Genomic DNA, 141,643 nt, shown 5'->3' with positions numbered 1-141,643 from the left:
AAGTATGGGCTGGATGAATGCACTATAAGGTGGGTAGAAAGTTGGCTAGATTGTCGGGCTCAACGGGTAGTGATCAATGGCTCCATGTCTAGTTGGCAGCCGGTATCAAGTGGAGTGCCCCAAGGGTCGGTCCTTGGGCCAGTTTTGTTCAATATCTTCATAAATGATCTGGAGGATGGTGTGGATTGCACCCTCAGCAAGTTTGCAGCTGACACTAAACTGGGAGGAGAGATAGATACACTGGAGGGTAGGGATAGGATACAGAGTGACCTAGACAAATTGGAGGATTGGGCCAAAAGAAATCTGATGAGGTTCAACAAGGACAAGTGCAGAGTCCTGCACTTAGGACGGAAGAATCCAATGTACCGCTACAGACTAGGGACCGAATGGCTAGGCAGCAGTTCTGCAGAAAAGGACGTAGGGGTTACAGTGGACGAGAAGCTGGATATGAGTCAGCAGTGTGCCCTTGTTGCCAAGAAGGCCAATGGCATTTTGGGCTGTATAAGTGGGGGCATTGCCAGCAGATCGAGGGACGTGATCGTTCCCCTCTATTCGACACTGGTGAGGCCTCATCTGGAGTACTGTGTCCAGTTTTGGGCCCCACACTACAAGAAGGATGTGGAAATATTGGAAAGAGTCCAGCGGAGGGCAACAAAAATGTTTATGGGACTAGAACACATGACTTATGAGGAGAGGCTGAGGGAACTGGGGATGTTTAGTCTACAGAAGAGAAGAATGAGGGGGGATTTGATAGCTGCTTTCAACTACCTGAAAGGGGGTTCCAAAGAGGATGGATCTAAACTGTTCTCAGTGGTAGCAGATGACAGAACGAGGAGTAATGGTCTCAAGTTGCAGTGGGGGAGATTTAGGTTGGATATTAGGAAAAACTTTTTCACTAAGAGGGTGGTGAAACACTGGAATGCGTTACTTAGGGAGGTGGTGGAATCTCCTTCCTTAGAAGTTTTTAAGGTCAGGCTTGACAAAGCCCTGGCTGGGATGATTTAATTGGGGATTGGTCCTGCTTTGAGCAGGGGGTTGGACTAGATTAACTCCTGAGGTCCCTTCCAACTCTATGATTCTAATATTCATTAAAACACTACATAGAACCAGTAACATAATCATCTCTAACTTTAACAGGCTGTGCACCCATAGTGGCCCTCTGGGATCTTCTTAAGACTGGTGGTTCGTTACCCATATTTTCTATTTTCCTGTCCCCAGGTAACACCAGGTCAGTTTGAGGGATCTGGCCATTCTCGTTGGCGTTTGGGTTTGCCCCATTCTGTTCCCCGCGGTATTTGGGACTAGAACCATCCCCCAGTTGGTTTCAGTCTCCTCAGAGCATGCTGATGGTCCCTATGGTCCCTGACTGGACTAAGAGTGTGATGTTGTTTCAGCTGGTTTCTATGCACTGCTCTTTCAGGACCTCCTCGTTCCAGGCTGGATGGTGTAAACTGACAGCTTGGGACTGTTATGAGTGACTACAGTGTGGGGATTCAACTCCCACTTGTTCTGTATTTTATTACGTCCCTGGCGTCTATGGCTATGAACTGGTACACAGTCACCAGGTCTGATGAGAGCCCCACTGGACTTGCGATCATAAGTCCTTTTCCTACTTTGGGCAGTGTCTTTAGTTGTACTGAGAGCACCTTTGCTGGCTGTCTTTGGCCTGTCGTGGACACCTGTGACCGAGTCATCGAAATTGGTCACCTCATCCTTAGAAAATATTTCTTGATGCTTCTCTGGCAGCACCCTTAAGTTAGCCACCTGCGCAGGAATCAGCCCTTTGAGAGCTGCTTGAACTGGAACTGGCAGTCTCCCATCACATCTTTCTCGAGGAAAGGTAACTCGTCCTCCCTTCTCCCTCCTTGTCACCCGCAGCTCATTTCCATTCTCTGCAAATGTTACCTTCATCTGAGGAACCACCTCCTCAGGCCAGTGTACCTCTTCAGTTCTGTTTCGAGGATGCAACTCCGCAGCCTTTGCACTTGAGTTTAGAAGACTCACCGGCACTCTTCCTTTGATGGCATTAGTCAGTACATTGGCTGGCTGGAGCCCATTAGGTAGGCTTACTTCAGATGTAGGCTCTACAAGCACTTGATATTCATTGGTACTTCCTGGTACCCAGCAGCGTTCATCGAGGATCTTTCCTCTCCAAGGAGGAATAACAGTCTTCTGTTTTCTGCCCACTTTAACATTTCCAATCTGCTCTGTGGGGCCCAGGGAACGACTCTGCCTCTCCGCTCGAGCCCGTGCTCCACTCAGCACAGCATTCTTCGTAGAGTGCTCGTGACGGTTCATCCTCCTGGTTCCTTCTCCTGGAAACAGTAGCTCCTTCAGCTCACTAATGATTCATTCCTAGAATCCCTGGGACTCCTTCTCCCATATGGCTCTCTTCAGAGGCTTCGTCTTTCAGGATGAAGATGCATTTCCCCGGCAGTGTCTGGCCCAGGTAGTCTATGTCTGCTTTGAGGCATCTCACCACTGGGATTGCCAGTCCACTAACTGCTGTTAGATGTACAAACCGTGTGCTGTGCATGGTCAGCTACTTGTCCTTCAAATAGTTTTGAAGATACAACTCAGTAATGGTGGTGACTTCTGAACCAGTATCTAACAAACATCTGGTCTTCACTCCTGCTATACATACTTCAGCAGTTAGACAATCTCCAAATGCTCGCTTACAGAAGTCGCTAAATGTGCTGACGCTGCCCGCGTTCCTTTCAACACTCTATGCAGAGTGATTTTCCACCAAGAACATGCCTAGGAATCCTTCTGCCACTGCTTTGCCTTCTACTGTGGATGGACCACTCGCTCCTGGTGCCCCACTGGTTTCCAGTGCCTAGAACTGCTCTCTTTCTCGGTGGACATTCTCGGCTAGTATGCCCTGGCCTTTCACAAGTGTAACAAATGCATCTTCCCAGCTCGTCCTTCAGTGGGGATCTTTGGGATTCCAGTGTGTCACGGAGTGTGGGGGAGTCCAGGCCCTGCACACCTCTTCCTGGGATTCTCAGCCAGCCAGTAAAACAGAAGGTTTATTGGACAACAGGAACACAGTCCAAAACAGAGGTTGTGGGTACAACCAGGACCCCTCAGTCAAGTCCTTCTGGGGGAGCAGGGAACTTAGACCCCAGCCCTGGGGTTCCCTGCGTTCCTCCACCCAGCACCAAACTGAAACTAACCCCTCTCCTGCAGCCTCTGTTCACATTCCTGGGCAGAGGTGTCACCTCCCCCTCCTGGCTCAGGTGACAGGCTCTCAGGTCTCCCACCCCCAGGGCACATTCCCAGGTCAACACTCCCCCCTCCCTGCTGCGTCACATCCTCACACAGTGCCCTTGGATATTTTGGCATGCTAATGGGATTTTTTTCTCTTATCAATTCAGTCATCACTTTCAGCATCTCTTCCTGTTGGACCGACAGTTTTTGGACAGCCTCACTTAAACTTCCCATTTTTAACTGTATTTGGGGCAGGGTCTTTTCCACAGCAGTTGCATTCACTAGGCCCCCACTTGGTGTACGGGGGTTAGGTTTGGCCATCTCCTCCACAGGAACTTCCTCGTCTTCTGACCACATAATGGCAGCCTGCATGAGTTCATGGAACTTCTTACCAGGCTCTTCCTTAAACCTCCTTTTCATTTCGCGGTGGAGGGAATCATCCTGGAGCCCCAGCACCAATTGCTCTTTCAGAACCGTATCTGGGTCTGGAACTCATCAAGGGCCTCGCCGCTCCACTTTGCTCATTCTCTCCTGGAGATCATACGAGTATGCCCGGACAGTTTCACCAGGCTCTTGCTTTCTATCAAAGAACTCCTTTAGTTGGGTTCCAACTGGTACCTTGTCTCCATATACTTCTAGGTGGAGTTCAAATACCTTTTCCACTTCTTTCTTGTCTGCCACTGCCATGAACTTTACTGTGGCCTTGGCTTGGCTCTTGAGATGCTCCTCTATGAAGTCTACATGATCTTCTTCAGGTACTCTTAGCACACGCAGAGCTGCCTTCACAGACTTGACCACTACTCTACCGTAATGTCTCCTAGTCTTGTCGGGAAGCCACCAAACTCCGTGACCTTCTGATCCCATGGGATATAAATAGTAGGGGGTTTCTTAGCTTTTGCTGCCTGTTGGTCTATTACTGCCTTAGCCAGTGATAAGGCTTCTCTCTGTTCTGTTCTAGCTTGTTGTAATGCCTCAGCTTGGTCTGATAAGTTGCGCTGAAATTCAGCAAATTGGGCCCCTAGTTCTTCAATTCCAGCCATGGTAGGGTTCTTGACCAGGACTGGACAGTGCTACCAGAACGCCACCAGTAAACCAGTGGGGTGGATCCTGTGGCTAGGATCCTGTTCATGATGCCAATTATGTAAGCGGGGGAATGGTCCCACTATTGTGGGGAGCTTTCCAGGCTTATACACTACCCCGGTGAAATGGGTTAGTGAAAGGATCTGAGTCCTCTCTCCCACTTCCTTTACCCAGAGGCCTGCCTGACCTCAAGGGCTCCCCTTCCACTTTCCTGTGTGGCAGAGTCCTCGTAACCCAAACAAGGCTGGGCCCAGGATTCTTGGGGGGCTTGACCCCCAACCTTGCTGTGGTCACTCAGGGCAGGGGCTCGGGTGTCCCCACTCTGGGTTGCTCTCTCTGCACTGGATGCTTCTATGACCTACTGATCATTGCATACAGCTCAAAGCAAATACAATTTATTAAACAGCAACCAATTTAAAAAATAAGGAAAAACTGGGAAAGGTGAAAGGAAAACCCGTCACCCCGCTCTGTGGCCCGGGGCCGCCACAACCAGCGTCTCTGGCACGTCAGGGCAGTTCAGTCTGTTCCTCACACGTCCCAGGCCCCTGCCCAGGCCCTGGCTGTGCTGCAGGGATGCTGCGGGTCGGACACTCGCTCTGGTGGTGGCCACACGCCCTCAGGCTCTGGGTGGCAGGACCCTTCTTCCCAGCGTTGTCCCCGTCAGGGTTATGATCCCTGCCCCCCCACCCCCACCCCAAGCCTGGCCTGCAGGGCCTCTTGGCTGAGGCGTCTCCCTGTGCTGGGCCCCCTTGCTCTCCCCGGCAGCTCCCCACACCCAGCTCCGGACGGCTCAAGCCCCAGCCCCAGCCCCACGACTCTGCCCCAGCCCTGCTGCTGCTGCTCTGCCTCCAGCCCCCTGGGCTGCTTCTCTGGCCCCGCTGGATCTGGCCCGGCTCTGCTCCCCCGCTCAGCTTGGGCCCCTGCTCTCCCCTTAGCTCGGCCCCACTCGGTCTGACCCAGGCCATTCCAGCTCCCATGGAGGCCGGGACCGCCCTGGCCTCCTGACTCCCTCAGTGGCCTGCCCGCCCTGTCAATCAGGCTGACCTGGAGCGTTGGCCTCTCCCCATTATTCCTGTGGGCTGTCAGTCCTGTTTTCCCATCCACCCTTCCCCTTCCATTTGGTTCTGGGAGCTTGCAACCAACCCCCTGCCCCCACTGAGTTTTAGTGAGGGGCCAACAGCCCCCATACAAGAGCTCAGGCCGCATGGCTGCCTAGTCCCAGCCCCAGAACCCTGCTCTGCTGCCGCATGGTGTACGCTGACTCGTGCAGCTGAGGCCTGCACTGGCCCGAGCCAAGCGAGACTGTAGGGCCAGGGCTGCCTGTGGGTGAAAGGCAGTGAGTGACCTATTTGGTGAATTCCCATCCTCACAGGCTTCCACCAGGCTACTCGCCCCAGCAAATAACCTTGTTGTGTGGGACCTCTCAGGAGGGGGAGAGATCCAAGGGGCCAGCCCTGAGGCCAACATAGCCCCTAGCACAAGGAAGAGCCCCAAGGTCTGTGCTGACTTTGGCTGCCTCCCATAGAATCACAGAGTATCAGGGTTGGAAGGGACCTCAGGAGGTATCTAGTCCAACCCCCTGCTCAAAGCAGGGCCAACACCAACTAAATCATCCCAGCCAGGGCTCTGTGAAGCCTGACCTTAAAAACCTCAAAGGAAGAAGATTCCACCACCTCCCTAGGTAACCCATTCCAGTGCTTCACCACCCTCCTAGTGAAAAAGTTTTTCCTAATATCCAACCTAAACCTCCCCCACTGCAACTTGAGACCATTACTCCTTGTTCTGTCATCTGCCACCACTGAGAACAGTCTAGATCCATCCTCTTTGGAACCCCCCTTCAGGTAGTTGAAAGCAGCTATCAAATCCCATCTCATTCTTCTCTTCTGCAGACTAAACAAGCCCAATTCCCTCAGCCTCTCCTCGTAAGTCATGTGCTCCAGCCCCTAATCATTTTTGTTGCCCTCCGAGAATCACTCCAGCCACGCCCCTCCTGCCCCAGCCACACCACTGCCATGCTGGTGTGCTAGGGGCTGCCTGCAGGATGGCATGGGGCTCGTGCTACCAGCCCTACACTACCCAGGCCTGGGGTCCCTGCAGGTTAGCTGAGCTGGCTTTGCCACCCCTTTGCAGCAGCTCCTTCCCTATCAGGGGGCTAAACTGCAGCCCAGAACTGAAACCTCTCTGCACCAGCTAGGAGTCGGATAGCAAACAGCTGCCCAACAGCTGACTGCACAGACAGCTTCTGGACACGCTGAACATGGTGCCCCTAGAGCTTGCATTGCGGGCCAAGGTGCTGTGCCCCTGCACTGCTGAATCCAGTTCCATGCCCAGCCTGGGGTCCCCGGCAGGGGGCTGAGTCCCAAATGCTGCAGTTCCCTGTATTCAGTATGGGCCTGATCCTTCCTGGTATAAATGCGCTGAAGTCAGTGGCACTGCTTGCGCCTCCGACTGGACTTTTAACAGTGCTGACCGGAGCCGCCAGGGTCCCTTTTCGACCGGGCGTTCTGGCCAAAAACCGGACACCTGGCAACCCTACTGTGAAGGAAGGTGGGTCATTCCAGGGCCGGGGGGCTGTGGGTGTGATGCGCAGGAGGCAGGCAGGGAATGGAGATGAAGGGAGGGAGGAGCAGGGTCTTGCTGGGCAGAAGGGTACTCGAAGGAAAGGATCAGATCCTGGGCTGGGAGCAGGGGAAGGGCCAGGAGCCAGACTCTGATGCTGAAGGCATGGGGCAATCAGTGCAGGGATTGTAGCAGGGGAGGGCCCTGGGGCAGTGTGTTGGGAGCAAGGAGAGAGGCCGCTGGGAGACTGCAGGTGCACCAGGCCTTGCTCCTCTTCCCTCTGGAGCCCTTTTGGACTCTGTAGCTAAGCAGAGCACCCTCTCTGCAAGGCGCCAGGCAGAAACAGCTGTTGGGCTCCCCTCAGCAGGCACCGTCCTTCCAGCAGCTCCATGCACTCGTGGAGATGCCCTTTCCAGCTGGCCGTGCAGCCGCCATGAGGGTTTATCCCCATGCGCTGGGAGCTGCATTTGCCGCCTGCAGCTTCAAAATCTAGGCGATCGCCACGATGGGGCTACAGCAGCGTGCCCCAGAAGCACCCATTCCCCTAACGTGTGAGAGCCCCAGCCGGGTGCAGGAAGTCTCCCCGGCACGGCTAGCCCTAGGCTGAGTCCTGGCTAACTGCCTCCTCTCCCTGGTGCCACCTTCTGCCTTCCTGCTAGCTCCACCCGGGCTGTGTCCCACCCAGCTCTCCCTCCTTGATGGGGCTCTGGTGACCTGCTCACAGGGCTTTCCCAGGGCAGGTGGGGAATCTCTGCCTCGGCCCCTCGGCACCAGTCAGTCGGGTGCTTGGTGGGGGGCGGCGGCTATGCTGGCGCCTGTCCGTAATGGTCCTGCGCGCCTCTGTTCAGCACTCAGAGCCAGGAGGGAAACGCTGAGCCCTGATGCCCGCACTGCACAGGGAAGCAGGCTGGATTTGTGCTCCGAGGTGACATCACTGCTGGGGCTGTGGGAGCCGGGAGGCTGCAGAGAGGGATCCCCATTTCCCAAGGGGTGTGTGTGTCCCCTGGAGGGGATGGCCCTTCCCTGGAGCAGAGTCCCCGCTGCACTGGCCAGCGCAGTGTCAGCTGACAGAGCGTTAACCTGCTCTGGTCCCTCAGCCATCACCCCCGCGCCTCCCCGCAGCCCTGCACGGCACGCCCACCCGGCACTGCTAGAAACGTTCCCTGCCCCTCGGTGTCCTGCAGCATGGCCTCCGAACACTCTTCCATCCCCACCACCTCCTGGCTTGGCTTCTTCGGACGCAAAGGCAGCCGGATTGCGACGGAGCTGCCGGCTGTGCATGGCTGGAGCCTGGACGAGTCGCCAGTCTGGCTCCGTGTGGGCAGCGTTTCACCTTCCTGCCTGGCATGTCCCATGGAAGCCGGTCCAGGTTCCGGGTGCATGGAGCCCAGGGCGCAGGTGTCTGCATGCAAATAGCACAGGGTGAACCTACCAGAGCGATCTGGGAAGTGACGGAGAGGACAGGAGTCGTGCCCCAGCCCCTGGCGGGACCACAGGAAAAGCCACAAAAAAGGAGTCTTGCTCCAACTCAGTTGCACCGAGCTGGCTGGGCCTCCTGCAGCAGCAGGGCCGAACTGTGATATGGAGCCCTCCCCAGCTTCATCAGATCTAAGCCTGGCGTGCAGAGCCACGTGTGCATGGGTGTGCATTGGGCCTGGGCTGCATACGGGGCACCATGCTAGACCCGTGGCTGTGGTGAGCAGCACTGCTTAGCTGAGGAAGGGCTGTGAAGCCTGCACCATGCAGAGGCTGGAAAGGGAGGGGTGTTTTCCACAGGGCTGGGAGGACCCAGCAGAGTTCTGCATTCCCCAAACCTTTCGGAGTCCCTCAAATCCCTTTTCTCCTCCCTTCAGGCCGGCGCGATGCATGCGATCCAGTTCTGTCTCACCAGGCACTCCAAACAAGCCGGGCTCTGCTTTCAGTTGGATGCTGCCCAGCTCCTAGGACGAACTGGGAATCAAACCAAAGCACATGGCAGCCCAGAGCTCACCTTGTGCCAGAGGCAAGTGGATCTAGAGCCTCCACAGCTTGGAGTTCGTGCCATTCTGGCTCTAGACCCCAGGATTTCTGGCCAGAGGAGTTTCTGCCAACAGAGCCTTTCCAGCATGGGGAGTTGTGCTGTGCATGTGTGTGCATGTTCCTACTCACACAGCTCAGATTGTGAGTGTGTGTGTGTGTGTGTGTGTGTGTGCTGCATATGCCTGTAAGGGGGGGGTGTGTGTGTGTGTGTGTGTGTGAAGCCACGGGTGCCGCATGCACACATACGCCTGCTAACTCCTCCCTGTAGGTGTGGGGTTTTTACGTGTGAAAATATGGGAATGTGTTGACTCCCTGTTCAATGACCTTCAGAAATGTCCAGCAAATTCGGCTTGGACAGTGAGCCCGACCAGATGGCCCTTCTCGAGCATGTTGGCCATGCAAACTGGGGTTTTGCTCTTGATTCCTGATCCTGATCCAAGACAGGCTCATGAAACAACGTATTCAGTATGTGCTACTGGGAAGGCAGCCATGCACCCCAGCTTGCAGAAAGATGCTGGGAAGAGGCCAAGTCTGGGTGTGGAGCGGAGGGGGAGGAGGATGTCACAGAACATTCCAGCCAAGATTTTTTCCCCCGCATTGAAATGTGAAGCATGGAGCTAAGTCTGGAGAATGGAAATCGCAAGCCCTGGGGAGGAGGGGCAGGCGGGAATCCAGGGGCAAGTTGGGAGGTGAACGTGGAGCCGGCTCAGACTGTCACCGCGGTGCGCTGTCTCCGAAGGTCTCCAGAAGCTGCTGCTGGAATGTGGGTGTCAGGAGACCCCTGCGACGCCCATGGGAGCCTGGTGCACAGGAACATGGGGGTGGCCTAACTGCTCCCAGAGACCCAGTGAGAGTTTTACCAGTGGCAACAGCGTGGGGCTAGCACCGAACTGTGGAACTTTGGCCCACAGCCCTGTGTTGTAGGAGCAGCCTCTCAACAGGACAGAGCCACCACCCCACTGCCACCAGTGGGCTCTACACAGTGACTGTGGGCCGGGTCCGCTGTCACTGGCATGGCGGTAAATCAGCAGTAACTCCACCGAAGCCAATGGAGTCAGAGCTGTGCAAAGGAGAGGAGAATCAGGCCTTGCATTTTAAGAGTTAATCTCTCTTTCCCCCTCTCCCCATCTGATTTCTGTCCCCAAACGAAAATCTCAGAAACTGGGCTAACCCCTTCATCACCCCCCAAACTGCCCTCGGCTCTTCAATGGCAACGTTTCATCCCGGTCACTCTCTGTAAGCCATGTGGGACTGCATGCTGTGCTGTGTTTGTACAGCTCCTAGCACCCTGGGGTCCTGGTCTGTCCCTGGGGCAATGAATCATGACAAGCACTGGATTTTTCAGCTGGTAAGGAAACGCCTGCCCTGGGTATTTACCCTTCCCTGCCCCGGGGAGGCCTGCTGCGTAGCCCCGCACTCCCCGCCCCCCAGGGTAAGCAGCCCCACTGAAATACTGAGCAGGCCCAGGCGGAAGGGGGATGACAATGCAGCAGCTAGAGTCCATCGGAGGCATGTCCATGGCTGGCACCTTGGAGAAATTCACAGCTCGAAGAGCCCTGAGCAACTCCTGCAATCCAACAGCAGCGTCATATGTATTAACTAGGAGTATCCCAGTAGACCTAGAGCCCCCCGCTGAGAGCAGGGCCCCTTGTGCTAGGTGCCGTTCAGCCATGCAGCCCTGAGGGGCCTGTAGCGTTAATAGAGGAGGAGGAGAAGGGACTTGCCAAGGTCACTGCCAGAGCTGGGACTGGAACCCAGCCCTGCCAGGCCCCTGCCCTGCCTACTAGCCCACAGCTCTGCTCCGTGACTGGGCTGCTGGCCCCACCGCTGCCGTGGTATCATTTCACCTGCTTTTTTCTTTTCCCCTTTTAACTCAAGTTCTAACTTTCAACCCCAAAAGTGCTGGATCAAATCATTTGCTGAGACCCATCCCGTGCAGCCCCCTGACGTCAGGGGGAAAGGAGCTCACCTCAGGATCATAGAATCATAGAATATCAGGGTTGGAAGGGACCCCAGAAGGTCATCTAGTCCAACCCCCTGCTTGAAGCAGGACCAATTCCCAGTTAAATCATCCCAGCCAGGGCTTTGTCAAGCCTGACCTTAAAAACCTCTAAGGAAGGAGATTCTACCACCTCCCTAGGTAACGCATTCCAGTGTTTCACCACCCTCTTAGTGAAAAAGTTTTTCCTAATATCCAATCTAAACCTGCCCCACTGCAACTTGAGACCATTACTCCTCGTTCTGTCATCTGCTACCATTGAGAACAGTCTAGAGCCATCCTCTTTGGAACCCCCTTTCAGGTAGTTGAAAGCAGCTATCAAATCCCCCCTCATTCTTCTCTTCTGCAGACTAAACAATCCCAGCTCCCTCAGCCTCTCCTCATAAGTCATGTGTTCTAGACCCCTAATCATTTTTGTTGCCCTTCGCTGGACTCTCTCCAATTTATCCACATCCTTCTTGTAGTGTGGGGCCCAAAACTGGACACAGTACTCCAGATGAGGCCTCACCAATGTCGAATAGAGGGGAACGATCACGTCCCTCGATCTGCTCGCTATGCCCCTACTTATACATCCCAAAATGCCATTGGCCTTCTTGGCAACAAGGGCACACTGCTGACTCATATCCAGCTTCTCGTCCACTGTCACCCCTAGGTCCTTTTCCGCAGAACTGCTGCCTAGCCATTCGGTCCCTAGTCTGTAGCGGTGCATTGGGTTCTTCCGTCCTAAGTGCAGGACCCTGCACTTATCCTTATTGAACCTCATCAGATTTCTTTTGGCCCAATCCTCCAATTTGTCTAGGTCCCTCTGTATCCTATCCCTACCCTCCAGCGTATCTACCACTCCTCCCATTTTAGTATCATCCGCAAATTTGCTGAGAGTGCAATCTACACCATCCTCCAGATCATTGATGAAGATATTGAACAAAACCGGCCCCAGGACCGACCCTTGGGGCACTCCACTTGATACCGGCTGCCAACTAGACATGGAGCCATTGATCACTACCCGTTGAGCCCGACAATCTAGCCAGCTTTCGACCCACCTTATAGTGCATTCATCCAGCCCATACTTCCTTAACTTGCTGACAAGAATACTGTGGGAGACCGTGTCAAAAGCTTTGCTAAAGTCAAGAAACAATACATCCACTGCATTCCCTTCATCCACAGAACCAGTAATCTCATCATAAAAGGCGATTAGATTAGTCAGGCATGACCTTCCCTTGGTGAATCCATGCTGGCTGTTCCTGATCACTTTCCTCTCATGCAAGTGCTTCAGGATTGATTCTTTGAGGACCTGCTCCATGATTTTTCCAGGGACTGAGGTGAGGCTGACTTGGCCTGTAGTTCCCAGGATCCTCCTTCTTCCCTTTTTTAAAGATTGGCACTACATTAGCCTTTTTCCAGTCATCCGGGACTTCCCCCGTTCGCCACGAGTTTTCAAAGATAATGGCCAATGGCTCTGCAATCACAGCCGCCAATTCCTTCAGCACTCTCGGATGCAACTCGTCCGGCCCCATGGACTTGTGCATGTCCAGCTTTTCTAAATAGTCCCTAACCACCTCTATCTCCACAGAGGGCTGGCCATCCCTTCCCCATTTTGTGATGCCCAGCGCAGCAGTCTGGGAGCTGATCTTGTTAGTGAAAACAGAGGCAAAAAAAGCATTGAGTACATTAGTTTTTTCCACATCCTCTGTCACTAGTTTGCCTCCCTCATTCAGTAAGGGGCCCACACTTTCCTTGGCTTTCTTCTTGTTGCCAACATACCTGAAGAAGGATGTTTCTCGCTGTCCTGCCCCAAGCTAGGGGTGTAGGAGACTCATCCTGGAATCACTGCCCTGGAGCAGGGACTTGAATTCAGCTCTCCCTGCCCCCCCACCAGCAGTCCAGCCCCCCTGCTATAGGCTAGTCTGCAGTGGGCTGCTCTCAGTCTCTCCTCTTGGAGCTGCTCCCCTCCGTATAGATACATCCATGTCCGTCGGGCCCAAGAGAGGGAATGACTCTGCCGCCTGGTCTTGAGAACCCTCCTCTGACTCCGGCCCAGGGAAGACTTGCAGCTGGCGAGTGCCCTGCTCACCAGGTGACAGTCATTCTCTCGCTCTGCCTCAACGAGCATTGAAGTCTTTATACAAAGCAGAGCAGCTTCAAGAGGCGCTGAAGAGAGCAGCCCACCGCAGCATAGCCTGTGGGTTAGGCCGCTCTCCTGGGGAGTTTAAGTCCCTGCTCCGGAGTAAGCTTCAAAGGTGCAGATCCCAGGTAAGCACACTAAACACTGGGCTAAAGGACACCCTAGCCCTTGTGACCACAGCTTCCCATTCAGCTGATTAGCCCCTATAGCCCCCGAGTCCTTTTCAGAGTCCCTGCTTCCTGGGCTTCAGTCCCTCATCCTGTGAGCATGGCTGAGGTACCTTTGTTCCCAGATGTAGACATTGACATTTGGCTACATTAAAACACATATTGTTAGTTTGTGCCCTGGGAAGCAGTGACTCTGAAACCCTTTGGGGTGGGGGTGGAGAATCAGCTGAACAGGAGCTCCCAGGGTGACGCTGTGGCCAAAAGGGCAAATGTGATCCTGGGAGGCACAAACGAGGGAATCTCAAATAGGAGCAGAGATGTTACTTTTCCTCTGTATTTGGCCCTGGTGCGACTGTTGTGGGAATATTGTGTCTAGTTCTGGTGTCCACAATGCAAGAAGGAGGCTGAGAAATTGGAGTGGGTTCAGAGAAGGGCCACTGGAATGATTAGAGGATTAGAAAGGATGCCATATTGTGAAAGACTCGGGGAGCTCAACCCAATTAGATTAACAAAGAGAAGGCTAACGGGTGACTTGATCACAGTCGATAGGTACCTACATGGGTGTCACGGAGTCCCTGGGTGATGCTCTGGACCTGCTCCCCATGAAGCCAGTCAGGACTCTGGGGCAGTCGCCTTTCTGCGAGCAGCCTGTCTTCAGGACACACAGCTCACACAGCTTCCACCTTCCTGGGTCTGACCTCGGAGCATGCAGCATCCTCTGCCCCTCCGTGCGCTTCCCACAGCGAGTCCGCTCAGGCGGGGCTCCTGGGGAAGCCAGGGGGTCCTGCCCCCCAACTCCGCAGTCAGACGTGACTCTCAGCCAGCCAGTAAAACAGAAGGTTTATTAGACGACAGAAACATGGTCTAACACAGAGCTTGTAGGTGCAGAGAACAGGATCCCTCAGCTGGGTCCATTTTGGGGGGCAGTGAGCCAGACAATCACGTCTGCACTTCACTCCATGTCCCAGCCAGCCCCAAACTGAAACTCTCTCCAGCCCTTCCTCCTCTGGGCTTTGTCCCTTTCCCGGGCCAGGAGGTCACCTGATTCCTTTGTTCTCCAACCCTTTAGCTCTCACCTTGCAGGGGGGAAGGGCCCAGGCCATCAGTTGTTAGGAAACAGGGTGTTGGCCATTGTCTGTGTCCAGACCCCTGTACCCACCTGCCCTCTAGGGCTCTGCAATGATCATACACCCTTACGCCACCACCTAGATACTTAAGAACTGCATAGGGGAAACTGAGGCACTCCCAAACTATTCAGAGGAAACATTAAGAACAGTCCCACTTTGTCACATCGCCGCTAGGCTCAGGCTACCTGCCTGCCTGTAACCAGACCCCTGGGGCTCCCCGCCCCCCTTGCACACCGGAGAGCCTCAGGCTGGCTCTGATGCAGTGAGGAAAGCAGCGAGCTCGCTGCCTACCCCCACTGCGACAGCAAGGGCAGCGCTGAGCACAGTGGGAGCTGAGACCCCAGCTGAGTGGGGGGAGACACAGGCAGGGCAGGGTATCTGTTGGGAGTGGCAAGGTGCTTGGTAAAGAAAGTCTGGATGAGCCTAGGCAGCCTTGTGAGCTGATGGCTTTGTCTAGTCAGCAGAGTGGGAAGGCGAGGAGAGTGGAAGATGAGTGTCCCTGGACCTTATCTGTTAGCTGGGTGGAGAATTGTGACAGTGAAGGAAACGTGCCGGTGTCTGTCAGGGGTATTGACTTGCCTGTGGAGGGAGCTACCCTGGTCTCCAAGCAGTTGTCTGTGACCAGCCTTGTGTGCTGGGACAAGGGGAAGGAGATCCCAAGCTGTGTGTCTGGGAAAGGAGAAAGTGTGTCCGGCTCTTCTTTGTCTGTGGAGCAGACAGAAGGGGCCTTTCAGCCTGTGACGGTTGAGGGTCGTGCAGTTGTCTCAGAGTTTGTTCTGGATTCAGCTAAAGCCCAGGAAGGGAAGGGTCCTAAGTTTGTGTCTGCTCGGGAGAATGGCCCTGTAACTAGGTCGCATCCAGTTAGTGTCTATGTAAAATCCCAGAGACCAGACAGTTCTGGTGCTTGTATTTTGTCTGTTGCTAGTGTGTTGTTGGGAAAGGCTGTAGCAATTCTGTCTAATCAGGGTGAGATCCTAGCCAGGGCACAAGGAGAGCATGAAGATGATGTGATTGTGTTACCTACAGAGGGTGTGGAAACCTGTAGCAAGAAGGAAAAGATTCCTGAACCTGTGTGTGGCAAAGGGAAGGAGAATGCTTCTGACCTTTTATCTAAGAAGTCTGTAAGTTTGCCTGAAAGGGGATTGTGTAGGAATCCGCCGGATGCGCCAGAGGTAATTCTGGATGTAAGGGAGACCCAGAAAGAGTCTGTTGTTGCTCAGGAAAGTGTTCCTCTAGAGCAAGCCCTAGGTAAAGAGGGTAAGGGCAGAATTTCTGTGAGGGGTGAATTGTTGCATAGAAAAGCCCTAGGGAAAGGAATCCTCATGGAGCCTTTGCAAGCAGTTTACTGCAACTGAAGGGTGTGAAAGTGATTTAATCAAGAAAGTTTCAGTTGCTAAGGGGTGACTTGATCACGATAGGTACCTACTTGGGGAACAAATATTTGATAGTGAGTTCTTCAGTCTAGCAGAGAAAGGTGTAACATGATCCCATGGCTAAAAGTTGAAACTAGACAAATTCAGACTGGGAATAAGATGTAATTTTATAGCAGTGAGGGTAGTTAGTCGTGCAAACAATTTACCAAGAGTTGTGGTAAATTCTCCATCCCTGACAATTTTTAAATGAAGATGGGATGTTTGACTAAAAGCTCAGCTCTAGGAGTGACTGTGGGGTGGGTCTCAGCCTGTGCTATGCAGGGGGTCAGACTAGATGATCACGGTGGTTCCTTCTGGCCTTGCATTCTCTGAACAGGGGCAAGGCAGAAGTAGCACCAGAATGTGCTGGGGCAGGAAAGGGAGCAGCCGGAAGGCTCTGGTCACTGGCAATCAATTCCGGGCTGCCAAGAAGCCCATACACTGCCTTGGTAAGGCTGCCATGGGTCACAGCAGCCTCCAGGGCTGACTGAGTTGTTGGAGGCACTGTATTGGACCCCCTGATTCTGGGCGGCTGAAAGGGATGTAAAAGTACCTCCCCACCCCACAGGCTGTGCCCTCTGAACAGCAGAATCACACCCCTTGTCTTTCAGTGGACAAGTTGCTAAGTGAACAAATGTGGCTTTGGAGCTATTCTCCTTCAAGCCCCCTAAGGGGTTCCTAGCCTTCCCCGCCAGACACTCAGCCCTTCTAGGACACAGAGCAGGCATTTTCCAGCCTGTACTGGTGCAGGGAGGCTATCCTGCTGCAGCCTTCCATGGCTTTCAAAAGACACCTGGAAGAAGGTGGCCATGGAGATGAGACACTTCCCCACTGGGCTGCCCAGCTCCTTAGACAACAATCCTGAGAATGCATATAGCTCCATTGATTGGTGGATCTCAAAGCTCCTTACTAAAGGGGATGAGGAACATCATCCTCATTTTACAGATGTGGAAACTGAGGCACAAAGAGGGCAAGTGCTTCGATGGGTCTCAGGTGTTAGATCCTATTAAAATTACTCTCTAGCGTTACCAACGTAATATCATCTGGTCTCTCCATAGAGTTTATTACTCAAAATAATAAGCTGCCAAAACTCCAGCAAACGCAATACAAAGGTATTAATGTTCCCAACTGCACAAAGTCTAGTGCAGCCTTAAAATGTGCATAGCATGGGGAAATGAAATCTAGCTCCCATGCTGGTCTAGCCAATCATCAATGCTCATAACTTTAGAGGTACTAAACTAATTTTCCTCAAGCTGGGGGTTATTGTCAAGCTCTTGAAAATCAAGGCAAATTTGGTGACTGTATTGTATTGTGTTTGATGACTGTATTATTAACTCCTGGCAGTCTGGAACTTGCTGAGTGTGTGGTGGTTTTATAAGAAATTCTAAACATACGTTATTATTTATTAATTATATTATATATTATATCTTCTGAGCACATTATTTAGGTCAATAATCCAAGCATTCAGAAGTTAGGAGATTCCAGCTTCCCTGTTGCCTGTGCAACCTTAATTCTTCCCCCTGTGCACTGAGTGTGTGTGGGGGGGTTCCAGTGGAAGAACTGGTGTGCAGTTAACGACTAGCATAATGTATACATACAAGGGGGCTGAATTCAGGTTACACGGACAAATGTAAATCTGATATATAACTTTCAAATGCTTGACTTGTCAACCTAAATAGAATCATAGCAATGTAGGATTGGAAGGGATCTCGATAGGTTATCTAATCCAGTGGTTTTCAAACTGCGGGTTGCGACCCAGTACTGGGTCGCAGAATGGAAGGCCCTGGGTCGCAGTGGCTCCTGTCAGCCCTTCCGACTGGGCCATAAAAGTCCCATCGGCCATGCTGCCCAGCTAAGGCAGGTAGTTCCTACCTGTTCTGATACCGCGCTGTGCCCCGAAAGCGGCCAGCAGCAGGTCCAGCTCCTAGGTCGGAGGCCACTGGGCTCCGCGCACTGCCCCTGCCCCAAGCACCGGCTCCGCACTCCCATTGGCTGGAAACCGGCCAATGGGAGCTAGCGTGTGGGGGGGTGCCTGTGGGCAAGAGCCGCACCTCCGCCTAGGAACCAAACCTGTTGCTGGCCACTTCCGGGATGCAGCGCGGTCCGCGGTGCCAGGACAGGCAGGAAGCCTGCCTTAGCACCCCGCTGCGCTGCTGACCGGGAGCCGCCCGAGGTAAGCCCGCACCCCAATCCCCTCCTAAACCTGGATCCCCTTCCTGCAGCCCAAACCCCTCATCCCCGGCCCCATCCCAGAGCCTGCACCCCCAGCCCAGAGCCCTGACCCCCTCCAGTACCCTAATCCCCTGCCCCAGCCCAGAGCCCCCTCCCACACCCTGAACCACTCATTCTCAGCCCCACCTCCCAGCTTTCAGCCCCACACCTCAACGCTCTGCCCCAGCCCTGAGCCCCTCCCACACCCCAAACCCCTCATCCCCAGCTCCGTTGGGTCGTGGGCATCAACAATTTTCTTCAACTGGGTCACCAGAAAAAAGTTTGAAAACCACTGATAGTCCACTCTCCTGCACTGAGGCAGAACTAAGTATTATGTAGACTAGAAGTTCTCAGACTGTGGTCCGTGGATGAGCCCCATTCAGGTGGTCCACAGACAGTTCCCTCGCAGGTGTGGGCCTGGGCAGCCACACATGACAGAACGAAGGGCCACCCGCCTAATTAGTGGAACCGTGCAGGTATGGCTCCACTAATTAGGTGCCTGGACCCTGGAGAAGATGCACATGTAAGGTGAAGTGGTGACCTTGGGGGGAATATTGGGTAGGTGGAAGGGGGCAGTAGGGTGAGAAGAGGGGCTGGGGGAATTTGGGATGTGCAGGGCTACAGTGGCCAGAGAAAGAGGCGACTTTCCCCAGCTCCAGGGCTGTGGATGCTGGGGAGAAACAGCCCTCCTTCCCAACCCCAGCTTGGGGGCTGCCATGGCGGGAGAGACCCCCCCCTCCTTCCAAGCCCCAGCTCGGGGGCTGCTGCGGTGTGAGAGAGAGGGCACATCCATCGCATTAGAAAGGTAAGACTACTGATATTAAAATATGAGTTGTGTGTTTTTATTTGTAGAACAAAAAAAAATTATTATTTTTTTTATAATGCGCTTTTATCCAAAGTGCTTTACAATAGTTAGCGAATGGTACAAACGACATTTGGAGAGATCATTACATGATCCACCAAGACCCTCAGCAATTTTCAATTGGTCCATGAAAAAAAAAGTTTGAGAACCACTGATCTAGACCATCCCTGTTTGTCTAATCTATTCTTAAAAACCTCCAGTGATGGAAATTCCAGAACCTCCCTAGGTAATTTGCTTAACTATCCTTACAATTTACAATTTAACCCTCTGACATCTTGTCCTGTGCTCAGTGGTTAAGGAGAACAATTTATCACCTTCCTCTTATAACAACCTTTTCCATACTTGAAGATTGTTCAGTCTTCTCTTCTCCAAACTAAAGAAGCCCAGTTTTTTCAAACTTTCCCTGTAGGTCATGTTTTCTGGACCTTTAATATTTTGTTGAGGACAGAAAACGAAAATGACTAAAGGTAGAAAATGACCTTGCATGGGTTTTCCTCAACAGGCTCATCTCTCATCTAGTGGATTTGGTGCGTCCAGCGTCACAGTTGGGCTTTCATGCTGGCTGTGGCACCAAGGACATGATTTTTGCAGGCCAACAAACACAAGAGAAGGCTCATGAACACAACAGAGTACATGGTGTTTGCTGACCTGCCCACGGCCTTTGATATGGTGAATCGTGAGAGCCTATGGAAACGTCTTCATAAATCTGGCTACCCAGAGAAGATGATTCCTGTCATCTGCTCATTTCACGATAGCATGATGGCCAGGGTGATGGAGTGTGGTGACTCATCAGAAGCCTTCCCCTTCACCAAGGGCACCAAACAAGGATGCGTAATGGCTCCAGTTCTCTTTGCCATTGTCTTTCCAGCCATGCTCATTTGCATCCCAGGACTTTGACAGAGGCGCACACATCGGTTCAGATTGGATGGGGCTCTAGTCAGTCTACAGCGACTCAGGGCCTGTGCCAGGGAAATCAAACAGCTATTAAAAGAACTCCTGTGTGCTGTTGATTATGCCCTCATTGCACACACACACAAGGATATTCAGCTTATCATGGGGCACTTTGCCTAGGCCTCAAAATGCTTCAGTTCCACACTCAGCCTGACAGAGACGCAGGGCACGTCCCAGCCAGCCCCAGACCACCGGCTCACAAGCACCTGAACCCATCATCACAGCTGACAACACATCCCTCAACTTGGGTGGGAAATCCTGCTGCCTGCCTAGCACATTCCCAGCAATGCCGCACTGGATGGTGAGATCACTCAGTGCCTGGCACAGGACAGCTTGGCACTTGACAGGCTCACCCACGGGTTCTGAAGGGAGCGTGGAGTCTGCCTCAGAACCAAGATAAACAATCTGCCATGCTATTGTACTCACCTCACCCTATGGCTGTGAGACACAGACGCTTTTCCAGCACCACATCAAACAGCAGGAGAGCTCCCACGCTCACTGCCCAAGATCTATCTGCAGAATCAAGTGGCAGGACAGGATCCCCAACACTGAAATCCTTGACAGGTGCCAAATCCCTGGCATCGACAGCATGCTCATCAGGGCTCAACTTCGCTGGGTCGGACACATGGTCCGCACGGAGGTTTCCTGTATGCTGAAAGCAGTGCTCTCCAGCCAGCTGAGCACAGGAACCCGCTCTGAGGGTTGACCCATTCTCAGATATAAAGAAACCTTGAAATCCAACTCAAAGCATGCACGATAGACATTAAAACCTGGGAATTTGTTGCACTGGACAGACTCAGATGGAGAGGTCAGTGCCGTGAGGCCATGTCCACTTTTAAGGAATGGCATGTGAACTTTCTTGCAGGAAAAGAGAGCATGTCATAAGGTCAATGCCTCAAACCTACCCACCAACAATGACTACATTTGCAAGACAGACAGACACATTTGCAAATCCAGGATCAGATTCGCTTTCCATAAAAACAAATAAACGCAGAACTTGAGTCAACACAAGCGGAATATTCATCCAATGAAGTGATGGGAGACTCCAGCAATCATTTTTGTTGCTCTCCTCTGGACTTTCTCCAATTTATCCACATCTTTCCTGAAATGTGGTGCCCAGAACTGGACACAGCGCTCCAGTTGAGGCTTTATCAGTGCTGAGGAGAATGGAAGAATTACTTCTCGTGTCTTGCTTATGATACTCTTGCTAATACAGCCCAGAATGATGTTCACTTTTTTTGCAACAGAATTATATTGTTGACTCATATTTAACTTGTGATCCACTACGACCCCAGATCTCTTTCTGCAATACTCCTTCCTAGGTAGTCATTTCCCATTTTGTATGTGTGCAACTGATTGTTCCATCCTAAGTGGAGTATTTTGCATTTGTCTGTATTGAATTTCACCCCATTTATTTTAGATCATTTCCCCAGTTTGCCCAAGATCATTTTGAATTTTAATCCTATCCCGCAAAGCACTTGTAACGCCTCCCAGCGTGGTGTATTAAAATAATGGGCTTTTAGAGATTTTGGCATGTAATCTCCTAGGATTTATTTTTTTAAGAAACACATTTTCTATTATGTACAACTGTACCAGCACCCTTTGGCAGGATTTGACTCCTGAGTTTTCAGCATGTCAGCACACATTGCTACCACACAAGCCACAAGACTAACTATAGCAGCTACTAGCAGGAGAAGGCTATTATCCCAGAAGGGGAGGGACTGCTACCAGATGCTGTCTCCAGTGGGAAGCCCTGCTGTCTCTCACTCCCACAGTGCAAGCTGTGTGTGGGGGTGGGTGGAGAGGTTCCTCCTCTGTGTGGTGGCTCCAGAGAAGGCCAGGTGTTGAGTCTGATGGGTGGAAGCCTAGCTGGGATCTTTTCCCCTCCCTCTGGCATCTCCCAGGTGTGTTTCCCATACAGTGTCTTCAGCTGCTTTGGCATCAGAATGTTCCTGTTCAGTTATTACTTTAGCAGGATAACAAAATGCCCCCGAGGAATACAAGGAAGGGAAGGGAAATGATGTTTAGTACTTTATAGCTCAGCAAAAGCCAAAGGGAATATTAGGGGATAAAGAAAAGGCATTTGCTTTGCCCCTGACAAAGGCCTGCTGTAAACAATGGAAGTGGGAAAGTTTTGCAAAAGAAAGATTTCAAGAATCCTGTATAACGGCAAGTGTTAAGCAACCTAAATGTAGGGGGTCTCTCAGCTCCTCCAATGATATCATAGAATCATAGAAGATTAGGGTTGGCCGAGAACCTCAGGAGGTCAACTAGTCCAATCCCCTGCTCAAAGCAGGACCAACACCAACTAAATCATCCCAGCCAGGGCTTTGTCAAACCGGGCCTTAAAAACCTCTAAGGATCGAGATTCCACCACTTCCCTAGGGAACCCATTCCAGTGCTTCACCACCTCCTAGTGAAAAAGATTTTCCTAATATCCAACCTAAACCTCCCCCACTACAACTTGAGACCATTACTCCTTGTTCTGTCATCTGCCACCACTGAGAACAGCCGAGCTCCATCCTCTTTGGAACCCCGCTTCAAGTAGTTGAAGGCTGCTATCAAATCCCCCCTCACACATCTCTTCTGCAGACTAAACAAGTCCAGTTCCCTCAGCCTCTCCTCATAAGTCACATGCCCCAGCTGCCTGATCACTTTCATTGCCCTCCGCTGGAGTCTCTCCAAGCTTCCACATCCTTTCTGTAGTTGGGGGACCTAAACTGGACGCAATACTCCAGATGTGGCCTCACCAGTGCCGAATACAGGGGAATAATCACTTCCCACAATCTGCTGGCAATGCTCCTACTAATGCAGCCCAATATGCCATTGGCCTTCTTGGCAACAAGGGCACACTGCTGACTCGTATCCAACTTTTCGTATATTGGTCCACTGATATTACTCATGCAAGCACAGGAAGGGTCTGCAAGTGGGTCAAGTGGACCACAGTGTGCAGTGTGTGCATGGGTAACCGTACAAAGCGAGCCAAGCCCTTAGCTCAAGGTGCCTATGTTCAGAGATCTCAGGTTCAATCCCAGCAGCAATCTGGGGTATCATTTTAATGCAGATTATTATTTGTTCTTTGTGGTACTGTAACGCCTAATAGTTCATGATTAATGATATAAAGAGAGAGGCATAAACAAAAGGGGCAGTGTTAAGGTTAAGCTTTTGGCATTTCCTGACTACACCACATTTGATTTCCTCACCTCAATGCTGCTTTCCCACAGAATCTGTTTGGGTTTGTATTTAGTACAGTGAACGTTCATTACGTGCACAAACGCACCAGATTATTCACTGCCATTGTTCTTTAGCTCTCACCCACATAACCAGGCTGTGTGCTCCTCCCAGCACCAACTCCAGTCCACTGGCTGGGAAGGAAGGAAGAAAGGCCAGGGCCTTGCGGGTACAGGGCTGGAGAGAGGAGCATGTGGCTGCAAAGGGGAGCACGGTGCAGGGTTGGGGCGGGGGCACATGGCTGCAGATGAACATGGTGTGCTGGGCTGGAGTCGTTTCTCTGACTCCCCTGGCCCACCTCAACCCCGGAAGGGAGCCCTGGCAGGGCATTTGAGGGCCTACCATGCTCTTTGCGGATCAGATGTTGATCTAGTACAGGAACAAGTACACGGAACACCTTGAGTACATGCTCCAGCCTTTCCCGGTATTCTGTGGCATCTCTACTCTCCTTAAGCAGGGCTACTAACTGCACCTTGGCCTGGATTGCAGGTGTCTTAGTGAATTCCAGCAGCATATCATTCCAGTGAGCTCACCAGCGAGTTGCCAGCCCAGTTACACTGGGGAGCAGCCATGCCACCCCGGGAGCCCAGACAGACCTGTGTGCGCTGGTGCCAGGAGGGAAGTGGATAAGGAGGAATCTTTCAAAGATTCAACCTTTGGAATCTGCTTCCCTGGAGAAGGGAGAGCGAGTAAATCAGGAAATCATCATCACCCAATGCCTACACGCTGATCCTGAGTGGGGCAGGTGCTGAAAGCTGAAGCTGGCTCAGCTGGCTAGAATCCTCTGCAGCATGCAGCTCTCCTGCCCCGTCCACATATGTGGGAAGCTTAGTGCTCACAACTCAAAGAAAGAGCTGTTGAGACCCATCTCAGAAGCTAATCACACATAGGCTTCGTGAGCACAGCTGGGCCCTGAGCAGCAGATTCTGATCCTCGTTTTCCCCTTGTCTGGGGGGGGTTTGGAGATTTGGCCCATCCTCCCGAACAGGCACCAGTGCCATGGCAGCTCCTGTGAGCATGGAGTGTGGGTTCACAGACACACAAACTTTAAGGTCAGAAGGGACTATCATGGTCATCTAGTCTGACCTCCTGCACGTTACAGGAGCCAGAACCTCACTCACCCACAGCTGCAATAGGCCCAGAACCGCTGTCTGAGTTACTGAAGTCCTAAAATCATGATTTAAAGATATCAAGTTACAGAGAATCCACCATTAACTCTAGTTCAAACTAGCAAATGACCCATGCCCCACGCTGTAGAGGAAGGCAGAAACATCCCAGGGTCTCAGTCAATCTGATCTGGGGCAAAATTCCTTCCCGTCCCCAAATATGGTGATCAGTTAGATGCTGAACATGGGGACAAGACTCACCAGCCAGACACCTGGGGAAGAATTCTCTGTAGTAACTCAGAGCCCTCCCCATGTAGTGTCTCATCACTAGCCATTCAAAATATTTGCTAATAGCAGTCATGGATGGGCCATATGCCATTGTCAGCAATCTCATCATACCATCCCGTCCATAAATTTATCAAGCTCAGTCTTAAACAAATTAGATTTTTTGCTATTCCCACTATTCCCCCTTAGAAAGCTGTTCCAGAACTTCACTCTTTGAGGTATCTACCTTCATCTAATTTCAAGCCTACGCTTGTTGATAGTCAGTTTATGTGCATTTGTTCTCATGCCAACATTTGCCCTGAACTTAAATAACTCCCCCACCCACCCCCAGTGTTTATCCCTCTGATATATTTATTGAGAGCAGTAGTATCTCCCCTCAGCCTTCATTCTGTTACACTAAACAAGCCAAACTCCCTAAGTCTCCTCTCGTAAGGTAAGTTTTCCGTTCCTCTCATCAGTCTAGTAGCCCTTCTCTGCATGTGTTCCAGTTTGAATTCATCCTTCTTAAACAGAGGAGACCAGAATCACACACACTATTCCAGATGAGGTCTCACCAGTGCCTTGTATAATGGCAGGAACATTTCCCTGTCTCTACTGGATATGCCTCATCTGGTGTATCCTAGAATTGTATCAGCCTTTTGCATCATACTGGCGGCTCGTAGTCATCCTGTGATCAACCAAAACACTGAGATCTTTCTCCTCCTCTGTCACTCCCAACTGATACATCCCAAGATTATAGCAAAAATTCTTATGGTTTAGTCCCTAAGTGCATGACTTTGCACTATTACATTTTATCCAATTTCTATTACTCCAGTTTTCAAGGTAAATCAAATCTTCTTGTATGATATTCCGGTCCTCCTCTGTATTGGCAATACCTCCCAACTTTGTGTCGTGCAAATTTTATTAGCTCACACCCAATTTTTGAGTCAAGGTCATTAATGAAAATGTTAATAATTTTAGTCCCAAGACTGATGCCTGAGGAATACCACTAGTAACCTCCCTCCAGTCTGGCCTTTCACCATGACCTGTTGTAATCTCTCCTTTAACCAGTTCTTTCCCCAACTTTCAATTCTCATATTAATCCTCATCTTCTCCAATTTAAGTAATACTTGTCCATGTGGAACTGTATCAAATGCTTTACTGAAATCCAGGTATATTAGATCTACCTAATTTCCTTTGTCTTGAAAATTAGTTATCTTCTCAAAGAGATCAGGTTGTTCTGGCACCTTTTGTAAAATCATATTGTTTTACCCCAATTACCATTTACCTCTATGTCCTTATCTTCTTCTTCTCAAATTTATTCTAAGATCTTGCATACAACTGAGGTCAAACGAACAGGCCTGTAGTTTCCTGGATCACTTTCCCCCTTTTCTTAGATACAGTTACATTATTTGCAATTCTCCAATCATACGGCATGACCCCCGAGTTTACGGATTCATTAAAAATCCTTGCTATTGGACTTGCAATTTCTTGAGCCAGTTCCCTTAATATTCTTGGATGGAGATTATCTGTGTCCCTCAATTTGGTCTCATTAAACTGCTAGAGTTTGGCTTCTACCTCTGATGTGGTAATTTCTACTTCCATATCCTAGTTCCCATTAACCACCCTGCCACTATTCCTATGCTCTTCATTACCCTTATTAAAAACTGAGGCAAAGTATTTGTTTAGGTGTTGGGCCATGCCTAGATTTTCTTTAATCTCCACTCCATCCTCAGTGCTGAGCCGTCCCACTTTGTCTTTCCTTGTTTTCGTTTTATTTATATGGCTAAAGAGCCTTTTACTATTGGTTTTAATTTCTTTTGCAAGGTCCAACTCAGTTTGGCTTTTGGCAGTTCCATGTGTCTCCGTTTGTGCTTGCTTGGCTTCTTAGAGGCCCTGGCTCTGCTGGGAGTTTGGCCTTTCTCCAGTGCAGGTGCTTGGCATTCAAAAGGGCTGCCACTCCCTCTGTGTCCTCAACCCACCCCTGCTTGGCAGCACAAAGGATCTGGAGCTGGATGGCTGTGAACAGGCAAGATTGCATGTGCAAAGTGCACACCGTTCGCACCTGGCTGGGGCCAGCCCTCCAGCTGTGCTGGCAAAAGGCCAGCCTGCAGCAATGAGCGGCTGAGCAGAGCGTCCCAGCAGCTCAAACACCTGGGTGCCCAGCTTGGATCTGGGCCCTGGGCGCACACGCTTAACTGATAATATAAGAAAGGGCTCTGGAAGGAGCTGCATCCAGCTTCTTCTTGGGCTGGGGGAGGAAGCAATGAGGAAATAATGTACCTCCCCTACATTCCCCCAAATAAACCATGCACACTGTCATGCACTCATGTGTAAATGAGCAGAAACCCCACTGAAGCCAATGGAGTTGTGTGAGACTAAAATCAGGCCTCCCCAGCATTGCAGCTCTAGCGATGTTTGTCTTAAAGTTTGAGCTCCATGACTACAGGAGACTTTCAGCTTCCATCTAAAAGATACGTAAGTTTCCAGCTCTCCTGGTTACAGAGAAAAACCTGGATTTGTGCTGGAAATGGCCCACCTTGATTATCATCCCCATTGTAAGGAGAGTGATCACTTTAGATAAGCCATTACCAGCAGGAGAGTGGGATGGGGGGAGAGAAAACCTTTTGTAGTGATAAACACCCATTTTTTCATGGTCTGTGTGTATACATCTTCTGTATTTTCCACGGTATGCATCCGATGAAGTGAGCTGTAGCTCACGAAAGCTTATGCTCAAATAAATTGGTTAGTCTCTAAGGTGCCACAAGTCCTCCTTTTCTTTTTTAGAGAAAAGCTTGAAAACTTGACCCAATGTGACCTAGTGGCTCCAGAACCAGAAAGCAAATAGACCCCAAATGTATTCATTTTTAAGTCAATCTCCTCATTTTGGGAGCCTGATTTTTGAATGGCTGCATTTGGATGCCACAGGAAGCCAGACTGTTATTTGGGGTTACATGCAGCGTTGCTGTAGTCATGTTGTTTCCTGCATATTAAAGGGATAAGGCAGGTGAGGTAGTTTATTTTATTTGGGGTTATGTTACTCAGGGCTTATCTACACTTGAAATGCTACAGAGAAACAGCTGCACTGGTGTAGCACTTCAGTATAGACACTACCTATCCTATCTCCCATCAGCGTAGGTAATCCACATCCCAGGAAGGTAGTAGTTAGGTTGACGGAAGAATTCTTCCATCGACCTAGTGCTGCCTATGCTGGGGTCAGGTCTGCTCAACTATGCCGCTCAGTGTAGACCAGGCCTCACAGACACTTCTCATTTGTGCAGCCAAAATAATGAGATCAAAACTTCCCAAGAGCTCCCTCAAAACTGAAATATGCATTTAGCCACATTAATGTGTTCCGGCCCTAGAAAGCATTACGTAATCAGTCATGTGACCTTATAAAAATACAATCCCAGATGAGAGAGGCATCGAAGCTGAACAATTTGAATCCAGATCTGGGTTCCACCACCCGCAAAGGCTTGGGGGCATTCAGGTCTGGGGGTTAGTTTACCCCATGTTAAAAATATGGGCTTGTTTACACGATATGGCTCTGGGGCCAGGTTTCAAACATGCCCAAAGCTCAGGGGTGTTTCCTTTGGGCTGATCTGGAATACAGACACAAATGCCTGGCAGCATCACCACTGGACCTGGGCAGTGCTCTGATCTGAGGTATAAACAGACAGCTTACAAATTCCACATGCTGTTAAACAAATGTAGGATCGTTCCATCAGCAATTCAAAGTGGAGGGAGCAGATATTGTGTAGGGGGCTCTGATGGGCAGAACCAGTAACAGAGACAAAGGGAAAAATTATGCTGAATATCAAGAAAACTTCCTAACACTGCAGTGCACTAGGTGGAACAGTCTGCCTGACGGAAGTCATGGAAACTCCATTGTTTGGGCTATTTAAAACTAGGTTGGACAGTGTCATGAGGAATATGCTCCAGAAATCAATCCTGCCCTGGTCTCTGGAGGCATGGATCTCTGCCTAAAGGACTTTTCAGTCTCTAGTTCTAAGATTCTGAGAAAATGCTGAGAGAGAAAACAATTAATTTTAGATTTCAGACAACAAAAAATATCACAAGGGATTATTCTTATAATAATAATTTATAATGAGCATCTATATAATAAGAATATTGAGCTCTTACAGAGCACTTTCATTGGCAGGTCCCAGTATAAAGAGTCTTTCATCTCAAAAGATGCTACGGCACATTACAAACTACGCTCGTCCAGCTGCAGTGAAATGCAGCCACCTGCAGCATGGCCAGGCCTTTCGGCTAAGGGTGCTGAGCCAGCCTCATGGGTACAGGGAAAAGGCAAACAATGGATTTAATGGTTACAACGCAGTGGACGGAGTCCCCCTTGGTGTGCCAGAGGTTGGTCCTGGCAGGTACCACCAGGATTGGAGATCTCCTGGACTACAACTGGGGGTACTGCATGGATCCTGGGGTGGGGGATTGGCCAGCACATGGGGCTATCCACCCCTCGTACCCCACAGCACATACTCCAGGAGGTGAGGGCAGCTTTATCATCTGCCTCTCGGGCCTTCCTTGAGCGGGTCCTGCAGGAGGGTGCTCCCTGCCCACCCCTCAGCCCTGATCCTCCTGATCTCGTCATTGGGCCCCCACCCCACAAGCCCCAGCTGCTCCTTCTACATAACCCGATCTGGCTGCGTGACTTGCAGCTGGTCCATTTCCAAACTGTGCCAAGGGAACAGCTGTGTGCACTCATGCTCCACGCCTTTCATTTCCTCACCCTCATGTCCCGCCCCGACACCACGTGGTGGGACATGCTACCGTCTGTGGAGGTGAGGAACCCTGGTGGGCCAGCCTGTACTCCACCTTGATCCCATGGCCCTCTGGGGATATTAGTTGGCCGCTCCTTCACGGAGCCATGAGCATGGGAGTGTACTTGGCGCAGTTCACCCCATTCCCTGACACCTGCTCCTTCTGTGGCATGAGGAGACCATGGCACACATCTATCTTGAGTGTGCCAGGCTACAGCCCCTTTTCTGACTCCTTCAGAACCTTCGCCTTAGATTCTGGCTGCACTTTTCCACACACTTCCTGATTTATACCCACTCCCCCATCCACGGCCCCATGAAGTCGTGAGACCTCCTCCTGGCACTGGCCAAGGTGGCCATCCACCATACCAGCAGGAAGTTGTTGGATGGGGAGGTGCTCTGCGACTGTGGGGCCTATTTCTGCTCCTCCCTTAGATCCCGTATCCTGGCAGAGTTCCTCCATTGGGTCCTTGGGCGCTTTCGAGGAGCAGTGGGCACTGTCTGGGGTTTGCTGCTCGGTGACCCCCTCTGGCTCCCTGCGTTTGACCCTATAACCCTCACTCCTGTTCCTGCTTTGTCATTTGCTGTCCCCCGACTTTATTTGAACCTTGGGTCTAGTGACTCCTCCCCTTAGGCTGGGGGAGGGGCCTCCTGATGTGGGCGGGCACTCCCGGGAATTCCCAGCGGATCCTTCGTGTCTCATGGGCCAAGCCCCGTGGCCAGCCTGCCCTGCCTGGGGATTGCCACTGCACCTGTCACGTGCCCCGCTCCTAAACATGGACTCATTATTACTGCCCCCAGATACCCGCCACCTGACCCCTCCCCCCCATTGGACAGGCCCCCAGGTACCCACCACCTGACCCCTCCCCCCAGTGGGTTGGGAGGGGCTTGGTGGGGGAAGGGCGGGGGCTCTCGGGTGTGGGCGGGGCTTGGTGGGGGAGGGCGGGGCTCTGTGGGCAATCGCGGGGCGCTCGGTGCAGGGAAGGCGGGGCTTGTGGGGGCGGGGCTATGTGTTCGGCGGGAAACATGGCTTTTCAGTGAGTGGGCGGAGCTTTGAGGCTATGGGCGGAGCTTTAAGGCAGCGGGCAGGGTTGGTGTGTGGGCGGGGTCTGTGCGGCTCGGGGGTCCTGTGAGGGGCGTGACTCTGTAGGACGTGGGCGGGAGACTATGGGGCGGGGCACGGGGCGGGGCCGTAGCGCAAGGGCGTGGCGGTGGCTGTGGCCTCGCGCTGACTGGCTCTGAAACTCTGTTGCCCTGGGTTACTCACAGATGCAGCCGCTGGCCTGACGTTATTGGTGGGCGGAAACCCTTTGCGCGCGAGGCTTGTCTGCCCCGCCTCGTTAGCAGGCTTCCGATCGGGCCAATGGGAAGGCGCGATGGGCGGGGCCTGTGCCGCGTCCTTCCAATGAGAAGGGGGCGGTCGGTTCGGCCACGGTACAATGGGCGGGAATAGCTCGCACCTTCTTGTCCCGTGAGCCCGCCCGGGGGCGGGGCAGTTCTGGGTGGGGGCAGGAGGTTGGCGCGAAGGAAGGGGGATGGGGCAGGTTGGGGCAGTTCTGTGAGGGGAGGGGACGGGACGGGACGGGACGGGCCAGGAGGTTGGCGTGGGGCGGTTGTGGGGGGAGGGACAGGAGGTTGGCATGGGGGGATGGGGCGGTTGTGTGGGGGAGCAGGAGGTTGGCGTGGGGCGGTTGTGTGGGGGGAGAGACAGGAGGTTGGCGTGGGGGGTGGGGTGGCTGTGTTGGGGGAGGGGCAGGAGGTTGGTGTGGGGGGTGGGGCAGTTGTGTGGGGGGGGAAGGAGCAAGAGGTTGGCTTGGGGGGTGGGGCGGTTGTAGGGGGGAAGGGGCAGGAGGTTGGCGTCGGGGATGGGGCGGTTGTGTGGGGGCGATGAAGGGGCAGGAGGTTGGCGTGGGGTGGTTGTGGGGGGGGAGGGGCAGGAGGTTGGCATGGGGGGATGGGGCGGTTGTTTGGGGGAGGGGCAGGAGGTTGGAGCGGGGGGGTGGGGCGGTTGTGCGGGGGGGGAGGGGCAGGAGGTTGGAGCGGGGGTGGGGCGGGTCGCTGGTGGAGGCGGGAGTCCCCCGCAGGGCGCCCCGCCCCGGCGCTGGCCCAGGGGAGGGGCCGAGGGGCGGGGCCAGGCCCGCCGCTGGCCCCGCCCCCCGGAGGTGCGGCGGCTGCGGTGGCGGGCGCTGCGGTGCGGTGGCGGCGCGGGGCAGGGCGCAGAGGACAGGGGCAGCCGCCGGCTCAGCATGGGTCCGTCCGGCCCCGTCCCGGGAGAGAGGCGGCGCCAGCCCAGGGCGGCGGCCGCGGGGGAGGCGCAGCGCGGAGCGGGGGCCCGCGGCGCCGGCAGGTGCTAGGTGCGGGGCGTGTGCCGCCGAGCCGCGCTGCCTGGCCGCTCTCGGCTCGCCTGCGCTGGCCGCCACTTCTGCCCAGTCGGCGAAGCAGGCGGCGGGATCCGCCAGTTCCGGGCCGGGAGCCGGCCGCTGCCAGGTGCGTGCGGCCGGAGCATGCCCGCCTGGGCTCCGCCGCCCTGCCGCCCACCTGCCGGGGAGCGGGCCGCCCAGCCGTGAGGAGCCGGCCGCCGCGCCCTGCCCTCGCCGCCTCTCTGTGCCCAGGGCAGGCGGGCGCCGGGCTCAGCGCGCAGGCTGCCCTGTTACTTGCCCCGCTGGCCGCTGGGATCCCCGGACTTGCCCGCAGCCTTCCCGTTGCCCGTCCGGCAGGGCTCCGCTGCCGCTCGCCGCCCGGGCTCCGGAGCATCTGTTGCTGACTGAACAGCCTCCCTCGCTCCCCAGCCTGGCCCCGATGGATGCAGCCGCCCTCGCCAGCCCCCGCCCGCCATGCGCCTCTGGCTGAGCCCCCCGGCACTGGGGCCGTTCCGTGCGGGGGAGCTCCGCGCCCCTCCCTGCCTCGGGAGCCCCCATCGTGCAGCCCCCCATCTGAGCTCTCGCGTTACACTGCTGCGGGCTGCCATGGGGCTGGGACCAGCTGCCTCCTAGGTGCCGGCGCTTGGCTTCGGACTGCTGTGCGTCCTCTCCCCGCTGCCGGGGCCTCTTCTCCCCGCCCCGCTGCACTCCAGGGTCGGCCCGGGGGCTGGCGTCCTCCCCCGCCCCTGCCTCTCCCGTGAGCGCTCGCCCCGGTCGGCTCCCCGCCGTCTCTCCCTCTCCCCGGCCGTGCGGAACCCTGCCGTGACTCCGCGGGGGAGGCGGAGCGGGGGGAACATGGAAGAGAAGCGGCAGGCGCATCAGGTTGAAATCGACCCGGATTTTGAACCCCAGAGCCGGCCCCGTTCCTGCACCTGGCCGCTGCCTCACCCCGACTTCCCCGGGGAGGAGGAGGACGGAGGCGCGGCGGCAGCCGGTGGCTCCCGAGCTCCCGCGGCCGGCGCAGCGGCAGAGGGCTCGGAGAACACGGGAGCCGTGGCGGATCGCAAAGCCGCTTCGGCGCTGCCTTCGCTGGGGGCGGATGTTGGACAGCTCCGCAAGGCGAAGAACTCGCGGCGCAATGCCTGGGGCAACCTGTCCTACGCGGACCTCATCACCAAGGCCATCGAGAGCTCCCCGGAGAAGCGGCTCACCTTGTCCCAGATCTACGACTGGATGGTCAGATACGTCCCCTACTTTAAGGATAAAGGAGACAGCAACAGCTCTGCCGGCTGGAAGGTACGTACAGCCCCCGCCTGGGGCCAGAGCGGTGCCCGCGCCTCCTTGCCCGCAGGCGCCAGCCAAGTTTAATTTAAATCCCTGTGTGCTACCAGAGAGGCTGCGTTGAATTAATCTGTGTGGTCAGGGGCTGCGCTTGCAGCTGCCCGTTTCCAAGCGGGGAGCGGACAAGTTTCTCTCTCTGTACCATCAGAAATACCTGCTAGGTCCCTGCTTGTGAGCGGAGTTTCATTAAGGCGATGCATGTGGTCAGAGGCTGGGGCCATATCAGTGCATGTGTGGTTAGGGGACGGGCAGCTTGATCTATTTGATCAGAGCTCTGGTTTTACCTAGAGCTGGGCTGGGAGAGATTTCCCATCCACATTTGTGCATCTGCATACAGGGGAGCAGCAAGTTTTCCCAGCTTCTCTAGGGTGGGGAGAGAGAAGAGGTTCCTGTTGCCTTGTGTGTGTTAGCAGGGAGATCCCTACCGGGCTAACTTGTCTACAGCAGCTCCCGTTCACCTGTTCACCCATTTTGAATGGCCCTCCCCCTTCCTGAAAGCTGGCCGAGGGATCATTCTCGCATTGAGTTCTTGCTGCCGCTGTGTTATAACTGCCCATGCACCTGCCCACCTGGAAAGGACCCTGGGCAGCAGAAGCAGGGAGGTGCTTGTGTGTTCATGACTCTGTCTCCTGTTGGTGTTAATTGAAACCTGATTCAGATGAATGACACCAGAGACTTGCCCCTTCCCTCCCTTTTTTCCATGTGGTTATGTTATACATCTTTGTTCTTGGGTTGCATTTTAGAGGAAGGAGTCTGAGAACAAGAGGTCTGGGGGAGAGGGGAGAAATCCATATCTACTTTATCGCATGAGAAGTGACTGGCTCACCTCTTTCAGATGCTGGCCGGGCTAGTGGCCAGCAGAGCTGGAGTCAGACATGTGACAGCGGTCTTGGCTCCCGGTCTGTCAGGATAAAAATTGGTGCTGTGCTATAAGCCGTCTTTGCCTGCCACACGTGAGCATTGGAGCATTATTAATTACAGTGCTGCCAATCCCCAGCACTATGGTGCGAGTGAGTATGGGGAGGTTACATGGACGATTGGGATTTGCCCAGCAGCATAATGTGCTTCTGTTGTGTGGTCAGTAAAGTGAGATTAGGGGAGTCCCGTCCTACAGTTGGAGAGCTAAATTTGCCTGGTTTGCCCAGAGAGATGTCGCCTTGCTAATTGTCTGATGGCAGTGAGGCAGACGGCTCTCCACAGACAGGTGAGCTCCAGAGAAATGGCTTTGTGAGGCTCCTTTCGCTGTACATGTGTGAGTCTTGGGCAGATCAGGATTTAACTCTTGCAGCGCGGTGAGGGGAAAGTAGGCACAGAGGTCTTTCCCCTCGGAAGGTGTTGTGCTTCCCTCCCCTCATGTGCGCGCACACAGCCCTCTGCTCTCTGGATTTGGTTTCACTGGCAGGCTGTTGCCTTTGGTTTGTTAAATATTTCTGTCAGCAACCATCGATTCCCCTCTTACTGTGTTTTCCCGTGGAGCTGTTACACGGGCACTCCTGGAGCCAAGTGGTGGGGGAGAGGCTGTGCTGAGCTCAGTCGCACCTGCCAGCGGAGGCGTTGTCTCTGTCACAGCACCCTGCCCAGTCGGAAAGGGCACTTTTACAAAATGACTGCCACTTGGAGACGCACCTCATGTTAGCAACACTTGGCAGAGCGGAGCGATTGCCTTGTGTCTAGATGGTGTCCGTAAACTAGGAGGTGGTTTCCCTTAACCCCTCCCCTAAACCCTGTCGCCTCCAGTGTGATTAGTGGGTAACAAGCAGTGTGTTCATTAATACGAGGGCTGCTGTGGGATATGAGCCAAACTCTGTCCTGGCATTAGCGAACCCAGCTCCCATTGGGGTCAGGAGGAGCTGTGCCCATTTCTGTCCGTGCTGAGCCTACCCCCGCTTCTCTCTAATGACTTGGAGGCTGGGCTGCTCCATCCCCAGGGGATGTCCCTGGCTGCTATGAGACCTTTGTGAAGAACTAACTCCAGCAGCACAGGTGTGCAGATAGTATGGTGGTCACTTGTATTAGCAAAGTCCCTGAGGTCCCCACCGAGAACATGCCCCATTGTGCTAAGGGTTGTGTAGATGGGCTCTGCCCCAGAGAGCTTATGCTTTACGTAGCCATGACAGACAAAAGGAGAATTGTTATCCCCACTCTCCAGAGAGAGGCAGTGACTTGCTCACGCTGACGCACGGAGTGTTTAGCAGAGCCCGGAATCAAACTTAGATCTCCTGAGTCCCAGTCCAGTGCTTTAACCTCAGGGCCATCCTCATGGAGAAGGAGCCTAAATAGAACAGAGGAGAATGAGACCATTTTACAGACACGTGCCCAGTAGAAGCTTCCACTGTAAAGAAGAAAATTGTAGCTGAATTAGTATGTGGGGCACTCTGACCAAAGAACACATGAAATCAGCGCTTAGGGACTGGTGGCAGACACACCCACTGAAGTATCAAGGGACTGGGAAGGGCCAGAGACAGCACAAGGTGGCTGGGAAAATGTGTCCCACACTAGAAAGGTGTCTGAGTGGTAGTCATTTAGAGAACCACAAAATTCCATCACTGGAGGTTGTGAGTGCTGGGCTTCCTTGGGGAACTGAAATGTTATTGGGTGCTCTTAGGCAGCTGACACGTTCCACCCCAGAGGTGGTTGCATTTCAGTAGTGGGTAAAGAGATTCCCTTCCTATCCCTTGTCAGCTCTCTGGGATGTTGTGTTATTTAATGAGTGTAAAAAATGCTGTATGATCTCCAGATATACAGGCTCCTGGAAGGATAAAGGATTCTTGTTATTGCTGTGGTGGGAGGGGAGAAGGGGGCTTGGGGAGGGTGGGATCAGTGGTGAGGGGTGGGCAAGTTTGCAAACTATGACCTCACTAGAAGGAGACTGAGAGGGTTGAGGATTCAGATGAGCACAGTGGAAGAGCCTTGGCAAGGGCACTCACAAACCACCAGGGTGGAGCCGGTACTAGGGCTGGGCTTGCAATCGTGCAGTCGGGATGAGCAACAGCTTTGGCCTTGCAGCAGTAAGGGCTTGAATGTGGCTGTTGCTTTTGCAGCCCAGCCTTGGACAGGGTGAGTGCTAAGGGGTTTCCTGTCTGGACAGCAGGTGTGTCAGAATTGGGACAATCCTCAGCATTCCCTCCAGTGCACCTTGTTGTCTATATGTCACGGCCTCGCTGCAGCCCACGGCTAAGAGACCAGACAACTTCATAGCATGATGGGCTGGTGCTGCTCGGAAGCATCCACTAGGGAGCACTTGTGCATGATGCAGCTTGCGCTGCTGCTTCTGTTCCCCACCCAGAGACTGGAGAGCATCTCCTTATCTGCCCTTTGGGGCAGGGAGGGTCTCTCACCTACCTTCTGGAAAGGGCCACGTACCCTCACAGCACCGTGTGCACCTTAGTAGCAGCATGTGGAGCCCGGGAGCAAAGATTGTGTTGGGTAGCTGCCAGCCCTGAGGGGGATTGCTGATTTCATCAAGTGTTTTGCATGAAAGGGGCTTCATCTGGAGCACCGCCTCCTTGTGGGACCATGTTCTCCCTGGGGAATGACACCCTGAGACAGGCATGCAAGCTGGGAAAGAGTGACTCACCTGGCCAGATGTGGCTGCTGGCCCTCCCCCCACACTGCTCCCCGTTTGAGGTGGATGCTATGGCCACAGAGATGATTGGAGGGGGGGATAACCCAGGCAAGGAGCCAGTGGAACCCAGAATGCTGCAGCGAAGCTGGGAGCATGGTTGGAGCCAGGATGGGGTCTAGAGCCCCAGCACCTGCCTTGAGGGAGAAGAGAGGATCGTGCACTTGGAAAGGAGAAGTTCTGCTGGGGCCTCTCCCAGCTCTGCTCCGAGGAGCATAGGGCATGCCTGCAGGAGTGTGGACTCCTGCTCGGGACACTGCTGCTGCAGCTGGGGAAGGAGGCAGGAACAAAGGATCTGTCAGGTGCTCAGCCATTATTGGACATTAGTAGGCATTTTGTCTGGGCAAACCTATCCGCCCTGCTTGGCCAAGGAATCCCAGGCAGCCGGGTGCCTTCCATGACCCAGAGGATTTGGTAAAGAGATTGGGGGGTGAGTGCAATTTGCTTCCGGGGCCTTGGCCAGAGGGGACCTGTCCCCGTGGATGGCAGGTGGTTCCCGCACTCGCTGATGGCGAGCGGCGATTCTGTGCCTCTTGCCTGGGCTGAGAGCAGAAGGGTTTGTCTGCAGTGTGGCACAGCTGCAGTTAGTAACGACTCATCTCCTGCAGCCTCCCGATGACATTCAGACCGTGTCTGACACCTCCCACACAAGAACAGCTGTCGGCAAGCTGCCTGCCCAGTTCCCAGTGTTGCACACTTAGCGGGAAGGCCCCATAGTGAGCGTGAATGCAGCAGAGCACCTCTGTGCGGGTCCTGACAGCAGCATTCCCTGGGGCAGATGGCCCTTGTGAATTCGGGAAGAGAAGGGTTTCCAATACCCCCGAGCCAGGAGCCCTGTGTGGGTACATGGCTCTCTCCCTGTCTGTATCGGGGCACTCTGGACCCACATTCCCTGCCTGTGTTTGCTGTTGGGGGGGCCTGTAGCAGCCCCTGCGGGCTTTGGATTGATGTGCTAAGTACCCCTTTGGTCTCCCTGTCCTTCGCGTGGTGTTTTCTGAACCTCTGTCCTGTGCTCCCCCGCTGATCCCTGTGTGCATCAGAGGGGACCGCTTTCTCCTTTTCTCCAGCAGCCAAAGAAGCAAGGCTGCCATGGAGCTAAGCCAGGCCGTTGGGCTTTCTTGGCTGGGATCAACGAGTCCTGCGTGTTCAGCAGCAGCCACAACTGAACTGGGGGTAGGGGGTGTGTTGGTGTGCCATCCCTATGAAGTGCTAGTGTGCCAAGGCTTTAATGCCAGACCTGCTGTCTCACTTGCAGCACCCCACGTAGCGCAGCAGGGAGCCTGGCCTGGCCCCGTGCTCTGAGCTGGCACGGCGTTTCTCTCCTCAGCCTTCTCCCTGAAATAAAGACAGGTTCTGCCCTTTTAATCTGTGGATGTGAGCGGGGGCTGGGAGGGAGCTGCTGAAAGGCCGAAGTACACACCACGCAGTGACAGCCTCTGTCTGCGCCCTGCTTTCTAAGCCTTGCCCCGCACACTGTCCTGTCTGTTCCCTATCCCCGGCCTGCAGTACAGCTGCCTTCCTCCCCAACCTGCCCCAGCAGAACCAAGCCTGGCTCCCTGGGAATGCCCTCCCCTCGATGCACAGCCCCCTCACCTGGCACCAGTGCTGGCAGCGGGTGTAACTGGAGTAGGGGGCAGACAAGCTTGTAGTAATGAGCTGCTCATTGCAGAGCCTGCGGAGGCTGCTCTTCTCCTCCTGCCCCAAGCCTGGGAGAGGCATCCTGGCTTTAAAGCGTTTCATTACTGATAGGAGTGTTGGACGGGGGTCTTGGATAACAGGGCTTTGCCTTTAATTAGCTCCCTGTGCAAGTGTCATGCTCCCAGTGCATTGCCCTGTGCGAGGGTGAGGCTGATGTGCAAAGGGGTAGCTCTAGCCTCATTTCCTGGGTGACTTGCCCCAGGCTACGCAGTGCTAGAACTGGGAGCCAAATCCTGACTCCTGACCACCTCTGCCCACTGGACACCGCCCCCCCCATCCAGAGCCAGGAATAGAAGTGCATGGCTTCTGCTCTAACCGCTAGATCGGGCTTCCTCTCAGAGCCAAAAACCGAACCAGGAGCTCCTACTTTAACCCCTTTTGGAGCTAGCAACAGAGCACAGCAGACCTGATTCCTACTCTGCTCTCATCACTAGACATGCAGCATTTCTCCTCCCCACAACCACACACAGCCATGCCTGGTGCTCAGCAGAGCTATTGTTCGGAAGGGGGCTCTCCAGGATTTGAATACGTCTTTCAGGGCCAACCTACTGCGTATGGCGACTAAAGGGAAGGTGGGTATCTTTGGGAATCTCTCCTGCACACACACTGCTCCTTGGTTGGCCCTGGGCATTCTTTGGCTAGGGTGACCAGATGTCCTGATTTTATAGGGACAGTCCTGATTTTGGGGTCTCTTTCTTATATAGGCTCCTATTAACGCCCCCCCCCCATCCCATGTCCTGATTTTTCACGCTTGCTGTCTGGTCACCCTATCTTTAGCATTCACAGCCGTTTCCTCCTGCCCCATACCTGGACCTGACACATGGCTGTGCACAGCCTTCCCCAGCGCAGGGTGATCGTTTCCGTGTCCTTGGGGGAAGGCTGAGTGGGCTTTGCCCCTGCAGTGAGAGAATGCAAGCACAGTGCACGGGGATCTGAGTTTGGCTGGTCTATCTGGGAGCCTGCAGGGGAGATGACAGGCTGCTCAGGAGCAGTGTTCTGCCCCTACCCGAGCCTCAGGGTGGGAACAGCTGCTGGAGCAGCCGAATAATGAGAGCACATTTCCCCTCCCCTCCTGGAGCCCCTTTCATCCAGTGAAAAGAAAAGGAGGACTTGTGGCACTTTAGAGACGAACCAATTTATTTTTGTGAATCTTTTTGTGAATACAGACTAACACGGCTGCTACTCTGAAACCTTCATTCAGTGGGCTCACATCATTTTGCAATCATTAACATCCCCTCCAATGGAGTGGGTGGCAGTAGCCCTGCCTTACACTTGGGGAAACCGAGGCACGGTGTTTAAATGACATGCCCACAGTCAAAGTTTGGAATGGGACAGAGGAGTCTTGGCTCCTGGTCTCCATTGTATTCAGACCTTTAGGCTGTGCTGCTTCCAGTGGCTAAAGGGGAGCTCTGCTCTGGGGCACGTCCTGGGGACCCCCAGCGTGCAGTGTGAGTGGCAGCACACCCTCTGTTCTGTTATGCCAGGCACGTGTGCTGGAAACCGCTGCTTTTTCCCGGGGCCGGGCAGCCAGTGCCTGTGACTGACAGTTCTGCTTAATTAGGGAGTTGTTATTTTATCAATTCCAAAGCGCTTGAAGTTTTCTGCTCCAGCTCACGCTTTCCACTTGTTAATGGGAAACCAACACCCTCCGTCAAAAGGCAGCAGGTCTGATGCATTCTAAGGCTCTGCCTGCTCCGGTTTGACGTCCAAAATAGAACACTCAAGCAATCAGCTGGTGGATGGCTGCTTGATGTAGCTCTGACAGTGCCGAAAGCCTTAATTTCTGTGCCCTCCCTGTCCCATGGTGCACTTTGCACACCGCCTCAGCAGGACAGTACTGCGGCCATAGGCAAGTGGGTGGCTCAGGCCAGGGAAGGCTCAGGATAGGGGCAGGGTGGAAACCCCATTGCTTGGGACATTTCCAATTTGGGCTGAGTAGTGTGGCCCCTCCTACCCTGCTCCAGGGCGAGAGCAAGGTGAGAAATGCAGGGGGCATTATAAAGTGATGGATTCATTTCTGGAGCGCAGTGCCCCCTCCCAGGAGGAGGGTGGAGGAATGACAGGTAACAGCCAGCTGCAGCCCATTGCCTGCTCCTCCCAGCACAAAGCACCAAGAGCTGATGCTGCGTGGAGAGAAGGAGCCCTTCGCTTCTCTGCTTGCTTTGAGGGTGATTTTGGGGCCTGGGGCTTGGTCCACATGCCATTATCCTGGGTTAAGGAGAGGTGTGATTTTAAACCTGTTCGGTTAAATTGCTGTAACCTCCTGGCAGCTGCTTTCAGGAACTGGTTAAGCCCTTGGAGGTCTGCATGGGGGTTAGCAAAATGGGCTGAAAAGTGCAGCGTGGGAGCAGCTGTCTCCTGCAGGCTCTGCACTGCCAAGAAGTGGGAATGAGGGGCGGACTGGCTGTAGTGAGAGGTGGGGCAGGGAGTGAGGGGGAGCTGGAGAGCTGCAGTGCCCGGGCTGCCTGTCTCTTGTTGTACCTGTCGCTGAGCAGCCCTCGTGAGCCCAGATACGCTGTCCCTCTGGCCCCTCCTGGGGGAAACGCCCTCGCCTCTCAGGGGCTGCCAACTTGAACCCATGCTGCACCACCTGAGCCACTCACCAGGCTCCAGTGTTGTTTCAACTTCCCATTAGCACCCGTGCAGCGGAGAGCAAAGTTACTTTTGCTCCTGGGCAGCCGGTACAGCAGCAGCTGCCCGGAGGCTGGCCACTGTGGAGTCCCCATGCCTCCCGTACTCCACTCCCCTTCCTCTCCATACGTGGAGATCGTTCCCCAGTGATGCAGGATGTTAGTTGGAGTCCACGGAGAAGAGGGACTTGCAGGGAGCTCCTGGCCATGACTGCTCCAGGCTGTGATTTGGAGGGGAATGAATGACTCTCACACCCAAAGGGACGGGGTGACCAGAGCTCCTGGCCCCTGCCTAATGGAGGTTCTTCAGGAGCAGGTTTACACAATGCCCCCAGGCATGATTAGCAGGATGTTCCCTGCTCCTAGGACAAGGTTCAGTGGAGGCAGCAACTTCTCTGTTTATGGGTCCTAGGCAAAGTGGGGCCATGAGCCACCACCCCTTTTGCTCCTGCTGGAGCAGGGACTGGGAAGGGACTGACCGGACCTAAGCAGTTCCCCTGAGCTCCCGGCGTGCAGTGGAGGCTGGAAGGGACCCAAGAAAACCCTCAATTTTTACTCCTCAAACACGAACCATAATTTGGCAAACAATGAACTCCCCAAATGACCTTCCCCAGATCCAGGGTCTCCCAGTGACTGTGATCCTGGGGGACCAGCAGTGAGCACGAGACCCTCTGGGCTCTGAATCCCTGCTCTGGGCTTTCCCCTCTCTTGCCATCTCCACTGAGGGTGGGAATGCTGGGTTGAACCCTCCAGCCAGTCACCCCAATTCCCTGGGGCTACTAAGCATAGCAGGTGGCTCTGATTGTTGTGGTGATGGGTCTGTGTCCCTCCCTGCAAGCTAGAACCAAGTTGGGGTGATTTGTTCCCATGCCCCACTGCTGATGTCAGGAGAAATGATCCCTTCTGCAGCCCAGGAGGATCCAGGCTGGGTAGTTGCTGCTGCAGAGGGGAAACCCTCTGCAGATCAGCCTTTGTCCTGTCTCCCTGGGGCAGTCGCATCCCTTGGCCATCCCTCGGAGCTATGTGTTGGTGACAATGCCTCTTGAAGTGTGGGGAGGGATGGCGCCAGCTCTTCCTAGACCCTGGGGGTTTAGCTGTGTGTGTGTGGGAGGCCCTTAGCGGTGGCAGGGGGAGGGCAGCTGGGGTATGAACGCAAGGAATCCTTGCTGGTGGGGCTCCCTTCCTCCCCACAGCATTTCTCTGGGCTCTCGGGGAGGTTTTCATCCTCTCTTCCCCTCTGAGCTCCTTCTCACGCAGCGCTAACTGCTGAAGTAACACAAACCTGCTAAATGGTCCAGCTTTATGATAACATAAAAATGATACTACAGCAGTGAGTGGGGCTTTATTAACCCCCAGGGAGAGGCTCCAAATGAACAGCTTGCTCTGCTCTGAGCTCTCTTTTCCCTTTATTTTTAATAACCACTGGAATATAAACTACACGTCAGCTGCTGGGGACTAGAAGGGGCACTTCCAGGAGGTCGCTCTCCAGTCTGCTACTGCCTCTCCCCGGCTCTGCCTCTCTCCCTTGCTCGCTGCAGCCTGACACTGGGAGATGAGTGCCAGATTCCTGGGCTGGGAAATGGATTTCCTGGCATTTGGAATTCTACTTACAAGGCCTTGTAAATATTTTGGGTGGACTCTGATCAGTTCAGTCTCAGCACAGTGGCTGCTCTGAGCTCCTGCACGCAGAAGGGCCCAGGTCATTAAAGGTGCTGAGGTACCAGGAATGGGCCCCAGGATCTGCTCCATGCTGCTGCCCTTTGGATTGTGATTTCCTAGTGATACTTCCTGCTGGGAATGGTGTCTGTGCACCCTGCCTACTGCTCTAGGGCCATATTCTCGGCTGGTGTAAATCACCATCGGTCCATTGAAGCTCATGGGGTTACATCATTTTACTCCAGCCAAGGATCGGGCCTCTAATTTTAGATATCCTCAGTGTGGGCAGGGAGGGGAGCAAGAGGGAAATCAGGAAATAGCAGGGTCCCCCGTCCTCCCTCCATACATGATGAGGCTGGTGTGCTTCGACCACTGGACTGCATTATGTCCCAGCGCTGGCCTTGCGCTACCTGGGGTACTGCAAAGAGCCTGGAGAGAAGGCTCACAGGCATGGTGTCCCATCCCCCAAGTGCTTCACAGCACGTTCCCACCGGGCAACATGGTCCATCTCCTGGCAGGCCAGCGGTGATGGCAGAAAGGCAAGGAGCGTGGATTCCTTCGGAATATGTGGGGCACATACCTTAGGAGCCAACAGATCCTCCCCGACTGCCTATGGAAGGGTGGGCTGCTCCTGTTCTCCGAGTGCCCATCAAAGGTCACATTTTAGGAGCCACCCCCGTTTACCTCTTACATCGCTCCCACCCCCACCCCCCAGGGCTGGTATTCTGGTAGTGCCATATATAATTGTTTGCCCTTTCCATTAGAAGGCCCTGTTTTCAGTTGCTTATAACTTTGCCAAGCATGAGCCGTTTGGGCTGAAACTTTCCACTCTGGGTGTCCACCTCAGGCAGAATGTTTTGGAAAGTTTCAGTGAAAACGGTTCAGCTGTTTTCAAGAATGAAATGAGGGAAAATATGTTGCTTTGCTGATGTTAAAAGAACCCTTCTGTTTCTATAGAAGGGCTAGCACCTCATCGTTTGTAGCCGGGACTTGAAGTTTGTCAGGGGTTAGCCTAGTGGCAGGGATGTGTCTTCTACTGTTCTCAGGAAGAAAAAAGAAAACCCACGTTTGGCTCAGTTATAAACTGCTGAGCAATCACAGTTTGCACATACTCAGTAGAGACTTGTTAGAACTTGCAGCTAAATTCCCTGTAGATTCCAGCTGCACTCGGCATGCTGCAGTGGCTGGACAGGACTCCCCTGCAATTGCGTCTCCCAGCTGTTTGGGACCGATGCAACTCTGGGCACCAGAAATGAGGGTAGGGAGAGGTGTCCTCTGTGCTCTTACTGCTGTCCTGGGGCAAGATGCGGGAGACGGCTCGGCTGTGTGATGGCTGCAGAGGGAGGGAATACGAGCTGGGAGCCGTGGAGGGAGTCAGTTGGGAGAAGCAGCTTGGGCAGAAGCTGGGACTGGGAGCCAATGGGGGAAGACTGAGATCAGACAAGGACCTGGGTTGGAGGGAGACTAGGCCTGGGTAGGGGATGAGGAGACAGGACATTGGCCAGGGTGGAAGGGGTCAGACGTGGAGACACCAGCAGCAGAAGAGTCTGTGGCCAGTACTGCAGAGGCCTGCACGGTGGATTCCCTGCTGATGACCCATGATGTCAGTATGATGCCATGTGATGGTTTTGGGGGGGGGGTGGGGGGGAATGTCAGTTTGCTTTTTTAAGAACCTAGGAAATGACGCACAATAAATGACATTCAAAGAACATTAAGGGGGCAAGTCAAGGCCTCCGAAGGTAGGGAATGGCCGAGTAGGGCCGCTCATACCACCTTTTTGCCGTTAACACAGAGTGCAGCAGGTGGATTTCTTCCTTACAAAGAGCTCCCAGAATACCTTGCAGCTGCCCTTCTTGCTTGTGGAGGCTGCCCTGGGGCCATTTGTGCAAGTGAGCCGGGCTCCTTGTGGACCCAGCTCATTGCCCAGACCCCTCTCAGACAGTTACAACTTTTGCTCACAAGGGTGGTAAGGACTGGAACCTCTGAGCTAAGGCTAATGCATGGGGTCCCACAAGCAGTCCCGCTGCCTGGCCCTCACTGCCAGGGATAGGCCCTGTGCCCCTTTGCTGCTGGTGCTTCAGTTGCCCGGGAACACTTGAGTATCCACTTAGTGCCAAGCCACAGACTCAGCCTGGGTGTATTGCTGCCTTTCCAACCCTGCCGCTGTGCCCCCCACGGCAGCACCCTGTCAGCTGCTTATTTCCCCCTGGCTGTCCTGTCCTTGCTCCCATTGCGTTTAATTAGCTAGATGCTTCCTGTCCGCTCCTCTCGCCTGCTGAAGGTGCCTGGCTATTGTGAGGTGAAAGACACTTTGGGTTACAGGAGGACACTTGGAACAGGTCACCCGCTTGCTGCTGAAGCTCATTTTGGACGGCATCTGTTCATTATTATGTGTTGGCTTGGCTGCTTGCCAGCAAGGCGAACCCAAAGCCCAACACGGACATTGCTTTCACCCGGCAGAGGAGAGGGGCTGCTTTCCTGTCTGTGCCTCACCCCAGGAAGGGGAAACACAGGCGCTCACAGTAGAACCTGTTGGGATCGGGGCTCCATGGTGCTGGGTGCTGTGCAGTCAGAGGAAGGCATGGCCCCCCTCCCCTTGCAAAGAGGGAAAGCTCAGCTTCCCAGAGTAGGGGACAGCAGCAGCTAACGCCTCCCCACAAGCCCCTCATGGAGGTAGGGGAAACTGAGGCACAGAGCAGCAAAGCCCACATGTAGCTGAGGAGGGTATAGACCCCAGGAGTGTTGGCTCCTTGCTCTAACTCCCCACGTGGGTTCATGTCTGGCAGGGAGAGCTGAGCTCTTGCAGCCCTCTGTCTCTCACACTCTCCATTGCCTGAGCACCCGCCACGCCAGCCTGTCTTCCCGTTCTCTTCCCAGCGTCCGCATCGGCCTCTCTCTGGTTTGGGAGAGCTGCATCCTGCGCCATTGTCTGAGAGAAAAGGGAGAGAGGCCTGTGCAGGGCCAAACCCAGGTCTGGCCTCAGCAGCCCCAGCCCCTGGGAAAGTGAACGAGAGCACTCCCCCCTCCCCAGTGATGCACACACACACACAGAGCAGAGGGGCACCCTCAATGTGGCAGAGAGCCTCCGTTTGCAATGTCACTTCTGCTATCACAACTAGCTGCCTTTTCCAGGGCCCATCACCACAGTCTCTGGGCGTTCAGCACAGAACTGGTTACAACACGTCACTCGGACACACATTCAGTGCAAAGTAAATACACCCCACGTGGTCATGCCTCCCTCATGCTCACTAGTGCAGCCTCCTGTGCGCACACATTGTCATACTGCGCACACAAATGCGTGCCCTTTGCTCACACACACTTGGACATACACTCTAGCACTCCTGTGTTGTGCACACACAACACTAATACCCTCATTAGGGCACACAAGTACACTTATACACACTTTACACACTGAAATGCCCATGCGTAAACAAGCCCATATTACACATTCCCCACATGTTCACATGCCCACATGAGCACACACAACATACGCACCACCATCTCTGTGCGCACACAGACACCCAGCATATTCACCCCACGTGCTCACGACTGCCATATATACACGTTCACCCCTGCCCCCTTGTGCATTTACACACCCACCCCCTGTCTATCTGTATAATTGCTTAGTGGGTGTGCACAGAAGATACGGGTAAATATTGTGACAATCAAACTGGGGGAATAACGCAGCAGGCTGGCCCTTAACCACACCTCCGGCTGGGCTGACCCCACCCTCCTCTGCTCCTCACCCTTTCTTTGGGGGGCTGGGGAGGAGAGTTCCCCATCTCTTCAGGGGGCTGAGAAAGGAAGAAGGAGCCTTTTTGTAGAGCTGTGGGTATCAAAGGGGCTGGAGCTCAGGGGTGCTTTTGAAGAACATGCAGTGTCTCGGGGAGCTCGGGGGAGGCCGAGACAGAGAAGCCGAGCAGACACCTTTGATTTGCTCAGAAAAAAAGGGTTCTTAGAAGCCACCTGGCACGATGCCAGCGATTGAGACGCGCTGAAGCAGACATGCCAAGCAGTAATTGCAGACAGACTTGTTCAAAGAGACGAGACGTTTATTTTTAACTTGTGTTAAGGTAATGCATGGATCTGCAGACTGCAGGTTCAAAAGTTCACTGCCCCCAGCCCCCCACGCACCCCCAGCGTTCCCTGGATTTGGTCTTGCAGTGAACGCGCAGTGTTCCTCTGCCCCAACGCCCTCGCGTGCAGGGCGGCTCGTCTGGCATTTCTCTAGACACCCCGTTCCTCTTCTGAGCAGCCTTTGTTGTCTCCCAGGGAGTCTGGCTCCTTTCATGTGGGGTGGGAGGAGCAGGCCCTCCGGGAACTGAACTCCAGGGAGGAGCCTCGGACCCCGGGTCTGGAGGAGATGGGAGCATGTGGGGCTTTGCCAGCTCGGATTCCTGCCCTGCAGAGTGGGGCCTGCAGGCTCTGGTCAGCGCTGCTCCCAGCTGGCCAGTCCTGGCATGGAAGGTGCTAAGGAACCATTAGAGCCCGGAGAGGTCTCATGGTTTATCAGCAGAGGGAAGGGGTGGGGGTCGTTGGGAGCTGGGTTTGAGCAGGTCGTAGGGATGTGGGCCGGTGTGCAGGGAGTATGACCGGGAGCCAGGAACTTGACATTGACTCCAGGGTGACCTTATGCAGTTCCCTTGCCCTCTCTCTGCCCTGGCTCTGCCCCCTGTAAAAGGGGGACAATGCTCGTTACCCACCCCAGGCACAGGCCCCATTCGTTAGTATGTGTCAAATGCTGGGGACAGACCCGCACCTCTGGGCGGATTGTCTCTCGCAGGGGAGGCAGGTAGCGAGGGCCCCTTGCTCAACAGCCCCCCCGCCAACTGGGCTCATTCACTCATGTCTGATGCTGGCTTTTATCCAAGGGCAACTGGCCGTTCAGCCTCCTGCTCTCACCTGACTTCAGGGGCCCAACTCGAGTTGCCTTCAGTGTGGCCCACAGCTTTCCCCACCTAGGCCTGCCCGCTAAGCTCATCCCCGGGAAAGCATCTTGTCTTTCACACTGACAGTCCTGGGCTGCCGGCCACTCCCCCACCCCCCGATTAGACAGTAACCTGGCTGGGCGGCTGAGAACGAGGACTAGCTTTCACCTCCGCCCGCCGGCAGGACTGTACGGCCGAAGGCACAGAGCCCAGTAACGTGTCTGTCTTAGAACGGCTGCAGACCAGACAGCAGACCAGAGAACCAGACCCTCAGCCTCCAGGAGATTCCCACTGTTCAGGGTGCTCTCCCCACCTGTTTGTCCTCTGTCTGGTGGGGAGAAAGAACCTTGATCCCAGAAAATCTCAGCTTCTTAGTGCAGAGAGTGATGCCAGTTCATCATCATCATGTCAGTCTGACTAGCCTTTGTCACCCTGAGAGATCCCGGTGCACTTCCTGGCTGTGCCCTCCTCAGCGTGCTGCGGCAGGGGCCTGCAGTCTCCCTGACCACGTCTGGGCTTGAGTGCCGACTCAGGCAGCACTTGTGCAATATGGAAATGCAGCCACCTCTGGGGGGCTGGGCAGCAGACAGCAGGTTTCACAATAGTGGGAGGACGAGGGGGAGTTTGGGGAACCCAGCTTCGATAAAAAGTGCTCTCGTACCTTAAAGGGCACAAAGGCTCACCCCCAAAGACCCCACATGGCCAAGTGCACGGAGCTCGGTTTATCAATATCGAAGTGGTGAGGGCTGAGCTAGCCTTGCTAGGAGCTGAACCAGTGGCTCTAGGCATCACAAGCCTGACGCTTATTGAGACCCTGCTACACGTGGGTTGTTCGGCCAGTTTGATGACTTGATGTGCTGAGCACTCAGGCGCCTCATGGGATACTATGGAGCTGTTGGCTCATGCAGTGGATCAATGACCATATTGTCCCATTACAAAGATTTAGGCACAGTACGAATTGTGTGCACAGCGTACGCAAATGCAGTGCGGTTTCAGAACCTGCATGTGAGGAGATGTCCAGGTAGACATCAGCTGCATGCAACCGGACTAGCGGCTTGCACGCATTCTGTGCGTGCCGAGGCAATTCTGAAAACCTGGCTCTGAATATTTTCACTTTTTATTTTAAGTTAAAATACATAAAGCTCATCACTGGACATGATTGCGTCTCATTTCTAGGCCAATTCCTTTGGTCTCCCTCAGAGTAATTACCTCTATGGAGACAGAGATGTAATCAAAGGCATTATTAAGTGGCTAAATAGTTGACCAATCAGTGCCAAGAACAGGAATGTGATAATGAGGCTCTGTCAGGTTTGTCTCCTGCCCCAAGAACATCTGATCAAATATTCTAAAAGAAAGCTGGAGCAGAAATGCTTTATGATGCACCGGCTTTAAACGTGCAATAATAATAATGAATAATCACTTTAGATAAGCTATTACCAGCAGGACAGTGGGGTGGGAGGAGGTATTGTTTCATGGTCTCTGTGTGTGTATAATGTCTTCTGCAGTTTCCACGGTATGCATCCGATGAAGTGAGCTGTAGCTCACGAAAGCTCATGCTCAAATAAATTGGTTAGTCTCTAAGGTGCCACAAGTACTCCTTTTCTTTTTGCGAATACAGACTAACACGGCTGTTACTCTGAAACCTGTCAATGAATAAACTACAATCCATTCCTCTTTGTTAGCCTCCTATCCAAGCATCTCAAAACATTTGACAAACATGAGTTAATTGCACCTCACAACAATCCTGAGATGTAGGGGGAGTGTCTGTCTGTCCATCTATCCTCTGTTCCTTGGTTGGTCATTGTCAGCAGTATCAGTCACTTCCTGTTTGGATTCTACTTCTCTCCTCCTTGAGGGGGAGGGAGCCATTTGGCACTCCTGCCTGGGCATTCCTTCTGTTGCCATTTCCTGGTGCCTCACACTCGTGTAACTACTTTGGGGTTAACTTGCCTTCAACTCAAGAAGCTTCTTAGATGTTAGCGCTAAGGGCTGTGATCCTCTGCTTCCAACTCGCCGCATCTGTTGACCCGAATGGAGCCTGAGGGGGTGCTGCCATGTTCTCATCCTGCTGAACAGGGAGCCCTGGGATCTGCCCAATTTCTTTTATCAAGGTCTTTGCTGTTTGCTTCAACTTTTCTGCTGACCCACTTGGGTGTGTGCAGTAGTGCTTGAGCTGATAAAGCAAAGAGAAGTGCCAGGATGAGTCACGGGTGAGTTGCTGACCATTATCTGTTATTAGCTCACCTAGGATCCCATGGTGAGTAAACCATGATTTACAATAGGGTGTTATTGTGATTAGGGTGATGATTAGTTTATGGTAGCGCCCACAATGTGCTAGATTCTTCCACACTGGTAAGAATGCCTGGCCCCTGCCTTGGGGAGCTCACAACCTGCGATTACAACCGTGGAAGTGTTAGTATATTGTTACTCGATGTGTTGTGCAACAGTGCAATGTAAATTGAGAAAATGTCATAGGAGTCCACTAATAAGAAGTCACATTCCCCATTTAATTCAAAGAGACCTGCACCAGCCTGGGGTCAAGAACCAGCAGGAAACATGGCTCTACAATGAACCACATAGTGATGTGTAAAAGTGGTCATGTGGACCCTTCTTTTCAAAAGTGCTAAGCACCCATAACGCTAGAAGTCAGTGGGAGCTGGTGCTGATCAACTGATTAGGCCTTTTAAGCTGGGGCTCTTTGTCATCCCTTGAGTGATACGCGTACAGAATAGCTGCTCATTGAGTGGCTTCTGTCCTGTGCCGTAAAACCACACTGCATGAAGTCTGAAATGCTGAGCATGATCCAGGTGCTTACCTGTGTACTGAGAACAGAGCCCCAGAGATGCGATTCTAGCCGGTACCAGTGCTGCCATCCAAGATAAGGCAGCCAAAGAAATCAACAATTGATACAGGAAGGAGAAAGCAAAAGAACCACTGAAACCACATGAAACTGACTTTGTATTTAAGACCCACCTGTACTAAGCATCCAGTTTTTGCTGGGCCCTTGGATGGCTGCCTAATGCAGGCTCCTTTAGCGTGTGTGCGCGCACGTGTGTATTTTAACAGGAATCCCTGCAGTTCTGTATTTAGATAAGGAGAATCAACCTGCATGCTTCAGTGCATAAACTAAATGCCAAAGGGGAGAGGAACCCCCCCATACCCAGGCAGTGCTGCTCAACACTAGGTGGCTTATAATAGGGGAGTTTTGCCCTCCCGTACCATTGGACACCATCAGCTGTTGGAAGCAGGTTGGTTGCATGGTCTGATGTTGTACAGCACGTCCTGTGTTCCTAAACGCTGAGCAAATACAGTTGCATGTGGCAGCTTAACAAATAGGACTTGTGCCATCAACCCCTTGGTTGGGTTGGGGTCTCCAGGTGAGAGGAGCATCTGAGTTGCCCTGCCTTTTTAGCCCCTCCATACCCTGTACCTGGGATGCGGGGTACATGGAGAGCTGCAGAGAGGCAATGAACAAGCTTGTTCTGGAGTGACAGGCTGATAAGCCCCCTGATCCCTCCCCTTTTTTTAGACTGTCAAATCTACTTCTGTCCCAGGGCTGTGAGACAGCGTTTTGTTGCTGCGTGCTTGATGGCTGCTCCTGGTTCCTCTGCTCCTGTGATTTATCTCTGCACTTTGCACTGATTGGATTAGAAGTTTAAATGCTAAGAGTGCATAACAATATATTTTTCTTATTAATATTAAAAATCATTATTGGATTTTTTATAGTTCTGTTTTGAATTGAATCCCCATGTTTGATTTATTCTCTCTCCTAGAGTAGAATTTAATGCTAATAGGAACAATCATTGCTTTGTTTTGAGGCTTTGACTGTTTGGAAAACTTTCACTGCAAAGGGAAATTACAGCATTATTAAGAGTCCATTAAAATGGGGTTTGTCCATTGCCGGCTGATACCTGCAAGCTGGGGAGAAAGCAAAAAGGTAAAGACAAAGAGCCTGTTTTGCAAGGCTTTCTCCCCCCGCCCTTCCCAGGGTGTCACGTAATTATCATGGCAATTATTATAATCAACTCTATTATGTTACAGGTATTAATTGCAGGTCCCACTGGTGAAATTTCCTATGGGACGCCAGGCTAATAATGTGTGTAAATCATGGTGGAGCATGATTTTATGTTAATCAGTAAAAGGAGAGATTGTGTGTCTTTGTGGTTTGTTTTTATTAAGTGAAGCCTTGTCCTCACTGATAAAAAAGGCAGTTTCTTGCCTCGGGTGAACTAGTGCTCATGAGCTATCCCGAGGGAAAAGCCCAGCGAAAGCCAGGTGCTCTGGTTTTACCAGGAGGTAAACAAGGTGAACTCAGCCCTGGTGCTAACCTAGCCTGGCCTAGCTACTGTGCACTAAAACGGATGTGTCTGGTCTGCGCTGTGCTTTTACCTCAGGACAGCTCATGTGCATTACAGTGAGGTGAAAACTGCACCTTTTCAGTGATGTAGGGAAAACTGAGACCCACTGAAAGGGGCCTCAGGTGCAAATCACATGTGTGCTGTTAAAATGCTGTTCCCCATGCAGCCAATGCGGGCACCGATTCTGCAGCTGGATCTACTCTGGCAGACCCTTGTGTCTGCACATGACCCCATTGGGGCTGCCCACATCGATTCAATTGCAGGATTGAGACCAGCCCTGAGGAGTATTCCAGAGGGAGATGTTTATTTCCTTGCTTTCCTTCGCATCGGCTCTTGGGCTCCTTCCTGCATCGTACTGCATTTGGACAACGTGAGCAGGCTGGCTGGGTCTGTAGACTGCCTGGCTGTGCGACTGCGGAGGCTGAATTCACAGCACAGCGGAGGGGAAGGCTCAGCCAAGCAGAACTCTGCTGTCAGGGATTTTGTTAAAGCCGTTTCTCTTTAAATTGCAGTTGATGTGAACTTTTTAAAAACAAATTCTAAAATTGAAGTCTAGACCCCTTGCTCTGCGTGTGCCTGTGTAAATGTATTATCTGTGTTACAGCAGCCCCTGTCGGCTCCTCTTTGTGGTCTGTGTTTGTACAGTGCCTAGCACAGTGGGTCCTTGTCTATGAGTGGGGCTTCCAGGCAATAAATAATAACAGGCTGTGACAAAGCGGGACTGTTCTTAATGTTTCCTCTGAATATTGTGGGGGTGCCTCAGTTTCCCCTAGGCATTTCTTAAGTCTCTAGGTGGTGGGATAAGGGTGTATGATCGTTGCAGAGCCCTAGAGGGCAGGTGTGTGCAGGGGTCTGGACTCAGAGAATGGCCGACACCCTGTTTCCTGGCAACTGATGGCCTGGGCCCTTCCCCCCTGCAAGGTGAGAGCTAAAGGGTTGGAGAACAAAGGAATCAGGTGACCTCCTGGCCCGGGAAAGGGACAAAGCCCAGAGGAGGAGGGGCTGGAGGGAGTTTCAGTTGGGGCTGGCTGGGGACATGGAGTGAAGGGCAGACGTGGTTGTCTGGCTCACTGCCCCCCAAAATGGACCCAGCTGAGGGGTCCTGTTCTCTGCACCTACAAGCTCTGTGTTAGACCATGTTCCTGTTGTCTAATAAACCTCTGTTTTACTGGCTGGCTGAGAGTCACGTCTGACTGTGAAGTTGGGGGGCAGGACCCTCTGGCTTCCCCAGGAGCCCCGCCTGAGCGGACTCGCTGTGGGAAGCGCACGGAGGGGCAGAGGATGCTGAATGCTCCGAGGTCAGACCCAGGAAGGGGGAAGCTGTGTGAGCTGTGTGTCCTGCAGACAGGTTGCTCACAGAAAGGCGACTGCCCCAGAGTCCTGCCTGGCTTCATGGGGAGCAGTTCCAGAGCATCGCCCAGGGACTCCGTGACACAGGCCCCAGCTGAGATCAGAGCTCCATTTCACTGGACACTGCACAGCTCCATGGGAACAGACACTCCCTGCTCTGAGGAGCTTAGAGGCAAAATAGACCAGAATGTGGTTGGAGATGAACCCGGAGTCATAGAATATCAGGGTTCGAAGGGACCTCAGGAGGTCATCTAGTCCAATCCCCTGCTCAAATCCCCAATTTTTGGCCCAGATCCCTAATGGCCCCCTTAAGGATTGAACTCACAACCCTGGGTTTAGCAGCCTAATGCTCAAACCACTGAGCTCTCCCTCCCCCCTCCCACAGCAAATTGGTGGCAGAGCCAGGAACAGATCCAAGGTCTCTGAAGTCCCAGGCCAGTTCCTGGGACCACGGTGCCTCTCCAGTGAAGCCAGCTTTGGTGGACCATATGGAGATGTGCAGAGCTGGTGTGGCCCTTTCGGATAAGAAGCCAGGCTGTCTGCAACTGGTGAAAGGGATAGGGTTGCCAAGTTTCTGGTTGCAGAAAACTAAACACCCTTGCCCTTCCCCCTCCCTCCTCTGAGGCCCCACCTATGGCTCATGCCATCCTCCCTCCCTTCGTCACTCAATTTCCCCCACTCTTGCTCACTTGCTCATTTTCACTGGGCTGTGGGGGGGGGGTGTGTGTGCAGGCACAGGCTCCGGCTAGGGCTGTGGGCTCTGGAGTGGGACTGGGGATGAGGGTTTGGGGTGCAGGAGGGGGCTCCAGGGTGTTGGGGTGTGGGAGGGGGTATGGGCTCTGGCCTGGGGATGTGGGCTCCGGAGTGGGGCCATAAGTTAGGGATTCAGGGTGTTGGAGGGGTGTGACGAAGTGGGACTGTTCTTAATGTTTCCTCTGAATAGTGTGGGGGTGCCTCAGTTTCCCCTATGCAGTTCTTAAGTATCTAGGGGGTGGGATAAGGATGTATGATCGTTGCAGAGCCCTAGAGGGCAGGTGTGTGCAGGAGTCTGGACTCAGAGAATGGCCAACACCCTGTTTCCTGGCAACTGATGGCCTGGGCCCTTCCCCCCTGCAAGGTGAGAGCTAAAGGGTTGGAGAACAAAGGGATCAGGTGACCTCCTGGCCGGGGAAAGGGACAAAGCCCAGGAGAGGAGGGGCTGGAGGGAGGTTCAGTTTGAGGCTGGCTGGAGACACGGAGTGAAGTGCAGACGTGGTTGTCTGGCTCACTGGCCCCCAAAATGGACCCGGCTGAGGGGTCCTGTTCTCTGCACCTACAAGCTCTGTGTTAGACCATGTTCCTGTCATCTAATAAACCTGTGTTTTACTGGCTGGCTGAGAGTCACGTCTGACTGCGGAGTTGGGGGGCAGGACCCTCTGGCTTCCCCAGGACCCCGCCTGGGCAGACTGGCTGTGGGAAGCGCACGGAGGGGCAGAGGATGCTGCATGCTCCGAGGTCAGACCCAGGAAGGTGGAAGCTGTGTGAGCTGTGTGTCCTGCAGACAGGCTGCGCAAAGAAAGGCGACTGCCCCATAGTCCTACCTGGCTTCATGGGGAGCAGTTCCAGAGCATCGCCCAGGGACTCCGTGACAAGGGGGCTCTGGGCTGAGGCAGGGGGTTGGGGTGTGGAAGAGGGTGTGGGCTCCAGCTGGGGGTGTGGACTTTGGGATGGGGCCAGGGATGAGGAGTTTGGGGTGTAGGAGGGGGCTCCAGGCTGGGGGATGGGGCTGAGGGTTTGGAGTGTGGGAGGGCAGGGGGCTGGGATGCGGGAGGGGGTGAGGGGTGTGGGGTCCTGGCGGCACTTACCTCAGGCGTCTCCTGGAAGTGGCTGGCATGTCCCTCCGGCTCCTAGGTGGAGGGGTGGTCAGGGAGGTCTGCACACTGCCAATGCCCGCAGGCGCCGCCCCCACAGCTCCCATTGACCATGGTTCCTGGCCAATGGGAACTGCGGAGCTGGTGCTTGGGGCAGAGGCAGTGCGCAATGCCTCCCTGACCGGCCCTGCACCTAGGAGCTGGAGGGACATGCCAGCCACTTCCGGAAGCTGCGCGGAGCTGGGTAGCACGCTTGCCTTAGCCCTGCTGCACCACCAACCGGACTTTTTACAGTCTGGTCAGCGGCGCTGACCGGAGCTGCCAGGGTCCCTTTTTGAGCAGGCGCCTGGCAACCCTAGAAAGGGAGCTGTGTTCTCTGTGCAGCCTGCCCCGCCCAGACGTGCTTCCAAGCCAGCTGATGCATGTCACCGTTCAGGGAGTGAAGGGCAGGCCTCAGGAAGGTCAGAGGTGACGTTTGGTTTGGAGAAGCATCCAAAAGTTTGGTCTGCGTAGGGGCAGCTTTATTTGAATGATCCCTCCTGGCTGTGCCAAGGGCTGGAGACAAGCGGCGGTAGATTACTCCCACGGCTTCTCCTGCCATTTCAGGGCCTGTCAGCCGGCTCCAGCCCGCCCAGTGGAACATGCTGGTTTGGGACCGTGCAGTTCAGCTCGCAGTGTGGGTGTGAGTGAGCCCAGGCTGAGTCTGGGTCTTTCCAAACCGGCGCCTGCCGCCTCGACCCACGAACTCTTGTATCACAATGCTATTCCTTTGCCGTTCGGGTGGCCAGATCTGTCCCTGCTAACCCCAGCGGGCAGGGGCCTGCATCTCCTCTGAGGGCTGAGTGGGGTGGCTCCTGCGTGGCTGCATGCCCCGCTGCCACGGCAGTAAGGGGGGGCCTGGGGCCCTGCACACCGGTGCAGGGAGCTGTGCCGGTCTCCAAGGCGTAGGTCTGGCACAGGCTGTGCTGAGATTGAGTGGGTGGCCTTTGGGGAGCTAGGACCCTTCCGGGGCAAGTGGAATGAGCCTGTGTCTCTTGCCTTCCAGCTCCCCAAGGCCCTCTCTGATTGTTTCCTCGCTCTGCTTCCAAAGGACATGGGGCAAGAAGATTCCCTCTAGCTCTCCTGGGGCTCCAGGGGCCCCTGACAAGCTGTAGCAATCATCTGACTGAAATGTGGCTGCGGTCTCTTTTGAACCCAGCTAATTCACTCTCTTACTCCTCGGTCTGGGAGACCTAACAGGAGCTGGGCTCTCCACAAAATAAGAACCCTAGGGTGCTCAACGGGGGGGAGAGGGACGCTGCCCTTTTTCCAGTGCAGCTGGGCAAGTTACTTTGTGGTCCTTTTTCTCTCCCTTGAGCTCTGAGTCCTCTGATCCCCGGCCGTGCCCACGACCTCATTCCTTTGCCGCCAGCAGCCAGCTCCTTCGCACGCGAGGCTGCCCCCGATAGCTGGCTGGCGCTGGGCCGCCTGCTCTCGACTGCAGCCAGGCTGCCTGGTCTGCTCCTTGGCAGCCTCCTGCCTGGCTTGAGGCAGTGCTGAGTAGCTGCCAGTAGGCTGCCGGGGCAAGAGGTAAAGTGGGTTAGGTCCCCTGTCCCAGGGCGAGCAGCAGACGGAGTGTACAGCAGGGAACTGGGCCACGTCTGGGGTGGGCACGGCCCGAGACGCCCGTGGAGGTGGGAACGGACCCGGGATGCGGGCAGGGCAAGCCCAGGCAGCCGGCCTGTGCATCGAGCAGCCCGCGGCAGCGGTTTGCCTGGAGCTGCGGCTCATGCAGGGTCAGGGCGCGGTGGGGCCTGCCCGCGCACACGGGACAGTCGCGAGTGTGGCCTGCAGAGACCCAGCCAGCCCCGCCTCCGGGAAACGGAGACGCAGCAGGGGCAGCGCCGAGCTGCTGCGGGGAATCACAAGCGAGGGTCAGAAATCTCAGTGGCAGTAGCCAACCACAGCTCCCAGCCCCCTCCCCCAGCCCCCCTTCCTGGAACCTGCTCCCCCAGCCCCCCTCCTGGAGCCTGCTCACCCCTCCCCCGGAGCCTGCTCACACAATGCTCCTCCCCCAGCCCCCCTCCTGGAGCCTGCTCCCCCAGGCCCCCTCCCCTAGCCCCCCTCCTGGAGCCTGCTCCCCCAGGCCCCCTCCCCCAGCCCCCTCCCGGAACCTACTCACCCAGCCCCCCTCCCTCCTGAACCTGCTCACCCAATTCTCCTGCCCCAGCCCCCCCACCTGGAGCCTGCTCCCCCAGCCCCCCTCCCCCAGCCCCCCTCCTGGAACCTCCTCCCCCGGCCCCCCTCCCCCAGCCCCCCTCCTGGAGCCTGCTCACCCCTCCCCCGGAGCCTGCTCACACAATGCCCCTCCCCCAGCCCCCCTCCTGGAGCCTGCTCCCCCAGGCCCCCTCCCCCAGCCCCCCTCCTGGAACCTACTCCCCCAGCCCCCGTCCTGAAGCCTGCTCCCCCAGGCCCCCTCCTCCAGCCCCCACTCCTGGAACCTACTCACCCAGCCCCCCCTCCTGGAGCCTGCTCCCCCAGCCCCCCTCCTGGAACCTGCTCCCCCAGGCCCCCTCCCCCAGCCCCCCTCCCGGAACCTACTCACCCAGCCCCCCTCCCTCCTGAACCTGCTCACCCAATTCTCCTGCCCCAGCCCCCCCACCTGCAGCCTGCTCCCCCAGCCCCCCTCCTCCAGCCCCCCTCCTGGAACCTCCTCCCCTGGCCCCCCTCCCCCAGCCCCCCTCCTGGAACCTGCTCCCCCAGCCCCCCTCCTGGAGCCTGCTCACCCCTCCCCCGGAGCCTGCTCACACAATGCCCCTCCCCCAGCCCCCCTCCTGGAGCCTGCTCCCCCAGGCCCCCTTCCCCAGCCCCCCTCCTGGAACCTACTCACCCAGCCCCCCTCCTGGAGCCTGCTCCCCCAGGCCCCCTCCCCCAGCCCCCCTCCTGGAGCCTGCTCCCCCAGGCCCCCTCCCCCAGCCCCCCTCCCGGAACCTACTCACCCAGCCCCCCTCCCTCCTGAACCTGCTCACCCAATTCTCCTGCCCCAGCCCCCCCACCTGGAGCCTGCTCTCCCAGCCCCCCTCCTCCAGCCCCCCTCCTGGAACCTCCTCCCCCGGCCCCCCTCCCCCAGCCCCCCTCCTGGAACCTGCTCACCCCTCCCCCGGAGCCTGCTCACACAATGCCCCTCCCCCAGCCCCCCCTCCTGGAACCTGCTCCCCCAGCCCCCCTCCTGGAGCCTTCTCCCCCAGGCCCCCTCCCCCAGCCCCCCTCCCAGAACCTACTCACCCAGCCCCCCTCCCCCCTGAACTTGCTCACCCAATTCTCCTGCCCCAGCCCCCCCACCTGGTGCCTGCTCCCCCAGCCCCCCTCCTCCAGCCCCCCTCCTGGAACCTGCTCCCCCGGCCCCCCTCCCCCAGCCCCCCTCCTGGAACGTACTCACCCCAGCACCCCTCACCAGAGACCTGCTCACCCGGAACCTGCTTACCCCGCCCCCCTCACCCGGAACCTAGGGTGCTAGGGGACAGGCTGCTGGTGTCGAGGGAACCCTAAATGGCCTGCTCTTTGGTGCTACCTGGAAGGAAAGCAAGCAGCTAGGGCCTCAGGGACTGATGGTGGCTTTGGGTTGTCTCCGCCGTCTCTCTCCATTGTCGTGGTCTCTGCCAAGATGCTGCCTTCCCTGTTAATCCGACTCAGCTACTCAGCCCCAGCTCTGCTCCAGCTGCTCCATTCCAGCTGTCCCCGAGGCACAGGCAGAGAGGGGAATGGGGCAAACAGTGCCCCTCAGAGAGCTAAGCCTGTGGGAGGTGGGGGGGGGTGCAGGCACAAGGGACTGCTTGGCAGTAACCCGAAGGGGAGGGTGCGTTTCCCACACTTTGCACAGTGGTCCAGCTGCAGCATTGCCCTTGACCTTCAGGGCCCAGGTCTCCATTGGGCTGCCCCCCTGCCAGGTGCGGGAGTGGGGGAGGGACAAAGGTGGCTTTAAGCCCCTCTTCTGCTCACCATATTCTTGGGTTTCCTGGGCTTGCTCTAACTTAGCTCTAGCAGTCCCCCTAGGGGCCATCCGCCAGCTCCCCCATGTGCCCGGGCTGTACCGCCTCCCTGCTCTGCCTCCCCACCCCCCCACTACAGCGCAGGGATTCCCCGGCAGTGGTTTCCAATCCTTGCTGCCTATGGAGCAGTGTAAAGGGGCCAGGTGCAGCAGAAAATCAGACCCCTGTTAATGTGCTGCATGAACTAAGGGAAGCACCAGCCTCCCTTTCTCCCCCAGCCCGGTGCAATCAGGCCCTGGGGCAGGCATAGGGTTGCCAACTCTCCAGGATTGGCCTGGAGTCTCCTGGAATCGGCATCAATCTCCTGGTGACTATTGAAAGCAATCTGGAAGATGTTAAGAGGATATTTTAAGAAAATAACATTACGTCATATTGGGGGGGAAAATCGCTTCTGTCAGAGTTGGCAACCCTAGGCAGGCATCATCTTAGCCAGCCTGAGAGCAGGCTGTGAGTCGCGCTTTAGGGCTACAGTAATTCATTATGGGATTGTCAAAATCATGCAGCATTTGGAGAGAGAAGCTCGTTCTTCCCTGTGTGCTGTGCAAGGAGAAAGCCGTTCCAGCAGGCGCTAATTGCTCTGCCCTGGCTCCCGCCTCCCTTGCCTGCTGCCCTGGGCTGGGTATGTGGGTAAATGCACCTGACAGCCCAGGGCTGGCCGGGTTACACGCCTTCAGGGTAATACAGCATTACGAGTTGATTAGCCTAGGGAAATTGGCTGTCCTTTCTGCCTCCACCCTATGCCCCTCTAGCTAGTGGGAGTGGGCAACTGGGGATATGCCAACTGTGAAATCTCCCAGCCTCCCCTGGGCTCCCTGGCAGAAACAAAGTGAGGATCGTTCTCCCCAGCAGAGGATTTGCAGCCGTTGTCATTGCGTGGGGGATTGTGATCTCTGGGTATGGGGACGGGAGTCTGGAACCTACTCACCACCCACCCTGTTATTCGCACCACAGCCCAGAAGGGTCCAGGAAAACAGAGGCAAACCAGCTTGGGCTGACACACGGCCATCAGTGCCTGTGCTGTTGTGTGTGCGTCCCCTGGGTGTCGGGTGCTGCGGGTGGCTGGGTCTCTTTGCATGGTGCAGAGGATGAGGGTGGTTTTCAGTTCGGAGCAATGTGAGGTTTTTTAGATCCTTGTGGCAGGGATCTTGTCTTTATTTGTGGCTTGTACCACTGTGAGCACCTGTCTGCATAGGGCACATAAATCACCGTGATGAATTATGGCTCAAGGCTGGCCCTCACTCAGCTGCTGGACAGAGTTCCTGTCCCCCTCTCTCGCCTGCCATTCATTCCAGGGCTGAGGGGTCTTCAAGCCCATTTCAGCCCTTGCAGGGTGGACAATGCCACTGCACGCGTGTGCCAGCGCCCCCGAGTGGTGAAGCTGGGGAAGGCTGCCTCACAGCAACGCCCCGGTTTTGTTGCTAAAGTTTGCGGGTTCCGTTCCCTGACACTGTACAGATGCGCTTGGGTGAGCCCCGCAGTGTCGGCGTGTGGCTGTAGGTTGCTGAATGCCGGAGTCCCTCCTCATGCTGCTTTCCCACACTGTGCTGCCATTTCTGCAAATAGTTTTTCCACCACGGAAAGCGTTGTGGCAAATGCACACAGCAAAACAGAAGCCCTCAGTATAATGAGAAAATGCCAGATGGATGCATCACTGCCTGGGCTGGGATACACTGACGCATGGCGGTCTCTTTATCCCATGGAAGGAACTGATGGGTGTGGTCTCCGTGCTCACCCAGGATTTATGGTATCAGCCCCTCCCTCCCTGGGTCAGGAGAGTGACACTCCAGATTTGAAGCTCAGAAGTGGTCTCTGGACTCCCAGCCCTGCCAGCTAACTTCTGCTGAGCTTGCCATAATGGGCACCTTTTCAGCAAGCCTGCTGAATCACGGACCTGTGTGCGTGCCCAGGACCCTATATGTTGCACACTCACAAAACCTCCGTGCCAATATTGGTGAATGGGCAGCACACGAGCCTTGCACGTGCAGAGGAGCAGGGCCACTGAAAAGCTGCCCTCAAGGCTTCTGCTGAGAGCTGGATAAAGGCTTGAAGAAACCTGTGCTGGCCGGCAGTGTGTCCTCAGGAGCCCGCCCATCCGCAGTGACCCTATGGCAGAGGTTTCCCAGCACCCAGTTCACAGCCAGCTAGGCAGCTCTGGAATCCCAGCAATAGGATCCACTCAGACTTCCCTGTGTATTTCTTGGCTGACCTGCTCTCTTTTTTGCTGCATCCTGTCGTCTGAGCGTGCGAGCCAAGGAGTGGCTATATGGGGAGGCTGCATGCCAAGCTCTTAGGCAGCTGTTAGACCGGAGGATTTATTGCAGGATGAGGCTGCACTTGGTTAATGATGGTGGCTTCAGGTTAATTTTTGAACACCAGCCCCTTGTTTGGACTAAATGAGCAGAGAGAATTCCCAACAGGATCCAGACATTCCACTCCCAGTTCTTCCCTAGCACCAGCCATCCTTGTAGCCCAAAGCACATCACAAGTGTTCATGGATTCAGCCTTGCAACCCCCATCTCCTAGCTGGGGAAATGGAGGCACAGAAAGTGTAAGGATCCGGGTTTTAAACTAGTTAGCTCTGCAATTGCATGTGCTCCATGTGTGCACAGCTGCCCCCGTGATTTGTGCATACACCTAACATGACAATGTGTGTCGACCAGGTACAGTAACATTATTGTGATCACTTGCACACGCAGATATCCAGTGAACATGCCACGCACAGTGGTCTCACACAAGGGGGTCCCACTTTCCCATGCAGAATTGGGCATCCAGCTTGTTATAAAACTGAGGCGCTTGTTTGACATCACACCGGAAATGTCAGCAGGACCTGGGATCCGACCACCAGCCCGTAGATTCATAGATTCAGATTCCAAGGCCAGAAGGGACCATTGTGATCGTCTCTGCACAGCACAGGCCAGAGACCTGCCCCACAATAATTCTTAGAGCAGAGCATTTAGAAAACACCAATCTCGATTAAAAAATTGTCGGTGATGGAGAATCCACCACATCCCTTGATAAGGTGCTCCAACGATTAATTACCCTCACTGTCAAAAATCGACCCCTTATTTCCATTCCACATTTGTTTCGTTTCAATTTCCAGGCATTGGATCATGTTAACCTTTCTCTGGTAGATTGAAGAGCCTGTTATTAAATATTTGCTCCCCACGTAGATACTTAGAGACTGTGATCAAGTCACCCCTTAACTTTCTTCTTTGTTAAGCTAAATAGATTGAACTCTTGGAGCCTATCACTATAAGTCAGGTTTTCTAGTCCTTTAATAATTCTTGTGGCTCTCTGCTGAACTCTCTCCAATTTATCAACATCCTTCTTGAACTGTGGCCATGGGAGCTGGATACAATATGCCAGCGGTGGTCACACCAGTGCCAAATATAGACGTAAAATAAGCTCCCTCCTCCTACTCGATATTCCCATTTATGCATCCCAGGATCCCCTTACCGCTTTTGGTCACAGCATTGCACTGGGAGGTCCAAATCCTTTTCAGAGTCCCTGCTTCCCAGGATCGAGTCCCCCAGCCTATAAGTAGTCTTTGTTCCCAGATGTTACATTTACATTTAGCCATATTAAAGCACATACTGTTTGCTTGCACGCAGTTCACCAAGCGATGCGGATCACTTCGTATCAGGGACCTGTCCTCTTCATCGTTTACCACTCCCACAATTTCTGTGTCATTTGCACACTTTGTCAGTGATGGAGCCAGTGGTGACCAGCCATCATTCCTGTGAGATCCTCAGTGCCGTCTCTCTCCAGTTACCTCAGCCTAGTGTCTTTCATAGGTTGGAAGCTCGCTGAAGGGACCTTGGCTGAGATTTTTTCATGCAGTCTAGAGGGTTTAGGCACATACCTGCATTCACTTTAATGGAAGACGTGTCTGAATCTCCTAGACAGCCTCGAAAATCTCACTCCTTGTCTTTGATCTGCCTCAAGTGCCCTGCGTAGCATAAACCATGATCATTGATGGTCCCTAAGGCAACAGCATAGCCTAGTAGACTGAGCAAGGACTAGGAAGCAGGACTCCTGAGTTCTCCCTCTAGCTTTGTTGCTGCCTCAGTGTGTCCCCCTCCCACTGCTCTTGCTGCACCCACACTCCTACAGCGGTCCCAGCACCACAGGAGGCCAACGGGAGCCTGCTGTTTTGATGGATTTACCCAACTGAGATGGGAGTGTTAGGCGACAGCTCCCAGTCCGTGTGCACCCCTCTTACTACTTGCCATCCAAGCAGCTCGTGGGCCCCCATCCAAGCCCGGTTCAAGGAGCAGAACCGATTCAGATCCTGCCTGCAGAGGGAGGGCAGTCAGTAGTGGCTTCTATAATTACTGTTATGCCCTGAATAATTCATAGCACCATGACTCCAGTGAAGTTGCCCTCCCCTCCTGAGCTCATGGGGGCCTCTGCCTGGGAAGCAGTGGCTGAGGCTCGGGGCTGCATCAAGCACAGACCAGAGGGCCGAAGGACCTGATGCAAGCTGGGCTGCACCTAGTGGCTGGGGCAGAAGGGGTGAGATGGGAGGCCTTAGGGCAAAATGTGATCCACCTAAAGCAGCTTTCCTTCCATCCAGCAGGGACTGGTGCCCTCTGCCGCTGGGGGGCGGGGGCGCAGAGCGCGAGTGACTGGGGTGGGGCGGGCAGTGTCCACCCTGGACAGCACCTGCTGCTTCCCTCACCGGCCACCTAAGGCAGTGGAGTAGGTGCTGCAAGGCGCTGGGAAGAGGGACTGTTCCTCACGCTGCGACTGACTCAGTGTGGCTTTGGACAAGTCGCATCCCTGTTCTGTGCTTCCATTCCCACGGTGCAGGGGGAATAATGCTACTGGCCGGGGGGCTGCATTTGTTACTGTGGCCAAATAATTCAAGTCTGCGGGACTTCAATAGGAGCTGCAGCTGCTCAGCCCCTCTGAAAACAAGGCCAGTTATTTAGGCACCGAAATGTGCAACAAGGGGCCTGGGTTTTGGCCCCCAGGTTTGGCTTTGGAATTTCCACCAAAACCCTCCAAGCTGTGGGGCTGGGTTCCCTAGGCAGGGGGTGGAATCTCCATCCTTAGAGGTTTTTAAGGCCCGAATTGACAAAGCCCTGGCTGGGATGATGTAGTTGGGGTTGGTCCTGCTTTGAGCAGGGGGTTGGACTAGATGACCTCCTGAGGTCTCTTCCAACCCTAATCTTCTATGATTCTATGGAACGACCCCAGGACTGAACTTGCCCCATGATGCTCTCTGAGGGGTTTATCCTATGACAGGGAGAAGTGGGTGGGGTTTTGGGAGGGGGTAGCAGGAGCACATGCTGGAAGGAGGGCTCCTGGTGCAAAGCGTCTGCACACTGCTCCTTGCCCAGTGTCCCGGCAGCTGTGAGCTGTGAGGGGTTAACAGGAATAAAGCCCGTGTGAAACTTTCAGTTTTGGAGCTGCAGTCAGAAACTGCATTTGTAGCCTCAAGTGGCCGCCTTGAAGACAATCCAGACCTGTCTGGGAGCCGTCTGCTGCTAAAACCCTTTGATCCACTTACTGTCCTCTGGGGAGCTCCCTGCAGTAATCGTGCTAATGCCCCCATGGCGACAGGGGCTTAGCTGCCAGACAGATGCAGGCGTGGCCCCTTCCCTCTGCCAAGCCATAAAGCAGCAGCAGAAGCAGCAGAGAGAGAGAGAGATGGGGTCTTCTTTTGTAATAGACTGAGGACGCCACATGGGCTTAACCCCAGCGGTGCTGGAAGCCTGGATAAATGTGTCTGGAGCTGGAGACACCTGGCAGTTTCATCTAGGAAGGGTAGTTTGGAGAGGGGTATTCATCATCATTCATCAGAAATGAATTATCTCCAGACGCTATTTTCAGGTAGTTTTAGATATGAAAGAACAGTAATTAGAGGAGTTTTACGGCTGGAAGAACCTCTGCTGGGCGGTCCTGGCAGGGGGCTCCATTGGGCAGTCATGGCAGAGAGCTCGTTGGCAGCTGGTGGAGCTCCACTGGGTGGTCACAATGCGAGCTTCCTTGGGCAGGCATGGTGGGGAGCACTGTTGGGTGGTATTGGGGGGAGCACCATTGGGTCGTCATGGCAGAGAAATCCATAGGCAGTCATGATGGGCAGTTCTGTTGGGTGGTCGCAGTGGGGAGCTCTTTGGGGCGGGTTGTAGTTGGCAGCTACATTAGGTGGTCGTAGCTGAGCGGTCAGTGGGAACCTCCACTGAGTGGTCATGGTGGTGAGCTTAGCCATGATGAGGAGCTCCATTGCGCAGTCCCAGATGGACCTTCATTGCATGGTTGCACTGGGGAGCTCCATTGGTTGGTCACAGTGGGGAATCCCATTTGGCGATCATAGCAGGTTGAGGGGTTCTTTTGGGGACTCATGGTAAGACGCTTCATTGGGTATTCACAATGGGTAGCTCTGGTGGACAGCCATGGCAGGATGCAGGGCTCCGTTGGGTGGTCGTTGCACCGTAACGTAGATGGTCATGATGGAACATCTCTTGGGGTCTAGTTTATACATTGGCATTGTGGTGGGATCTCTTATTGCTCATCTGGTCCCTTCCCCTGCCTCAGGGGTTAGATAGTTTTGTACAGGAGGTGGGGTGAGTAGAGCTGGATGGAGTAGGATGACATAAGAACTACGCCCCATTGGGGAGGCCTTGAAAGGACCCTATGGGTTGTTGTCTAGGCTTCATTTCTGAGCTCCCCTTGATTGCATCTTGCTGCAGGATGTGGAGGGGAGGAATTAGGATACGTATGATCTCCCTGAGACCAAGGACATAGATTGCTTGTGGGATGGGATCAGGGAAGATGGAAAAGCCCATTTGTTGTAGGGAGTAGGGATCTTTGTCCAGGAGGGAAGCACGAGGTCAGAAGGAGAGCTGTCTCCATTTCCAGGAGGTGTAAAATATTTCCACAGAGAAGGGTTTATTGAAGCTGGAGGGAAGACATTGATCCCAAGCCATGGCAGACTGAAGTCTCCAGGAATGCAGACTTGGGGCTCTCTTTGGGAACGTTCCTGAGACAGCAGGATCTCTGCATCTGTATGGTGATGAAATGCTCAGTTGAGCCCATCGGTAGATGAGACTACTGCATCCCTCCTACCTCCCAAATCCCCTTCTCCTACCCCTCCTCTGCCTGACCCCTCAGAGCGTGTGTGGAAGGGCTGGCATGGCCTGCATTAACACAGGGGACTTCATGCTGGGGAAGAACGAACCTGAACTGGGCTGTGGGCGTGTTTCTATGTGAAATGCGCCCAGAATGGCCGTACTCTGATGAACCTATATTTCTGCTTCCTTTTGGTGCCCAGAGCCTTGGGAGAGGCAGGCCGTCCCGGCGTCGCCGGCCATGCTCTGGAGCGGCTTCCTGCGAAGCCAGGCAGGACTCTGGGGGAGCCTCCTCTCTGGGAGCAGCCTGTCTGCAGGGCAAGCAGCTCACACAGCTTCCACTTTCCTGGGGCTGACCTCCAAGGATTCAGCATCCCCGTCCACACCGTGCGCTTCCCCCAACGAGTCCGCCCAGGCGGGGTCCGGGGGGGGGGGGGCAGAGGGTCCTGCCCCCCAGCTCCGCCGTCAGATGGGACTCTCAGCCAGCCGGGGAAACAGAAGGCTTATTAGACGACGGGAACATGGTCTAACACAGAGCTTGTAGGTGCAGAGAACAGGACCCCTCAGCCGGGTCGATTTTGGGGGGCAGTGAGCCAGATAACCCTGTCTGCACTTCACTCCATGTCTCCAGCCAGCCCCCAACTGACTCACTCTCCACCCCCTCCTCCTCTGGGCTTTGTCCCTTTCCCCAGCCAGGAGGTCACCTGATTCCTTTGTTCTCCAACCCTTTAGCTCTCACCTTGCAAGGGGGAAGGGCCCAGGCCATGAGTTGCCAGGAAACAGGGTGTCGGCCATTTACGTATACTAGCCCTTTACTCTGTAACAGTTATCCTCCTTATCCCACCACCTAGAGACTTAAGAAATGCATGGGGGAAACTGAGGCATCCCTACAGTATTCAGAGGAAACATTAAGAACAGTCCCACTTCGTCACACAGCCTCTCAGAGGTACATGAGCATTGCAATAGCAGAGTGGGCTTGCAGTAATTCCTATGGTTACGGAGGAAGGTGAATGTGCTTGGCTTGGGTGTAAAGAGTGATGCTGCCCTTTGATGAACCCTACAGAGAGGAGAAGGCACCTGCTAATGCTGTTGCTTCTGGGAGTTCTGCCTTAGCTCAAGTGTCAGAGGCCTGTGTTTTCTGAGCTGAAGACCCAGCATTTGAGGCCTGGCTCCCTGTGGAGTGTGTTGTGATTTTCCTAGTTGCTGTCTGTGGTCGAGGGCCCTGTCTGTCTGTGTTAGGTGCCTGCGATTCTGGCCCAGGCTAGAAGAGCTGGGGTGGTAGTTATTTATTTATTGACTCCTGTGTATTCAAAGCTAAAAAGATTTTAAAAGTGTGGAACAGTGTGAAGTGGGCTCCAGGATTAAAGGTCCCAGATTCTATACACCTGGACAGGGGTTCCATTATCTGCTCTTCCTCCTTGTGGTTCCCAGGGTGGCCTGTCCCTTCCTTTCCCCTACACAGGCCCTGTGGCCTGCCTCTCCCCCTGTGCCTGGTTTTGTGGCTGTCCCTCCTCTCCCCAGGCACAGCACACCCCTCCCCTTCTCCAGTGCAAGCTTGGTGGCTTAACCTTTCCCCTATGATTCCTGTGGCCTGGCCTGCCCCTCCCCTGGCACAGGCTCCGTGGCTTACCTCTCCCCTTGTGTGGGCCCTGTGGCCGGTCCCACCCTCTGTATGGGTCCTGTGAGCTGTCCTCCCCAACTTGTGCAGGCTCTGTGGCCTGTCCCCACCTTTCCCCGGCATGGCCTGGCTGTCCCCCTTTTGTATGAATGCTGGCAGAGGATGCTGAGGTTAGAGGTTGGGGGCTGCGATTCAGGATCTCTCTTCAATGGCCGTATTTTGCTTTTGGGGGCATACAGCTGGTGTCCACGTGGTGCCCAGGAGGGGGGGTAAAGGAAGTCCCCATGTGGAGTGGGGCATTGCTGGGGGCATTGCCTGCCTGCTCTGATGGAGCCGAGGTGCCAGCCCTGGGAACAGATCTCTGACACGACAGCTGTGGGCTGGGGCTGCTTCCAGCGCCGTACAGTGAATGGCCAGGCTCCTGTGGGGATCGTGTCACTGCCTGTTACCCCATCACCCGTCCTTGCTACGGCTGCGCCCTGCATCCTTGTGCACGAGTCTGGGCCGGACAGGTTGGGAGATGGCTTCCTAGAAGGTAACAGGTGTTTCCTGTGGCACCGGGCCCTTGCCTCCGAGAGGCTGGGCACCGCACCAGCTCATTATGCCAGGCACTACGGCTGCCATCACAGCTGGTGGGGACAGGCTCAGGCATGGGACGAGGGGCCGGAGGGGGCACCGAGAGGGGGTGATGAGACACAAAGGAGAAGGGCCTGGCAGGTAAGAAAGGAGAGGCCAGGGGAGGGGAAATGGGACTGCTAGGCGATGTGGCCCCCAGCAGAGAGCATGATGGGAGTGTGGGAAGGGGAGAGGGGGCTGATGGGGCAGAGGTGTGAAGGGAGGTGACTCGGTGAAGCTAACAAAGGCGCTATTGAGTGACCGGGCTTGGCCGCCCTGCTTTGTGCGGAGCCGGAGGCTGGCCAGGAAAAACAGGCCTGGAGCAGGGAGCACACTGTGTCCCTGGCTGGAGCTGCGTAGCTCTCGGTACATTCTGTTGTGCAGGAAGTTGGCAGGAGAAGGAGGCTCTGCACATCTGACCCTGGCTGGGAGAGACTCCCGGCCCCCGGGCGGTGCTCCCTCCGACTGCTCAGCTTGCCATGCCTAATCGGCTGCATAATGAGCTCCATTCAGGGCAGCAGGACCCCCTGCAGCTGGGGGGGAGCGGAGGGGAGGCTAAAGCTTGTCAGTTCTAGGTCAGCGCTGAGGAGGAGGAGGCTGGGGAGTCAGGCTGCAGACAGATCGGGTGCCTTTCCCAGGAATTTGAGGGTGGTTTGCAGGCTGGTCTGCACAGGGAGCAGCATCTAATTCAATTAAAACTCAGTGTCCCAAAGCTGGAGAGCCCAAAAGGAGCGCAGCACGGGGGAGCCGATGGGACCCTCCTGGGAAGGAGGCACCTGCAGGGGACTGCCAGCTCAGGGGGGGGAAGCCATAAGTTACTGTCCTGGTGCTGGTCCCAACACCCCAGACCTGCAGTCAGCTGGACGGAGATAGCCTGTCTTCTGGCATCTCTGCATGGCAGCTTCATGACTGAAAGCTGCAGAACCGCCTGGTTGGACTCGCTGTTCCTGGAGGACACCGAAGGGGCTGGCACCAGGGCCAGTGGTTTTGAAATTGCCCTTTGGAGGATCCCTTGTGTCAAGCTGCAGTGGGAGAAGGGCACGCAGTGGGGTAAGGTGGGGATAGGCTAGGGACTGTGTGAGCCCTGCAGAGTGACGGGTTCGCTGCAGGCAGGTCAGCAAAGCTGGTCCATGCTAAAGCCGCCCATTGTTCTATCCACCTGAGCCAGCTTCAATCCTTGTTACACAGAGCCCGCTTCCCCCGGCTTCAATCCTTGTTACACAGAGCCCGCGTCCCCCAGGTAGGCAGAGCCTCGGGGGACCCAGCCAGCCAGGGCACCATGGGGAACAGCTCAGTCCTCTGCCACAGGGGCCAGCAGTGTCCCAACTACACAGCTGAGACAATGCCCAGTGAGGCACTAAGCGATCCCCCCGACTTCCACCTCGGGCTGGGCCTGGCCATGGGGGGTGGGGGGAGCAGGTCTCAGGCAGATAATGGCACTGAGCAGAGACCCAGAATCACTCCACACACATGCCCTTTCCCCACACATCCCGACCTGCCTCTCTGCTTCCCCTGCCCCTAAACCCTGACACACTCACCCCAGCCCCCCACACAGTCACCCCGTCCCTCCCCCATCCCCAAACCCTGACATACTCACCCCAGCCCCCCACACAGTCAGCCCTGTTCCTCCCCCATCCCCAAACGCTGACACACTCACCCCAGCTGCTCACACATTCAGCCCCACCTCTCCACCTGCCCCCAAACCCTGACATACTCACCCCAGCCCTTCACACAGTCAGCCCCACCCCTCTCCCTGCCCCCAAACCCTGACACACTCACCCCAGCCCCTCACACAGTCAGGCCTGTCTCTCCATTTGCCCCCAAACCCTGACACACTCACCCCAGCCACTCACAGAGTCAGCCCCATCTCTCCCCTGCCCCCAAAGCCTGACACACTCCTCCCAGCTCCCCCCAGTCAGTCTCACCTTCCCCCCGCTCCAAGCCCTGACACACTCACCCCAGGCCCCCCCCACAGTCAGCCCCATCTCTCCCCTGCTCCCAAACCCTGACACACTCACCCCAGCCCCTGACACACCCATCCCTGGTACTCCTCCTGCCCCTGCCCCCCACAACTGTCCTATTGTTTATATACATGCCTTCATCCTTCCTATCACTACCCCCCTCACCCATCTCTACACCCCCACCCTTCAACCCACCCCCACCCCTGCAGCCTCTCCAGCATTGCCCCTCCCACACCCTGCCCATGGCCAGGCGCCTGCTTCCGGCCCCTGCTGTTCCAGGGAAGGCTGCTTGTCCCTCGCACACTGTTCCAGGCCCTGCAGCTGGGCCAGGATTCAGCTGCTGGCCCTTGTGTTGCTCCCCAGCCCCCAGCGAGCAGCTCCCAGGCCTCTGGGTATGCCAGGCCCACTGGTGCCAACAGCATATTGTCTTCCCGTCTCCCATTGTCCCACATCTGGCTCTGGCCATGGGGCTCAGGCCACACACCCTGGCTAAGCACCAGGCCATGACAATGCCCTTTGTGTGGGGTCTGAACTCCTCTGATGCGAAGAGGCAGAGTTCCCCTGATGTGCCAATGGAAAAGCCCCTGGCACAAGAGGGGCTTGGAAATTTGTGGGTCCCATGCAGGCAGGCCAGGATGACGGCCCTGGAGCTCTTGCTGCAGGCTCAGGTGTGGGGCACCTCCTGCCAGCCATAGTGCTCTTGACATTGACTCTGAAGGAAGCAAAATACCTCAGCCTCCTAGCTGGGGCTGGGGGAGGCAGCCGTGACGGTGACGCCACAGAGGGCGAGAGGAGTCACTTGTGGGAAGTGGGCAACGGCAGAGGGAAGGATCTCTGCACCAGCCTGTGCTGCGCAGTCACGCTCCGGGCACTGAGGTGTCCCGTGTGAAATCGCTCAGCGACCCGGCGTGGGACGGACCCCGCTGTCTCTGGCTCACTGGTGCACATGCCGGTCAGGAGAGATTGAAGGCTTTTCCCCTCCAGTGGCTTACGGGAAATGTGTGTGCTCTCCAGAGTGCCCAGGTCACAGGTCCCCCAGCACCAGGGATTGGCCCCTGGCTGTTCGGTCTCAGCAGAAGGGCCAGGGACTGAACCGGTCTCAGACAGCACTCTCACCTCTGAAGAGGTCCTGCCAGGTCAGAGGTGTCTCAGTGGGGGCAATTTGAGTGGGAAGCTAGCACCTGCACCATTGAGGGAGGCCTCCGTCAACCAGCCACGCCTGGCTGCTTTGCTGGGGTAGAAGCTAGCAGCTGGGACATGAGTGTGGAGGCTCTGAGAGGTGTCTGTGGAGCTCTACAGCAGGTGTGGCTCTGCAGAGTGGTGCTAGATAATCAGGGTTTCAGGTCTCGCTCACACTCTCCTTCCCAGGATGTCGCTGCCAAATGCAAACTGTCTCCCAGTGCAGGCTTAGCATGAGGTGTAAAAACACCCTCTAACAGAAGCACTAGAGATGCCAGAGAGGAGAGTACATTGTGTGGATGTTTAGGACAGTACTTTACAGTTGACACAGGCCTGAACCAAATCCCATTTCTACGCAACTAAAACCAAAAGGAATAAACACCCTGCCCCCCAACAACAGCAAAACGTGGAACTAGCAGAACTTTATCCATCGTCTGTGTGCTTGTGTGTTATTCCCGGTCCCCAACCCTTTGTCTGTTCATGTGTCTTTTATACTGTGAGCTGTATTTGTGTATTGCCTAGCATGGTCTCTGTCTCAGAGTATAATGCTGTTTCTCATCACTGTGGCCACCGTCTGCGTGAAATCAATAGCATGAGCGCCATCTCTGGATCGTCTCCTTTCCTGGGGTAAAAACTTTTCCTGGGGTATGATCGATCCCAGGGGAGGCCTTTGGATGCTACTGAATGCAGTGCGAACAGTAGTAAGAGCAGCAGGCCTGGACCCAAACCCCAGAGCTGGGACAGTGTGCGTTTGGAGCCACACTCTGTGCCCGACCCCTAACTTTGCAATGGGTCAAGCCAGATCTCTGGATCCAAACACTCCTGTACTGGGGTAAGTCTGAATCCAGACCTTGCGACACAGACTCATCCCTGATCTCACACGTTCCACCCAGGGAGCACAAAGCCCCTTACAAACGTTTGTTCCTTAAGCCTCACTTTGAGGTTGGACTTGGTATCATCCCCTCTTACAGGCAGGAGAGGAGGCACAGAGAAGCTAAGTTCAAAATTAATTATAACAACAATTCTGGCAGGGATATTAAACCCAATCTCTGACTGTGAGAGACCAGGGGGAGGACTGCTACACCTGTATCTGAAGCATCAGTGTTAGATGGACCTCAGGGCTGATCCACTCTGGCAATTCCTGTGTTCCTAAAATCCTCAAAAGTGTCCATTAATCCTGAGACAGCTTCAGCCTTTGAATTTGGTGCCTCAGTTCTGGGGGCCCCTCTTAGGACACCTTCAGATTTCTCTACCCAAACTAGTCACTTTTGATAATTCATGCCACGGTGATGTGTCTGATGCCATACAGTGAGGTATGACTAGAACTACAGGCAGAAGTAGGACTAGAATGCTGACAGCCTGATGCTTAGCTGCCTGCTCTTAGAATATGGTGTGTATAATACAGGGGGGAAAAGGGGGTGGGATTTCAGTGTGTTTTCCTTCCTATAGCTCCTAAATAACCCGATTCATGCTGGCTAACTGGTCCTAGCAATCCTGTTTCTACACCCACACCGGGGCATTTCCAGTCATATCTTGGTTCACTTTGGAAGAAGTGAAATGATTTTCGTATTGGGACTGGATTTATCATTTGGAGGCTGACATCTGGATCTCCAGGGCTCCTAGAACTGAAGGGACATCATTATGTCTGCCTAGCCCCTGCAGGGCGTCTGTGCAGCTGTACACAGAGAGAATGACTGCTTCTCTTTAGAACAGCCTCTCCGTGCCACTGGGCTGCACAAGGAACCAGCTGCTAGAGAAGTTCAAGATGATGTCATTTTTGCCATTACAGGTAAAGCTTCAGGTCCCCTATGTGGCCAACTGTTGAGATCCTCTGAGACGCTGACAGATGTGTAGGTTGTTGTGTTCCTGTTTCTCTGCTACACCCTAACTGGAATAGCTGCTGCACCCCCAGGTGTGCCTGTTGTCCCTTGTAGGATCTTTTCGGGCTGTATCAAGGCTCTGCTGCTAATCCATCCCCTCTAGGCAGTTGAGCAGCTGCTATGGGAAGCCAGAGGCTGCTCCACTGCCACGTGTTTGAAACTGAGCTACTTTTACCCCAGGATTCATTTGTCTAATGGGAACTGCCCACCTCATTTTGCTTCCAAGCCTGGCTCCATTCGTAGCCAACTTGCTGGCCCCAGACAGAGAATTAGTCGTCCGTGTCTTTGTACCTCTTTTGGCAATATCCCTCGCACTGACCCCTATATGTGGCTGCAGGCGGGACATCCCGCATCTCCCTGCACAAAGGCAGCCTGCTGGACTCACCTGCTACTGCGGCTTGTGGGTGGGGTTGGGTAAGCAGTGGGCTAAGGCTGGCCAGGGGAAAGACATTTCTGTACAGTGGTGACACCCTGCCAGAGTGAATGGCCACAAGTCCCACATGCCCTCCCCTCTGGAGACGGCATGCTGGGATGCCTGCAGCCCCCTGAGTTTGGGATGTCTGTGGCAATGAATGAGTCCGTTTTCCTGATCTGAGGAGTGGAGCTAATCATCCCCTGGCACCTCCGCAGTGTGCGTGCTCGTTGGTAATGCACTCTGAGCCCCTGTCGTTAATATGATGATCACTCCAGGGCACTTCTTGCTTGTGGGGTAGTAGCCCAACACGTAGGGTGACCAGACAGCAAGTGTGAAAAATTGGGATGGGGGTGAGGGGTAATAGGAGCCTATATAAGAAAACGACCCAAAAATCGGGACCGTCCCTATAAAATCAGGACATCCGGTCATCCTACCAGCACGAGGCCTGAGGCTGGGGGGATTAGAGCCAAGAGGTGCTGAGGCTGCAGGGTAAGGAGCTGTATCGAGTATCGTGGTAGCGACCTGCGCAGTAGCTGAGTGAAAAGGCAGGGAAAGTGGAGAAGACACCACATGAGTGGAGAGCTATTTGGAGAGGGAACCTCCTGGCCCTAAGTCTCCCCTCCCGCCCTGCAGGTCAGCCCAGGAGAGCAACCCCAGTGTCCCCTCATGTGTGGGGTGATGCCCAGCAGGTCACAGCTCCACACTTCCCACCCACTGCACTGCCCTGAGCAGCGGGGAGCATGCCCGAGGGGTGGGACAATGACTTGAATCCCTTCCTTCCCCCCGCACAGCACCCCCCAGTGGTGCTGTGAAACCCCATGAACAGCCAGTTCCTTTAGGATTGACTGACATAAAAATAATAAATAAAATAACATTGAAAATCAGCTCCGCCTTCACTTACCTGCCGGGATCTTAACTCAGAGCTCTGTGTTTCCTGGCAACAGTGGATGGCATCCCTAACACCTAAAGCAGAGAATTTCTTTGCTTGGCTTTAAGGTGCTTGGGATGTCATCAGCCGTTTCCCGGGTAACAGAGAATCCAGACGCCAAGTCCTGGCAGGCAGGTAGAGGAGGAGCTGAGTTTCACATCCCTTTCTTTGCAGCTGTATTTGCTTCTCTAAAGTCGACGCATAAGTTCTGTGACCTGTTCACTGATGAATGGGGAGTGCTTGTGCAGTTGCCCCTCTCTGCTCCACCACCCTGCCTTCACGCAGGGTCTGGTCAGGGCTGCAGCGGGGGGCATGTCTGAGTGTCCAGAGGAGGAGAAGTTGCTATTTCTACACTCAGTGGGAGGATGTAAAGCTGGATAAGGAAAATAAGAATTGGGCTTGTGCCCTTTCTTGCATCTTTCTGATGGATAAAGGAAGTCTGAAAGTTCAAGAAAACAAAGTGTGTGTGTGCAGGGGTGGGGTGGTTTTGTTTGTTAGAAAGCCAGGCCTGCTCTATCCGGCTTTCCCTGGAAGACTCGAGAGATGACCGGAGAACTGGTAGATCTGAGGCCTGGTCTATGCTTAAACCTTTTGCCAGCATAGCTATGTTGGTTGGAAGTATAAAAATAACTCCCCACTAACCCACAGAGCTATGCTAGCAAAAGTCGTAGTGCTAACCACCATACTGGCAAAAATGTCCTTTTGCTGGCATATTCAGGCAGGGAATTGGTGTAAGCTCTACCAGCAAAAGAACTCTTTTGCCAGGATAAGCTGCATCTCCACTAGGCAGGTTTGCCAGTGTAGCTATAGCTGCATTCCTGTACCAGCAAACTGCTTTGATTGTCGCAATGAAAACTGATGAATGGTCTAGGAAAGTGATTTTCATCCCACTGTTCGGAGTTGTCTTTGACAGCACCTCTAACCTCCAGTAACAGCAGGAGAAGAATTTCCTTTGGTTCCAGATTCAGTGACCCCATCCTTTCAGGTGAGGGAATCCAGAGCTCTGGGTTCTCCAGCAAGGCCCAGCCTTGATGATCCCAATGTTTCGAAGTTAAGAACAAGCAGAAATTAAATGAGACTTTTGTCCGGGAGAAGTGAAATAGGGCACCAGCCTGATTTGTAGTGTCCTTTTGCGGTGGCCTTTAAGGCAAAGTGTCAGTCTTGCCACGGAATCCCTGGGCTCTGGAGGTTTTAACGGTGACCCATCGAGGTGGGATGGGGGTATATCCCCATGCCGGTGTCTTGCTCTGTTGTTCACACCTGGGTACATATCTCCAATTGAGGACCTGGCCCCTGAGCGATGGCCTTTCCCCGGCTGACTCCCCTTTCCTGGTCCCTCTCAGCTCCCCAAGGAAATGCCGGTAACAGAAAGTGGCCTGCAGGTAGCAGCCATTTTGTGCCTGTTGTTATGTAAGTGGATTTCTTGGTCATTTCAAAGGGCTTAGCTGTGTTCTGGGTCTGAGTCGCAAATCCCACCTCTCCTAATCCAGGTAGATCTGTCTCTGAGAAGCTAGGAAAAGTCCTGCTTAGCCAGGGCACTCTAGGGTTAAACGCTCCTGTCCCTGGGCTCCAGGGGTGTGAGTCAGAGGCAAGCCCCAGGCGCACATTCACACAGACCCACCCAGACATCAGGGCGCCTGGGGATGCTGCCAGCTCATCAGGGCTCTCGGAAAATCCCTTACTTGGGCAGCATTTGACAGCCCTGCCTTGCTCCCTGGCCCCCACCAGTGATGGTGGGGCTGGGTGGGGGGGTTATATTGGGATCAAACCAGAGCAGCATGCTGCAGCCACTGGGAATTCCCCGATGGATCCTGCGCTCCCTGCACTGTACTGTGCTCCAGGGGATTTCCCAAGCCTGGGAGACAAGACCAGCCGGTGACGTCCCTCTTTTCCCTAGGCAATCCCTCACCTTTCACTGAGTCCAAGCCTGCCACGGGGCGCTTCCCAGGAGGAATGGTCCTAGGGCACAGGAAGCTGAGGTCACACTGTAGCAGGACTCCTTGGTCAGAGACTGGCTGTGTCATATGTTCAGATCCACGTGTGTGGGGGGCCAGTGTGCATGGGAAGAGCTGGGCGTCCACAGGGTGTATATACAGTGCACACACAACACAGAGAGTCAGCAACCCGCTCAATGTTCCCTTTTTTAAGTGCACCTCTGTGTGTTTGCACACACGTAAGAGTGTGACCTTAGAGACTAACAGATTTATTTGAGCATAAGCGTTTGTGAGCTACAGCTGTATGCTCAAATACATTGGTTAGTCTCTGAGGTGCCGCGAGTCCTCCTTTTCTTTTTGCAGACACAGACTAACACGGCTGCTACTCTGAAATGTAAGAGTGTGTAAGCCTCATGAGGGTGTGCGTTTGCGTGTGCAGGCATATGGACATAGCTGTGTGTGCAGCAGATCTGCAGGTGTCGCAGGTGGAGTGTGTTGGGGACGTACGGTGCTGGGCTGCCCTGCCTGGTGCCCCGCCTTGTTGGGCGAGGTCTCAGGCGTGGGAACTAAGGGGGCTCCCCACTTGCTTCCTGCACTGCGTGAGGGGAGAGGGCAGGCTCCCTGTGTGCACTCCATGGTGTGCTCCTTGTCCCTGGGGGCCAGTGGAAGGCCAACTGGCCCCCTCTCTGAGCACAGAAATATGTGGCGGGGAGGGCAAGATGGAGGTTGGGCTCTGGGGAAGATCACCCAGCTCTAATGCTGAGCCTGGCTCTTCCTCTGCATGTACCTCGTGGCCCCCTTTGATTAGCCTTAGCCCCTCGCGGACAGCTCAGGGGGTCAGTGATAACGCGCAGCTCAGCACAGTGCCTGACCTGGGAAGCCAGTGAAAGGGGTGAATGGGACACTAGGGAGGAGGAATAGGGGCCTTCCCAGTGGCGTGGTGGGGCTGAGTGACAGGACCACCACTGCCTGAAACCTTCCAGCACCCGGCCTGGTGGGCACGTGTGAGGATCTCTCAGAGCTGGGGAGCAGTCATGGTCCTTGGGGTTGGTCTCATTCCCTCCCGGTGCTGCCGGGGCGGGGGCAGGGCTGGGGCTAGGTCTACAGAGCAGCCGTGCTGAAGCTGCTGTACCGTCTGGTGTTTCCTTGCTGGAGCCTGGAGGGTTAATCTTCTGCAGCTATAAATGGCACAAGCCCCCGGCCCCGCGCTCAGGGCACCTGGGCCTGGCTGCGCAGCAGCTGATGTGCATGTGGGAGGATCCCCCTTCCCCGCTCTATGAATTATGAGTAAGCCCTGGCTGGCGAGACCCTGGTGAGAGAGGCTGAGGGGGTGGAAGGGGAGGTAATTAACAGGTGCAAAGCAAGCTGCTGCCCGTCAGGTCAGCTGAGTCACTGCAGGGATGTGTGTGCGTGTGCACATGTGGCCAGGGTACGTGGGCTCTGGGTGTCTGTTCATGTGTTTGTGTGTGGCCGTGTGTGGGTGTGAGAACGTGTGTATGTGAGGGGAGTGTGTGTGCAGGGAGGGTCATCCACTGTGTCAATGCATGGGCGTGTGGGGGGGTCATGGGCGTGTGGGGGGGGTCGTGCACTGTGTCAATGCATGGGCTGTGCGGGAGGGTCATGGGCGTGTGGGGGGGTCGTGCAATGTGTCAATGCATGGGCTATGCGGGAGGGTCATGGGCGTGTGGGGGGGTCGTGCAATGTGTCAATGCATGGGCTGTGCGGGAGGGTCATGGCCTTGTGGGGGGGGTCGTGCACTGTGTCAATGCATGGGCTGTGCGGGAGGGTCATGGCCTTGTGGGGGGGGTCGTGCACTGTGTCAATGCATGGGCTATGCGGGAGGGTCATGGGCGTGTGGGGGGGGTCGTGCACTGTGTCAATGCATGGGCTGTGCGGGAGGGTCATGGGCGTGTGGGGGGGTCGTGCAATGTGTCAATGCATGGGCTATGCGGGAGGGTCATGGGCGTGTGGGGGGGTCGTGCAATGTGTCAATGCATGGGCTGTGCGGGAGGGTCATGGGTGTGTGTGGGGGGGTCGTGCACTGTGTCAATGCATGGGCTATGCGGGAGGGTCATGGGCGTGTGGGGGGGTCGTGCAATGTGTCAATGCATGGGCTATGCGGGAGGGTCATGGGCGTGTGGGGGGGGTCGTGCACTGTGTCAATGCATGGGCTGTGCGGGAGGGTCATGGGCGTGTGGGGGGGGGTCGTGCACTGTATAAATGCATGGGCTATACGGGAGGGTCATGGGCGTGTGTGTGGGGGGGGTCGTGCACTGTGTCAATGCATGGGCTGTGTGGGAGGGCCATGGGCGTGCGTGTGGGGGGGGTCGTGCACTGTGTCAATGCACGGGCTGTGCGGGAGGGTCATGGGTGTGTGGGGGGGGGTCGTGCACTGTGTCAATGCATGGGCTATGCGGGAGGGCCGTGGGCATGGGGGGGTGTCGTGCACTGTGTCAAAGCATGGGCTGTGCGGGAGGGTCATGGGCGTGTGGGGGGGTCACCACTGTGTCAATGCATGGGCTATGCGGGAGGTTCATGGGCGTGTGTGGGGGGGTCGTGCAATGTGTCAATGCGTGGGCTATGTGGGAGGGTCATGGGCGTGTGTGGGGGGGGTCGTGCAATGTGTCAATGCACGAGCTGTGCGGGAGGGTCATGGGCGTGTGGGGGGGTCATGGGCGTGGGGGGGGGGTCGTGCACTGTGTCATGCACGGGCTATGCGGGAGGGTCACGGGTGTGTGTGTGGGGGGGGTCGTGCACTGTGTCATGCACGGGCCATGCGGGAGGGTCACGGGTGTGTGTGTGGGGGGGGGTCGTGCACTGTGTCATGCACGGGCTGTGCGGGAGGGTCACGGGTGTGTGTGTGGTGGGGGGTCGTGCACTGTGTCATGCACGGGCTGTGCGGGAGGGTCACGGGTGTGTGTGTGTGGGGGGGTCGTGCACTGTGTCGTGCACGGGCTGTGCGGGAGGGTCACGGGTGTGTGTGGGGGGGGGGGTCGTGCACTGTGTCGTGCACGGGCTGTGCGGGAGGGTCACGGGTGTGTGTGGGGGGGTCGTGCACTGTGTCATGCACGGGCTGTGCGGGAGGGTCACGGGTGTGTGTGGGGGGGTCGTGCACTGTGTCATGCACGGGCTGTGCGGGAGGGTCACGGGTGTGTGTGTGGGGGGGGTCGTGCACTGTGTCATGCACGGGCTGTGCGGGAGGGTCACGGGTGTGTGTGTGTGGGGGGTCGTGCACTGTGTCATGCACGGGCCGTGCGGGAGGGTCACGGGTGTGTGTGGGGGGGGGTCGTGCACTGTGTCATGCACGGGCCGTGCGGGAGGGTCACAGGTGTGTGTGTGGGGGGGGTCGTGCACTGTGTCATGCACGGGCCGTGCGGGAGGGTAACGGGTGTGTGTGTGGGGGGGGTCGTGCACTGTGTCATGCACGGGCTGTGCGGGAGGGTCACGGGTGTGTGTGTGGTGGGGGGTCGTGCACTGTGTCATGCACGGGCTGTGCGGGAGGGTCACGGGTGTGTGTGGGGGGGTCGTGCACTGTGTCGTGCACGGGCTGTGCGGGAGGGTCACGGGTGTGTGTGTGGGGGGGTCGTGCACTGTGTCGTGCACGGGCTGTGCGGGAGGGTCACGGGTGTGTGTGTGTGGGGGGTCGTGCACTGTGTCATGCACGGGCTGTGCGGGAGGGTCACGGGTGTGTGTGTGGGGGGGTCGTGCACTGTGTCATGCACGGGCTGTGCGGGAGGGTCACGGGTGTGTGTGTGGGGGGGGTCGTGCACTGTGTCATGCACGGGCTGTGCGGGAGGGTCACGGGTGTGTGTGGGGGGGGGTCGTGCACTGTGTCATGCACGGGCTGTGCGGGAGGGTCACGGGTGTGTGTGTGGGGGGGGTCGTGCACTGTGTCGTGCACGGGCTGTGCGGGAGGGTCACGGGTGTGTGTGTGGGGGGGGTCGTGCACTGTGTCGTGCACGGGCTGTGCGGGAGGGTCACGGGTGTGTGTGGGGGGGGGTCGTGCACTGTGTCGTGCACGGGCTGTGCGGGAGGGTCACGGGTGTGTGTGTGGTGGGGGGGTCGTGCACTGTGTCGTGCATGGGCTATGTGGGAGGGTCACGGGTGTGTGTGTGGGGGGGGTCGTGCACTGTGTCGTGCACGGGCTGTGCGGGAGGGTCACGGGTGTGTGTGTGGGGGGGTCGTGCACTGTGTCGTGCACGGGCTGTGCGGGAGGGTCACGGGTGTGTGTGTGGGGGGTCGTGCACTGTGTCATGCACGGGCTATGCGGGAGGGTCACGGGTGTGTGTGTGGGGGGGTCGTGCACTGTGTCGTGCACGGGCTGTGCGGGAGGGTCACGGGTGTGTGTGTGGGGGGGTCGTGCACTGTGTCATGCACGGGCTGTGCGGGAGGGTCACGGGTGTGTGTGTGGGGGGGGGTCGTGCACTGTGTCATGCACGGGCTGTGCGGGAGGGTCACGGGTGTGTGTGTGGGGGGGGTCGTGCACTGTGTCGTGCACGGGCTGTGCGGGAGGGTCACGGGTGTGTGTGGGGGGGTCGTGCACTGTGTCGTGCACGGGCTGTGCGGGAGGGTCACGGGTTTGTGTGGGGGGGGGTCGTGCACTGTGTCGTGCACGGGCTATGCGGGAGGGTCACGGGTGTGTGTGGGGGGGGGTCGTGCACTGTGTCGTGCACGGGCTGTGCGGGAGGGTCACGGGTGTGTGTGTGGGGGGGTCGTGCACTGTGTCGTGCACGGGCTATGCGGGAGGGTCACGGGTGTGTGTGTGGGGGGGGTCGTGCACTGTGTCGTGCACGGGCTGTGCGGGAGGGTCACGGGTGTGTGTGTGGTGGGGGGGTCGTGCACTGTGTCGTGCACGGGCTATGCGGGAGGGTCACGGGTGTGTGTGTGGGGGGGGTCGTGCACTGTGTCGTGCACGGGCTGTGCGGGAGGGTCACGGGTGTGTGTGTGGGGGGGGTCGTGCACTGTGTCATGCACGGGCTGTGCGGGAGGGTCACGGGTGTGTGTGGGGGGGGTCGTGCACTGTGTCGTGCACGGGCTGTGCGGGAGGGTCACGGGTGTGTGTGTGGTGGGGGGGTCGTGCACTGTGTCGTGCACGGGCTATGCGGGAGGGTCACGGGTGTGTGTGGGGGGGGGGTCGTGCACTGTGTCGTGCACGGGCTGTGCGGGAGGGTCACGGGTGTGTGTGTGGGGGGGGTCGTGCACTGTGTCATGCACGGGCTGTGCGGGAGGGTCACGGGTGTGTGTGGGGGGGGTCGTGCACTGTGTCGTGCACGGGCTGTGCGGGAGGGTCACGGGTGTGTGTGGGGGGGGGGGTCGTGCACTGTGTCATGCACGGGCTGTGCGGGAGGGTCACGGGTGTGTGTGGGGGGGGGTCGTGCACTGTGTCGTGCACGGGCTGTGCGGGAGGGTCACGGGTGTGTGTGGGGGGGGTCGTGCACTGTGTCGTGCACGGGCTGTGCGGGAGGGTCACGGGTGTGTGTGTGGGGGGGGGTCGTGCACTGTGTCATGCACGGGCTGTGCGGGAGGGTCACGGGTGTGTGTGTGGGGGGGGTCGTGCACTGTGTCGTGCACGGGCTGTGCGGGAGGGTCACGGGTGTGTGTGTGGGGGGGGTCGTGCACTGTGTCGTGCACGGGCTGTGCGGGAGGGTCACGGGTGTGTGTGTGTGGGGGGTCGTGCACTGTGTCAATGCACGGGCTGTGCGGGAGGGTCACGGGTGTGTGTGTGTGGGGGGTCGTGCACTGTGTCAATGCACGGGCTGTGCGGGAGGGTCACGGGTGTGTGTGTGGGGGGGGTCGTGCACTGTGTCGTGCACGGGCTGTGCGGGAGGGCCGTGGGAGCGTATGAGTGCATAGACGCACAATCTGCTGGATGCCAGAGGTCTGACAGAAGGGGATAAAAGATTGCCTGCTGGCGTGGGCCCCAGGAGAGGCCATGGGCCCTGCAGAGTTGGCTCTGGCTTCTCAGGGTGAGGTGGCCATTGCAGGTCCGTGCTCTTGATCCTTGGAAGATGGGAGCTTCAACCTCCTCCCCTCAGAGAGTGCAGTTGCTTTTTGGCTTGTCTTCAGCACCAAATGGAAAATCCTCCCCACCCGCAGGGCTCTCCTGGGCTTGACTCGGAGCCTGCCAGGAGCATGCTGGCACCCAGAGCAGCGCGGCTGCTGAGCAGGGAAGCCTGACTGCTGCTGGCTTTACCGGCTAGAGGAGCGAAAGCCTCCCAGCATACCAGGGACCTCTCCAAGTTCCCCTCCCTGCCAGCACGCGGGGGAGGGGGGGAAGCTCACATGCACAAGCATGCTAACACCGTGAAACTCGTTACACTCCCAGTTTGCTGCTTGTGGAGGGGCAGAGCTGTTTCCATGGTGTAGTGTGCCGACCGGGCTGCTGGGGAAAAGGCCTGACATCTCACTCAGGGAGGCTCTTGCACGCGGGAGAAGGAGATGTATGTGTGGGGGTGCACACGCACACGCACACGCACACTGGTGCAGGCAGAGCTCGAGGATTTAACGGAATAGCAGTGTAGCAAACCTCGCTGCCTAAGCGGTGACTCCCTGGGCCAACCAGCCAGGCTGGGGCAGCAGGAGAGTGGGGTTCTATTCCCAGCCTCCCACTGCCTCACCCTGAGATCTGGTCGTGGCCCCACTGTGCCTCAGTTTCCCCATGACCCTGACCCTCCTCCCTAGTTATTCCATTAGTGTGTGCGGTGCTTGAACACGAGTGCTGGCCATCCCTCCCCATTACATGCCCAGGACGCAATTGCCTGCTCTGGGCTCTGCAGCAGCCTCCTGCACCAGGGCTTTGGGATCCTGCAGTCCAGCAATGAGCTTGTTTTGCTTGTGTGACTTTGCTCTGTAGCGCGTGTGCTCGGGGTGTCATGGTCTCAAGATGGAATAATCCTGTCACGCGCAGTTCATCACTGCTGGATGTCTGGGGGGACGGGGACTTCTCTCCCACCCTCCCCCCTCTCTGAGGAGGGCCACGTTGTGGCTGGGCAGAGACTAGGACCTGTCGGCTGAGGAGCTGCTAACTGGGCTCCCTCAGTGCGAGCCGCTGGGATTTGCTCCCCCTGCTGTGTGCGCAGGTGCGTGCCTGGGGGTGATGTACGTAACATGTGCGTGCACGTTTGGATGTGTGTGTAAATGTGCGTGCACGCACCGAGGAGGCAGCTGAGCTCTCTCTCCCTGTGTGGGACGAACAGTTGTGCTTTGCCGGGTGTTACCACTGGCACTAAGCCGGGTCGCCCTGTCAGTGGGGACAGGGCTGGTGCCCAGGTGCTGCCCCAATACCCTCCCACTGCCAGAGAGATCCTGGCCTTACCCCCCACTCCCGAATGGTGCTCGCTGCCAGGAGAGGCTATTAGCCCTCTGCGGTGGGGCGGGGGGCTGTTCCCATTCCCCTCCCTCCCCTATGCAGTGCCGAGAGATTGCATGGCCTCTTCCCCAGGTAGGGGTCAGGCCCAGCTGGCACCCACAGGTATTGTCAGGGTGTGGGGAATTGACAGCCACTTCCTAGCTCTTGGGCAGTTTTGGGAGGAGCCGTTTTCTGCCACTGAAATATAACTAGCCATCTCGGCCCACCTTGGCCCCAGCGGGATTGTCTGGCCCTGGCATGTGACAACACAACAACTGTTTGCCCCAAGTCCATGGTTGGGGTCTCAGAAGTGCAGTAGCCCCCCCATGTCCAATCCCCAGCACTATCCACTCTCTGGCTGACCCACCTCTGCCCCACTGTCTCCGTGGTGCCTTGGCCATGGGGCTTGTTGACAGGCAGCGTGTCTGGCGTCCCTGGGGAGCCAGCACTGGGGACCAGCCCTTTGGCCTGCGCTCTGGGCAGCAGGGCGCTGGGTAGCAGTGCTGCGTGCTCCGGGTGCATGCGACGGTCAGGAAGGGGCCGGAGCTGGCTGGGTGAGCCCGAGCTGGCGAGGCTGAGTGGAGCTGGCAGGCGGCTCGCACAAGCAGCTCCCAGTTCCCATCCAGGCAGGACACCGGCTCAGGGCTCGGCTCACTAATGGCTTTACCTTCTGCCAGCCGGGGTGAGGCCTGTGACTGGGGGTGCAGACTTCAGGTTGCCAGGGGCGGGGGAGCAGAGTCACAGGTGTAGGGCTCCCCTCTCCCCAACTGGCCCCTGCTGCCCCTCCTACACCCCAGCTGGGGTCCCCATGGTTGCAGGGTGACCTGCTCGAGTGTGGCAATGAGCAGCCTTTCCCCTGCCTCCGCTGAGGTCCTGCAAGGATCCTGCTGGCTCTGGAGAATGGCCCCAGGGAGGCAGTCCCCTACCAGCGCCCCAGCAGCCTGTGCCGTGGCTGGAGCCGTGCCCTGGGTTGTGGGGCGGCCTGCGGCTCTGCAGGGATCAGGCAGCTGGCTTGGCCCCTGCCAGGCTAGTCCCTTTCCCACTTTAATGGGAATTTCCTGCTTAGCAGCGTCTGATCCCAGTGTGAGCGACGCTTGGGCCAAGGCTGCTCTAAGGAACCTGCCAGGGCAGGGCTGCTTGTCTCCCCAGGGCACATGCCGTGGGGGCAGAGGGTAAAACCCGACACTTCTAGATGGGGGGGTCACCCTCAGGCCTCACTTGAGCAACACAGGGCCCCATTTCCAGCAGAGAGAGGAGTGCTGGGAGTGTTAGGGCTGTCGGGCCATGGGCAGAGAGGGCATGCATGCATGGGAGGTGGAGTGGGGGCTGGGGCTGGCTGGGGGCATGTCGGAGGGTGTACATGGGGCTGTCAGGGTCTGGGAAGGGTCCATCTGGTAGTGATGGGGAGGGGAGTCTGTGAGGAGGTGATGTAGGAGGGGTGGATGTGGGGCATGAGTCTGTATGGGGGGTGGAGTCTGCACATCCGGGAATATTGCTGACCCATGAGTGGGGCTGGCTCCTATGCCCAAGGCTCACAGGCATAGTAGGGCTGTGGGGTGTGATGGGTACGTGCCAGGCCATTCAGCCCCAGAGGCCTGGGTTCTATTCGTACCTCAGAGTGCAGGCAAAGTGTAATTCTGAGTCTTGCCCTCAGCTTTGTCTGTGCCCCTCTGAAAGCCCTACGGCTTGCTGTGTGGGCTGCCTGCTGGTCTCTGCTTGAGAGAGCACAGCCAGGTGCCTTGGGTTGTGATCCATACAGGCTGGGGGCTGCTGGCTAGGAATGAGGTATGCTGGCTGGGAGCCTAGCATGGGAATAGAAAGGATGTGGCTATATTTTTAATTCCGGATTGAGGGGCTTTGGCAGAGCTGTAATAAATCATACTCATCATAACTAATCTGACATGGAGAGAGCATCTTTCATCCAAAGAAATGTAAAGCATACCAGACTGAAAGAAACTCACCAGGCGTGACTTTATCCAGCATGGAGCGCCGGTGCTCCTCTGGGGTGGAGCACGGCTGCTGCTTACCAGTGCACAGCGATGTTGCGGAGAAGTTTAGGTCAGGCCGTGAAGAACAGCAGCAGATCCAAATGAAACTGCAGGTGTGATTTAGACTGAAAGGGTGCAACTGAAACTGAAATGTACCCAGGAATTGGGGCTTAGGGACAGGCCCCAGTGGGGTTTGAGAAACCTCTAGCCCTTAATTTCAGTAGACTATTCAGATTCACGAAACGTGCTTTGGTTCAACATGCAATTTTCCCCCTAAATTGAAACCATGGCTTTGAAAGGGAGAGTTAGTTCACATCAGGTATTTCTATCTAACCAGAAGCCTATGCTGGTCTGGCATATATTGATTGGAGGTGATTCTTGCCCTGCTTCTGTGGCAAGCGAGGGAGTAGAGTAGCGGAGGAGGCAGGGCTGAGTCTGGGCGGTTTGCTGAGCCAAGCGGAGCGGGGAGCCCAGCTGGGGGACGAGATCAGTTCGTTCCCCAGGCAATTTTTTAAAAATTATTTTTTAGCAAAATGTCCCGTGACAAGCTTTTGCTTTCTTAGAGTCCAAACAGCGACACGTCATTCTTCCCAAAAATGGGGAAACAGGTTTTTTGAAAACCCCGTTTTTTCTGAAAGCTGAAAATTGTTACCAAAAGAAAAAATCTGTTTCCCTTTTTTGGTGAAAAACTGGAAAATTTTGACCAAAATGAAAATTTTCTGCAACATTTTTTTTCCATTTTGGGGAAAAAAACAACAACATTTTGCCAGAAATTGTGCTGGAAACTCCTTCAACTGCAACTCATCTCCCCAGCTAGGGTCCCTGTTTCTGAGTACGCTCCCCATAAGGCAGGCAGAATCCCGCACCCTTGGGTGCTCTTGGGAGGCGCTTGCCCGGCTGACGCCCGTGCTGTGCTGAGCTGTAGCTGGGATTACTCGCTTCTTGAGGCACCAGTCCACTCTCGCGGGAGGGAAGTTGCACCAGCCAGCAGGAGGTAACAAGGCCCCTACCCTTCTGTGGGGGCAGAGGCATCCTGATTCCAGAGGGGCTGAGTGCCCGCAGCGGCCATTGGGCTGCATTTGTAACTACAGGTGGGAGACATTGCTCTGCGGGAAAGCCTAAATCAGTGATGTTGTCCCATTGCCAAGTGGGGGAAGGCTCTCCTCCCCGGTCACGCTGAGCCAGCTTTCCGTGTGGAGGCGTCTTGCTCTACAGCAGCCAAACCAGCCAGTTCACTGACTGGGGACTGTCACTGCCAAAAACAGCACTGGTGGTTTTCAAGGCAGCTCCATGGCTGCCATCAGCCTGCAGCTGTGTGTTCCAGGCAGCCGGTGGCACTGGCTGAAGCCTGCCTGGCTGGGGAGAGGAAGAGCGAAGAAGAGACCAACCCTGGCTTTGGAAACCATCTGTGCACCTTGTAGTGTGGAGCAGAGTGGGGTGATGCGGGGCGCGGAGGTGGAGAAGGGAACGGGGTCTCTCTGCTTGCCGCCCCTTAGACATGCTGTCAAGGGCCAGGTGGCACTAGGTAGGCATATAGGGCACCGAGCAGCTGGCCACACTCCTAGCTGTCACAAACCTCTATCACCTTGGGATTGGACAGCCTGGCTGCATTGGTGCTGCCAACCTGCCCAGGGAGAGCTGGGCGTGGGGCTGTGCAGGGCGCCGTGGAGGTTAATAAGGAGGGGAGAGAGAGGGACTGGCCATCTGCCTGTGTGTTTATGCTGTACTCCTCTCCATGGTATCCATGCGCCCTGCAATGTAAGGAAGAAAAGGGCACTAGCCGAGCAGCGCATGCTCCAGGGGTTTTGTGACCTTCTGCATGGCCCAGTGCCCAGCGTACTGTGGATTCTTGGAAACTGTCCAGTTCAAATGTAGATCACAGCCTGGAAACTAGCACTGGGCCAGCCTACAAAGAACTGGTTCAGATCAGCATCCAAAAGACAGGATGCGTTTCCAAGCCACTCCAGGCTGGAAATTCCACAAGAGCCGGCTTCCTTGGGAGGCGTCTTCTCCCTCCTCCCCATGGGGCTGGGGAGAGACCAGGGAAAGACCTCTGTTCCCTGTGGTGCTATTTCTGCTCCTGCTCTGGCCAGTTCAGAGCAGCAGGTACATCAACTGTAAGCTCAGTCGTTTTCAGACTCGGGGCTGGTCTCAGGTCAGTGTGAGGGTGCAGGCTGGCTCTGACCCAATTCAAGGGAAACCCAGGCTAAGGGAACTTCGCGGGGCCCCCCCAACCAGGGGAATGTGCCTCACTATTTACTCTCTAAGTGTTGTATATCCGCCAAGGGCAAATCATCTGATCAACCTTTTGGTGCCGCCGTCCAATCAGAACTGATGTTACCACATTTCTGAGCCCTGCCATTGGCTGAGGTGGAGGCTCATTATGGAGTCGTAGAAATGAGGGCTAGAAAAGCCCTCTCACTTCAGATGTAGTCCTACGGTCCATGGTCCAGGGCTTTGTCCAGCCTTGCTGGAAACATCCCGAGCAATGGGGCTTCCATCCTTTCCCTGGAGAGATGGAAAAGCCCGGCAGCTCTCACTCTCACGTGGCCAGACTGCATTACATTTCAACACCAGGGAATCCAACTTGCCCCAGGGAAGTCCCAAGAATCTGACTCGTGGCTCAGTTGCTTCTCATTTTCGTGATCTAATCCTCTCCTGGCTGAAAAGAGGCTGTATCAGTGTGAGACCCTATGAATAGCAGTAGCTAACGGGGATTCTCCTTTAGCTCAAGGAGGAAGAGGTCTGGGTGCTTCGTACCCAGGATTAGGGGTTCTGCTCCCCATACTGAACAAGTGAGATGCTCTCGAGGAGCCAGTGCAGGGTGTGCATATTCAACACACTTCGCTTGTGCACAGTGACTTTCTAAGGTGCCACCCTGGTGACCGCTGTGCTGGGAGCCCTTCAATTCCTTGGGTTTGTCTCTCCCACTCTGGAGCCCTCAGCCTTGGGGCTACACAAATTTGACATGGGGGGCAGGTGCGTTTCTGCAGCCTGGGCAGCAGGGAGCGTGTTCTCAGAGGGTGCGGCTGGCCCCCAGGTGTCCAAGTGCTTTGCTCTGCCCCGAAGCTGGCACAGCTGTTTGCCATCCGGCAGCTGCTCTTGCCAGCTCAGGTCAAACAACAAAGAAGCAGCTGAAGCTCCAGGGGTTTTTCAAGTCGGCCAAGGCTCTGGGACAAGCCATGGGAGCTCAGATCCGGGTGACCAAGCCCTCTGCAGACAGCTCCTGCAGGCTGCAGCCTGGGAACAGTGCTGAGAAGGTGAGGAGCGGGGTCTGGCGGCCAGAGACGAGAGCACCTGCAGCAGCCGTTGGCTTTTCTTGGGGCTGTGGGCGCCAGCACCTCTGGAGATCAGCTTCTAAGACGAGCTGGTTGCAGGCTTCCCTCCCGCACTGGCCTATGAAGCCCTTCAACCCCCTCCCCGCACCTTGAAGCTTCCCTGCTGCATCTTTTCAAACCCGCCCCGCCCTGTAACAGCAAACAAACCAGCTGCAAGCTCCAGTTTTGGGGTGGGGGTTCCACATCCCCACTCCCGCATCTCTTTCTGTGCTGGGGTTCCGGACCCCACCCCGTGTACTCTTCCCCGGCTCGTTGGCCTGGGAGCCGCTGAGCCGAGGCACCGGGGGGGGTGCCAGTGGGGCATTAGACAAGTACCTGAGGAAAAGGGAGCACTGCTGCTTTAATTATTTGGCTGCAGTAAGAACTTGGTGTGGAGGAAATTGAACCCAGGGGAAAAAATACTGTAATTTCATGCAAAAATTACATGGCAGCTGTATGTAATTTACTGCAGCTATTTTGGTGGCCAGCTCTGGGGTGTAATTAGAGTATTCCTGGGGCAGTAGCGAGTGGAGAGGGGTCTTTCCGTACTGGGGGAGGGGCCAGGCTGGCCTCTGCCTTGGTCATTTGGGGGCAGTGTGTCATCCCCTGGGGTTCCCTGGGGTTCATACGCCTCGCACAGGGCTCTGGCTGTGCAGCGGCCACGGTGACACAGCGCTCCTGGCCCCAGGTGCATTTACAAGCAGAGCCGTGTGGCTACCAACAGCACGGGATTGATGCAATACGCCTGGGTGGGCCGTTGTGGGGTTCTGCGCCCCTCCTAGCACACCTCGGGTACTGGGGGGCTAGCTGGCAGCAGGAGGGTCTGGAGGAGGGAGCACAGAGCTTGGGGTCAGGATGCCTGGGTTCTCTGCCAGACTCTGGGTATGTCTACGCTGCCAAAAAAAGACCCCACGGCAGCCAGTCTCACTGAGCCCAGGTCAGCTGACTCAGGCTCACAGGGCTTGCGCTCCGGGGCTAAAACCAGCAGTGTAGCTGTTCCCACTCAGGCTGGAGCATGGCTCGGAGACCCTCCCACCTACCGGGTTTCAGAGCCCAGGCTCCACCCCGAGCTGGAACGGCTACGCTGCTCTTTGGAAGCCCAGACGTGAGCCCCGTAAGCCTGAGGCAGTTGGTGCAGGCTCCGAGACTCACTGCAGGTGTCCCTAAGTCACTGTATAACTGGGGCAGATCCCTGCTGCTCTCTGAGCCTCGCTTTCCCCATCTGTAACATGGCGGGGGGACCTGCCACTGCCCCAGCCTGGGGTAGGGCTGGTGATCTCTGGATGGGAGTTTCAGAGTAGCAGCCGTGTTAGTCTCTATCCGCAAAAAGAAGAGGGGTACTTGTGGCCCCTTAGAGACTTTACTGACTATGGCCGTGTCCTGGGGCGCACACTCTGCTGTTAACCCCCTCCGCGCCGAGCTCTGGCAATTTGAGCTTTGTCGTGGTGCGTGCACGGCCGGGATTTCCAAGAATGCCCAGGAGCTGGCTGCTCAGGGACCTGGGGGGAGCAGGTAGAGAACATGTTTTCCAATTAAAAATGCAAAGGCTTTGTGATGTGCCTGCTGACCCGCTGTGCGCCTCCCAGCTGCTGCGGGAGCAGAGAGGGCAGCGGATGGGTGCCGGCACACGGGTGCTCCTGCCCCAGGCAGCCCTCTGGCAGCTAGAGCAAAAGGCTCCTGTTCCTGTGCTTGAGGAAGGAAAATACTCCCCGGGCGGCCCAGCAGCACACCAGGGTGGGGCCCTGGGGCTGGGGAGCGGCACTAGGCTGGGTGAATGTCTGCCATCACCTTGGGCCGCTTTGCTTTTAATCCTGGGATTTCCCCCCTTGCCAGAGCCCCACAGAGCCCGCCCGTGGCAGGCCGGCCCTGGTACTGAGGAGGAGCATGAGGCGGCACCATGCCCACGGAGCCCAGGACCTTCCAGGGGATGGCTCTGGGCCCAGCCTGTTCCCTACAGCCCGGCTGTCACTGGAGTCTCTGCCCGGATCCCAGAAATGCTGCCAGGCAGAGTCCTCGGCGCACAGATGGGCTGTCGGGTGGCGAGCCATGTGTGGTGCTCGCAGCCTGACCATGGCCCCTTCCCAATGGCCCTGGCTCGGTGGGTCTGGACGGACCAGTCCAGCGGGAGCGTTGGTAGGTGTGGTTGGCCTGGGGGAGGGGAGGCCCTGAGCTTATCCTTGGCAGAGCTCACAAGAGCAGCCCCATCGGCTTCTGCCCCAAGGGAATGTGGCTTTCAGGCTGTTCCCTCCAGGGCTGGTGATGCTGATGAGGGCCCCCAGGAGACAGGAGCCTGAGCAGCTCCCCAGAGCCAGCTGCAAGCTGCTCCCATTGCAGTGCTCCCAGGACTCTCCCCTCACCTGCCCTTTGCTGGAGCCACATCTCCCACTCACGGCAGTGTGGCCTGGCCCTTCTCCTGCTGTCATGGCTCAGGGGGAAGCAGGGGAGTTTTGCAGGATGCTCAACGGTTAGCAAAGCCGTGGTCACTATGATTCCTGCTGGAAGGAAATCCCTGCCAAGCTGCACCAGTCACAGCACTCCCTGCTGGCAGACAGAGGCCAGACGGTACCTATGGTGGAGAGCCGATAGAAAGTGCCGAGTTCTGAGATGTGCCGAGGCCTCTGTGTGCTTGACCTGGGGTCCCAGGAGGTGCCAGCAGCCTGGCTCACCATCGAGAGGCCTTCCCCAGGGAGGAGCAATGCAATTGCCTGGCCAGCTCGTCTGTGCTCTGCTTGGGAGGGGTGTGCCCAGGAGCAGCGGTGAGCCGCAAGGCCGTGTGCCATTTGGACAGCAGGGCCCAGGTGGCCTCAGCAGATGGCAAGTGTGTCCAGCCAGCTCCTCCCCGTGTTTCCTCTCACCGTAGTGTCACCTCGGTGTTCCCTGGGCTAAGCCAGGTGCTTTTCCTGTGCGCCCTAATGTCTCTCCAGCATGGCACAACACTGGCTGAGCCTGCTGAGGAGGAGATACACCTGCGAGCTGGCTGCACGGCAGCCTGCAGCAGTGCACGAATTGTCTGGAGCTGCAGGCGGATGTGGAGCAGGAGGGCAGAGACACCAGGGCCTGGCAGACCCCGCGGGAGAGGAGGAGCTGTTAGCCATCTGATTCTCCAAGAGGAATGAAAGCAGCTTCTTGCTGCCCTGTCTGCTCCTGCTGTCCCATGGGATTCAGTGGAGGTGAGAGCTCTGAGAGCAGAGCCATGACTGGCAGTGCAGCCCGAGACCTCTCCTTTTGGCCGTAGGCGCCCCCTGGTAACTGAACCCCATGAACCCCACCCCACAAGCAACAGGAGCTCTGGGAGCCTGGTGTAATGAAGACAACAACCCCCCAGCTCTGCTTCGCTTGGCCTCCCCGCCGACTAGCCTCTGTCCATGCCACGGGACAAAGGGCGGCAGGGCCCCCGGAAAGCTCGGCGACCGGGGGCTTTGAGACACACGATGACGGGGGGCCGATCTCTGACTCCCCCCTTCTGCCCTGGGCTCGCCTGACTCCCCCCGTCGGCAGGCCCTGTGCTGTGTGTTCCTGGCTCGGCAGCCACCGCATGTGCCGCCAAGTCCGGGTGTCAGCCGGGGAGCCCGGCCGCTCGCGGCGTTAAAAATAGCTGCGAGGAGCGGTGCTCACGCGGCTACTCAGCCGCCAGTCACCAGCCGCAGCAGCTAATCCGCGCTTGCCCGGCGTCCCCCAGCAACCCGCCGACCCCGAGGCTGCTGGGCTGGGGGCAGCCCCCTCGCGCTAATCCCCCGAGCACACAGCAGGCAAGAGGGGCCTGGGGGCCAGGCCTGGCTGGGCGAGCAGCAGCATGGGCCAGGCCGTAGCGCTCCCCACTGAGCACAGGCCAGGAGATTGGCGCTGGCTCCTTCTCCTGCAGGGACATGGAGCCGGAGCCAGGTTCAAACCGTCCTTGGCTCACCCACATCGAGCACGCCCTGTCCTTACACAAACACCGCTATCCACACACCACCCATCCTCTCACAGACACCCCCGGCCTCACTCACACCCCCACACCCCCCGTCCTCTCACAGACACCCCCCTCCTCACTCACACCCCCACACCCCCATCCTCTCACAGACACCCCCGGCCTCACCCCCCGACCCACACGCCCCGTCCTCTCACAGACACCCCCATCCTCACCCCCCACCCACACACCCCGTCCTCTCACAGACACCCCCGGCCTCACCCCCCGACCCACACGCCCCGTCCTCTCACAGACACCCCCATCCTCACCCCCCGACCCACACGCCCCCATCCTCTCACAGACACCCCCCTCCTCACTCACACCCCCACACCCCCATCCTCTCACAGACACCCCCCTCCTCACTCACACCCCCACACCCCCATCCTCTCACAGACACCCCCGGCCTCACCCCCCGACCCACACGCCCCGTCCTCTCACAGACACCCCCATCCTCACTCACACCCCCACACCCCCATCCTCTCACAGACACCCCCATCCTCACCCTCCACCCACACACCCCCATCCTCTCACAGACACCCCCCTCCTCACTCACACCCCCACACCCCCCATCCTCTCACAGACACCCTCATCCTGACTTACACCCCAACACTCCCGTCCTCTCACAGACACCCCGTCCTCAACCCCCGACCCACACACCCCATCCTCTCACAGACACCCCCGTCCTCACCCCCCCAACCTCACTACTCCCCCCATCCTCATACACTGCCATCCTCATACAACCCATTCTCACTCACAGACCCACACTCCATCATTATACACCCCCATTGTCACACGCCCCGTCCTCACACACACGCACTCAGCCAGGCCAATGTTTCGGCTCCCCCCCGTCCTTCCAGGGCTCCCCCAGGAGCCGCCATCACAGCCTGCCTGGAGCAGCTGAGGAGTCTGGTTGCAGTCGGCAGAGACCTGGGTGGCGTGACGCGGTGCCTGGGGTCTGGGGGCTGTCGGCAGGGCTGGGAAGCAGAGGCCAGAGCCGACCGGGGTTGGCAGGGACTCTGTGTGTGTGTGTGCGGGGGGGGGCATCTTAAGACGGAGCGTAACAGAGACCGTCCACCACCTGCTGAGCTTCCCAGCAGCTGCCTCTCCTGGGGCCTCCAGGCTGAGACAGCTCCGACCGCAGCGCACCACCCCAGCAACAGGCACCCCGCCGGGCGCCCCAAGAGACAGCGCTTGGAGTCATTATCTCAATTGTGCCTATTTCACTCTAATGAGCCCTTTGGAGAGAACGTGGGGCCGGACAGACGGTGCTGGGGGCAGTCCAGGAGACAGAGCTTTGACTGGCGAAGCAAAGGGATTACACTGTTACACACTCCACCATCCCTACCTGTCCCCTGCACGCAACGCACATCCACCCAGACACACCTTTGCCACACAGCATCCCCTGACATGCACACACAGACACACCTGCATCCACACAGTATTCCCTGTCATGCACAAACACACCTATGCACACACAAACACTCCTGTACCCACACAGCATCTCCTGACACACACACACAGACCCACCTCTGCACACACAGACACACCTGCACCATGCAGCATCCTCTGACATGCACACACAAACACACCTGCATCCACACAGCATCCCCTGACATGCACACAAACACACCTGCATCCACACAGCATCCCCTGACATGTCCACACACACACACACACACCTGCACCACGCAGCATCTCAACATACACTTGCATCCATGCACCATCCCCTGACACGCACAGACAGAACACACCTGCACCCACACAGCATCCCCTGACATGCCCATGTGTACCCAGTTACAGACGCAGTGCACTTTGACACATACAAACACACACAAATGATCTGCTGCCGTGCTCACACACACCCAGCTGCACACCTGTCCTAAAACTATCCTTCATAAAGGTGTTGAGCCACAGCGTCCTTCTGTCTGCCCCGTGCCTGCCCCAGGGTGGGTGCATGTCACCCCTGAGCTGAGATTGGGCAAGAGATGGCCCCATCTGGAAGGGGTACTGGCCACAGAAAGCCTGGCAAAGCCCTGTCCCCCTCGAAGGGGCAGTGGTTCGGAGATGCCGTTAGAGCCGCTCACCTGGCTTGGGCACCTGAGATCAGACCCGCCCAGTCCCTGAGGCAGACGCTCCAGTCGGGCTCCATGTAGGATGGGAGCTGATGGGGCCTTTGACAAGAACTTGTTGACTGCCTGCAGGGCAGGTGGCCAGAGCCTTCGGCAGCTCATGGCTGCAGCCTGTCAGACGCTGGATTCCTCCGGGCTTGGTAGGATTCAGGTCAAGGCAGCAATGCCAGGGACTCTGAGCACCAGATCTCTGTGCTGACCCTGTACTGGCCCTCCAGGGCTAAGCTATGGACTCCCTGGGCTGGCCTGCCTGCTGGGACCACCTGCATGCCCCACGGGCCACCTGGAGGGTTTCCTTTCCCCGCCCTTTCTGTCCTAACTCAATCTTGTAAGTGCAAACGAAAATGCAGCAGCCAAGCGCCCAGTAACCCTGCAGCCAGTGCAGGGGTCCACGCCGGCCATGGCAAAGGTAGCTGCAGGGCCCCATGCGCCCATCCCGGCCCAGGCAGAGGGCGAGACCGAGCGACTGAGAAGTGTGTGCAGACAGGGCTCCGCTAGGCTGCAGTGGTGCTGGTCAGCGCCTCGCTGAGCCAGTCCCCGCCGGGAGGGATCTCTTCCTCGCCCAGCTGGTGAGAACTGGGCGGAGCGGTCTCCTGGCTGGGATCGGGGCCTCTGGGGCCAGCTCCACACCCCCTGCCTGTGGCTCTTTTGGAAAAAGCGAGCTTGCTCCCTTCCCCGCCATCCTGTGCCCGTAGCAGCATCTAGGGCTGTGCAGCTTGCCAGCCAAGAACGCCCTGCACAGCCCTGCAGCCAGCCAGGGAGGACGTGAGGATTAAGAAGGATGTTCCCCCTTCTGTGCCCCCAGGTGTTGGGCCTGGCAGTGTGACACTCCTCCCCTGTGGCACATGCTGGGCGTATCGTCAGTGATGCCGTGCCCCTAACAGCACCCATCTGGCACCGATTGCAAACCTCCCCTGCTGTGGCTCCTGCCTGCGGCTGGAAAGAGCCATCACCTGACCAGAGAGCTGGGTCACCAGGACCTGGTCACGCAGCCCGAGCGGGTGAATCCAGCTGCAGCTGGGAGGGGGAAGGAGCCTTCCGCTACAAAGCCGCCCTGTGTTCCTCCTCCCTGGCAGGCTCAGGGGAAAGGCTGGCTCACATAAAGATGCCTTGTGCTGGGGTGGCCAGCTGGGGGGATGCTCCTGGGACAGCAGGTGAAGGCAGTGTCTGGAGAGCGATGGGCTGCATGGCTGCAGCTGCGGGGTCCTGGATCCCCTGCGGGGGCATGAGCACTTTGCTCCCCAGGCCCGGGATGGCCCATCCCCAGTGATCGGAGTGCTGCCCTGTCTGGTCTGTTTTCAAAGGGGCCATTGAGTGATTCTGCCTGGCTACAATAAATCCACTGCCATGGCAACAGAAACACTCCCATTTCAGAACTTCTTAGCAACCAGTTGTTTGGCCACACTGGTAACCAGGGCGGGTGGAGTGTCTCTGGCTATCCACACCTGTGAGCTGGGATCAGCATCTGCCCAGGCTGGAGACCTGCCTGCTCTAAACGATGGGGGCTAGCGAGGGACCTCTGCTGGGGCAGGTTACTCCAGATCTGCCCCCTTCAGGAGTTTCCTGCCCCTCTCTCTGGTGCAGAGGCAGAATCCTGGGCTGGACAAATCCTGCTCTGATCCCATGTGGCAGTTGCCAGGTTCCCACGCCTGCTCCCTCATGGAACATGCCTGGGGGGGCATGATATGGTCTCTGTTCCCTCTCTGCCCGCTGTGGGGGGTGGCGGTCACTCGGGGACAGTGATGGGAGAAGAGGGCCCCTCTGCTGAGTGAGGTGTCTGCTGGCAGGTCTCCCTCGCCCCTGGCATGGTGTCACTCTGCCATGTGTGTCACTGCATGGGGCTGGGGACGGGACGGGGCTGGTTGGACGGGGGCTCTCCGGAGAGCTCTGGATCCTGTCTGGCCTGCAGCTGGGAGATCGCTATGATTGCAATACTGCGAATGCACAAGCAGACGAGCCAGAGTCTGCGGAGTCTCCCGCGGTGCTGCAGGTGCCAGGCTGTGCCCGGTACCCTGGAGGAAGCACAGGCTGGAGGTGGGGTGGGCGGGTGCTGTGGTTTGATTGGCGTCAGTTGGTTATCCTGTTGGTTTGGAAATAACTCGTAGAGCTCGTGGTCAGGAGCAGGAGGAGGGAGCTGATCTAAATTTGAATGCAGCGACAGGCATGGCAGAGCGTGACACCTGCCCGGGGAGGGGCCATGCCAGTGGCAGGGAGACCTGCCCACAGAAAACTCACTCAGCAGAGGGGCCCTTCGCTCCCGTACGGGAAACAAACCTGCAGGTGCCAAGTCCGCAGGCGTGGGGAAGGTGGCGCCTCTCCTGAGAGCCCTGCAGCTCTGGCGGCTCTGCTGCGTGGGCGGCTCGCTCTCGGGGTTTCACCCAACAGCCACTTAGGGCTGGTTGAATCTGGTGGGACTCCTGACCCCGAGCAGCCAAGAGCTGACCTGGCTGGGCAGGCCAGGGGAGCCCAGCCCAGTGGGGCAGCACGTTCTGTCCCAGCAGGAAGGATGCAGGTAGTGGACACCCGACTGGCTCTTGGGGACGTCCAGCCACTCCAGCTGCCATCTGCTGTCCCGGGCCCTTGAGCCAATAACCAATGGAAAGACTCTTACTGATGGCAGTGGGCGTAGGATCAGGCCCTGTATCCATCTGGGTTACATGCTCTGTATGTTGTGTCCATCTTGAGTATCGCCCCCTTCTGGGTCACAACCCCTCTCTGTCCAGCCCCCAAGGGACCTTGGCAGGCCTGCTAGGCTGAGTCCTCTCCTACCAGGAGACATTTCCTCTGTGATCCCAGCATGACCCAGCATAAGTGCGATCAGAAATGTAGCTCAGGATAAGGAGCCAGGGATGGGGCGGGACAGGAGGGGACTGGGCGGCTTGGGGGGCACGTGCTACTGACCTGCCGTAGGATGACCAAGGAATCACCTTCCCCCTCTCTGGAGCCAGCGCAGACCCAGCTGGAGTGAGCAGCAGGCCAGCCTGTGCAAGGCTAGCAGCCGGTTAGGCACCTGTGGGACTGAGTCGGGGCAGGTGCTCAGCCCAGCTCCTAGAGGGCAAGTTCCACATCACAGCTCCCACCATCCCCACTGGGCCTCAGTCCATCCTGGCTGGCCCTCGCAACTGAGGGCAACATGGGCCACGTTGCTGGCACCTCTCTCTCCCCTAGGGAGCATCCCGGTACAGATGCACCAGCCGACTGCAGCCTGGCTCAGCTGGGGTGGGGGGCGCCCGCTCGCATGCAGAGCAGCATGTGCCCATCACTGCTGGGAGTAGGGTGACCAGACAGCAAGTGTGAAAAATCGGGGCGGGGTGGGGGGTAATAGGAGCCCATATAACAAAAACACCCCAAAACCGGGACTGTCCCTATAAAATCGGGACATCCGGTCACCCGAGCTGGGAGGAGGACTCCAGGCCAGAGGCAGCAGTAGGATGGTCTCATGCCCTGCCTGTCTAAGGGCTCCAGTGATCACGGGGTGGCTCAGCAGCACCTCCTGCCCCAGGCTCTCTGCCCAGGAATGAGTTCAGCCTCCCGGATCCACGGGAGGGCAGGTTGGGCCATCCCCAGGCCACAGGAGTGGGAAGCAAAGCAGAGAGAGGCAGGAGGGCTGGCCCAGCCAGTCAGCAGAGGATGGCAGCTCTGCTGACTCCCAGGCTTGTGGTGAACAGTCTGCGGTTCCTGCTGCACGGCCGCTGGCCGGATCCTGGGCTGGATGGAGCACCGGGGCCTCATCAGGTGTGGCTGGAGGAGCCAGCCCAGGCTTGATGGCCCGATGGTCTGTGCAGCACAGCGAACCTTGTGTGTGTCCTATGTGTGTTGTATCCCTGGGCATGGGTCACCCGTCACCTTGTGGCCCAGCCCTTTCCCTCCCCTCCTCTGTTAGAGGTGCGAACGATTTGCAAGGCAGGCTCTTGACTGACAAGAGCGTGCACCGGTCCGTACTGCGTGACAAGCAGAGAAATGCTCTGGACAGGCCTCTGCTGACACACTGGGCTGCTCTCAAGCAGGAGCTGGGATCCTCATATGTCCGCCACCTGCGATACAGGGCTCCGTGACTGACCCAGGCCGGCATGCCGCTAATGGGCATTTGGTTCAATTATCAACATGTCAGGCTGGCTTGGGATCAGGCGATGCATTGACCCGAACCTGGTAGCTGCTGCTCAGCGGCTAGAGGCAGAAAGCTGGCTGCGTGCAGAGGCAGAGCACAGCCGTCTGTGGACAGCATCACGCCTCGCACCGCCCAGCCGACTGCCCTTGTGCTCCGGCTGGTGCCTTGTAAACCCTGCTCCCAAAGGGGGGCAGGAATCGCGGCACGCGGCAGGGGTGAGATTATTACCCAGTAGTGCTGGCTGTGTGGGGAAGCACTCCCTGCTTCCTCCAGTGGGAGGTGCTGTCGGGGGGGCACCGGAGCACCGGTTATGGGGCAGTGCAGTCTCAAGCCTCACCCAGCAGGGAGCACTATAGCAGGTGGTACAGGAATGCTGGCCAGGGGGAGCTCGGCGGGGGGTGCTGTGGGGCGGCGCGGGGGCCCTGGCCGCGGGGAGCTCGGCGGGGGGTGCTGTGGGGCGGCGCGGGGGCCCTGGCCGCGGGGAGCTCGGCGGGGGGTGCTGTGGGGCGGCGCGGGGGCCCTGGCCCCGGGGATCTCGGCGGGGGGTGCTGTGGGGCGGCGCGGGGGTCCTGGCCGTGGGGAGCTCGGCGGGGGGTGCTGGGGGGGCGGCGCGGGGGCCATGGCCGCGGGAAGCTCGGCGGGGGGTGCTGTGGGGCGGCGCGGGGGCCCTGGCCGCGGGGAGCTCGGCGGGGGGTGCTGTGGGGCGGCGCGGGGGTCCTGGCCGCAGGTAGCTCGGCGGGGGGTGCTGGGGGGGCGGCGCGGGGGCCATGGCCGTGGGGAGCTCGGCGGGGGGCGCTGGGGGGCGGCGCGGGGGCCCTGGCCCCGGGGAGCTCAGCGGGGGGTGCTGTGGGGCGGCGCGGGGGTCCTGGCCGTGGGGAGCTCAGCGGGGGGTGCTGTGGGGCGGCGCGGGGGCCCTGGCCCTGGGGAGCTCGGCGGGGGGTGCTGGGGGGCGGCGCGGGGGCCCTGGCTCCAGGAACACTCTCACAGATCCCTCTGGGCGCTGGCAGGATTGTGCCAGAGCGTGGGGCCTGGGAGCTCCCACTGCTCTGCTGCGAGCTCAGCTTAGCGCAGGGGGAGCAGCGTTTTGGGGGGGCTGGAGTTAATTCAGGAGGCTGAAGCAGGGGGTTGGCTCAGGCCTGGCTGGAGACAGGGGAGCTCTTGCCTGTCTCCCCTCCTGTCTGCATTCACTCTGGCTGTGCCCGGCCCCAGGGACTGTGTGGGGCAAAGGACTGGCTCACCAGCCAGGAAGCTCTCAGCTTCCCTCTGGGCAGATCTGCTCCCTTCCGCTGGAGCTGGGCACGGCTGCTGAGGGCTCAGGGGCTGCCCTGGTGCTTTGGGGGCTCTGCCTTGCTTGGCAGGCCCTGTGGCAGCCTGCAGTTGGCCTGCATTGGGGTGGAGAGCGGGTGGCAGGGGAAGGGCCTGGGGAGCTTTGGCTCAGCCAGGACAAGCCCTGCACTAGCTTCTGCGCCCCCGTCCCCTGCAGCCCTGGGTGCCCGGAGAGGGTTAAACACCTGGCTCCAGCTGGGCAGCGGGGAGGCGCCTGCAGAGGGGTGAGGTCCCAGGTGTGCACCAAGCGGGTCAAACCAGCCCATCCGTCCTGCACGGCCGGACACACGGCTCCCGCTGGCCCGCCGGGACCTGACTGCTCCATGCGCTGTTCCAGAGACAGAGCTGCCCTGGCTCTTCAAGGGACAGTGCCGCACTCCCAGAGCTCCCTCCACAGACCTCGGAGGTGCTGGGGACAAGCATGTGACCCTTGGGGAAGTTCACACCAGGGACAGAGCATGGTGGGTGCAGTGGGGACAGTGGTGGTTGTTTATAGAGCTAGAGGTTTTCAGGCAGAACAGTCCGTTGCAATCAGCTAGTCTGACCCACTGCATAGCCCAGGCCAGAGCATTTCATCCCGTGCTCCCACATCGAGGTCCAAGTGGGGCTGTGGTGTACATGGGCCCCTCAGATCTCCTGCTGCAAAGGTCTAGGGCCCAGTCCTGGGCTCTGAGGCCACTGTAAATCCAGAAAGAAAAGGAGGATTGTAGCACCTTAGAGAATAACCCATTTATTTGAGCATAAGCTTTCGTGAGGTACAGCTCACTTCATGGGATGCATCTGATGCAGTGAGCTGTAGCTCACGAAAGCTTATGCTCAAATAAATGGGTTAGTCTCTGAGGTGCCACAATCCTCCTTTTCTTTTTGTTAACATGGCTGCTCCTCTGCACCCTGTCATTCTGTAAACCCAGAGAAACCCCTGGAGCTAGTTGTGCAGGATTTATACCAGTGTGAAAGGGGAGGGGACCACCTGGCTGCATGGCCTTAAAAGTGCTGCCCCAGAGTGAACCTGGGGGCTACAGAGAGTTCACACTCATGCACGCACATGTGCAGGAGCCCGGTGAAGCCTGGCAGCCTGTCCCGTGCTGTACAGGGACTAGCAAGGTGAGGAGGGGCCAGTCGTGACTGGTCTCAGCGTATCCGGCCAAGGTGGGGCTGGGGGCTCATTGCTGCGGGCACGGGTGGCCGTCACAAAGCGCCCTGGGGAATGGCTAGCTGTGCCATGGGGCGGGGCAGGGGGCAGACTGCGCAGACAGAGGGAAGTGGTAGCTAGCCCACCCAGGGCCTCTTACCCTCCTCCTCCATCCTTCTGGGGCCGCATCAGTCCTTTGACAATACTGCCCTGCCTCCCGATTCCTGCTCCTGGGACCCAATCCCCCGGCTCCGTTCTTCTCATTCCCCCTCCTGCCCCAAGCTTGGCCCTGGAGGAGCCAGAGTGTGGGGCAAAGAGTAAAAATGCACTGCTCAGCTCCCAGCCCCCACCTACCTGCCTGATTAATGCAAGCTACCCATGCATACGCCCCCTCCCAGCCACAAGCTTCCCCCCAGGGACCAAAGCCTTCCCTTCTAGCTGAGGAACTGACCCCTCCCCCACCCCGACGACCCCCTATCTTCAGCTCCTAACTGCTTGCCATACTCTCTGCTGGCCAGCAGCTCTCTCCTGCAGCTACCCAACCCATCCCTCTGGTGCCTCCTCTCCCCACGGCCCCAGTCCCAGCGTGGCCACGCTAGGCCTCAAACCCGGGCGCTGGATCCATGAGCCTTTTGACAGCACCTGTGATGTTGGGAGGAGGCTGCATCTGGCTCATGGGGGCCCTGCTAACCCCCTCTCCCCCTGGCTACCACAGGCAAGAAGGATGAGAGGGAGATGCTAACTGTACTCAGCCCTGTGCACAGATCTCCCAGCACCTCCGTGATTGCTATCATTAATGAATGCTGGCCATATGCACAGGAGGGGGTTCTACCCTGGGGATCTGGGACTCCGGAACGGGCTTGGGCATCATGGTGGAGAATCAGCTGAACATGAGGTCCCAGTGCGTCAATGTGCACAACTGGTTCCCAGAGAGCAGGTATCAGTGGTTCAGAGTCAAGCTGGAAGGGCATCCCAAGTGGGGTCCTGCAGGGATCGGCCCTGGCGCTGGTTTTGTTCAGTATCTTCATCAATGATTTATATAGTGGCACAGAGATACACTGAGAAAGTTTGCAGACGATACCAAGCTGGGAGGGGCTGCAAGTGCTTTGGACGATAGAATTAAAATGCAAAAGGATCTGGACAAACGGGAGAAATGATCTGAAGTGAATAGGATGAAATGCAAGAAAGACAAATGCAAAGTACTCCACTTAGGAAGGAGCAATCAGCTGCACACATACAAAATGGGAAACGACTGCCCAGGAAGGAGTACTGCGGAGAGGGATCTGGGGGTCATAGTGGATCACTAACTAAATACGAATTGAGCATAACACTGTTGCAAAAAAGCAAACATCATTCTGGGCTGTACTAGCAGGAGTGCTGTCAGCAAGACACGAGAAGTAATTCTTCCGCTCTACTCTGCGCTTCTCAGGCCTCAACTGGAGCATTGTGTCCAGTTCTGGGCTCCACATTTCAGGAAAGATGTGGACAAATTGGAGAAAGTCCAGAGGAGAGCAACAAAAGTGGTCAAAGTTTCTAGAAAACATGACCTATGAGGGAAGATTGAAAAAACTGGGTTTGTTTAAGTCTGGGGAAGAGAAGGCTGGGGCAGGGGGACATGAGAACAGTTTTCAAGTACATAAAAGATTGTTACAAGGAGGAGGGAGGAAAAATTGTTCTCCTTAACCACTGAGGATAGGACAAGAAGCAATGGGCTTAAATTGCAGCAAGGGAGGTGTAGGTTGGACATTGGGAAAAACGTCCTAATTGTCAGGGTGATTAAGCCTGGAATAAATTGCCCAGGGGAGGTGGTGGAATCTCTGTCACTGGAAATTTTTGAGAGCAGGTTAGACAAACACCTGTCAGGGATGGTCTAGATCAATGGCTCTCAACCAGGAGACCGGAGCCCCCGTGGGGACCGTGAGTAGGTTTCAGGGGGGCCACCAAGCAGGGCTAGCATTAGACTCACTGGGGACCGGGGCAGAAAGCTGAAGCCCCACCACATGGGGCTGAAATCCGGGGCCCCATGCCCAGCCACCTGGGGCTGAAGCTGAAGCCTGAGCAACTTCCTTCACGAGACCCCCTGTGGCGTGGGGCCCTGGGCAATTGCCCTGCTTGCTGCCCCCTAACACCGGCCCTGGCTTTTATGTGCAGAAAACCAGTTCTTGTGGCTGCGGAGTTTTTATGGCCTGTTGGGGGGGCCTCAGAAAGAAAAAGGTTAAGACCCCCCAGTCTAAATAATACTCAGCCCTGCCATGAGTCCAGGGGACAGGACTAGATGACCTCTCGAGGTCCCTTCCAGTCCACTGATCCTATGATGCATAAACCGGGGAATCTTGAGTAGGGTCGCGAGGTCATTTTTCCTCCGTATTTGGCACAAGTGCGACTGCTGCTGGAATCCTGTGTCCAGTTCTGGCGGCCACAATTCAAGAAGGCTGCTGATGAATTGGAGAGGGATCAGAGAAGAGCCACGAGACCAATGGAAGGATTAGAAAACCTGCCTGATAGTAATGGGCTCAAGCTGCTCGGTCTACTTAGCTTATCAAAGAGCCGGTTAAGGGGTGGCTGATCACAGTCTGTACGTACCTGTGTGGGGTACCTGCTTGGGGAGCGGGAAGGCTCATCAGTCTGGCAGCACAGGGTATAACATGATCCAGTGGCTGGAAGTCGAATCCAGACAAATTGAGATGAGAAATAATGTGCACATTTGAACAGTGAGGGTGAATAACTTGGAACAATGGACCAAGGGCAGTGGTTGATTCTCCATGACTGGCGATTTTTAAATCAAGACAGGAAGTTTGTCTAAAAGTTCTGCTCTAGTTCAAAGGGGAATTAAGTCAGGGAAGTTCTCTGGCCTGTGTTGTGCAGGGGGTCAGACTAGTTGATCACAGTGGTCCCTTATGGCCTTCGAAGCTATGAATTATCCACATTGTAGAGATGGAGAAACTGAGCCACAGAGTAGGGCAGGGACTGGGCAGAGCCAGAAATAGAACCCAGGAGCTCCTCACCACCAGCGTGCTCCCCCTTGCCCTCTTGTGGCACCAATTATTCCTTGTCCGAGAGCTCTGGCTGGGGCTGCCATGGGCCATGTGGTGCATGCCTGGGCCACTGGCATAAGATGCAATGGGGAGGTTGTGGTGATCCTGCTCTGGGAGCAGCTTGCCATGCCACGCAATGGGGCCCCACCCCACCCGACAGACCTAGTGTGGCATGGCCCAGCAGTGTAATCCTGTTCTGCTTGGCAGGCAGGGGGCTGTCAAGGCTGCTGGGCTAGGAACCCCCCGGTGTGTGAGTGCCTTGCATGGGGCAGGGAATGGCTGATGCCCCATCTGCAGTCACAGCGTCTGCTCCAGCATCTCCTCTCCCAGGTACCCTCCCCTCCAGCTGGACAGTGAAGCTAGAGAGGAGAGGGGCTGGGGTAATTCGACTCCCCCAACCCACCCTCCCGCCCCTCCCCGCTGACGCTCTTCTGGGCAGGGACTGTGTTGTGCCCTGGGCTGTGACGCGATGGGGTCCTCCAAATAATGGCGGGCTCTGGTTCAGTGCCATACTGGGAGAAGACGACAGGTTGTTTATAGTTTCTATCCCTGTCGTGCCCCACAGCGCTAGGGGCTGCACAGACACAGAACCGAAAGCCAGTCTCTGCCCCGGGGTGAGCCTGACCCAGAGCCCAGCATCTCTCCCAATGAGCTGCTCTCTCCTCCTCCCAAGCACCCTGCTGTGGCCAGGCTGGGACACCTGCCCCCTTCTGGTTCCAGGGGGTAGCTAGAGGAGCTTGGGGGTTTTAGGTTGCTCTGGGGCATGGCACCACTGCATACTGGGCTGCGGTCTGCTGCCCTCGCAGGCTGCGCTGGGTGTGCCGGCTGCCTGAGGCAGCGGTGAAGCCCCTCGCCTGGTGGTCAGGGGTGCAGAGCTGGGTCTGGATGGCCAGTAGTGGTGGGGTCTGACATGCCCTGACCCCACCTAGCAGGCTGGGGTGTTACTGGAGCTGGGTGCCGCCCCAGTGCTCAGCTCAGGGCCATGGGCTGTCAGTACCAGGTCTGTCGAGCGGGGTGGGCTTTGCACTGCATCCTGGTGACGCTCAGCTAGCTCCACTGAGGTGTGTGCAAGCCCTGAACTCAGAGTGGGAGTGAGGAGTGGGGGTGCTGAGTTCCAGGGGCAACTCCTTTTAGTGTAAATGGGGCTCTAGTATGAACCCAAGCGTCCTGGCCAGCCTCTGCCTGTCTCAAATGCCTCTCTAGTTACCTGCCTGTCCTAAACTGTTGTGCGAGGTTGCTGAGCACTGTTAATGCCGTGCTCCACCCCAGAGATGGCTGCATTTCAGTAGCTGACAAGGTGCCCTAGGTAGCCCTTGGGTATGGAACATTAAATTCTCTTCATGCAGCCCTCGATGCAAGTTCTGGGCATGTTTCCAAGGCTGCCAAGGGGTCTTTCACTATGGAACTAGGAGATATTAGTCTGGGTCGAGCTATATCTCTACAGCACCCAGTGCAGTGGGGCCTCTGGGCCTGAGACTAATGCAGATAATAATGCTCAGGGCTTTCTGGGGCCCAGACTGGACTCCTGCTTCCCTTCCCCTACCACCTTGTGGACAGAACTGTACCTCATCCTGTGCTGTGAAGATGGCGCCCAGAGGCCATGGTGATGGGTACCTCAGTGATGGATACCCATTGGATAATGCTGCCCTTATCCACTCCCCACTGGAGAAGTTTCCAGTGGGGTGAGGCGCACGGGGGGGTCGGGTGAGGCTGTAACAGGCATTGTCTGAGGACTGGAGAGGTGGGGCTCCCCACCGTCAGTACCCTGCCATTGCCCAGCTGGTCTGGGTGCAGTGTGCCCAGCCCTGCCATGTGAGCATGGTCCCCGCAGGCAGGAAGGCAAGTACCGGAGCCGTGGCACCGAGTCCCAGCTGCAGGGCCTTTCCTCCAACACCTACCACTTTTGTGTGCAAAGCGAACAACCAGCCATTAGCCCCCGGAGCCGCGCGTGCTGTTATCCGGCCAGGCTCAGACGAGGAGTCTCGTTAGTGGCCTGTCACCACTTTCTCTCGTTAAGCAGCACAAGCAGGTAAAAGGCTCATTAGCTGGCACAACCAGCAGCCGGACCAGATGTGCAGACTTGGTGGGCCCCTGCCAGTGGCCAGGCTGCTTGGACAGCTGCTGTCTGGAGGAGGAATCGGCCGGTAGGATCAGGGCTTTCTGGGAAACCGGAGCCTTTTTCTGAGCACACCCGGGGCTCCTGTTGCCAAGCCAAGCTCCTGGAGCTCCTCAGCCAGAGCTGACTCCCATCCCTCCCCCGCTGCTGCCCACTTGGCAGCGGGGGAGGCAGGAGCATGTCTCTGCCCCTGGGGTCTACCAGGAGGTGCCCTGTCGAGCTGACTGAGTAGCCACGTCTCTGGAGGCGTGCAGGGCGTCCCGAGCCGAGAGCAGATGCTGCCAGCGCTCGGGCGGGCCGGGGTGCCGAGCCCGCTGCCCTGGGCACCTCACCAGAGCCGCCAGCGACGGCATCGAGCTCTGCGGCCCCAGCACCAGCTTGGCTGCACGTTGCTCAGCTATTCACGTCTCTCAGCGCCACTCGCCGGCCAGGCTGGCAGCGTGGACAGGAGCCACAGCTACGCTGGGGTAATGGCTGCTCGAGCCCAGACGCCGTCTCCATGGCAACTCAGGCTTCGCAGGCTGCCCGGTTATATTATTACTGTAATGCCTAGCAGCCCCCGTCGGGACTGGGCATGGCACGAACACAGAACAAGGTGGCTCCTGCCAATGGGCTTGCAGTGTAAGTGAGGGCGTTCCCCTGCCTTTCCCCACGTAGGGAATCCCACCCACGTTCGGGCCCCCTTTGGAGCTCTCTGTAATGGGTGGCAGGGCTGTGTGGAATGGGGTCTCCCTCTGCTGGCTGGGCCCATCTAAAGGATAACAGCCTGCTGCTGCTGCCAGGTAAAGGATCCTCTCCTGCAGTTCAGGTGGTGGAGGCCTGTGCTGAAGGGCCCGTTCTGTTCTCACTCATGACCGGGGCGGGGAAGGTCTATTTACTAACTGGGCTGTGACTGTAAGAGGTGTGAATGTGTCTTTGGGGAACGCTGGTGGGGATGCAGAGGAATCTTTCCGCAGTACTCCAGGCTGTGCCCTGGCACACATGGGGACACGGACCTACTGGTCTTACCTCTGGCTGCTCCTGGTCCCTTGGGAGATTTGGCCAGATTCATAGATACCAAGGTCAGAAGGGACCACTATGATCACCCAGCCCGACCTCTTGCACAACGCAGGCCACAGAATCTCACCCACCCACTCCTGCGAAAAACCTCTCACCTATGTGTGAGCTATCAAAGTCCTCAAATCGTGGTTTAAAGACTTCAAGGAGCAGAGAATCCTCCAGCAAGTGATCTGTGCCCCATGCCACAGAGGAAGGCCAAAAACCTTCAGGGCCTCTTCCAATCTGCCCTGGAGGAAAATTCCTTCCTGACCCCATATATGGCGATCAGCTAAACCCTGAGTGTGTGGGCAAGACTCACCAGCCAGACACCCAGGAAAGAATTCTCTGTAGTAACTCAGATCCCACCCCATCTAACATCCCATCACAGGCCATCACAGATGGTCCATATGGGTCCGTACGGCTCCATTCTCCTACCTACTCCTCAGCAGCTCCTGGTGGCCGGACTGTTTCTCTCTCTCCCCTTGTTGTCAAGTGAATTTGGTGCAGGGGCGGTGTTCGCTGGATGCCACTGGTGGGCAAAGTCCCAGCATGGAGCCATGCAGCAGGCCAGCTTGCCTCCACCCACTATGTGTTCCTGCTGAGTAGCAGGGAGTGGGGCTCGGTCTCCGCTGGGCCTGCCAGCCAGGGGACTCACAGTGGAGCTCGTAGTGTCGGAGAGTGCACATGCTGGGAGTTGGATTAACAGATTTTAAGGTCGTCAGGGACCACTGTGACCATCCAGTCTGACTTGCTGCATAGCACAGGCCAGAGAACCTCAGCCCATAGTTTCTGCATCAAGCCTGCAAATTCTGGCTGAGCTAGAGCAGATCTTTCAGGCAGAGACGTCCAGCCTGGAGCCAATGATTTCTGGTGATGGAGAATCCAGTCCAGTCTCTAGCTAAGGGCTTGTGTTCACTGCAGTTAACTTGACTTATAACTCGAGTATTGCCCCTAACCCGACTGCCATCTCCCCACAATCCCTCTTCCCTTGGATGCAGTGGTGCATGGTACTCAAGTTGGCTGGCACAACTCGTCAGCTGGTAACACAATCAGTCTGTGCAAATCAAGTGTTTGTCCACAGTGTAGCTTCGCTCACCTGAGCATGGCTGACTCAAGAGGAATTGTCGTGTGTAGATAGATACCTTGAGTTAACTCCGCAGTGAAGACAAGGCCTAAGTTGCTCCAATGGTTAATTCATGTCACTGTTAAAAATGTGAACCTGGTTTCTAGCCTGAATCCATTTATCTTCAGCTTTTGGTGCCTGTAACTGCTGGGTTAGAGACGTCTGCTGTCTCAGGTCTCCTCCCCTTGGAGATCCATGCAGATTGGCAAAAAGAAAAGGAGGACTTGTGGCACCTTAGAGACTAACCAATTTATTTGAGCATAAGCTTTCGTGAGCTACAGCTCACTTCATCGGATGCATACTGTGGAAACTGCAGAAGACATTATATACACAGAGACCATGAAACAATACCTCCTCCCACCCCGCTCTCCTGCTGGTAATAGCTTATCTAAAGTGATCACTCTCCTTACAATGTGTATGATAATCAAGGTGGGCCATTTCCAGCACAAATCCAGGTTTTCTCACCCCCCGCCCCAAACACACACACACAAACTCACTCTCCTGCTGGTAATAGCTTATCCAAAGTGACCACTCTCCTTACAATGTGTATGAAAATCAAGGTGGGCCATTTCCAGCACAAATCCAGGTTTTCTCACCCCCCGCCCCGAACACACACACACAAACTCACTCTCCTGCTGGTAATAGCCTCTCCTTCTGCCCCTCCACCCCCACGAACATGATACAGTTCTGTGGTGACCTAGAATCCTATTTTCGACGTCTCCGACTCAAGGAATATTTCCAAAATACCTCTGAACAACATACTAATCCACAGAGGCCTCCCTACCAACATTACAAAAAGAAGGATTCTAGGTGGACTCCTCCTGAAGGTTGAAACAGCAGACTGGACTTCTACATAGAGTGCTTCCGCCGACGTGCAAGGGCTGAAATTGTGGAAAAGCAGCATCACTTGCCCCATAACCTCAGCCGTGCAGAACACAATGCCATCCACAGCCTCAGAAACAACTCTGACATCATAATCAAAAAGGCTGACAAAGGAGGTGCTGTCGTCATCATGAATAGGTCAGAATATGAACAAGAGGCTACTCGGCAGCTCTCCAACACCACTTTCTACAAGCCATTACCCTATGATCCCACTGAGAGTTACCAAAAGAAACGACAGCATTTGCTCAAGAAACTTCCTGAAAAAGCACAAGATCAAATCCGCACAGACACACCCCTGGAACCCCGACCTGGGATATTCTATCTACTACCCAAGATCCATAAACCTGGAAATCCTGGGCGCCCCATCATTTCAGGCATTGGCACCCTGACAGCAGGATTGTCTGGCTATGTAGACTCCTTCCTCAGGCCCTACGCTACCAGCACTCCCAGCTACCTTCGAGACACCACTGACTTCCTGAGGAAACTACAATCCATCAGTGATCTTCCTGATAACACCATCCTGGCCACTATGGATGTAAAAGCCCTCTACACCAACATTCCACACAAAGATGGACTACAAGCCATCAGGAACACTATCCCCGATAATGTCACGGCTAACCTGGTGGCTGAACTTTGTGACTTTGTCCTTACCCATAACTATTTTACATTTGGGGACAATGTATACCTTCAGATCAGCGGCACTGCTATGGGTACCTGCATGGCCCCACAGTATGCCAACATTTTTATGGCTGACTTAGAACAATGCTTCCTCAGCTCTCGTCCCCTAATGCCCCTACTCTACTTGCACTATATTGATGACATCTTCATCATCTGGACCCATGGAAAAGAAGCCCTTGAGGAATTCCACCATGATTTCAACAATTTCCATCCCACCATCAACCTCAGCCTGGTCCAGTCCACACAAGAGATCCACTTCCTGGACACTACAGTGCTAATAAACAATGGTCACATAAACACCACCCTATACCGGAAACCTACTGACTGCTATTCCTACCTGCATGCCTCCAGCTTTCACCCTGACCACACCACACGATCCATTGTCTACAGCCAAGCTCTGCGATACAACCACATTTGCTCCAACCCTTCAGACAGAGACAAACACCTACAAGATCTCTGTCAAGCATTCTTACAACTACAAGCGGAAGTGAAGAAACAGATTGATAGAGCCAGAAGAGTTCCCAGAAGTCACCTACTACAGGATAGGCCTAACAAAGAAAATAACAGAACGCCACTAGCCGTCACCTTCAGCCCGCAACTAAAACCCCTCCAACGCACTATCAAGGATCTACAACCTATCATGAAGGATGACCCAACACTCTCACAAATCTTGGGAGACAGGCCAGTCCTTGCCTACAGACAGCCCCCCAACGTGAAGCAAATACTCACCAACAACCACATACCACACAACAGAACCACTAATCCAGGAACCTATCCTTGCAACAAAGCCTGTTGCCAACTGTGCCCACATATCTATTCAGGGGACACCATCACAGGGCCTAATAACATCAGCCACACTATCAGAGGCTCGTTAACTGCACATCCACCAATGTGATATATGCCATCATGTGCCAGCAATGCCCCTCTGCCATGTACATTGGTCAAACTGGACAGTCTCTACGTAAAAGAATAAATGGACATAAATCAGATGTCAAGAATTATAACATCCATAAACCAGTCGGAGAACACTTCAATCTCTCTGGTCACGCAGTTACAGACATGAAGGTCGCTATCTTAAAACAAAAAAACTTCAAATCCAGACTCCAGCGAGAAACTGCTGAATTGGAATTCATTTGCAAATTGGATACTATTAATTTAGGCTTAAATAGAGACTGGGAGTGGCTAAGTCATTATGCAAGGTAGCCTATTTCCCCTTGTTTTTTCCTACCCTTCCCCCCCCCCCCCCAGATGTTCTGGTTAAACTTGGATTTATGCTGGAATTGGCCCACCTTGATTATCATACACATTGTAAGGAGAGTGGTCAGTTTGAATGAGCTATTAGCAGCAGGAGAGTGAGTCTGGGGGGGGGGGGGGGGCGGGCTGAGAAAACCTGGATTTGTGCTGGAAATGGCCCACCTTGATTATCATGCATATTGTAGGGAGAGTGGTCACTTTGGATGAACTATTACCAGCAGGAGAGTGAGTTTGTGTGTGTATGGGGGTGGGGGGTGAGAAAACCTGGATTTGTGCTGGAAATGGCCCACCTTGATTTTCATACACATTGTAAGGAGAGTGATCACTTTAGATAAGCTATTACCAGCCGGAGAGTGGGGTGGGAGGAGGTATTGTTTCATGGTCTCTGTGTATATAATGTCTTCTGCAGTTTCCACAGTATGCATCCGATGAAGTGAGCTGTAGCTCACGAAAGCTCATGCTCAAATAAATTGGTTAGTCTCTAAGGTGCCACAAGTCCTCCTTTTCTTTTTGCGACTACAGACTAACACGGCTGTTACTCTGAAACCTGTCATGCAGATTGGGATCAAGTCAACTCTTAACTTTCTCATGGATGAACTAAATCAATTGAAAAGAACAGGAGGACTTGTGGCACCTTAGAGACTAACAAATTTATTTGAGCATGAGCTTTCGTGAGCTACAGCTTAGTCTCTAACGTGCCACAAGTCCTCCTGTTCTTTTCGCGGATACAGACTAACACGGCTGCTACTCTGAGATAAATCAACTGAGCTTCTTTAGTCTCTCCCTGGCAGGCAGGTTTCCAGACCGTGGCTCGTTCTCGCAGCCCTTTTCAGAACCCTTTCAAATTTTTCAACATAATTGTTGCCGTGGGGACACGAGACCGGGACACGAGACCCAGGCCACATGCTGAGGGAACAGCCCCTCCCTTCTCCCGTGTAATACTCCTCTGCTCATATGACCAAGTGTCGCGTTGCACTGGGAGCTGCTGGCCAGCTGGTTATCTCCCGGGACCCACCGTCCCTGGCAGAACCCCTGCTCTCTGGGATACGGTGGCCCCTTTTGTAAGTGTGACCTGATGCTCTTTGTACCTTGCTTTGGGCTGGTAGAACACGTCGTTCTGCTGAGCCCACCTTACCCAGGGACCCAGGGCGCCATGGCCCATCGTTATTTACCGCGCCATCAGTGGCTAGGCCATCTGCAGACGTTCTCGGCCCTGCTGGGAGACGTCCTTCCAGAGCATTGACAAAGCGACTGAAGGGGCCGAGGTCGGGGCTGGCACCCCAGCGGCTTGCCGACCGGCATCTGGATGGGGATGCATTTTGGTCACCGCTGACATGAGCTGGATTTGAACCAGACCCCACGTGCTGCAAGCACCTGCCAGCGCCAAGGAAGTCTGACGCTTGGCACAGTGCTCAGCTTGGTCCTGAGAGCAAACACCTCACTCCTCGCGGAGCTGACGGGCACTCTGCCCATCAGACACAGGCAGGCCCTGCCAGCTCCCTGCTGAGCCCTGAGACCCGTGGTGTGCAGGCGTTCCAGCTGAGCTACCCGTGAGCTCCACCTCCATGCGTCACCCATTCCCCCCCCCCCGACTCCTAGCTCACACACACACACACCAGCTGCTGCAGCCCACACTCCCCGGCTGAAGAGAACCCCCGCCCCCAGGGCCTGGCCCGCCCCATGCAGCGAGGGGAGGCTGGGCCCCACGTCGGTCTAGACCAGCAGCTGCTTCCCACCAGTTCAACTCAGGACACGTGAGGACGAGCCAGCAGTCCTGCTGCGTGCGGTCACGGGCTCTCACGGGGAAGCTCTTTGGTTAGGGTGACGTCTCCAGGCAGGGAACAGCGAAGGGGAGGGTGTGGGGGAGGCTGTGCTCCGAGATGGGCCCTTCGGTGCCCCAAAGTGCACCGCCGGTCTCTCCGCCCCCTTGCTGGCTGCCGGGGGAGCAGGGGCTCCCGGGTCCAGCTCTGCTAGCCAAGGCACAACCCACCCTGTCCCCAGGTCCTGGAGCCTGTCTGTGGGGGAGCAGACAGTGCCCCAGGATGTGGGCAGGGGCTGGCCAGGGGCGGGAGCACTGTCTCACTCTTTCATGGGCAGTTCCCTTGGCCTGATACGTTGGGGACCATCCACTCGGGGTGTCAGGACAAGCAGGCGAAAGGAGCTGCTCCTGGGAAGTGAGAGACAGTTGGTCGGGGGCCGGGCAGCTTTGTGGGTAGCTCTGGTCGCTGGCTTTTTACCTGTCCCCAGCTCTCAATGGCTCGTCTGGCTTGGGCTAATCCCAGCCCTTGTGCTTGCCAGAGAGTTGAGGCTGAAACCAGGAGCCTCCAAAAGGAGTGTAAATTGAGGCACCTAACTGAGGCTTTGTCTACACTACACAGCTTTCAGCGACATGGCCGTGTCGACACAGCTGTGTGGCTGAAAGTCGGGCAGTGTAGCCGCTTTTGTCGGAACTTTTGCCGACAAAATTCTTCTACCCCCAATGAGCGGCGTTTGTGTTGCAGACAGGAGAGCGCTCCTGCCCACAGCGCGCTGTTTACACACACTTGCTGCAGCAAAACATTTGTCTTTGGGGGCGGGGTGGGAGGGCAGCTTAGCACCTCTGGATGACAAAAGTTTTGTCACTCAATTGCCCGTCTAGACATAGCCTAAGAAACTAACTTTCCAGAGGTGCTAAGCCCCCACGGCTCCTCCTGCCTTGCAAGGGAGGCAGGGCTCAGCGGCATGGACGAGCAGCCCACACCCGCAGGTGCCAAAGGGTGGACGGATGGGTGGGAAGGTGCCCAATGGTAGGCACCATATTTGCAGAGTCTGACCCCAGGCTCTTGCACCATTCCCGGCCCTGCAGCTGGCTAGCCACTGCATCCTGCCCGGGTCCCAGCCGCAGGGTGCTCGGCGGCACTGCCCCAGACGGGTGTCTGTCCGGCAGAAGGATGCTGAGAAAATGGACAGCTCCTTCCAGATGCAAATTGCTAGTCAAGCCACTCATCAGAACAATGGGTCCGGCTAATCCTTTCACAATGGGACTAATTGCTAATCAGACCAATTTCACACTGGCTGTTTCCCTTGACAATGAGGCTCCTTGGAGATCAGCTCAGGGGGATGGGGGCTGTTTTCCTGGCATGTACGTCTCCCTGTGCTGGGCCTGCTGGCATGGGAGGCGGGGGGAGGCACCATTGGGATTAGTGCCTTTCCGCTCTCTGGAGTATCTCCCCAGCCCCCTGGGGATGCAGGGCTGATGGAGCGGGCGTCGGGCAAGGCATATGGGATGGCAGCTGGGGATTCTGCTGTGCTGGGAAACCTGCCGGCAGCCTTCGCAGGGGCCTGCCTACCTGCATACCCCTCCAACCTCCAGCTCCTAGGGCAGCCACCTCTCCTGCCTCCTCTCCGCTCTCTACACTGCTGGCTGCCAGGGACCCTCCTCACCAGGCCCAGAGCCTCTCCTCATGAGCTGGCTGCCCAGAGCCAACATGTCTGCTGCTGCAAGTGGTAATACCCCTGCCCGCTGCTGCCTGTGTCAGCTAACACAGCCTAGCCTGGCAGTTCTCCCAAGGGCTATTTCACCAGCCTCTGGCAGGCAGCCACCTCTGAGGTGGAGCACAGCACCTGTATAACAGAGCACAGCAATGCCGTTCAGCAGTTTAGGACAGGAAGTGGCACCAGGCTGTCAGTAATGACCCCAAGTGCAGGAGCTCCCTGAACATTTCACTTGGCCAGCGCCCCTAGCCCCATGCTGGAGTTTTCCTGGGTGCTGATGTGGGGAGCAGCGCCCCCTGCTGGGTCACCAGCCGCAGCTTGCTCCGCCCTGTCCGTTTCCGGACGGGTGCAGAGCCACCTCCTGGCTGAGCTGCGGCCCCTGTCAAGGCTGAGGCTGCCCTTTGAGCTGTGGGCATTGCCATCTTGCTGTGGTTCTGGCTGCGAGCCGGGGAGCTGGTTGCACAGGCCCCCCAGGGCTCTCCCAGCCAACTCGGAGCTGTGCTGGGGGAATCCCATGCCAGCGACTCCCCAGGCAGGCCGTGCTACACACCACGTTTCCCTCCCATGGCCTGTGGCCGTGCGGCGCCTTGCCTGGTAAGAGCTTTGTGTGTCTGGCTGTCAGGGCAACCAAGTGACGCCTTGGAGGTGCTCACCGTGAGGGGGAGATGCCTGCACTTCTGGGGTTGCCCAGGCCCCCCCAGGAACCCTCAGGTCCTCCCAAAGGCCCAGGGCCCATTCATAGCCTAGCTGGCTAGGAGAGATTTCTGCCTCAGCAAGAGAGCCGGGCGTCGGGGCAGGGGCAGCGTCTGATGGGAGCGGGGCTGGTGTCCAACGGGCTCAGGCTGATTGGAGATCTGTGAGGGGCTGCATCAGTGAGAGGGAGCGGGTGTGAGGGGGCAGGAGAGGGGGCAGTGGCCTGGGGCAAGCGGCAGTGACAGGGGAGAGGCTGCGGGGGAAAGCCGAGGGTGTCGTTGCTGTGTCTCCTCGTGTGGCTTTGGTTTGTGTTTGTGACTCATGTCGCACCCGCTGATTGAAGCTGTGAGAGGCAGTTTGGACTAGTGGTGAGCACACAGGCCTGGGAGCCAGGAGCTTCTTGGTCCTGATGTGCCACGTGGCCTTGGGCGAGCCCTTCCCTGTGGCCAGACGTTGGATACCTGCCGTCGGATGGTTAAGTGGCTGGGGTCGCTGCAGGTGCAACGTGCTTGGTCAGCGCCGTGTGTCGTTAGCACTCAGCCCAGTTTGCCCACAGGAGCAGTGCCGGCCCCAGCAGCCACTGGCCCAGCCTGTTCCCCCCCCGACACACACACACGCTGGCTCCCCCAAACAGCCTGCCCTCGCTCCCTGCTTTGTGGGCTGGCCGGAGCTGTTTGCCCGTGGCAGGGGTGCATCTGTGTCCCGGTGCATTGCTAAGGGCCGGGCACCTCTTCCTGAGGACGCTGCTGTGGGCAAGAAGCAACCAGGCTTCTTCCAGTCCATTAATTAAGCTCTGTGTCCCTGTCCCCGCCACCACGTCCTCTCCCTGCAGAGCCCGGCTGCCCTGCCACCAGTGCCCACCCAGACCAGCAAGCAAAGTGCCTCAGGGCTCTAACGAAGCAGAGTCCTGGACGCGGTCGGCACTGAGTCCCCGCTCGGCTCAGCTACAATTAATTGCTGTTTCCTTTTTGCTCTGAAAGAACCTTCTCTGTGGAAGGAGGCAGCAGCCTCCCCGCACTGATTGGCACCGAGCTGCTCCCCTTCCTGCCCCCCGGGCTGGTCCCTCGGTCTCAGGCAGGGGAGGGGGCAGCCCCCTGCCAGGCCTGCTGCCAAGTGCGGATGGGTTTGGGTGCCAAGTTCGGGGAGGGGAGAGATTTCCAGTTGTTGGAATTGCCTAAAAAAGGAGAGAGGCAGCGGCTGGACGGGGAAAGCCAAAGCCAGGAGCTCGGGAAGGTATTTGATGCACAGGCCCATTGTTAGTACTGCAGGGGAGCCCACGGTTGCATCTGGCCTCGGCATTACCTAGCCCGGCCAGCAGCGACTCCCTGTCCCAGTGGAGGAGGTGACTTTTCACACCCCGCTGCCACACCCGGGGGCTCCAGCATCTCCTGCATTACGGCTTGGCAGAGATGAGGGAGATGTGGTCGCTGGGGCTGCATTGGTGCCATTCACAGGCCGCAGGCTCTGCACCCCCCGCCCTTCGGCACCCTGCCAGGTGCTGGCAAGGTGATCAGGTGTCTGCAGCTCCCCATAAATTGTGCCACACCTGCCCCGGTCACTTCCTGGCACAAAGGAGGTGGCAGCTCAGGCAGGATCTGTCTTCCTGCGTGTAGGGGGCAGGGCCCCATCCTGCCAGGTGCTGAGCGCTCCCCACTCCCGCTGACCTCGGGGGGAGCCAGTGCAGGGCCAGCTGCCCACAGGGACAGCCTGAAGCACGTTGTGGCTGGAGCTGTGCGGCCCAGACGGTGCCCGCTATGGTGCCTCCTGTCCCTGCCCCAGACCATCCCCAGGCCTGGCTCCCAACGGAGAAGCACCAGAGAGGCTTCGGGGCACTTGGGATCCCTAGTGGGGGGCGCTAGTGCCCGCCGTGGGACCCTGCCCTCTGCCAAAGCAGCGAGTGCCCAGAGGCTGCTGGCGCGCCTCTCTCCCCGGCGCCGGGGGTGCCGTCACTCGTGGCTGGCAGCGGGGGCAGCGGGGCCCGCCCTGCCGAATACACCGAAAGAGGGACCCCGCCACAGCGGGGGGCCAAAGGGGGCAGTGCTGCAGTGGGGGGTGGCATCAGTGCGTCAGCTCACTGCATGGCCAGCTTGTTGCCCTGCCCCGGCTCTAACTGCCGCTCACTAGCTGGCCTAAGTGGCCTTGGAGGATCCAGCCAGCCAGGGGTGCCGGGGGTGAGGCCAGGGAGAGGGAGCAGCCTCAGCAGAGGCCTGGGAACAGCTTTGGCATCAGCCCCGAGAAGCGTCTGCTGGGGCCCGGGGGAGGGGCCGGGTGGCTGTGTGGGTCTGGCCTGGCGAGGGCAGGGCAAGCTGGGGCTGGGACCGCACTGTGCGAGCCAGTGGGAATGAGCATCCTCTCCAGCATGGCGATGCCGTTCCCTGGAGCTGCCACTGCCTGTCTGGTCTCCCACGGAGCAGGGCGAGCTGGGCATCCCGCTGTCAGAACAATAGGCAAATCCCTCCCCTCTCTCCCAGCACCCCTCAGCCCAGAGGAGCGCCAGGCACTGCGATGTCCCTGGCCCTGCAGCCGCAGGCTCCTCTGCCCTCGCCTTGCCAGGCTGATGCCGGCCAGCCATGAAGGGAGGTGGTCTGGGACGCTGGCCGGAGCTAGCCAGGTGCACAAGTGCATGAGGGCCCATCCTTGCAGCCTGATGCCAGTCAGGGCCTGCCTCCAGCGACCTGGGCACAGAGCCATTCTCAGTGGACTGGCATCCACACCACCGACACTGCCGGGCACCTCGCTGGCAGCATCAGCAGGGAGGCCGAGGGCTGAGTGAGCTCTGGAGACTGGACTCCCCTCTCACCCTCGAGACTGTAGTGCATTGGTGTGGCCATGGGCAGAGCTTGCCTGGCATCCCCCTGCCTGAGGGGGTGATGTGTCCTACCCCTGTTTAGGCTCTAGCAGTTCTGGGGATAAGACCCATAACTCAGGGTTAGACAACGAAGCCCCCACCCCTTGGCAGCTCCTGGCTGAACCTCCAGGCCGTCAGTCCCTGGGCACCAGTGCCCTGATTAGAGGGCGGCACGTGGTCTGTAGACCAGGAGCCTTGCCCGCCCCAGGGCACTTTGTGCTGGTGCTAGCAGCAGTGGGCGTCTGCTGGTTGCAGCGCGGGGAGCCCGGGCAGACACCATTGGCGTTGCAGGCAGGGCATGGGTTAGCCTATCTCTGCCAGCTGTTGCAGGCGTCTGCCCAGCAGGACGCCCCACACTGCTACCGGCGGCAGGGCTGGCTCAGGGTGGCATCAGCGGGAGAAGTTTGCACCATGTCCCTCGTGGGGCCCAAGGGGCAGAGCACAGTGCTGCCCCCAGGCGCGCCCTGCATCTCTGGGCATTAGGGGCTGCCACAGCCTGAGGAGCCACCGCACCCCGGCCCAGACCCCCGGGCGACTGAGCGCCACCGCCCGGGAGCATCTCTGCGCCGTCGGCCAGGATGGGCCAGGCTCTTCGCGGCAGCACAGAGATGTCGCCTGGTGGGACAGGGATTCCCTGCAGAGCTGGCCTGCGCGAGGGCAGGAGGGCATGGCTGGCCCCAGGCATTGTGCCAGCAGGCAGACGGGAGGCTGGAGTGAGGGCAGAAGGCAGAGAGAGAGGACTGGGGGGCAGGAGGCAGTGGGCCGCGGAGCTGGAGGGGAGGGCAATGGGGGAGGGGAAGGGGGTAAGGAGGGACGCCGAGCGACTAGCCCCCCAGGTGCTCTGGGCTGGGTGGGGCGTGTCTCCCGGGACTGGCTAGTGCCAGGCCTGCTGCCCGTGGCTGTGTGGCTCCTGGGGACAGCCAGCAGGCTGCGAGGGCATGGAGGGCCAAGGCGCTCCTCGCCCATGTGCCCCACAGAAGCCCCTAGCAGTGGCAGGTGTTTCCCACCTGGGTGCCCTGGCCTGAGTCCGTCTGGGCTGTGGGGCAGCCTGGCCAGGTGGCACTGGGGCTGTTCCGTGCTGAGGGCAGGTTGGGAAGGGGTTAACGGCCAGCCCGTACCTGCAGTTGCATTTTAAAGATGTGAAATTAAAGCCCATAATTTATTCTCCCCACACACGAAGGAGCAATTAGTTCTAAACACGGCTTAATCAGTCAGCGCGAGATTGATTTCTGTAGACTTGGATTTGGTGGCTGCTGGCAAGGAGCCAGGCTGGGAGCAATCTCCAGATAAATGAAGTGCGGAGAAGGAAGCCATTACATAATCTGATGGATGGGCCCGGAGCTCGCACGGCTTCTCATTAGTATGCCACTCGAGGCTGGCAGCCGCACCAAACTTCTCCCAGGCACCTCAGCAACTTCCCCCCCCCCCCCCTTGCCCCGGCCCCTTCCCCAGCTGGGCTGGCCTGGGGCTAACCACTTTCCCGCAGGGCCGGGACAGACACCCGGACCCAGGAGCCTGTTCAGCCACAGGCAGCCCTTTTGCAAACTCCGTGATGTTCCCCTCTCTGGCTTCCAGCTGGCACAGCATGCCCCCTGCCTAGGCCCGAGAGCTGGTCTCTTCCACCCTCAGCTCTCTGTATTGTGCTGGGCACCGGGCCTGCTTCAGAAGAACCACCTTTATCCCCATTCACAGACAGGTAAACCGAGGCACGGCCAGGGCACATGACTTCCTCCAAGGTCACGCAGTGAGTTGGCAGCACAGCAGCATGTAGAACCCAGGAGTCCTGTCCTGGTCCCTCCCTTTCACCCCAGACCAATCTCTGAAAGGAAAAAAAACGAGGAGTACTTGTGGCACCTTAGAGACTGACCAGTTTAGTGCTCCTCGGGTTTTCTGTGCTGATGCAGACTAGCACGGCTACCACTCTGAATCTCTGGCAGCGAGGGGGCAGAGGGGCTCATTAGGGAGCAAAGCGCAGCCCCCGGCTGTCTGGTGGGGCCAGGTGGGAGGCAGCCTTGGGGAGCATTCATCATGCCACCTCCCAAGGGCCCGGCGTTCTGTAGCATCCCCGCAAGTGACATGTGCTGTTGGCAGCTGCAGGGTGCCCACTGGGATCCATGGGCCAACTCTGAGGAATAATCCATGGGTCACAGAGTGACGGTCCCCAGCTCCCACGTGCATCATGCCTGGACTTCCCTGCTGTAGCATCGAAGCGTGGGGGATGAGCGGAAGGGCGTGGCCCTGCCTGTTGCTCCCCCTCAGAATGGAACCCCGCTTTCGATGGTGTCGGAAACGCATCCGCGGGCGAGGACAGTGCTGGTGTGGCATAGCTGGGAGAGCCTTTGTCTCCCGCCTGTCCACGTGGCTCCCGTGTTCTCTGCCCAGGGTTTGGCTGCACCCTGGGGGAGTCCAATCACACCAGCCCTGGGGGGCTGTGAACACAGAACCCAGGACGCTGCAGCGTCAGACGGGCTCCTGCTGCAAGCGGGCAGCACTGAGGTGGCTGCAGAAGCACCTGGCACCAGGATTCAAAGGTGCTGCTGAGGAAAAATCAGAGTCGGATACCACCACACCCATGCCTGTGTTTTGTTGCTGTCCTCAGGAGGCTGCAGGGGAAGGAGCCAGTCAGGGGGAGCCAGGCCAGCAGCATCTCACCCTCAATAGCCAAACTCTGCATTTGTGGGCAGGAGAGATGGGCCCGAGACATGGGCCCCAGAACGCACATGCTCTGGGCTTCGGGCAGGTCAGGACCACACCTCATATTGAAGGGGAGGATTTGGGGGCAGGAGGGGATCCCTGCTGGGGACGGGATCCCCGTAAGGGTTTGCAAGCAGCCCTCGTGCCAGGTGCGTGATGCTGGGGGATGTGCGCCCTGCCCAGGGTCAGACCCCGATCCGCATGCAACATGCGAGTTCCTGGTGTGAGCGGAGCCCAGCCAACGCTTCACACCAACTTGCTTTGAACAGCCACCATTCGTGCCGTGGAGCTGGTCCCCGGGGGACATGCCGTTGTGTCTGCTCTGATGCATTCAAGATGGCTGGGCTGACCTTTCCTGCATGTGGGGGTGGCTCCCGATTTGCTGATACAGATGATGGGCTGAGGGAATTGGAGGGAGCTGGTCCTGAGTCCCCTGGGCTGTAGGGTCCCCACTGCCCTGGCCTAGGGCTGGGCCAGGGGGGACCCACCCACCCTTAATGGGCCATGCATATGTAACCCACACACCTCCTGGGTGTGGTGCTCTGTCCCATCTAGTGGCACCGAGACCACTTAGAGAGCCAGCGATTGATGGGTCTGCTCTACAGCCTTAGCTTGTAGCCAGTTGGCTTTTAGCTCATGCAGTAGAGGCTGATGATTTAGCTCCAGCGGTCCCAGGTTCAATCCCGCCCGCCGACGCCTAGGGTCTGTCGGCATTACACATAGATTGAGCGCAGCTAGGCTCCTAGCTGCAAGGTCCATGAGCCTGCAGGTCTCTGCAGCCCGACTTGCCGCTGGGGGCTGAACTCCCCCCAGAGCCAAGGCCCATCCCACGCCTCAGCACCGGCTGCCCCCGGGCCAGGCCCATTGCTCAGACCTGCCCCCTCTGCCAGAAACAGAGCCCCAGGGTACTCATCAAACCAGACCCTGCCTGCCACGGCGCACGCTTCTCCTGCAGGGAGAGAATGAGAGAACAATCCACATGTGACAGCGGTGTGGTCAGGGGGCGAACGTGCTGCGGGAGGCCGTCCGACGCGCCGGTGTCAGACCTGGCTAGAATAGTGCCGTGTGTGCTGGGAGCCAGTCTAGAGGCTCACCTTTGCCCCGGGCTGTGGGGCACGGCCAGGGGGAGCGAGGAAGGAGGCAGCTTGCAGGAGCTTTGGAAATGTTTTCTTTCTTCCCTCCTGGTGCGGGGGAGGCGCGGCGTTCGCCAGGCAATAGTAGCCAGGGCTGGTGAGAAGAGTTTGAAGCCAGCTTGAGCACGGGAACAGGGACTCTGTGCCCACCGGGGGCTGGGAGGAAGGGTCTGTCTGCCAGGCCGGTGAGGGACTTGGCATGTGCCTGGTGCCAGTGAGGCAAGCGGGATGGGCTCGCTGGGTCTGAAGAGGACTATGGATGGGGCTGTGCTGGGAAGGGGGCCCCGAAGGAGGGCTCCAGGAGTCTGTGCTGGGGGAAGGGGGTTGAGGGTGGGACCAGGGAGCCCTTTGCACGAGGCCCTGGTCGCCAGAAGCTCAGGGCCTGGTTCTGATCCCAGTCACGATCTGACGTCCGTGTCCCTCCATCGGCTCCAGCGGAGCTGCTCCTGATTTACACCAGCGTGACTGCAGAGTCGGGCCGGAGGGCTGTTCCTGTCCAGGAGCCGTTGTGCAATATGGGTTGGGCATCTCAGTGCTGCTCCTGGGGGCAGCCCCCCCATGGCACCAAGAGGTCCCCTTGCTGCAGCCACAGCAGAGAGGCTAAGGACTGAAGGTGCCGTGGAGCGCCAACGCCCAGTGGTCCCTTGCCCGGCCAGGCTGAGGGTACTGGCAGGCTGGGGTGAACTCTTCCAGCCCTGCCCCTGTCGTAGGGGGTGTGGTAGAGGCTCCTTTCCCTGGCTGTCAGAGCCCTTGCTGAGTGCTAAATAAATCCCCGGCTGCCCAGGCTAGTGCATGTCAGCGCACATATGCGCCGCTCCAGCCGTGCACCAAAGGAAGACAGAGAGAAACCCCCCAGCTCTTCCCAGCCCTAGATCTTAAAGCACTTGTACCAAGGAGTCAGTATCATTATCCCCATTGTACCAATGGGGAAACCGAGGCACATAGTGGGGCAGTGACTTGCCCACGGTCACCCGGCAGGCCAGTGGCAGAGCAGGGAATAGAACCCGGCTCTCAGGGGTCCCAGTGCAGTGCTTTCTCCACACACACCATAGGGAAGCCCCCCTGCTAGCCGCTAGTCCCAGGGGCAGAGGCGCTGTGGACTCTCACTGACAGAGGCTCTTTGTTTTGTCTCTGCAGAACTCGATTCGGCACAACCTGTCCCTGCACACCCGCTTCATCCGCGTGCAGAACGAGGGCACCGGCAAGAGCTCCTGGTGGATGCTGAACCCCGAGGGCGGCAAGACCGGCAAGCCGCCCCGCCGGCGCTCTGTGTCCATGGACAACAACAGCAAGTTCCTGCGCATCAAAGGGAAAGCCAGCAAGAAGAAGCAGCTGCAGGCGACTCAGGAGCGTGGGGAGGAGAGCCCGTCCTCCCAGCAGGCCAAGTGGTCTGAGAGCCCCGCCTCCCACACCAGCGATGAGTATGATGCCTGGGCCGACTTCCGGACACGGGCCAACTCCTCGGCCAGCACGCTGGGCGGGCGCCTCTCCCCAATCCTGTCCAGCCACGAGCCGGACGAGCTGGAAGAGGACGACGGCACCCCGTCCTCCCCGCTGATGTACCCCAGCCCCTCCAGCACCATGTCTCCCTCCCTAACCAGCAGGTGCTCCGTGGAGCTGCCCCGGCTGACCGACCTGACCGGCACCATCAGCCTGAACGAAGGGCTTGGTGAGAGCCTGCTGGACGACCTGCAGGACAGCTACAACATGAGCCCTTCCCAACCGCTGCCCTCGGGCGGCCTCAGGCAGAGGAGCTCCAGCTTCACCTTCAACTCCAAGTGCTCGACGCTTGGGGCAGCCACTAGCATGTACTGCGGGACCATCTACAGCCAGCCCGCCATGAACCTGCTGCGGCGCCTGCCCATGCAGACCATCCAGGAGAACAAGCAAGCTACCTTCTCGCCCGTCGGCTCCTACCGGAACGCCTCGCTGCAGGACCTGCTCTCCTCCATCTCCTACGTGCACAAGGAGAGCATGGCTCAGGGCGAGCCGCCCATGGCTCAGGCCGGCGTCCTGGCACCGTCCCGCAGCCACAGACAGAGTGCCCTCATGTGCGGAGGTGGGGAGCTGGGCTTGTCCTCTTACCCCGCCCACTCGGCCTCCCTCATGAAGAGCAACACTTTGTACCACCCGTCACCAGCCAGCCACCACCCTGCTGTCAGCAACAGTGCCTTACCCACTCCTATCAGCCTTATGAGCTTGCCTAGTGACTCCTGCAGCATGGCAGCCATGCCCCACCACGGGCATCTCCATCCCTACGTCAATACCCAGGGGGCACACATGAGCTTGCTGGATTCCCTCCAAGGCCCTTACCAAGGGGCGATCCACCCCCCTGTTTTGGGCCAGGACAGGTTCCCAGCAGACCTTGACCTGGACATGTTCAACGGCAGCTTGGAGTGCGACGTGGAGTCCATTATCCTCAATGACTTTATGGACAGCGACGAGATGGACTTCAACTTCGACTCGGCTCTGCCCCCGCAGAATGGCCTCAACATGGCCACGCTGCCCAGCGCCCCCCAGCCCCCGAACCAGAGCTGGGTGCCTGGCTGAGACAAAGCTGGATGCTTCCCACCAAGGAGTCACATGGGGAACAGTGAAACAGACTTTTTTTTCCTTTCTCTTCTGCCTTTATTTGTTCTGACGGGCTAGAGCCATCTGTTAAACCGGAGAGCCACCCTGACCACAAGCCGCAGGGTGACAGATCCGTACGGGCGCAGGACACGGCCCCCGCCAGCCAGTCCAGATGTATCACCCGCATTGATGTGTGCGCCAGACTAGCTAGCTCAGGCTCTGCTGGGGAGCCCCAGGCCCACCCCAGTTCTCTCCCTAGCACGGTAAAACAAAAGAGAAAGCACATCAGGTGTGGACATAAAGGCAGTCTGGTTAATTGCACGCCCTGTCCCTCCTCCGCCCCTAGGGGGGTTCCCAGCCGAGGCAGTGCAGAGTCTGGACCCAAGGCATTCGCTTTCCAAATTGCCCCACCGGTGACTGGCCCCACCCTTTGTGCTCTTGTTTGGTTTAGTTCTCCCCAGGACGGACAGTGGGTGGCAGCCCTGGAGCAGAGGCAAAATGACTGCAAAGGCCCTTGTTTTCCAGGGCAGGCTCAGAAAATTCAGCTGCGGCGATCAGGAGCGGTGGCTGGCTGAGAGGAGGCTCCCCCCAGCAGTCAGAGTTAGCGTCAGCCTGCAGCCCCTTCCACCCACTCACCCTACAGCAGACCAGTGGATTTCCATGTACTGTTTAAGCCTGTTCTAGAACCTGATATAACCCCGGGGTAGCTGGGGAGCCAGGGAAAGCCTCTGAACTCTGGAGCTAGCAGCTGTGGCCGCTTGCTGGCAGCACCCACGCGCACGGGGCTCTCTCCAGAGTTTGATTCTGGATTCTGAGCCAGTTTGATCTCAGCCAGCTTTGGGGATGGCCACGTTTTCAATCATCAGAGCCTGAAAAAATCCCAACCCACCGACAACTGGCAGCTGTCTGTATACAACATGCCTGGTGCCGTGCACAGCTGGTGTGTGCATGGGTGGGGGCACAGGCGTGCATGCCCCTGCATGTGCAAATGCCGGCTTTGCAGGTGCGTGTTTTGCAGGCCCAGGAGCCTGTGTGAGGCTCGTGGCCGCCTATTGGGAGGGGCATGCTGCTAGCCTGGATCCCTGCTGGAGAGGTAGGCTGGCGGAGGTTAGAGGGTGGGGGGGGGGAGTTATTTATTTGATTTCACGCACTCTCTTGCCATTGAATAATCACCTTGTTAGAAGAGCAAACGGGAGAGCCGTGCTGGGAGCTATGCCCTGCACTGGGGAGGCAGTCTGCAGGCAGCGCGTGCTCACGGGAGATGGCAGTTAATAATCAGGGATATGCAGAGGGTTGGGAGATGATTGCAAAACCTGGATCTAGCTTGTGATGCAGAACATCCCCAGAGTTTGAGGTGCTCAGCGCCGGGGCACTGGACCTCCCAGTGGGACTTGGGGTTCAAACACTTGTTTCCCTCTGCAGAGCTCACTGTGCCCCTGCGTTTTCAGACCATTTAACCCACCACCAGCAAACCCTTCCCTCCCCTGCCCCATGGGTCGGTACGCAGGCTCTGGGCTGGTGCCCGGGGGCTGCCAGTCTGTCAGGCAAGGCAGAGGTGCTATTGCTCCCCGCACCAGGGAACCACTGGGGCTAAATGTCAGGGTCTAGCAGCAGGGCCCTCCAGGAGTCAGCATGCTTTCTGAGCACTGCCCATCTGAGCTGGGCGGGCGGGGCCAGCAGTAGGTGCTCAGCATTTGGGGACGAGCCAGTCGGAGGGAGGATCCTTCACATTAAGCGAGAAGGGTTCCGATCCCCTTGCCTCTGCGAGAGTGCCCAGAAGAGCCAGGAGTGGGCCCGGGGCTCAGCTGAAGGTTGGCAGCTGCAGCACAGGGCCCAGCTGGGCAGTGGGCTCTGCTGGCCCCCAGGCCAGGCAAGCATGCCCGTACAGCAGGGTTTTGTTCAACAACAACGGGTCTGAGGCAGACCCAGAGCCTGGCCTGAGCCTTGCAGACAGTCCCTGTCTCTCTAACAAGTCAAGCCCAAACACCATCTGAGCTCTGGGGCTGGAGCTTTTCCTTGGGGGTCCAGCTCCTCCTGAACTGGGGCCCGGCTCCTGGCTCTGAAATGAAGACCCACGTTGTTTCCATGGCGCTTTGCTCTAGGTTCGCTGGTCCTTTGGACCATGAGCCTCGAGCGACCCGGGCACAACCCCCTGGGTGGGAGCCAAGGTTTCTGTGAACTCTGACTGTAGGACACAGGTCTGGTGCTTCCCAGCAGGGGGGAGGGACATTTGCCTCCCAAACGATCTTCCAGGGGCCCCAAAGTATAGTCAGAGAGGCCAAATTACGTAGTGAGTGACCCAGCCCTGAGCAGTGAAAGTGACAGTGACAAACTACTGATGCCAGAGCCAAATTTTACTTTCTTAAATGCCAAGATTTCCTGGGTCTAACCAGGCCTGGGCTCTTGGAAGGCTGGTTGTGTTTTAAACAGCAACCTCCAGGGACCCCAGCATACACACCAGCCCCCCAAGAAAGGGACCCTAGAACTGGCCCTGGTATAATCGCATGTAGTTGGGAACTGGGGGCTCCCTGACTCCACATGGCGGCCAGGCTTCAGGGGTCTCTGGCCAGGTGGTCTAGAAAGCACCTGGAGCCCCCCGCATTGGCCCATGGAGCCTGTGGCTTTGTCGTCTGGGTTCAGGCTTGTCTCCCATAGGAGCAGTCAGCATAGGCACATCTGAAGGGCAGAGGAGATCCCAGCTGCTGATGGGTCCCCATCCCTACGCAAGGTGGATCCCCGAAGGGCGCTTCCTTCCCCGGTTGGGGCTGTCCCATGCCCCTGCCCTGTAGCCCCCCTCCTTTCTCTGTGAATGGCCCAGAAGCACCAAGCGCTGTCAGGCACAGAGAAAGGGGTGGGTTTATTAAAGACCCCATCTCTCCCCTCCAGCAATTCTCCCAGCCCCGGGCATCACAACCAATGCATCTTCCAAGGGCCAGGCAACATGTCCTGATGGAGGCCATAGGAGACGGAGCGGCTGCTCCTTGCCTGGGGCAGAGTGGCATCCTGTGGTGGGCATACACCAGGTCCTCTTGCCTCACCCGACCAGGGTCCGTCAGGTACCCGGCGTGTGTCTATGGTGGGGAATAACAAAGGAGCCCATTGATGTACCATTGATGTTTGCTCCAGGTACATAGAGGTCGTAGTCTATTTATAAAGACATTATTACCAATTAATTAATTATGTTTACATTGTTGGATCATGTACAGAATTTAATATATTCTATTCTAGATACTCTTTCTCAGAGGCTTTTTAAAAAATTATTATTATTTGGTCGATAGCATACATTCATTCATTCACTCCGTTTCGACACTCCCATTCTGTTTTCAGACGTATTTAATTCATTGCAGAAAGAAATTGTCAATGACAGGTGGCTATGAAATACCCAGCCCGCTTGCCCTGCCCTAGCCCGGGGGCGCTAAGGAGGGTTAGAGAGGAGGGGTGTGGCAGGGAGCCGTACTTACTGTGGGGCTGGGGGCTGCAGGGCTGGGACCACCTACTAGGTGCACGAGGGGCGTTCGGGGAGCAGTGCTGCCCTGTGTGAGAGAAAGGAGGGAGCTACCTCCTTCCAAATACCTGCTCTTCCAGGCACATCCCCGGCAGCACAATAGAGGATGGTGGCATTAGGCACTGGATGGCATGTGCCATCGGCATGTGGCATCAGACGGGCACCTCGCCCGCCCCTCCCAGCACCAGCCACACACTTGGGGCTTTGGATCCAGCATCGCCCCCTCCGTGGCCGGGCCAGCGGCACAGGCTGGTATCGTCCTTGCCAGGCTTGGTTCTGCTGCAAAGTCTCTGCTCCTCTCGGGTGCTTTCGTTCCTGCTTTGGGAGAGGGGATGCAGAGGGGAGAGGCGGAGCCTGGTGCACAAGCTCTGCCCCTCTGTAGGAGACGCGCCACCATCTGGCAGGGAACCCCAGCCCAGGGAGGCCTGGCTCTGTCCTGGGGATGCAACAGGCTCACTGGGGTGCTTAGTGCTCAGCATCAGGCTCCGTCCCCACTCCTGCTCTCTGCCAGTCTCAGGGACTCTCCCTGGCCTCTGCAGGCCGGGCGCCTCGACCTGCCCCAGCCCCTGGAGCTCAGTGCTAGCTGGGCCTTAGAGTTTACATCCCTCCCCCAAAGGAGATGGGGAGAGGGACAGAGATGCCCAGGGAGCCCCTTGGCCTTGCCCAGCCCTGAGCATCCATTGGTACTTAGAGGAAGCAGCAGGAGGCCTCAGTCAGAGAAGAGCCCCCGGCATCCCCTGGGCCTGCTCCCCTCGCCCCACCCCGCCCCGCCCCACCGTGTGTTTGACCTGGGAGGCCAGCCCCGGGCACGTTGTCTTGCGAAGCTGTCTGTGGTTCGTGACCGTGGGGGTGTCGTGTGTACGGTGGAGTTGTGTTGGTAAGCATTGTGTGTGGCGTCGTCGTGCAGTGCGAGGGGTGTGGTGGCGGGCAGGGAGCTGGGCAGGGCAACCCATCACCCTGCGTGCCCAGCGACACCCACGCCCTCGGGCAAGGGCACGTCAGCCTCCGGCCTCTGCGGGGGAGTTTAGGTGCAGGGCGGGAGGGGCCCGGGCAGGAGCCAAGGGACCAGTGACCTGTGCAGCACCCCCAGTGCCAGGGCGGGCAGAAGAGAGCAGGGCTGTGCATGGGGGCAGCGCTGCTCAGGGATTGGGATGGAGCGGGGGCCAAGGCACATGGGGATGGATTAGGTGTGCGGGGGGGGGTCAGTCATTCCCTTGCAGCTCCATTTCCATCCTGGACCCTGGGCCCCCGCTCTCCTGTATGCAAGAGTCAGATGATATGTGCACAGGTCTGGTCTGGGCCCTGGGCACGGCCTCCTGCTCCCCACCTGTCTAGAGACCAGGGCAGGAGAACTGCTCTCCTTGGTGGCATCGCTGCTGGTTCTGACCCTGGTCAGGGCTGCCAGCAACCCCCGCACTGCAGCTGGGGAGCATGGGGCCCCCGACGGCCCAGCATGCTGCAGAGCTGGCTCCGTGCCCTGCTGCGGTCTGTGCAGGCCCACGGCAAGGAGCCACGCATGAGGCTCTCTGGCCTGCGAGCACATGGCCGTGCTGTCTGCACTGTGCAGGCTGTTGTCATGTGGCTTGGCCATGAGTCCACGTTTAAATACGGCTTCAGGGTCGCGTCCAGGGAGTCCTAGAGACGGCTGGGCTGCCCTGCCCAGCCACGCTGGGCCTCCACATCAGTGCCAAGCCACCAGCTGCTCGGCTCCTAGCATGGCTGGGAGCACAGGGAAGGAGAAGGCCAGTTCTTTGATTTGAAGGAATCAGCGGGGTTATTTTAAATCTCCCTCAGGACGTGAGTCCCCAAGCATAGCCCATACCCAGCCCCCCCGGGAGACTCCTCTTCTGAACTTTCCACCTGGTTCCCTAGTGCACTGTCCCCCTCTGCCCCACGCTCCCAGCCTGGCTCCCATTTCTGGCCTGGTGGGGCCTGACTTCAGTGACTCAGCGATGGGCACACAAGCAAGGAGCAATCCGAGAGCGGAGCTGGCTCCCCGGCGGGACAGGGCTCCGCAGAGGGACTGGCTCCAACAGTTTCCTTTATACAGATGTTTCAGTTCATTCTTTCCCACGTATTTATAACTGTACAGACCTGGGGGGAGGGTTTCGGACAGGCTGTCATCTCTCACCGCACATATATTGTAGGCAACGTAACCTTCTTGATTGTGCTATTAGAGTTTGTGTATGTGGCAATGTAAAGAACTGTGTATAGTGCATTGTACAGCATATTTTCATGAATAAAATTGTTTTAAATATTACAAGTATGGCCAGCTGACTTCCATGCTTGTGTGTTCATGCGTGTCTGTGTGTTTGCATGCACATGTGTGCATATCCCTGTGTGTGTGTGCGAGAGATGGAGGGGTCAGTGAATGTGGTGTACCAGAGAGGGAGTTGGAAGGTTAAAGGCGGGGACAAGTAAAATAATCAATACTTGTGAGCCCTATTGTTTTGTTCCTGGCAAACATCCCAAGACGTTAGATAAAAACATTAACACTCTTGCTGGAAGGCTACAACATTTACTTGGGGATTGGTCCTGCTTTGAGCAGGGAGTTGGACTAGATGACCTCCTGAGGTCCCTTCCAATCCTGATATTCTATGATTCTATGACCACACAACTTTATTTCTTAGAATTCAGAACGATAAAGCACCAGAACTCAAAACCAGAGAAAGAGAAAGCAGGCTGCTCCCTAAAACAGAGAGGCCCAATTCACCCCAGCTAGCTGGCTGGCTGCAGACTGACTCTGCTAGACCCAGATCCCCTGTTTCTCTCCAGCTTTCCCTTGCCTACAAGCAGACCCAGGAACCCCCTTAGAACATAAAGGGATAGCTTACAATTTAACACATTTTACAACACACCTCAGCTACCAAGGAGCCTGTGCGACCCTTGGGCACTTGGAACTAAAGACCAAACTGAGAGTCAAAGGAAGGCCCAGGGCATTGGGTCAGGAAAATGGGGTCTCCAGCACCCCAGAGGCTGGGCTGGACCCATGAGTGTCAATCACAACACTGGGCAATAGATGAGAATCAGTAAATTGCAGCACATGTGTGCGGGCGGCGCTGTGGGCTGGGCAGCGGACATGAGTGGCAGGCCCAGTGGGCGCAGAGAAGTGATCACTGCACCACTGACCTGTGTCACCTCTGGCCCCTTTCCCACTATGCGGCCATAAATCCCTCCCCCTACCTGGGCCGGCTCTGAGCACCAGCGAGATTCTGCTACCGTCTGTGAAAAGAAGGAAGCCAGCCATACCGATAGCCCCTTCTGCCGGGACAATGCCCCTCATGCCACCTCCCCATTGACAGACAGGTCCCCCTGCCATCCACTCCTGCCAGATCCCCATTGATAGACAGGTTCCCCTACCAATGCACCCCCACATAGCACCACCCCATTGACAGCCACGTCCCCCGTCAGCGCCCCCACACGTCACTCCCCATTCACAGCCATGTCCCCCTGTCAATGCCCCTTCACGCCACCTCCCCATTGACAGCCACATCCCCTCTGTCAACGCCCCCTCACGCCACCTCCCCGTTGACAGCCACGTCCCCCTACAACCTCCCCATTCACAGCAATGTCCCCCTGTCAACGCCCCCTCACGCCACCTCCCCATGGACAGCCACGTCCCCTCTGTCAACACCCCCACACGCCACTCCTCATGGACAGCCACGTCCCCTCTGTCAACGCCCCCTCACACCACCTCCCCATTGACAGCCACGTCCCCTCTGTCAACGCCCCCACACACCACTCCCCATTGACAGCCACGTCCCCCCTGTCAACGCCCCCTCACACCACCTCCCCATTGACAGCCACGTCCCCTCTGTCAACGCCCCCTCACACCACCTCCCCATTGACAGCCACGTCCCCTCTGTCAACGCCCGCACACACCACTCCCCATTGACAGCCACGTCCCCTCTGTCCACGCCCCCTCACACCACCTCCCCATTGACAGCCACGTCCCCTCTGTCAACGCCCCCTCACACCACCTCCCCATTGACAGCCACGTCCCCTCTGTCAACGCCCCCTCACGCCACCTCCCCACTGACAGCCACGTCCCCTCTGTCAACGCCCCCACACACCACTCCCCATTGACAGCCACGTCCCCTCTGTCAACACCCCCACACGCCACTCCCCATGGACAGCCACGTCCCCTCTGTCAACGCCCCCTCACACCACCTCCCCATTGACAGCCACGTCCCCTCTGTCAACGCCCCCACACACCACTCCCCATTGACAGCCACGTCCCCTCTGTCAACGCCCCCACACACCACTCCCCATTGACAGCCACGTCCCCTCTGTCAACGCCCCCACACACCACTCCCCATTGACAGCCACGTCCCCTCTGTCAACGCCCCCTCACACCACCTCCCCATTGACAGCCACGTCCCCTCTGTCAACGCCCCCTCACGCCACCTCCCCATTGACAGCCACGTCCCCTCTGTCAACGCCCCCACACACCACTCCCCATTGACAGCCACGTCCCCTCTGTCAACGCCCCCTCACGCCACCTCCCCATTGACAGCCACGTCCCCTCTGTCAACGCCCCCACACACCACTCCCCATTGACAGCCACGTCCCCTCTGTCAACGCCCCCACACACCACTCCCCATTGACAGCCACGTCCCCTCTGTCAACGCCCCCTCACGCCACCTCCCCATTGACAGCCACGTCCCCTCTGTCAACGCCCCCACACACCACTCCCCATTGACAGCCACGTCCCCTCTGTCAACACCCCCACACGCCACTCCCCATGGACAGCCACGTCCCCTCTGTCAACGCCCCCACACACCACTCCCCATTGACAGCCACGTCCCCTCTGTCAACGCCCCCACACACCACTCCCCATTGACAGCCACATCCCCCTGTCAACGCCCCCACACGCCACTCCCCATTGATGGCCACGCCCCCTCTGTCAACGCCCCCTCACGCCACCTCCCCATTGACAGCCACGTCCCCCTGTCAACGCCCCCTCACGCCACCTCCCCATTGACAGCCACGTCCCCTCTGTCAACGCCCCCTCACGCCACCTCCCCATTGACAGCCACGTCCCCTCAGTCAACGCCCCCCACACACCACTCCCCATGGACAGCCACGTCCCCTCTGTCAACGCCCCCTCACACCACCTCCCCATTGACAGCCACGTCCCCTCTGTCAACGCCCCCTCACGCCACTCCCCATTAACAGCCATGTCCCCTCTGTCAACGCCCCCACACACCACTCCCCATTGACAGCCACGTCCCCTCTGTCCACGCCCCCTCACACCACCTCCCCATTGACAGCCACGTCCCCTCTGTCAACGCCCCCTCACGCCACTCCCCATTAACAGCCATGTCCCCTCTGTCAACGCCCCCACACACCACTCCCCATTGACAGCCACGTCCCCTCTGTCAACGCCCCCTCACGCCACCTCCCTATTTATAGCGAACTGTCGCTTCCATGGCCCTCACTCACTCACGTGCAGCTGCAGCACCCCTGCCCGTTAGTTCCTCTCCAAGCGCCTCATGGCTGGAAGCCTGAAGTGGTGCCTAGCCTTGGGGAGACCCTGTGCCCTGCAGCCATCGCCACCCTTTGGGGCTTCAAGCTGCAGTTGAGCACTTAGGCGACTACACTGAGCACTGCGGCAGGGACCCTCTGCCTGCCAGCTGAAGGCTCACTCATGGACTGAGCTCTCTGAATTCAGTGCCCAATTTGAAAGCTGGGCTCCCAGTTGTTTAAATCTCCCAAACCAGCCAGAAAGCAAAAGGCAGCGTGACTGCTCTGAGTGATCTGTGCCGCACGTCGGTTTCGTGGCCCCAAAGGAGCGCTGTGCTCAGTCGCTCGGCTCCCCTGCAGAATGCAGGCTGGAATGGCGCGGAGCGAGGGAGAGTCAGAGATGTTTCTGGTCCTGTAGGTCCATTCCTATAAAGACTCCACCATCCTAGTAATAAAAACAGCCTGTAAAACTGGAGTCTGTCTTAACCTTGCACAGAAGCTGGAACCATCTGCCAGCGAGCGAAACAGAAATATTGTTCCACACGATCTTGACATTTTTATTGACATAATTTTTTTATGGACTTTAGCTTTTACTGATGACCGAGATGATTGACGGCCTCTATCACAGCAGTCACCAGCCTCTCTAGGCCCACTGGGGTCTTCGCTGAGCTGAGCCGCCCTCTGTGAGAAACTCCTGAGTCTCTGCACCCACTGCCCTTCCTGTGGCACATCTGGGCGTCTCAGCAGCAGGGGTTAAAGTTACCTGTATGTTTCCATTTGAACAGCTTTCATGGAGACTCACAGCTTCCTGAAATGCTCCCCTTCTGGGCTGATTTTCTTTTTCCAGTCTTGAGATGAATTTTTCAAAAGCTCATAGGTAAGCAAGGAACTCGGGGGCAGATTTACCAAGGGATGCAGAGAGGCACGAGTGGGAGTTTCAGAAATGCCTAAGTGAGTTAGGCAACTAACTCCCACTGACTCTCTGTGACTTTGGCCCCAGACAGCCAGATTTCAAAGGTATTTAAGCTCCGGGCAGGTTCAAAAGTGCCTGAGCCTAACTCCCATTGAAGTCAATAGAAACCCCTACTCAGTGCTTCCCTGCCTTTGTAAGTCTGGCCCCAAGTCACTCTTGGAAATGGGAATTAGGCTCCCAAGACACTTGGAAGGGTACTGTTATTGTCTTCTCTGAAAGAAAAATTTGTGGGGAAAGATTGAAGGGGAAACCCCCCCCCAAATACCAACAATTCCCAGGGATAAAATATTTTAACTCAGACCTGGATAACTCGCACCCCAGAGTCCTAAGGGAGTTGGCTGAGGAGAGCTCTGGCCCGCTGCTGTTCAGTTTTAATACATCTTGGAATACCAGGGGAATCCCAAAGACTGGAAGATTGCTCATGTTGGGCCGATATTCAAAAAGGGCAAGTGGCATGACCCAGGTAACTACAGGCCTGTTAGCCTGACAGCAATCCTGGGTAAAACAAAGCAACGCTAAGACATGGTGTACCTGATAAAGAAATAAAGGATCAGAATGTAATTAATGCAGATCAAGATGGTTTATATGGAATATGTCTTGTCAAAGAAAGCTGGTATTTCTTGATGAGATTACAAATTTGAACGATAAAGGTAACTGCATCGATGTGGTGTTTGTACGGCATGTGACTTAGTGGTACATGACATTCTGATTAAAACCCACCACTCTCGAATAGCAATAGAGCTCACGTAAGTGGTTTAAGAACTGGCTAACTGACAGATCTCAGAACCTAGTGGTCAGTGGGGAGTCATCATTGAATAGGGGCATTCGAGTGGGGCTCCACAGGTGTGGGTACCTGCCTTAATGCTATTCAACAACTCAGCATGAACGCCCAGTGCAATGCTGTGGCCAAAAAGGTGTATGAACAGACGTAGAGGCAGGGAGGTGGTTTCTCTTGGTCTACAGCATTGGAGAGACGGGTCCTGGAATACTACATCCACTTCTGGTGGCCACATTTTGAAAAGGATGTTGAACCATTGGACATGGTACAGAAAAGAGACACCAAACTGATTCAAGGGCTGGAGAAAATGCTTCTCAGTGACAGACACAAATAACTCAATCTCTTTGGTTTATCAGAAAGGAGACTGAGAGGTGATTTGATTAGTGTGTAAGAACCTTCCTGGGGAAAATAATACCAGGTGCTACTAAAGGGCTCTTTACTCTACCAGGGAAAGGCAGAACAAGAACCAGTGTCTTGAAGATGGGGGCAGACAAATTCAAACTAGCAATAAGACACATTCTTACCACTGAGGGTGATTAACCATCGGAACTAACTACCTAGGGAAGTGGTGAATCCTCAATTTCTCTACATCTGCAAGTCAAGACTGGATGCCTTTCTGGGAGATTCATAGATTCCAAGGCCAGTAGGAAATGATTGTGATCAGCTAGTTTGACCTCCTGCCCAGCACAGGCCAGAGAACTTCCCTACATTAATTCCTGTTTGAACTCGAGCAGGTCTTCTCACAAATCATCCAATCTCAAATGTTTCTAGTGATGGAGACTCCATCACAACCCCTGTGAGTTATTCCAAAGATTAAATCGCCCTCACGGTTAAAAATTGTATTTTATTTCTATTCTAAATTTGTCTAGCTTCAACTTCCAACCTTTGGATCATGTTATATCTTTGTCTGCTAGACTGAAGAGCCCTCTACTATCAAATTTCTGTTCCTCATGTAGAAACGTATAAACTGTGCTCAAATCACCCTTAACAAGAGTTAGATTAGATTACCATTGTGGTCCATTCTAACCTTATGAGTATGATTCTATGATTCTCTTTGGTACGCTAAATAGATTGAACTTCTTGAGCCTATAGCTATAAGTCATAATTTCCAATCCCTCGATCATTCCTGTGGCTCTTCAATGAACCCTCTCCAATTTATCAACATCCTTCTTGAATTGTGGACACCAGAACTGGACCCAGGATTCCAGCAGCAGTCACACCACTGCCAAATACAGAGGTAAAATATCCTCTCTACTCCTACTTGAACTTTCCCTCGTTATACATCCATGGATTGTGTTCAGCCTTTTGGCCACAGCATAACACTAGAAGCTCATGATCAGCTGATTATTCATCATGACCCCCACATCTTTTTCAGAGTCACTGCTTCCCAGGATAGAGTCCCCCAGCCTGTGAGTATGGCCTCGGGGCTGAAAGCGAGCTGGTACGGGCCGGTACGGCGTCCTGGTAGGAACCCGCATCAGCCCGTACGCAGCCCACATTAAAGTGCTGCCGTGACAGCATTTTAATGTCCCTGCCCCTTTTGCCTCCTCCGTCGGCAGCCCTGCTGGTAGGGGGGAAAGGCAGCAACGACCCTGCAGGGCTTTAGCGTCCCTGCCCCTTCTGCCCTGCCCCCCCCCGGCCACTGACGGGCAGCCGGGGCAAAGGGAGCAGCTGCCCCGGGGCCGGCGATTTAAAAGGGCCCGGGGCGCCGGATGCTGCTGCTGCTACTGCAGCTCGCTGGGGGATGGTGACTGCCAGCCTTGCCCCTGCCGGGGCCCAGAGCCGGCCCCGGCCCCATACTGGTAAGTGTCTGGAGTTACTTCACCCCTGTATGGCCTACATTCTTTCTTCCTAGATGTAGACATTTACATTTAACCCTATTAAACCACACAGAGTTTGCTTGTGCCCACTTGACCAAGCAACCCAGATCCCTCTGTATCCATGACCTATCCCCGTTATTTACCACTCCCCCAATATTTGTGTAATCTAGAAACTTTAGCAGGGATGGTTTTATGTTTTCTTCTGGCTCATTGTTAAAAATGTTAAATAGTGGAGGGCCAAGAATGGATCCCAGCAGGACTCCAGTAAAAACACACCCACGCGATGATGATCCCCTTGTGCAGTTACATTTTGAGACCTGTCAGTTAGTCGGTTTTTAATCCAGTTCATGTGGGCCATGTTGATTTTATATCATTCTAGTTTCTTAATCAAAATGCCAGGGGGTACAAATTCAGATGCCTGACAGAGATCAGGTATGTTATATCAACACTAGTCCCTGATCAACCAAATCTGCAAGCGTCTCAAAAAAAGATAGCAAATGAGTTGGACAGGATCTATTTTCCATAAGTCCACATTGCTTGATATTAATTACATTACCCTCCATTAATTCTTTGTTAATTGAGTCCTGTAACACCCATTCCATATCTTGCCTGGAATCAGTGTCAGGCTATAATCATCCTGTTTACCCTTTTAAAATATTCAAACATGAGCTTTCTGCTGGTCCTCTGGGACTTCTCCAGTGTGCCAAGACGTATTGAAAATCAGCATTAACGGTCCAGTGAGCTCCTTGGTCAGCCCTTTAAAAACTCTTGGATGCTAGAACTGCTGCTTTAAAATGCATAACTTCAGTAACTGCTGTTTAATATGGATCATAGAAGATCAGGGTTAGAAGGGACCACAGGAGGTCACCTAGCCCAACCCCCTGCTCAAAGCAGGACCAATCCCCAATATTTTCCCCCCATCCCTAAATGGCTCCCTCAAGGATTGAACTCACAACCCTGGGTTTAGCAGCCCAATGCTCAAACCACTGCGCTAATATCCTCCTTAGTTACTGCTGGAATGGAAAGTATTTCATCATCATCATCTGGTAGGAACACATCATCTGGCTTTGGCCCAAATACAGAACAGAAATGTTTCTTGACCACGTCTGCCTTTTCTGCATTATTATGGACGGTTCTACCATACCCACCTAGGGCTGATCAATGCCATGACTAGGATTCCTTCTGTTTCTATCGAACATTAAAAACTCCTTCAGAGTCACACACAAGTTGTGGGGCTCAGTGCAGGTTGGCTGGGTGAAATTCTATCAGCTGCGATATGCGGGAAGTCAGACGACATGTTCTACTAGTTCCCACTGGCCTTTAAATCTATGAAACCACATCCTATCTCACATCCCTTCTGCCCCCTACCCCCATCACCACCTTCAGCTGCCTACTCCCCCACCTCCCTTCCCATCATTGGGTAGTGATCAATGGCTCCATGTCTAGTTGGCAGCCGGTATCAAGTGGAGTGCCCCAAGGGTCGGTCCTGGGGACGGTTTAGTTCAATATCTTCATAAATGATCTGGAGGATGGTGTGGATTGCAGCCTCAGCAAGTTTGCAGATGACACTAAACTGGGAGGAGAGGTAGATACGCTGGAGGGTAGGGATAGGATACAGAGGGACCTAGACAAATTGGAGGATTGGGCCAAAAGAAATCTGATGAGGTTCAACAAGGACAAGTGCAGAGTCCTGCACTTAGGACGGAAGAATACACCACTACAGACTAGGGACCGAACGGCTAGGCAGCAATTCTGCAGAAAAGGACGTAGGGGTTACAGTGGACGAGAAGCTGGATATGAGTCAACAGTGTGCCCTTGTTGCCAAGAAGGCCAATGGCATTTTGGGATGTATAAATAGGGGCATTGCCAGCAGATCAAGGGACGATTCAACACTGGTGAGGCCTCATCTGGAGTACTGTGTCCAGTTTTGGGCCCCACACTACAAGAAGGATGTGGAAAAATTGGAAAGAGTCCAGCGGAGGGCAACAAAAATGATTAAGGGACTGGAACACATGACTTATGAGGAGAGGCTGAGGGAACAGGGATTGTTTAGTCTGCAGAAGAGAAGAATGAGGGGGGATTTGACAGCTGCTTTCAACTACCTGAAAGGGGGTTCCAAAGAGGATGGCTCAGAACGAGGAGTAATGGTCTCAAGTTGCAGTGGGGGAGCTTTAGGTTGGATATTAGGAAAAACTTTTTCACTAGGAGGGTGGTGAAACACTGGAATGCGTTACCTAGGAAGGTGGTGGAATCTCCTTCCTTAGAAGTTTTTAAGGTCAGGCTTGACAAAGCCCTGGCTGGGATGATTTATTTGGGGATCGGTCCTGCTTTGAGCAGGGGGTTGGACTAAATGACCTCCTGAGGTCTCTTCCAACCCTGATATTCTATGATTCTATGATCACTACCCTCCTCCACCTCCTCTCTCAGCGCCCACACCACCACCTTTGGCTGCCTCCTCAGCCCTTCCCCACGTCCCAGTTGCTTGCCTTGCCCCAAACTCTCATTGTGCTTCTGAGGTCTGAAGCACCATCAGGTACCGTTTTGCCCAGCCAGCTGTGGTATGACCCCTGCCCTCCTGTGTCTTTGCCCCCCACTGCAGTGACACGCTCAGTGGCTCGGAGATCAGATGCGTCAGTCTATAGGGGTGCTGCAGCCCCCTCCCCACCCAGGCTGTAGTAACGCTGACCCATGGCATCAGGTAACAAACCACCCACGGGTGCCATTGTCCAGATGTCTGTGTCCTGCTCTCTAGCTCAGGAAAACAGCCAGCACCTCACACTGCCCCGGGCTCCGCCTTTTGGCACAGGTACGTGGATTTACCGGCCCCTGCGCTCACTGCTGCCCTATGAATAAACGGCCATTTTCTGCAGTTAAAAATAAGCGTCTTGGCCCCGGGGATAAATGGTTTCATTTCAATGGTGGAAAATTTGCTTCTGACAGCAGCAGAGTGACTGGTGCACTGGTTGTGAGGTTTCCATCCGCAGCCAGCTCGCCGGGTCGATAGCAAGCGGCTGAATGTGTTGCTCTCGCATGGGAACAGCTGCACTGGGCCCAGACACAGCCCTCCCGCGTGCCTGGACTGTTGGCGGTGGGGAGAGGTGCTGCAGTGACAGCTCAAGGGATTGAAATCGCCATTAGCCATCAAGACACCGGCTGGGCTGTCCCCCACCCCGCTGCCACAGCCCCCGGAGCCTCGCTCTCCCTCTGGGACCGAGGCCCAGCCAGGTTCCATCACCTGTCCAGCCGTCTCAGAGCTGGGATCAGAGCTAGCCAGGGGCGTGGTTCTGGGGTGGGGGACGCCGATCTGCTCTGAACTGGGCTGAGACTGAACAATGCCTTTCACGTAGATCAGTGACTGCGCGGAGTGACCTGAGCTGGACTCGAAGGAGCTCCCTAGAGCTGACCGGCTCTGGGGCTGGAGAGCCGAGGAGGAGGAGCAGGCAGAACTTTGCAGGCAGACCCCATAGCCGTGCGTGCAGCGGCTGGCACACGAGTTCCCTCCACTGCCCACGAGCCATTCAGGCCAGTGCCGAAGCTCTCCCCGTCCCAGCCCAGTAAAAGCCATGGCTGGCAGAGAGGCGGCACCAGACTGCTGTGCCATCCTCCCAGCCTCTTCTGGCCTTTTGGTGAGCTGTGATACTCCGCTCAGCAGCACCATCAGCAAGAGCCAAGGGCTGGGCTGTGAAGGTGCCATGCATGGCCCACAGCCTACGGCTCCGCAGCTTGGGCAGCATGCCAGG

General features: G+C 56.6%; 1 protein-coding gene across 1 annotated transcript; it reads left to right on the top strand.

Moving 5' to 3' along the window:
- The first annotated feature begins 31,901 nt into the window (after nt 1–31,901).
- Nucleotides 31,902–125,340, top strand: FOXO6 (forkhead box O6). The gene is given in 3 exon segments (XM_077837977.1): nt 31,902–32,138; nt 32,140–32,754; nt 123,928–125,340. Coding segments are annotated over 3 exon segments (2,265 nt in total).
- Nucleotides 125,341–141,643: the final 16,303 nt, after the last annotated feature.

The sequence above is a fragment of the Eretmochelys imbricata genome, chromosome 19 (genome assembly GCF_965152235.1).
Source record: "Eretmochelys imbricata isolate rEreImb1 chromosome 19, rEreImb1.hap1, whole genome shotgun sequence".
Lineage (NCBI taxonomy): Eukaryota > Metazoa > Chordata > Testudines > Cheloniidae > Eretmochelys > Eretmochelys imbricata.
The sequence above is the reverse complement of the archived record's forward strand: the minus strand, read 5'-3'. Positions and strand labels throughout refer to the sequence as shown.